This window comes from Arvicanthis niloticus, chromosome 2 (genome assembly GCF_011762505.2).
Source record: "Arvicanthis niloticus isolate mArvNil1 chromosome 2, mArvNil1.pat.X, whole genome shotgun sequence".
In the NCBI taxonomy this organism is placed as follows: Eukaryota; Metazoa; Chordata; class Mammalia; order Rodentia; family Muridae; genus Arvicanthis; species Arvicanthis niloticus.
The window spans coordinates 119828166-119951095 of record NC_047659.1 but is presented as its reverse complement, the minus strand read 5'-3'; the positions used below and the strand labels follow the sequence as shown (position 1 = coordinate 119951095).

At 40.1% G+C, this 122930-nt stretch overlaps 2 protein-coding genes and 2 long non-coding RNA genes across 6 annotated transcripts; 2 read left to right on the top strand and 2 right to left on the bottom strand.

Annotated features, from left to right (window-relative positions):
* Positions 1 to 18213: 18213 nt before the first annotated feature.
* LOC143441461 (uncharacterized) lies at positions 18214 to 37320 on the bottom strand. Of its 2 annotated transcripts, none has more exons than XR_013108897.1 (7): positions 37261 to 37320; positions 36820 to 36951; positions 35301 to 35457; positions 34737 to 34884; positions 23687 to 23795; positions 23128 to 23287; positions 18214 to 21940 (listed from the first exon to the last, which is right to left on the bottom strand). It is a non-coding gene; the product is annotated as an uncharacterized LOC143441461 (long non-coding RNA). The 2 variants fall into 2 exon arrangements; XR_013108896.1 differs by having other exon boundaries at positions 37195 to 37299.
* Positions 37321 to 43681: 6361 nt separating this feature from the next.
* On the top strand, positions 43682 to 61547 carry LOC117704612 (uncharacterized). Its single transcript, XM_034496826.2, has 4 exons — positions 43682 to 43772; positions 55850 to 55976; positions 56173 to 56233; positions 57392 to 61547. Exons 1-4 carry the CDS (start codon positions 43770 to 43772, stop codon positions 58086 to 58088), a joined length of 888 nt encoding a protein of 295 aa, XP_034352717.2. The 5' UTR covers positions 43682 to 43769; the 3' UTR covers positions 58089 to 61547.
* Positions 61548 to 70931: 9384 nt separating this feature from the next.
* On the bottom strand, positions 70932 to 85005 carry LOC117704301 (uncharacterized). The gene is made up of 5 exons (XM_076928294.1): positions 84915 to 85005; positions 74162 to 74288; positions 73905 to 73965; positions 72220 to 72752; positions 70932 to 72135 (listed from the first exon to the last, which is right to left on the bottom strand). The coding sequence occupies exons 1-5, from the start codon at positions 84915 to 84917 to the stop codon at positions 71507 to 71509; spliced, it is 1353 nt and encodes a 450-aa protein (XP_076784409.1). The 5' UTR covers positions 84918 to 85005; the 3' UTR covers positions 70932 to 71506.
* A 6329-nt stretch (positions 85006 to 91334) lies between these two features.
* LOC143441460 (uncharacterized) lies at positions 91335 to 110467 on the top strand. Of its 2 annotated transcripts, XR_013108895.1 has the most exons (7): positions 91335 to 91460; positions 91703 to 91834; positions 93198 to 93354; positions 93771 to 93918; positions 104866 to 104974; positions 105374 to 105533; positions 106748 to 107355. It is a non-coding gene; the product is annotated as an uncharacterized LOC143441460 (long non-coding RNA). The 2 variants fall into 2 exon arrangements; XR_013108894.1 differs by lacking the exon at positions 91703 to 91834 and having other exon boundaries at positions 106748 to 110467.
* The last annotated feature ends 12463 nt before the right edge of the window (positions 110468 to 122930 follow it).

Here is a 122930-nt window from a genome sequence, read left to right as displayed (position 1 = left end):
ACAGAACACAAATGGCTCAGGCTCTAAGATCAACAATTCATAAATGGGACCTCATGAAACTGAAAAGCTTCTGTAGGCAAAGAAGAGTGTCAATTGGACGCAATGGCAGGCAACAGTTTAGGAAAGGATCTTCTCTAACAGTACTTCTGACAGAGGGGTGACATCCAAAATTTACAAAAAGCTCTAGAAGTTAGAAAACTTGAACCCATATAATCCAACAGGACTCAAACATGAAATGCCCTATAGTGGGGAGAGGGAACTTGTGGAGCCCACCTCCAGTAGAAAGAGAGGGCATCAAGTGGAGGGATGGGGTTACCATTCCATAGTTAAAAACTCTGACTCAGAGTTGTTCTTGCCTGAAAGAACTGTAGCAAGAAAAAAGGAAAAGAGCCTGAGGAAAAGGAAGTCTAGTGGCAGGCTCAAATTGCGACCAAGCTCAGGGAGAGGCCACAAGGCTTGACACTATTACTGGTGCTATGGTGTTATTACAAACAGGAGCCTATGATGACTTACCCCTGAAAGGCCCAACAAGCAGCTGAGTCAGATGCAGATATTTACACCCAAACAATGGATAGAAGCTACTGATCCCTGTGGTTGAATTAGGGAAAGATGGAAGAAACTGAGGAGAGTGACCCTAGAGAAAGACCAGCAGTTTCACCTGACCTGGATGCCTGGAACCTGACACTGAGCCACCAACCAGGCAGCATACACAATATGAGATATGTGATATGAGATATATGATATGAGACCCACAATATATATATATATCAGAGGACTGCCAGGTCTGGACTCAGTCAGAGAAGATGCACCTAACCCTGGAGAGACTTGGGGCCCCGGAGTGTGGGGAGGTCAGGTGTGGTGGGGTATGGGGACATCCTCTTGGAGACAGGTGTGTGTGTGGGAGGAGACGTGTGATGTGGAACAGTTGGAAGGTGGACTGGGAGGGGGATAAAGACTGAACTGTAAAAAAAAAAGATTAAAGATTAAAAAATAAAAACAAAAACAAAAAACAAAAAAAAATCATCAGGCAAACTAAAAAAGAAAAGAACACATATTATTTAAATGACTAATTAATAGCATGACTAGTTGAGGTTTTTTTTTTTTTTTTTTTTTTTTTTTTTTTTTTTTTTTTTGTATTTTTGCCGTTACAGAGTCTGCTCTGGGTGTTGAAAATTTTAAGTTACCTTTTTGTGAAAACAGAGTGCCAATAACTTCCCCATGGTTTCTGCCAAATATATATGATGCAGATGTGCAGGTTATTCTTCGTGTGGGTCCCCAACAACTTAGTGGGGGCTGTCCCTAAAGCTGTTGCCTGTCTGTGGATCCTGTTTCCCTAACTAGAGGCCCTTGTTTGGCCTCTGTGGATGTGGATGCACCAAGACCAGCAGAGACTTGATGTGCCAGGGTGGAGAAGTGATATGGGCTCCACCTTCTCAGGATAGAAGGGGAGGGGAAGATGTGTTGAGGGACTGTATAAGTGGTGTTTCTATGGGGACAGTGATATGAATGAAATTGAATAAATAATGAATAAATAACAAACAAACAAAGAACAAGGCTTTTTACACACAATGAGACTGACACACACATGACCTCTCAGAGAGTTTAGTAGGATGAACAGGTCAGAGAAGTGGACACAAACCTCTGTCTATAACTCAGAACCTATCTCCAATTGATAATAATTTACATAAGGAAAAATTAGTTCTCTCCTAATGAGCCTCAGTGGGTTTACAAAACACACTTAAAGGCAGACCCCATGCCCAATTCTAGACAATCAATGCAAAATGAAATCAGTGGTACTTTTGGATTGCTGCTTGCTTGCTTGCTTGCTTGCTTGCTTGCTTGCTTGCTTGCTTAACAAGGCTTGGGTTCAGGGGTTTTTTGTTTTTAACTAATGTGACTTTTGCTTACATACTCTTTTTGATTTTGTGTTTAGGATATGTCTCTGTATCTATATGTTTTTCTTAGACTTTTTTATTGGATATTTTATTTATTTACATTTTAGATGTTATCCCCTTTATCCATTTACCACCCCCCCCAGGAACCTCCTATCCTATCTCCCCTCCTCCTGCTTCTGTGAGGGTGTGCCTCCACCCACCCACCCACCCACTCACACCTCCCTGCTCTCGAATTCCCCCACACTGAGGCATCCAGCCTTCATATGACCAAGGGCATCCTCTCCCACCTATGCCCAACAAGGCCAACCTCCCTTACATATAGAGCTGGAGCCATGTGTGCTCCTAGGCTGGTGATTTAGACCCTGGGAGCTCTGGTTGGTTGGTATTGTTGCTCTCCCCATGGGGCCTCAAACCCCTTCAGCTTCTTCTAACTCCCCTATTGAGAACCCCTTGATCAGTTCAATGATTAGCTGTGAGCATTGGCTTCTGTGTACAGCAGGCTCTTAGACTTTTTCATTAGCTCATTTTTTTGTCAGTTTGATTTGTCCTATTGTGATGTTTTAATTTTCTCTTAAGTTTTTTTATATTCTATTGCCAAATGGAAAGAAAACAAAATGAAGATTATTGGAATGACACAGGCCAATCTGTTCACTGGTCAGCAGTAGAGGCTTTTACCTGTCATCAGGTTGCATGGTGTCTGTTGGTGGATCTCTGCAAACTAGTTTCCTTGTGAAAATAGACCTTTTCTGCCTCTGCTCTCTGTATAAATTTGGACAAGGTATGTAGAAATGGCTCAGGGGTTAAGAACATTGGCTATTCTACAGAAGACCTGGAGTAAATACCTGGCACACACACACACAGATCACAACCATCTATAATGTCAGTTCCAATGGATACATGGATACATTGCCCTATTCTAGCCTTGCAAGCCCAAAGTAGTCAAGGCAGTACACTAGTAAACATGCAAACAATACATACACATGAAACAAAAATAACTTTTTCCAAAAGAACTATAGGGTCCATTCTGTGCAGTTACTGTCTTCTGCTGATCTTAATAGGGTGGTCCCTGTCTACATTGCTTTGACCAGAATCTCAACTTCATATAAATTCAGGAAATATTGCAGATTTCTTCAGTTCCATTTTCTCGTGTGATGGTCTTAGAAACTTACCTTCTATGTTTCCTAAAGTCCTGTGTTTAGGGTGTTTTATTCATGTTTTCCTTTTGTGATTAACCCAGGGTGCCCCTTTATAGAAAAGATTGACATGGAACTGGGTATAAAATTCAGACTGACCCCAAGCTCATTGATAGGCTTTTTCCTCTCTCTCAGTGACACAGATATAGGCCAGGTTAGAGCTGACTGAAAAGTAGATAAAGGCGGGTTGATTAGGAAGCAGCTCTCCAGTGGGTTCAGAGTTCTCACAGATGAAGGACAGTGAAGTCACATTTCAAGGCTAAAGCAAGGAGGGCGGGAGGTAATGGGTCTTGATGTAGTGGTTATTTGTAAGGTAGAAGCTGAGGTTATGTCCAAACGTGGTCACCCATGTGTGAGAACTCTGGGGGGGTTGCTGGAAACTCAAGAGAGGAGGAGTGATGATATGTTGGCCCAGAGTTTTCTCCAACTGGGCAGGGAGTTTTCTCTGTGGGGGCAGGGCTGGGGAAGGAGTGCAAATGAGGTTTTGCAGCTTGTGCAGGGAATGAACAGGTGTCCCACCTAACACTTATGATCCTCCTGCCTCCTTGTTCTAAGTCCTGGCATTACAGATGTGGGACACCAGGCTCAATCCTTTAAAATGTACTATATTTTGTGCTGTGCTTTTCTACAGGATGGAACTGGAATGAAGTTTCAGACTTTTGTGTGAGACTTATCTTTTGGAGACACAACACAAATGACTATTCATCTCAGATAGGGACCACAGACAGAACAAAGTACATTTAGCTACAAATTCCACCATGGTGAACAATGAGTTTTATTGTGGTTACTTACAGAATTATGGGGGAAAGGTAACTTATAGAAATAGAAATTATTAAAGACAGACGTACCATCAAAGCCCACCATCCCACAGGTGACATCTCATAGAAGCTGGTAAGTAGCAGCACACTCCACAGCCTACAGACACCACGAGTTGGAGAGTGCTTTTGAGGTACCTCAGTTGCTTGGAGCATGTACTTTGAAGTGAGTTAGTTGAACTGTACCTCTTTTAGTCATTTCAGCTGCTTTCTGCATCTGCAAAACAGCTGGTCTTGTCTGAGAGTCTTTACAGATTGCTTTGTCTGAAAGTCTTCTTTGAAGTATTGCCTCAGTGAAGAAACTCTCAGCAGCCATTATTGTTTATTCTTGAGAGGGGTGCTATAGTGAATCTGGTCAGTTTCAGGGACTTTTTGAAGTTACTTTGAGTTGTTTGCCTTTTGGCTAAGGAGCTTCACTAAATGTGTGATGGTTCAAACTCCCAGGAAACTGCTACACAGCATTCCAGCCCAACCCTTCAGCTCTTACATTCTTTCCGCCACCTCTTCCGCAATGGTCCCTGAGCCTTGGAAAGGGCAATATATATCAACTATAGCTAAGAATTAGGATAATGTATCGCAGCAACAGTCCCTTGATCCCAAGAGCTTCACTGGTGGTTGAGGTGATGCTGAGAACTTCGGCAATCTATGGCATTAAAAACACACTGGTTTAGAAGGCAATATGACAGGAATATCTAATTTAGCTAGTAAAAGAATAGAAGCTGTTCCCCATTGTGACCTAGGACCACCACGTCCACAGGTTTTTGTCCAGATTTACAGTATCAGACATGAACTGTATGAACTCCACTCTTATGGAGTGGGCCTTAATTTCAATCAGAAGGCATTTGGACTTATTCATGTTAACCTAGCCACTACAGAATGAGAATGGCTTGTCACTAATTTAACTAGTAGGGCTCATAGATAACCAGGAATTTTGGTGACAGATCTCTATCCAAAACCTTCCTGGCACCCTCTGGCACTATGATTGCCTGCCAGCAGGGTGAGAGTTCCCAGTTCAGTCCCAGATTCATTTCACTATGTCATATAGTCAAAGCATTGCCTTCAGTAAACAGAATCTTACTGTTTAGTTCTGGCATACAACCAGCATCAGTAGCAATAGAATCTATGGTTTGTGGGCCCTTAATTGTTTCCATGGCCAACAACTCTCAGGTGGGTTGACCATCCCTGGCACTGGATTTTCATTTAGTTACCACATGCCTTCTTGGAGAATCATTTGTCATTCAAGGAAGATTCTTTTTTCTATTTTTTCTTTTCAATTAACTCAGCCCCAGAAGACTGTAAGGTAGAAATAATTACCCTTGTACCTGTGTGTCACTTCAATGGCTTTCCAAATCTGCAAAACACTCAGAAGTTAAGTTTGTATCATCCATGTAACAAAATGTTTTCCAGAGGATGGGTAGGACAAAGCAACCTCCTGAGCCAGCATCCCCTATCAAATAGTGGAATTACAAGAGACCTTGTAGAAGCACTCAAACTATCTGTTTCATCTGTTCTAAGCAAGTGACAGGTGATCTCTGAAGTTCACAACTAAGAAGATACTAAAGTTTAACATAAGCGAGATCTAATACAGCATGGAAAGGTTCTATCCTCTTGTGTCAGTATCAATTCCTCCACAGGTCAAGGTGGGTATAAAACACAGATAGACGCTGCTAACTTAATTAGCATCCTGTAATGCTTAGTCATCCTCTCTTGAGATGTTATGCTTCTATATCCTGGAACTCTTCCATGGGGCCTCCTACATTTGTCCATCCATGACCAACTCAGTAGGTCTGACTTTATGTGATTAGGCCTACTCGGGGCCAGAGAGACACCTGGCCATGCTCTTGCCTATTGCACCTGCTGGCTTCATTATGTGTGGAGGGTGCTTGTTTAGGACTGTGGCTGTCTCTATAGCTTTAGCTTCCCCTATTCCACAAACTTCACTATTTGAGAGTTTATAGCTGGGTAAACCACCTCCATGCCTATCATGAACTTTTTCGAGAAGGAAATACAGCCTGCTTAGTCTTGGGGAATATTTGCCTCTGACTTGATCATCTTCTCCTGAATTATTCTATCACAGAAACATTCCAGAGCCATTTAGCACATTTGGCATTTTAACAGTGGTGCTTTATTTTGGGGGATGGGGGACTCCTGCTTGACACAAGTCAAGCTGCCATTATTTGAATAACAGAGACAAACTTCTTCCTCTGCTTTTCATAGTCTTAGCTCCTCTAGGGTGCCCTTTCACCTTCCACAGAGTTTCCTTACTCATCTCTATCATTCAGATCTGCAAAGGTCTTTTCTATTATATAAAGTCCTACCTCACCAAACTATGCAGCAAAATGTTTAAGTTCTGTACTAGCTTGGCTCTGTCCACTGGATCATGCTTTTCTTTTACAGAAAGAAAAATACAATCCTATGAAGACAGTTTTATCTGTTCTTGTGAACTGAGGGTCAAACACACTGTCTCTTCTGATTTCCCACCAAAGCTTCTGTCTCTGTCTTTTGGTCTTCCATCCCCTGATGTTTATGGGGACATGGAATGGAGTTAACCATGTGCTCCTAATGGATTTGACATGCCAATCTATTAAAGACTGGTTTCCTGCCTATTTTCTCAGATAATGAATTTTTTCCCTTAAGGAAGGATGGAAAGTTACATTACTCAGTTTCCCTCCTTCCCCAGCATTCAGACTGAAGGCATTTGATTTCTATCTTTTCCCATCCCATGAGGTAGGTTGCACCAGGCTCTTTTATTCCTTGTTTAAAAGCCTTCCTTAATTTTAGCATTTCAAGTGATAAGTATTTTCTGATGACCCTAAGTACTTGTAAGGGACCAATGTTAAGGCCCCTGGTGCATGTTGGATTACAGATTTTTCTCTTTTTTCCCACTAAAGCTTGGACATGAAAGGCATCTTTCATTGCTCTTACTCCCACTTTCTCATTTGCTCTTTGACCCAATTTGCTGTCCAAACCAGAAACTTGGATAGAGGATGCTAGTCACATCTCCCTTTTCTTGATTCAATAGGTTCTTTATAAGATGACCTCTGCTTTGCTGCCATCTGTTTCAGATGCACTACACAGAACAGAAACCAGGCAACTTCTGATGCTGCCTAAGAACAATTTCTGCACTTTTGCCCTTAATCTCATAGCTGAAAAATTTCCCCTGAAATGTTTTCTGAACATTTCCACTGACATCTTGAGCCTTGGAGTGGAACTACAATTTTAAAATTCAAAATTTTAATAGAAAAATTCATAAATCCCTCATCACCTCTATTAGAAGTTGAGCATTCTAACTAATCAGTGTGGGTTTTGATGCTACAAAAAGGCCAACACTTATGGAAGTCATGACACACCAAGCACTGTGCCATAATGCAGAAATATCAATGATCAGCTTAGAAAAAGCCTAAAGAGAATCAGAGACAAAGCTAACACTGGAAATACTGTTTCAGTAAAGTACAGAATGCTGAAGATGAAAGAATCTTGAGAACACATACAAACATGACCATGTAATAGATGAATATTTGATAATGAAGAAGGAATCATGATTTAATTTTAACCACAAAAGTGTGTCTTTTTATGTTTGTGTTGGAGAGTTGAATTTGGGACTTTATGCTTACCTAGGTGGTACTTTGCTCACTGATTCACATCACCAGCCATGTATTGAACACTGGGCTTTCCCATCTATATTTATCAAGAAAATTCTATTATAATTTTATGTCTTATGTTTATACCCATCTTTGAATTTAGCATCATTCTAGCTTCTTGGAGTGTATGTGGATGTCATCCTTCCCTTACTACTTCAAGGAACAGCCTGAGGGTCACAGGTCACAGTTGTTCTTTAAGCCTTGGGGGAAATTCATGGTGATTGCAACTGGTCACTGGTCGTGGGTTTCCTTTCTGAGGATGCAGGTTTTGGTTTTCTTATTAGAGGTATTCTGGCTTTTGTTTATCTGCTTTAGTGTTTTTTGGTAGCTTGGTTCAATTTCAAAAGGTCCTTATGTGCCTAGAAATTTATTAAGACTCTCAAGTATATAATCCCAAGGATCTCCTGGATTCAAGTGACATTTGATGCAACATCATCATTTCTTATAATGTGATTGAAATTAGTATCCTTCTGAGTTGATTGACACCTGAGTTAACACTGACATTTTTGTACTATGAATAAAGATACAAGTTGCACTGAATTTTTGATTTTTGCTTCCTTTTCATCATTTTCTTCTCAGATCCTTATATCTTCTTACCATCCCTTGTATTTGATTTTGTACTTGTTTCCCTATGCTTTTCAAGTGTATTGTGAGTGGTTCTGAGAGGCCAAATCTTTTAAGTTCATTTAAAACTCCATTTTACAGAACCTGATCTAAGTTTGAATTCAGGTAAACTAATAGGCCAGTTCCTAGCATTAGTTTCCAAGTTACAAGCTGCCTCCCCCACCCCAAACCCCGATAAAACCTGAGCATAGTTCCAGTTTCTAGATGAACCCCCAGTAAGATCAGCATGTCCAGCTTATTCTCCCTACAAATATGAACTCCCAGTTTCAAAGCCCGCCCCGTGCCTAATGACCACCAACGCAGAGGGAACTCAAGATTCAGTTTATGATATGACTCCCAGCAACAGCCAATTATGCTAAAGGCCAAGGTAGCTTGCATACTTACCCCCACCCCTAACAGCGTGTTGGGAGCCAAGTCCTAGCAGAAAGTGGCTATCATCTTCGAAGCCATCTCGGGCCATATACCCTGACAAGAGACTTGTTTTTCAACAGCCCACAACAGCTGAATATACTCTGATAAACATCTTGCTTTTCACACATATTTTGTTTTGTTGTTTAGTGCCCCCAGCTGCATGGTGCACATGGTAAAGTGTCCACAGCTGTGTTCCCCTGCTTGTGCTTATGTACACGCATGATTTTCTTTCAATAAACGGGAATTGATCAGACTCTCTGTCTTGTCTCCATTCTTTGTGTCTCTTGCCCCCTCTCCATCCCCACTCTCTCTCTTGCAGACCCTGTTGACTGACCCACCTGGGCCTGGTCACCTGGTGCCCAAAAGTGGGGCAGTGTGGGCCAGGTCAACCCCCGACTGCTGTGGTGAACTAAGGGGCCAGAGCTAGCTTGAATAGACTAAAGACTCTGATCTGAGTTGCATCAGATGGGCTCCTATCTGTTATTTTGGGGATCACTAACACGTCTCTGGCACTACATTTTGGTCATAATTATTATATGAATTTGAGGGGGTCCAATGGTAAACTTTGTGCTTTCCATAAAACAGGTCCACCTCTGGTGCCCCACCAACTTTATCCTGGAGATTAAGGTCTAGTCAACAGACACTGCCAGGGGTCACTAGAGCCTCAATGAAAGAGCTCTTGTGCTGTAAAGTAGCAGTGTGGATGCATTACACATTCCTTTGCAGTTGAAGAACAACCTTACCAGCAGAAGGTGAATTCACTCTTAGAACTCCCTCCTATATCTTACTGATGGGTCCCTTACCCATGCTCCAGGGACACCACAAAGACATTGCTCTATTCCTAACGTATATCATAAAGCTTCAGGAAGTCCCATGATTGGGTTTTTTAGTCATAAGAGAAGGGGAGGGGGTAGTGAGAGGCTAAATCTTTTAAATTCAGAATCCATTTCAGAGAACCTTACCTATGTTTGAACTCAGGCAAATTCCCAACAAAACCCGAGTCCACCTCTAGTCTCTAGGCTAACCCCCAACAAGACCTGCATCTCCAGGTTACACCCCCAACAAGATCAGTGTCTCCAGGTTATTTCCCCCAACAAATCAGCACCCGAAGGTTATAAGCCTGCCCCCTGCCTAATGACCATAAATGCAGAGGAAAGCAGAAATTAAGTTTATGATATGACTCCCAGCACCAGCCAATTTTGTTAAAGTCCGAAGTCACTCGCCAACGAGATGCTTGCAACTCACCCCTTGCTTATGGCTTAGTATAAAGCCTTACTCCAATAGATAGTCAGCGTTTCCGTTTCTATTCAAAACCTTCCTGAGTGTCAGTAGAGAGGCCAGAGTTAAGGCCAATAGAATAAAGTCCCTGCTGTGAGTTGTACCAGATCAGCTTCTGTCTATTTTATTTGGTGTGTGTGTGTGTGTCCACTAACACTTCCCTGGCACTACAGTTCTTTTAGGTATCTCTGATTATTAATGTTAGGATTTATAAATATAATTATTCCTAGAACTGGTTTATTCCAGAAAGATATTAATTATCTACATCTTTATTTCATAATGTAACTGATCACTTCTACCAACAGAAAGAAGCAAACTGTGAAAATGTCAAAGGAGCTCAAGGCCAGTTCCTTTGAAGAAAACATCTTGCAAAAAATTCTGTCATCGGCACCCTTGTTTCAGGGATCTTTGGCATTCCTACTTTGCACTGAGACATTGGTAGCCATCCAAATACTGAGAGGAGGCAAGTGTACAGGCCCATGATTAGCTCTGATATTGAGCTCTTGAAATCATTGCATCATTCTCACATCGAAGAATTGCTACAGGTCATCGAAACCAGTCTGAATCCTTTGGAAGGTGAAGCAAACAGTTAATCCCACAGAAACATCTCTAAGTGTGGGTATCTGGAGGAGGAAGGGGGAGCTGCCCATACTGTATTTAGGGAACTGACTATGGCTATCTAACCTTCACATATCTGCCATATTATCAAGTGGGTTATTAAGCATAAAAACCTCTCAGTAGCGTAAAAGGGGCTCATTAAACATACTGACTCAGGTATGCGGTAAAGACTAACCTCTGGGGAAAAGTTGAAGGGTTTCTATGGAACCTCTGAATACTGTGCTTCTGGGGTGTTCAAGAACACAGGGGGCTACTCTCTGCCAACGCAGGCTTTGTTTTGATCCTCCACCTTTTAGATAGTAGACACTTCTCCTTCATAAAGGCAGAAAATTCAAAGATCAAAAGCCAGATTTTAATGGAAGCAACTTATATGCCAGATCACCTCTTCAAAAAACTTAAATTCCTACTGAATGAGGAACTGAAGGTAGAATCATATAAAGTCATATAATGCTGTTACTTATGACACACCCATGGCTTAGATATGATGAGGACACAGCAAGGATTTCATCACAAGAAATCCAAAGGGAATCTTGATGCCAACCAAGCATTCGAATTTTTTTTACTGGGTTACTGAACCCAGGAAGTCAGAGATGGTTTAAAGCAACAAAAATATGACCCTGTAATGACAAGCAATTAATTAAAAGCAGAAGTTCACCTGGCAGTGCAAATGTGACTACAAGAAGGGGCAGAGTTGTGCAATGACTCACACACTACCTCCCATCTTCCCATTGCCTTTGAAGGGCAATAGTGTCTTTCCCTTCAAACTTTTTCTTAACTACTCTACCAGAGCTGCCTTGAGATGAGAGGATGGCTTCAGAAATCAGTGTACCTTCCATTTTTCCTTCCTTTAAAAAGAATATATAAGTCAAAAGCTCTCTATAGCATGGGCATTATCCTCACCTGAGGAGTGGGAGATCCTAAGAGACAGAGAACAGCAGAAACAGCTCCAAAAATTCACTGACTTTGAGTACGATTGCAGAGTGGTCATCTTCACAAACATCAAGAATGAAAAAGCCCAAGGTGTGACCACTCATAGCTCAGAACCTAGACACAAGCACATCCCCCTTTGTAGGAGGACAGCGAGGATAGCTTCCTTTTCCAGGGACGTAGCCAAGAGTAAGAGCACAAGCATAAAAGTCTCCAAAGTTCGCAGCCCCTCTTCAAAGAAAGACACATCTGGAGCACTTCCAGGGTGAGAATCAGGGTTTGTATTAGACTGAATATTGTGTCCCAGAAATGCTGTGTAGCACACATTTAGAAGCACTTCCAAGTGACATTTGGAACCTTGGTCTTCTATAATAATTGGGTACCTCCCATTCAGAGTGACAGAGAATTCAAAGAATAAATGGTAGATTTCATTATGAAATCTTGTACCCCCACATCACCTATCATGACATTATCAAATAGAGACTGATGATGTACTTAATTCATGACAGTGGATGTCAAAATAGCACCATAATAATGGAAGTCCTGGTACACCTGTAGATGCACCAAGCTGAAGATAATTTAAAAACATTTTTAAAAGTAATCCAGAGGGAACCAGATCCAAATCTGAATTATAAATAATTTGCATGGAGTGAGTATGAGATGCAGGGTATCAAATATGCTTTGAAATGACAAGAAGACATGGCAACATATTTAATCATAAGTAAGAATTTTACCTGCCATTGAAAATTTAAACAGAATAGTGGGAGGAAACAAAGACCCCTGTGAAACCTCCCCAAACTTCCTCTGCTTGTAAAGAGGGGAACCACTATTCCTGCACTTGCCATAGTATTTAGGGACACTCTAGTTGAGCAGTTAGGAGACAAGAAAAAGGTCTATATGATGTGTGTCTCTTACCCTGTCTACACTGAAGGGTGTCTTCTCAGAAAAATCTGGCCCTATCATGGACATATGCCTCATCTCAAAAATAGGATATGCAGAGATACTGAGTGGAGCATAAACTTAGAGGAATTTTTATCAACCAGCAGATAGTCACAAATTTCAAACGTTGCTATTATCACTGACAGCACAAAGAACCCAAGCACCAACATGGTCTCCTTTATGTATTGAGGCACTTTTCCACTGAGGAAGTCCAGAGTAAGAGCACAAGCATAGAATCCACAGAAGACAGCAGCCCATCCTGAAGGGAAAGAGATGCTCAGGAGCCCTGTGGTGCCGGTGCAAGGGTGTGACACAGGCATTATATACTGCCCCACAGGCACTCAGCATCATACACTCTGAAGGGGTTCTCACTGATATCTGCAGCCTTGGGGTGGTCCTCTGCTTTCAGTGATAAGGTTTCTTAACTAAGGGAGACAGAAAGTCCAAATAAGAATGTAGTTAGAATTTGTCCTTTGTATGATCACGTCATTATCTCTTCCAAGAATTTGAAGATCCATTAGTTCAAATAACTAACAGTGGGTACAAAATGAGGCCAACAATCATCATGGCATGGCACACCTGTGGATGCCCCCGATGCCGACTCATCAAAGGTTTCTTCACAAGAAATCCAGTGAGACCCTACCCAAAAGTAGCATCAGAAATGTTTCAATGGAGTAGGTAATATAGGATGTCAAACACATTGTAAAATGCCAAATCCACAACTATGTATTGGCAACTTAATTCTGAAAATCAAGTCCTCTTGATAGAACAAATTTGAGCACAATAAAGAGCAGAGTGGTACCATGTCACATTCACAACCTCACCACCTTCCTCTATTTCCAAGGAGAACCACTTCCTCTTCCCTTTCCACCTTCCTGTTGCCCACTCTACCTGAGCTGCCTGGACATGGGAGGAAAAGGCTGTAGGAGCTACAGAGTCCTTCCATCCTGTCTAAATATTAAAAATTTGAGCCTTGGTCAGAAACCTTTGTCTTGGCTTCATGCTTCTCTCACCTCTCCTACTCTGTTTTTTATTTCCAACCCCTTTCAGGTGAACCCAGTTTGTCACTGGAAGCAGGCAGCTACAGGAAATATTTTCAATGGGTTATCGAATATAGGATATCAAAACATGCTTTAAAGAAACAAATTTACATACATGCAAGTCAACATATTTAATCATGTGTAACAAGACCATCTGGCAGTGCATATTTGGCTGCTAGAGAGGGCAGGTACAATGAACCACTAAACAACCTCCCATTCCTTTGTCTCTAAAGACTTGGACCAGGATTACTGTCCTTCCCGTTCTCTTTTTTGAATAGGAGCTTCCAATATAAAGCATCCCCACCCCCAGCAGTAGCAGCGTGGACATATTCTAAAACCATAATTGATTACAAAAACAACACAATAAGCACATCTTGACAAAATTCAAACATGAATTAATCCAAGCTGTGAGGCCTAAAAGCTCTTAGAACCTAGACCCAAGCACATTATTCTGAAATATATGGACTGTATTTTTGGCAACAAAGATTCCCTGGGTGAGAGCCCAAGCATGGAAGTCTCAGATTGCAATGGCACATCTTCCAGAGAATCAGACCCTCCGCAGTTCCTATGTCCACGGGGTCATGGAGTGCCTCAGAATGAATATTGTCCCACAGAGGGGTTCAGTAGCAGAAAGCATCAAAGGCTTCCCAATGACATACTGAGCCTATATGTGGACCTGCATTTTAATTACTGAGTTGCGCCCATTCAATGTGATGGAGCACTCAACAATTAAATGACAACAACAATTAAATTTTTGTCCCCCATCATCTCTGTCAAAAGCTGAGAGTTCTAACTAATGACATATGGGAATTAGATGCCACAAAGGGCCAAACATCATGAAAATAATGGTACACCAATGGCTGTGCCATAATGAAGAGACATCAATCCGGGGCTCAGAAAATGTCTCAAGAGAATGAGAGACAACTCTAATGCCAGAAAAATTGTTTTAATCAGGGTACCTAAATCTGGAGATGAACCAATCTTGAGAACACACAAAGACATCATCAGGTAATAAATAAATATTTGATAATAAAAAAAAAAAAACACATTGTGGCTACATTTTAACCTCAAGGGTCTACCTGATAGGCAGTGTGGCACAACCATCACACCCAGCTTTTTATACTTGTGCTGGAGAGCTGAAGTTTGGGTTCATGCTTCATTGAAAGGGAGTTTTGTGACTGATTGATATTCTTAGCCATGTACTGAGAATTGGACATTCTCATCTATATTCTTTAAGACATTTCAATTATAATTTTGCTTCCTATTTTATCTTTATCTATCTTTGAAGTTGTCAATATCATGGCTTCTTGGAGGGTGTGTAGATGCCATATTTCCTTTGTGCTTAGAAGCAAATGTTAGCATTGCTCTTTAAACCTTGGGGAGAATTCATGGTACCTGCATCCAGTGTTGGGTTTCCTTTCTGAAGATACAGGTTTTGGATTTGCAATAAGAGGTATTTTGGCTTGTATTTATCTGCACAGGCATTTTCTATCATCTTGTTTCAATTTCAGTAGGTCCATATGTTCCTAGAAATGTGTTTACATTTTTCAAACTGAGAGGACTCTCAATTATAAAATCTTTGCCCGATGATTTCCTGGACTCAAGTGACATCTGCTGCAACATCATAATTTCTTATAATTGGATTGACATCAGTGTCTATCCTAATTCAGGGACAACTTTGCTAATAGTGTCATGTTTTTGTGCTACGAAATACAGATACTCTCTCTTTTGCCTGGCTTTTTGTTTTTATTTCCCTTTCTTGATTTTCTGCTATTATCCTTATTCATTCTTAACACACCCTGTTGGTCCTTGATTTGTTCTTATATTCCTAAGCCCTTCAATTGTTTTATGACTGGTTCTTTAAGTATGTCTGACTTTTAATGTTAGGATTCATATCTATAAACATTCCAAGAAGTGATTTATTCTGGGTAGATTAAAACTTCCCTAGCATCAATATTTGCTGTTGCTCTTGATTATGTCTTTGAACAAAAGCAAATTCTGATGCTGACAAGAGAACTCAAGGCCAGGTCCTCTAAAGAGAACATTAAGAAAATGTTATTATGTCTTGGCACTCTAGAATTAAGGTCCTTTGGGTTTCAATTCCATTACTAAGTACCTGGTGGCCCTCAAAATTCTGATGTGACAAGTGTATAAGAGCTTTGATTAGCTCTCAGCTTAAGCCTCTGAATGCATTGCATCATCCTCACATCACACACAACTACTGCAGGCCATGGAAACAAGGACAAAATCCTACCTGGGTATGGAACAGGCAGCATAGGGAACCCTGCGAAAACTGGAGGCTACAGGTTCATATGTAGAAGAGGAGCCTGACCCTCTCTTTTAAGAACTTACTTCGGCTATCATAGCTTTGCATAGTTACAGAATTGACCAGTGATATACTAAGCATGAAAATATCTCAGTAGATTAGAAAGGGCTCGTTACACTCAGTGATTTGGATTTAGGGTAAAAAGCCTCTCCCAGGAAATAAAAAGGTCAGAAGCTTCATGGTATAAATGGATACCTTTCTCCCAAAGTATTGTGACACACAGAGTATGAAGGGCTTCCCTTGCCATGCTGGGTCCTGTACTGAAACTATACTATTCAGTAACAGGACATATCCCATGTCCGAGAGAGAATTTAAAAATCAAAAGCCAGGTTTATGAAATGCAAACTTCCATGCCTGATCACCTCTCCTAAGAGCTTAAGGAACTACCAAATCAATAACTGAAGATAAAATCACATACAGTTCTGTGATTCTGGCAGTTATGATACACCCACGGCTGATCCATGATGAAGACACAACAAGAAATTCCTCAGAAGAAATTCAAAGGGAACCCAGACCCCTACCTAGAATTCGAATTCCCCTCCCCCCCACCCCCCCAGGAGACACAGGAGGAGGCAGGCAGGAGCAAGCAGGATTAGAACAGACAGAGAGAGAGAGTGCAGAGGGACCCGCGCCCTCTGCTGGCGGATGCCTTACGGGCTGCGCCACCACAGGTTCTCTGAATTTGAAATTTTTTAATGGGTTACTGACCACAGGAAGTCAGAGATTCTTTAAAGCAAACAAACTCCAACCATGTTATAGAAAATAATTCATTATGGAGAATTTCACCAGGTAGTGTAAATGTGACTGCAGTAGACAGTATAGTTGTACAATGAGCCCTGCACAACTTCACAATCTCTCACTGCATCTGAGGAGGGTACCAGTGCAGCTCTCCTTCATACTTTCACTCCATCCACTCTTGTGAAACTGCCATGAAATGAAAACCAAAGATATAAGGGCAGTGTGTGCCTTCCAATGTATCCTCCCTGAAGAAGAACTTCACAATCCAAAGCTCCCCCATAGCATGGACATTATCTTCACCTCACAGATAGATGAGAGACTGAGTACAGCATCAGCTTCAAGGATTTACTGCTGTTAAGCATGCTTTCAGAGTTTCCTCTTCACAAACTTCAACTACGAAAAACCCCAATATGTGACCACTCAGAGTGCTCAGAACCTAGATAAAAGCACATCCTCCTTCACAGGGGTATTGGGTTCTTTTCCAGGAAAGATGCCCACAAGAAGAACAGAAGCATAAACCTCTCAAAAGTTTGAGGCCTATCCTCCAATGAAACACACCCTGTAGAGCACTTATGGGGTTAGAACCAGGGTTTGTATTAAACTGAATATTGTGTCCCTGAGGTTCTGAGAAGCATACACACTGCAGCTCTATGAATATCCAATTCTTAGAGACAGAATTCAATGACTAAACGGTGGATAGCTTCATGAAACTTATACCCCACATCTCTTAGCCCCATAACTTGAAGATCTTCATAATCGATAAATTACAGAGCATGCCAGGACAGGTTCATAATACTGGAAGTTCTGTCACACCTGTAGCCCCACCAAGCTGAAGGCATATGATTAAGATCCACAGAAGAAATCTGGAAGGAACAGGACTCCACCTGGAATTGTGTTTTAAATGGAGTATGAAACACAGAGTATCAAATACACTTTAAAGCGACAAAAATACATGGTACCACACTTAATCATATAAAGGCCTTTCATTGGGCAATGAATATTTGAACCCAATAGTAGCAGGGAACAAAGACCCAAGTAAAACCTCCCAAGCTCCCTCTGCTTCTGAAGAGGGGAACCAGTCTTTTTCCACTTCCCACTGCTCCTATCTTGTCTATGCTAAAGAGGACGTTCCCAGACAAAGCCTGCCCCTGTCACTTAGGCCTTGTCTCAAAACAGGACTCACACAGAGACTAGGAGGATTATTAGAGGTGAGGAATTATTAACAAGAAGCACATATTTCCCAACTTCAAACTATGCTGTGTCCACTGACAGCACAAAGAACCAAGGCCCAAACACAGGCTCCTCTATGTACTGAGGCACTTTTCTAGAGAGGTCCAGAGTAAGAGCACTGGCATAGAATCCTCAGAGACAGCAGCCCATCGTCCATAGAAAGAGATGCTCAGGAGCGCCTGTGGAGGCTGTGCAAGGGTGTGGGTTAGGGGAAATACTGTGCTGCACGGGTGGTCAGGAGCATAAGTTGAAGGGCTTCCCACTGAAACCTTTGGCCCTGTAGTGGTCCTCTGCTTCTTAGTGATGATGAATTTACATTAAGCGAGACAGAAAATTCAAATAACAGCTTTTATCTGTAAAGAATATTTACTGGTTTGGGGGGTTCTTTTTTTATTTACCCAATAAACTCTCCTAAGATCTTGAAGATCCACTTAATCAAATACTAACAGTGAGGCCACAAAGAGAGCAACAGTCATCACATCATGACACACCTTTGGATGCCCCACAATGTAAAATCATCAAAGATTTTTTTTTTTTTCAGAAAAAATTTCATATGGAACTTGCCCAAAGGTGGGGTTAGAATTAGAATTATTATTCGTAATGGAGTACAGAAGAGAAAAGATCCAAGGCCTTTTAGAGCAACAATACCATGTGATGAAAACCTACTTAATCCTGAAAATGAAGTGCTTATTGGTCGCACAAATTTGACCACAATAACGGTCAAGGCAGTACAATGAAACATTCATGACTTCTCCAGCCTCTTCTGCTTCTAAGGAGAAGAACTAGATCACATTTACAGGTTGAGCCTTGGAGTGGTCTTCTAAGTTTTAGTGAGCAGTCACACCCCAGTCAGACAGACAGAATTTATGGTTCCAAGGTAAGAGTTTGTCCTGGATCATTTCCCCTAAAGCTTACACAAATTTAATCAAATACTAATAGGAGTGGACACCACAAAGTATTCCCACTTATGAGTGTTTTGGAAAACCTTGCCTGTGCTTTAGTGTACACTCATCAAATAATTCCAAACTCAAGAACCAGATCTCAATCTAGCATTCAAAATGATTTTGATGGGTTGCAGAATAAAGGAATTCATAGAAGCTTTAAACCAACAAAACACAACTATGCAATGACACCTACTTCATTATCAATAAGAAGTCTACATGGCAGTGCAAGGTAATTAAAATAGAGGGCAGGGTTGTACAATAACCCCTGCAAAACCACACAATCTTCGTCTTCATTAAAAGGACGAACCAGTGTCCCTCCCTTCACACCTTCACTTTGATCAGGTACCTGATCTGTCTGAGAGGAAAGACTGAAGAAAATGTAGTGTGCCTCCCACCCTTTCTTTTCTGAAGAGGACTTGTACTGAAGAGAAGATTTCCCAGGCAAATTTCACACTAGAACATTCATATGCCTGACTTTGGGAACAGAACTTGTAGAGGGACTGAGATCAGTATCTGTTCCAGGGTTTATAATCACTAAGGATGTTTTCACAAATCATCAGTATTACAGGACGGCATGGACAGCACTCAGAATCTAGACCCAAGCACATGAAAAGCCCTGGGTAAGATCCCAGCTTAGAGCCTTCAGAAAACAGCAGCCCATCCTCCTGGAAAACAGACTCTCCATAGCATCTGAGTTACCAGTGCCAGCTTCTACTTTGGACTCCCCCTAAGAAAGCAGGAAGAAAGGATGCCATCAATAAATATTTAAAATGACTACATAGCTTACCATGCATTAAAAACAAAACAAAACAAAAACTTTTGAGCAAAGTAAAATCCTGGTAGCATATAGGGGAGGTCACAGAGAAACCAGCACACATACAGGCAGGATGGTAAGGCTACCCTTATCTATTTAATCATGTATGTTTTGAATACTGTATTCTTAACATAAATATTTACTAGACACACATATAAGGGGTGGTGATAGTGTATCAGGAAGATTCACTAGTATGTCCCAGATAGAAAACACATCCCATCCTTACTCCTAACAGGAGTCCTGAAGTATTTGAACTAGATATAGAAAGCAGAGGGTGGTAGCCTGAGAGTTGTGAAGGATGGAGAAAAGTGTTTGTGAACGAAAGAGTGGAATGCTCAGGGGAAATCAGACAGAGGGCCAAACCCAGCTGAGAGGCAGCACAGCAAGAGCGCAAGTACTTCATAATTCTATTAAGAGACCCTTTCATGTGTCTGTGTCAAGTGTTGTTGGAGGCCCTGTGGTCCCTGGAGCTGATACCACAGCCTGGAGAGCACCTTGCTGAGGATGCACACAGTCACAAGAGAGGAGAGGGGACTGGCAATTATTGCAGGGAAAACCAACGTGGTCTCCTTTATAACTGTGAGGCTTTGCTCTGGGTAGATTATGGTGATTTGTCATATTTCTGTGAAATACAAAGACCCAGATACATTCAAGTAGATCTAACTTGAAACAGAGTTTTCTGCCTCCTAGAACACATATCTAGTATAATCATTTTATATCATTTCCACAGGTACTACAAAGGTTCACTTGGCAATTACAATGTCCTTGCTTCTGATGCAACTTCTGGTGTCGTGGCTGTTACCGCTATAGTGCTGTTTCTCGTGTATTGTGAAAGACCAGATATTTTCATTGCACCTATATGAACTTTCCAAAACCACATGCTAGAGATACTGAAAAATCATCAACAACAACACACAGCTTCAGTTAAAGCCTGAGATCATCTCAGAAACAAGACCAGGGACAGGGCTAGCTCTTTGAACAAGACACCCTGAGTGGAAGAGAGGAAGTCAGGTGTTGCTCCATGGCTCAGGCCAATGGAAATGGGTGGCCAGTTACAAGGAGTAGACAACAAAACACTTTGTTTCTTACTGAAAATCCATATTTTCAGGTAGTTTTGAATGAAAAGGCTCCTGTACACTCACTCACCTAGAAGTAAGGCCAGATTGAGATACTCACAAGTGCATGAACTAAGAAGAACAAGATTAATAAAATGGCTGCTGATTTCTGGAGTATCCAGTTCTTGGCTCTGACCCTTTGTTGTACAAGAATAGTGTCTCTGGAAGCTTGCAGACCTTCCTCACTGAGGCTGATGCCTCTCTGTCCTGGCAGCAGCCAAGTGAGTGTGGGGCGCTCCTCAAGTCCCCGTTATCCATCACCTCATCTGCTGTGTACATGGGCACAGAGAGTCCACTGGTTTTACTATAATCCTAGACCTAAGAAGGAACACCACTTTATCAATGAGATGATGCAAAAGGCTACCAGCTGAAAGGGCCAAACATACATAAACCTGATGGTGTCTATGAGTGCTATTTATATGGGTGTCTGCTATAGCAGTGACTTTAATCAATAAATGCAGAGCTGAACCATGAGGCAGAGAAACCTGGTGTTCTGTGAATTGAGACAAGCCTGGTCTATAGAGCAAGCTTGAGTCTAACCAAAGATGAAGATGGCTACATGACAAAACATTGTAATTATAGCTGCAAAACATTCTAGAACTGATTTTTATTAAAATTAACCCTGAAAGTAAGCACCACATAAAAGGTGCTCCAATTCTGCCACAGCCAGTATAATCCCAACAGGGAAGATTGTAGATTAAGGGCAGGGACAAATATAGCATTGTAATCTAAACATAAAAATGTTTACACTTGCAATCAGGCCATGGAAAACTATTTTGTTCTTCATTGCAGTAAGTAAATATTTTTATTAATACTACAGCCCCAGTACCATTAATAATGAAAATGAAGGACTTGTGTGTTTTCAAGGAGCTCAATTTCAAATACAAGTAACTTTAAGTTTTTCCTGCCTCTGTTCTCTATTTACCCAGTTTATTCACACCTATCCTTCACTGCTCTAGAGGAAGAGGGACCTAGCAGAATGGAGTCCAGCAAAAGATATATTAAAGTCTTATGCTAAAGCCGTCTTAATTCAAAGCCTTAGATAAATACATATATCGTATATGTATATGATCTCGAGTTCAATATATAATGCTTCTGAGTTCCAGCTGTGTACCATCACAAGAAAAATATGCAAATTATTTTTTTCATAAAGGCATATAAAGTGTCATTTAAACACTTATTTGAATTACAACAGCAATCAATAATGAGTAATGTGAAATAAACTCACTCCTATTTGAAATACCAGGGAAGATAATAAAAAGACATTCCATGGATAATTTGGTGTTTTGAAGAAAATATGGTCACAAGGCTCTTGTCTGGATTTTTGGGGAATATTCTCACGAGCACTCAGAAGTCTTCTACAGGACTCCATTACCAGATCATATCTGATACCTGCCAAAGTGAGAGAGGTGTTTACAGAGGTAGAAAAGGAATCAAAGGACACTTCATTTGAGCAGAATACAACATATGCCTACTAGCTCATATTTTGGTCCTGACACAGTAAAATAAAATGTATAAAATTTACTAAGTGTGTTTCATTTATTAACATTAAAATGACATTGAATGCAGTGAGTGTTTGATACAACTGTGCATCTCAATAAAGCTATCTGAGGTATGCACAGATAGTTTTGCTCAATACTGTCCCTATAGAATTAGTATCCAGAATGTCACACAAAGGGTAGGCAAAACAAAATCCCTCTTCAATAGTAAGGTAACTATTATTAAAATATATATTATTTTCTACATAAACTAAATGGAACTATTCTGAGGTACATATACATATGTATATATGTACATATTACATGTATGAATATATATATATGTAATATATATATATATATATATATATTAGATACATGTGAGATGTGTGTGGAATATGTGTGTTTGTATGTGTGTGTGTTCAATGTTTGCACTTCTGCACCACTATACATCATGAAAGGAAGTCAGCATAGAAATTCAAACAGGGCAGGAACCTCCAGGCTGAAGCTGATGCAGAGGTCATGGCAGGCAGTTGCTTACTGGCTTGCTCTACATGGCCTGCTCCTTTGGAGACATTTTCTCTATTGTGACTCCCTTTTCTCTGATGACTCTAGCTTGTGTCAAGTTCAGATAAAACTGGCCAGTACATCCACTTTTCTTTAACCACTTCAAGTCTCGGTATAGATTACACTTTAGCCCCAGGAGAATGTGTTACACACAGGCCTTTCCTTTCCTTTCCTTTCCACTACCTATGATCCATATGAGCACAGCCAAAAGTCCCTATGTGTGTCCTCTGCAGTGATCTGGATTCTCATCCCCTTTTTTCTACTTCTCAGACACAGTGATGCCTATTGCAACCAGATCACCTGGGAGCACCAGAGCCCTCAGGCAAGCTTCTGCATGGTCTCAGTAAGAAGTCTAACTATAAATGAGTCATAATCATTATAAGGTGAGCTTGGCGCAGCAGCAAGTTGTTGTGTAGTTCTTTGGAGTTGGTTTTCACTACAGAGCTGTGCTCCTGGTGAGAAGGGACATGGTGGACAGCATCATGCCATTATCTTTGTCACTGATACTGATCAGCAAGTGTGTCATCCACCTACCCACAAAACAGACTCCAGAGTGAGAAAACAGGGTCCTAATGACTGTTCGTCAGAAACCTTCCCAAACTCCACCGAATCCCATCTGATAATCTTCTGCTCTAGATCAGTGAATGCTTTCACATTCTTGGCAAAGCTCTTCCTTACAGAAGATCATGAGAGCCTGTAGAAGACAAGAACACACAAATCACTTCCCCAAACCTGAAGGAGTAACAGAATGCCAGAGCCATGGGATGGCAACAGGCTTTCCATGTCTACATGTCCCAGAATAATTTCTATCACCGTGTGAAGAACCGTCTCTCTTCTTAGGACTGATGACCTCTCTCTGCCATTTATGTTCAGTGTGTGGAGCAATGACCTAGTCACCAGGCTCCCAAAGTCTTTCCACAAACATCTGCATGAAGACGAGCAGTAGGAAAGCCCTCTGCTGAGAAACATTGCAGTGACAGATCACTGGAGGCGGGGGCAGGATTTCAGAACACAATAGGTCTCCAGCAGATGCTCTCTGCCTGCCCCTCTGTCCCACCAACATTCATTTGAGCAACTATTTTGAAGATCATACCTCAGGTATAAAACAAGCACTCAAAAATCTTGTCTGGCCAGTGTGCTGCTGAAATAGAAATGATGCCTTGAAAAAATTGTATCCTGTTTCTGGGCCTCAGTTTCACCAACTGTAAAATGAGAGAAGAAACCCAAGTGTAAGATTCATAGCACAAGGTTGACAGTCTTAGTGGATTTATTTTTCTGCATCAGACAATGCAAACTAAATGGCACTGTTTGTCACTTGCCTAACAAATCCCGAGTCTGGGAACTGAAGAGATGGCTCAGCACTCTACATGTCAATTCCCAGTAACCACATCAGTTGCTAAAAATTGTGCTTCTAGGGTTCAGAAACGTTCTCTTGATCACCTTACTCATCTGCATTTGTGTACACATATCCACCCTACCCCACACTGATACAAATATACTACACATAATCAAAATAAATCACCCAGCTTAAATTAAAGCCTCATAGAGGAAAAAGAAGAAACATCCAGTTTTCGAGCTAACAGGGCTAAGAACAATCACCACCACATGGTTCTCTGAGGACAACCTCACAGCACTGGCATCATTGCAGCAGGCATGCATCCATAACAGGTAACAGGATGGAAATGATGCCAGAGATACTACTTTCCTTCAAAGGTGTTGTTGCCCTGAATGCATGAATAATCTCCAGAGTGCCCAAATGTGTCAGTGATGCATTAAGGAAAATAAATTCAAGACCAGAACTTTACCAAGAGCAAGCTTAGACAAAAATTATTTACTTCTCTCCCTGTGTCTTAAGTTGTTCCTGTGTGTTGTATGAGTCTAAATTTGTGCATGCCTGAATGTTTGTCTGGTTAATTGATTCATATGTCTCTGTTTGCATTTCTGTCTCTGTCTTCCTGTGCCCCAAAGGAAGGACTTCACTATCTCTTTCATTGAGCAACACAGAAAATATCATATGGGGTAGACATGAAGAACACTTCACAGAAATGTATGGCAGATCTGTTACCATTCAGTAGCAGTGTTTTCAACCTGTGTATTCCATTCCCAGCATTTATTACCACAACATAGGCATTGCTAATATTCCAGGAGTATGATAGTGTACATAATTTTAAAACACAGGTTGCAACAACAATTTAGATGTGATATCCAAGGCTAGTAAAGTTGTGTGTAATATTGTTCTCTTAAAGACAGATTGAGCAGACAGCTTGCCTACACAGTAGAATATCAGTCTTAAGTGATCTCATGGTGTATCACTAACTGTGGCTTTGAGGTCATGGAAAAATTCCAGTATATTGGGAAAGAGTATATACATTCAGATTAATGTATCATTACATCAAGGGAGCTTTCACAAAGCTGGCACCCCACCCCAAAAAGGGAGAAACTGGGAACCCTGGGGACCTAGGAACACCCATCCGGTCAGTGGCATGGGTTCCCTCAGGTCTGAGCAGGTGTCCTGAGAAGACTGTGAGCACTATCTCTGCACCCAATCCCACAACACCCAAAGGAAGTTGGACTCCCAGGAGCACTAACATGCCCAGGATCATAGCTCTGCACCAAGTCCTACAATACCCTGAGGAAGGTAGAGTCCCAGGAAGGATCATAGGATTTCAGGAGCTTGGCCACACGAGGATTTCAGGATTCCATAGGCAGCATGACTTTCAGGAGCTCTTATACTGTGGATCTCAGGATCACAGGATCACAAGATCACAGGATCACAGAGAGAGCTGGGCTCTGAGGAATTCTGACACAACCAAGATGACAGGAGAGACAGGCTCCAGTCAGAAACCATGAGTGCAGGTAGCACTAGAGATAACCAGAGGGTGAAAGGCAAGCACAAAAACATAATCAACAGAAACCAAGGTTACTTGGCATCATCAGAGCACAGTTCTTCCACCATAGCAAGTCCTGAATATCCCCATCACACTAGAAAAGCAAAATATAAATTTAAAATCACTTCTCATGATGATGATATAGGACTTTAAGAAATATATAAGTAACTCCTTCAAAGAAATACAGGAAAACAGGTAGAAGCCCTTGAAGAGGAACGCAAAAATCCCTTAAAGAATTACAAGAAATCACAACCAAACCGGTGAAAGAATTGACCAAAACCATCCAGGATCTTAAAATCAAAGTAGAATCAATAAGGAAATCAGAAAGGGAGTCTACTCTGGAGATAGAAAACCTAGGAAAGAGAACAAGAGTCATAGATGCAAGCTTCACCAACAGAATACAAGAGATAGAAGAGAGAATCTCAGGTACAAAAGATATCATAGAAAATGTTGACACAACTGTCAAGAAAAATGCAAACTGCAAAAAGCTCCTAATTCAAAACATCCAGGAAATCCAGAATATAATGAGAGGACCAAATCTAAGGATAATAGGTATAGGGGAGAGTGAAGATTCCCAACTTAAATGGCTAGAAAATATCTTCAACAAGATTATAGAGGAAAAACTTTCCTATACTGAAGAAAGAGTTGCCCATGAACATACATGAAGCCTACAGAACTCCAAATAGACTAGACCAGAAAAGAATTTCTCCCATCACATAATAACCAAAACATCAAATGCACAAAACAAAGAAAGAATATTAAAAGCATTAAGGGGAAAAGGTCAAGTAACTTATAAAAGTAGACCTATCAGAATTACACCAGACTTTGCATCAGAGGCTATAAAAGCCAGAAAATCCTGGACAGATGTCTTATACACCCTAAGAGAACACAAATGCCAGCCCAGGTGACTATACCCAGCCAAACTCCCAATTACCATAGATGGAGAAACCAAGATATTCCATGCCAAAACCAAATTTACACATTTTTAACAAACCCAGCCCTAGAAAGAATAATAGATGGAAAACTCCAACAAAGAAGGAAAAGCAAGCAAGTAAGCTTCTCCAACAAACTCAGAAGAAGATAGTCACACAAATATAATTCCACCTAATAACAAAGAGAACAGGAAACAAAAATTACTTTTCCTTAATATCTTTTAAGGATATTAACTGGCTCAATTCCCCCAATAAAAAGAAATAGATTAACAGACTAGATGCATAAACAGGACTCAGAATTTTGCTATATATAGGAAATGCACCTCATTGAGAAAAACAGACACTACCTCGGAGGAAAGGACTGGAAAACAATTTTGCAAGCAAATGGTCCCAAGAAACAAGCTGGAGTAGCCATTCTAATATTGAACAAAATTGACTTTCAACCAAAAGACTGAAGAAGGGGCTCTCCAGAGACTTCCTCACATAGGGATCCAGTCCATATGCAGTCACCAAATACAGACATTGTTGTGGATGCCAGGAAGTGCATGTTGGTAGGAGCCTGATATAGCTCTCTCCTGAGAGGCACTGCCAGAGTCTGACATATACAGAGACAGATGCTAGCAGCCACCCATTGGACGGATCAAGGGGTCCCCAATGGAAGAGTTAGAGAGAGGACTGATGGAGCTGAATGATTTTGCATCCCTATGGGAAGAGCAACAATACCAACCAACCAGAGCTTTCGGGGTCTTAACAGACAGCCTGGGAACACACATGAAAAGACCCATGGCTCCTGCTGTATATATAGGGGTGGATGGCCTTGCCAGGCATCAGTGGGAGAAGAGGTCATTGGTACTATAAATTCTGGATGCACCAGTGTGGGTAAATGTGAGGGCAGGAAGGCAGGAGTGGGTGGGTGGGGGCACACTTTCATAGATGCAGGAGGAGGGGAAATTGGATAGGGTTTTTTTTTTTTTTTTTTTTTTTTTTTTTTTTTTTGCAGTGGCTATGGGGAAAGAGGATACAATCTGAAATGTAAATAAATAAAATATCAAATTAAAAAACAAACAAACAAGAAATGCTGACAAACATCAAGCTTTTAACTTGTATACTGATATCCAATATATATAGCTCATGGTTTACAATTACTTGAAACCTCCTTTTTTAGATACTGCGGATTCTCAAAGTTTGCAATTAGTTATGTGAATACAACTCAATTTAAGAGAATGTACTGTTCCTTAACTTTATAGGACATTTAAGAGATTTTTTGGACCCCTTAGGGCAATGCCACAGTAGATTTATATAGGAGGAGGCAGATTACAGGCCTTACACAGGAACAGTTAGCCAAACAATCTCATTCTTTACATCATAGAAGTAGTAATAGCTTGAGACAACAGTTTGGTATTTCTAGAGAATGTGCACGTCAAATTGTAAAGACTTGTCCTGAATGTCCTCAGTTTCTACCTGCACCACATGACGGTGTTAATCCTCGAGGACTCATACCTAATCAATAATAGCAAATGCATGTTACTCATATTTCTGATTTTGGACAATTAAAATATGTACATGTGACTATTGACACCCTCTCAGGCTTTCTAGTTGCAACTGCTTCAACCAGAGAAGCAACAAAAACTGTACTTAGTTATTGCCTACATTGTTTTTCTATGCTGGCTGTTCCAAATCAGATTAAAACAGATAAGGGAACTGGCTATTGCAGTCAAGCATTTGAGACTTTTTGTCAACAACATAATATTACACATATTACTGGGATTCCTTATATTTCTCAAGAACAAGGTATTGTGGAAGGGGCCCATGGAACTTTAAAGCAATATCTTCATAAAATAAAAAAGGTGGAGGTATATCCCCATACACAACAAATTTATTTAAATCATGTTCTTTTCATTTTAAATTTTTAAAAATTTGGATGTCAAGGAACTTTCTGCTGAGTGTCTATGGCACACTACAATTAGGCATACTTATGCCTAGGTGAAAAGGAAGGATCCACTTTCCTGGCATATGTCATGATCCCGATCATGTATTTAATATGGGAAAGAGGGTATGTTTGTGTTTTTTTTCTGCAGGATGCTGAAAGAGCATGGTGGCTGCCAGAATGACTGGTGAGACATGCTGATGCTGGGACAAAGAATAATGCTGACCTGTGAGCTTGCTCAGTGCCCTGACAATAGTGACTGGGAAGCTGTATTGGACTTACTTTCCTGACCCACCTTTGCTTACCTATATCCCAGATGGGACAAGCTGCCTTGCCTCAAGGTTTTAGATCTTGTGGGATAGAGAATCAAAAAGAGAAGTCATATTGACACTTGTATTTTTCTTAAAGGTGACCAGTTATTAGGACTCAATCATGGACTGGTCTAGAAATCAATCCAATATTGGAAATAACAGTCTTCATTTGGAAGGCTGGTTCTGGACATTTTCAGAGACATATTTGGAAGTTAGCTGCAGTTCTCTATGCTGTTATCGAGAGATAAAGTTGGCACAGGATCTGGATTTCAAACAAGTGTTACTGCATGTGATAAGGCTCTTATTTGTCAAGTTAAAACTACTTTTGTTTCTTCTACAGTATTTAATGTAAGTTGTATTCGATTGTATACATTCTAATTGTGTTAGTGTGTTGACACCTGGCATATCTGTTAAAGAGGTCTATTAACCAGCTTTTGTTTTATTGTCCTGAGTATTGCAGGACCTTGGTATTCTGATAAAAGCTTGCAAGTACTGAATGAAATGAGTCAGGTTTTAAGCAGAAGCAAGGTTGTAGTGGGCTTGATTATTGCTTGTATAACAGCTCTAATTACATTAATTGCTAGCACCAATGCTTCTGCAATTGCTTTCACATAAGAAGTTAAGGTAGCTACTTTTGTTAATCATAGAGCCAAAAAATGCTATTAATGTGTTGAGTATACAAGAGGATTTAGATAGGCATTTGGAACAATGGATTGATGCTCTTTAACCTATTGAAATTATTGGAAAGGATGTTCAGAGTCTAAGAGTAAGTAGCCTTTTCATGTGTCATGCCAATTGCCAATAGATTTGTATTACTTCTAAAATTCAGAATGATATTCATTAAAATTATGAAAGAGTTTTCAGAGACTTGCAGGGTATTTGGTATAATTTTAACACCTCTCTGGATGTTTTAACTTTGCATAGTGACAGTATGAATTTACAGCATGCTGAGCTTTGATGCTGCAGATACTGCTGATTAATTTATTCATGGCCTGAGATCAGTATTTCCATTTTGGTCAAGCCTCAAGACTAGCATGTATTGCTTGATCCTGCTAGAATTTTTTGTCCTAGGAATACTTATATTCCTGCCCATCGTGTTAAAGCTTGTTGTTTTTAACAACATCAACATGTTGGCAGCCAAGCCAAAGTACATGACTTGAAATAGAAAATGGAACTCCAGACAGAGTTATTCATTTAACAAGCTGGCAAGCCAAGGATGGGTAAGATTCTTCACAGAGCCTTACCAACCCAAGAGAGAAGTGCATTGCTTTTGATAATGCATATTCCATGACAGGTAAGGAGGGCATTCTTATCAGAAAGACTGAAGACAGGCTCAGCCTTGTTTATAAAATAAAAAAAGGAGAGATGTGGAGAGCTCTTAGGGCTGCTTGGCCGGAATCTGACATTTGCCAAAGACAAGGAAGTGAGCTTCAAGAAGGAATCTGATATTAGGCTAGAACAAAATATCATTTTCAGGCAAAAATCTAAATCTTAGGCTAGAACAAAGAAGTAGGCTTTAAGCATGAAAATGACTCTGGGCTATGACAGTGAAGTAGGTTCACCGATTTTAGTCATCCTGATAAGCCCTTAGAAACTGGGTACGGGAGTGATCAAAGTACTTTGTTTATTGCCTTGCTTGTTCTTTGGCTATTTCTGTTTATTGTTTTTCTTCTTCCTTGACTATTTGCATTTATTGTTCTGCTAGTTCCTCAACCTAGAACTGATCTTAATACTTGCATGTAATTAAAATGAAGTAGAAGCAGATTGGAAAAAAGTAAAAGAAAATGATAAGGACAGCTCAGCTTCTGAGAGAAAAGCATTCAAGATGTTTACACTGGGAAAACCAAAATTTAATGGTAGTAAGTGACTTAAACAGCCTCGAGATGGTTCTGTGTCCTCTCAGGATTATGGGAGGCTTGTGGTATAAGCCTTCCATAAAGCCTATGCTTCTGCACACCATTTTCCATTACTGGCCTTCAAGTACCAGCACTAGAGTAGGTGCTCTTCTGTAGGTATCCAGATCTCATAGAAGAACAGTTTTAAAAATTCTTCCTGTCAAATTTGCAACTAATAGTGGAGAGGTTCTAGGAGACAGAGACCTGGGATAGGAGACAGAGAACTGGGATAGAGGAGGCACCCAAGGATCAATGTGGATATCATTAGCTTTGACTCACAGCATTGGAGATATGAAGCCTGGGGAGGTTGGTCACGGAGCAATAGGGACACCCTCTAAACCACAAAAATTTCAACCCAAAATTTACCCTGTCTACAAGAAATGCAGACATGGGGAATGGAGCAGAGACTGAGGGAATGAACAACTCAAACCTGGCCCCACTTGAGACTCATCCCAGGGGCAAGCACCAATCTCTGACTCTATTAATAATACTTGGTTATGCTTGCAGACTAGAGTTTAGCATGGCTGTACTCTGAGAGGCTCAGCCAGCAGCTGTCTTAGGCAGATTCAGATACCCACAGTCAAAATATGTTTGGAGCTTTGAGGCTCTTACAGAAGAATAGGAAGAATTGTGGCCATAAGGGAATGGGAATGGCACAGCAAGACCAACGGAATCTACTAATCTGTACTCCTCGAGCTCTCGGTGACTTATATACCAACAAGAAAAATAAAAATAAACACATACACAGGCATAGACTTAGGCACCCCCATACATATGTAACAGATATGCAGCTTGGTCTTCATGTGGGTCTCAAACTGCTGAACTAGGAGCTATACTAAAAGCAACAGCTTTTAGGATAAATAAATAAATAAATGTAAATTTGTTCTTCCTGCCTGCACAGTGAGTCAGGTGTCCTGAAATTGCACACTTCCATCTCACCTCCAGGTACTAATGTTCTTAAAACGGCAGCTCTGAGAGAAGTGACTCTTTCAGTAATCATCAAATTAGATTATAAGTGTAGATATGAACAAGTATCATCTTGTTGATAGGCCATGCATCACAAAGTACTCTGAGTAGACTTGTGACCAAAGGGTTTGGGAAAGAGCCAGGTAGTGAGATCCCAGAGAAGACAGATGATTTCTGTGTTATTGCTGCACTAGAAGGAGCATGCACATTGTATGCTTTGGGATGTTGATGTGGTGGCTCAGGCACCTAAGCCAATCTTCACAGAGTGGTTCATCTGTGGTGGCCTGACAGTTAGCTTCATAGAACACAGTGGAATATCACAAGAGCCTAAGCCTCTACCCATGCCCTTCTCAGTGATCTCACAGACATGATACATAGAGAAAACAGTTTAGTGTTAGCTACCATTAGCAAGTCAGCAAAGTGAGCAAATATTGCAAACAAAAAAGCATAAAATATACAAACAACACAGTTAAAGAGAAATAGCTCCTCATAAAATCTGTAACTACAATTTCAGATGACAAAAGACAATTATTAATGTGTTGGCACATGATTTCAGACCCTGTTTTGGAGGGTAGATATCTGTGAATTCCAAGCCAGCCTTGTCTAGACAGTAAAATTTTCCAGCCTTAATGAGAACATGAATGCTAAGAAATGATAAGAAAACACCATGGAAAGAGAGAAGAAAGTGTATGAGAGCCAGGTGATGGGACAAATTGCTTTGAAACATTGACAACATTGACTTCTTATTCTTTTTTTTTAAAGCTTTTGATATTTTTTTTTTTTTTTGAGACAGGGTTTCTCTGTATAGCCCTGACTGTCCTGGAACTCACTCTGTAGACCAGGCTGGCCTCAAACTCAGAAATCTGCCTATCTCTGCCTCCCAAGTTTGGGATTAAATGCATGAGCAACCACTGCCTGGCTTCTTTTGATATTTTTATTAATTTAATTTTTTGAATATTACATTCTGACTATAGTTTCCCCTCCCTTTTCTCCTTCCAGTCCCTCCCATTCCCTCTCCCCTTCCCATTCACTTCTCCATTTCCCCTCAGAAAAGTACAAGTCTCCCAGGGATTTCTACCAAAACATGGCATATAAAGTTGAAATCAGACTAGGCATTACCCTTCATATGGAGCCTGGATGAGGTGTTCCCAGTAGGAGAATAAAAGTCCCCAAACCAAGCAAAGTGTCAGGAACAGTCCTGCTCCTTCTGTTAGGAGTCCCACATAAACAAAATCTACATGACTATAACATATATGCAGAGGGCCTAGGTTAGACCAATGCAAGCTCCCTGATTGTCATTTCAGACTCAATGAGCCCCTACTAATCCAGGTTTGTGGATTCTGTGGATTTTCTTGTGTTGTCCTCTGACTCCTACAATCCTTCTTGTCTTCCACAAGATTCACTGAGTTTTGCTTAATGTTTGACTCTAGGTCTCAGTATCTGTTTCCATCAGTTTCTGGATGGAGCCTGTCTGATGGTGATTATCTCAGGCTCCTGTCTATAAGTATAGCAGAATATCATTAGGAATCATCTCTTTACTTTTATATTTTGTCTGGCAAGATTTGGTTCTATCTTAGGTCTAGGGGCTATCTGGCTCTGGTTTCTGGTCCTCCAGGCAGTGTCATGAGTGGGCTCCTTCTCATGGCATGGGTCTCAAGCTGGACCAATTATTGTTTAGCCACTCCCACAAAGTGCTGGGCCATCTTTACCCCAGTACATCATGCTGACAGGACAAATTGTAAGTTGAAGATTGTGTAGCTGGGTTGATGTCCCTATCCCTCTATTAGAAGTCTTGCTTGGTTATAGGAGATGACTGTTTCAGCTTCTGTATCCCACATGACTAGGAGTCTTAACTAGGGTCACCCTAATAGTTTCCTGGGAGTTTTTATTGTGCTAGGTTTCTACTTTCCCTTCAAAATTGCCTTTCAGTTCCAGTTGTCTCCTAGTACTCACCCTCCTAACTACTCAACCTGATGTCTCCTGCTCTTCTCTATCAGTCTATTTGAAATATATATTCTATTTCTACTTCCCAGGGAGAGCTATGCATCCACCTTTGAGCCTTCCTTGTTATCTAGCTTCTCTAGGTCTGGCCATTGTGGTATGACTATTTTTTACTTTAGAGTTAATATCCACTTGTACATGAGTGTATACTATGTTTGTGTTTCTGGGTCTGTTTCTGGGTTACATTACCCAGGATATTTTCTAGTTCCATCTATTTCCCAAAAAATTTCATGATGTTATTTTTTTAATAGCCGAGTAGTATTCCATTGTGTAAATGAACCACATATTCTTTATCCATTCTTTGCTTGAGGGACATCAAGTTTGGTTCCAGTTTCTGCCTATTATGAATAAAGCTTCTACGAACAGAGTTTAGCAAGTGTCCTTGTGGTAGGATAAAGCATCATTAGGGTATATGTCCGGGAGTGGTCTTGAGGTAGATGTGGTCTTGAGGTAGATATATTCCCAGTTTTCTGAGAAACCACCATACTGACTTCCAAAATGGCTGTGCATGTTTGCACTCCCACAAGCAGCAAAGAGTATTCCCCTTGCTCCATATACTCTCCAGCATGTGCTGTCACTAATGTTTGTAATCTTAACCATCTGAGAGGTAAAAGATGAAATCTCAGAGTTGTTTTGAGTTGCATTTCCCTAATGGCTAAGAATGTTGAACATTTCTTCAAGTGCTTCTCAGACTTGATTTAAGCACTGATTTCTTGATATAACATGGCTATTGCACACATAAATCTATCTATGCTTGTGAAAATAAGGAGTCATTGGTCAACTTTCTATACTCAAAAGTCCTTGACATTCAACGATTGCCAAGAGGAGGAATGATGTGCTTTTCTGGAGTAATGTTTTCATCTTCTCATGAATAAACACCCACATTCACAACTCTCTTTAAACCCAGTTCATCAAACACACAAAAACAAAGAAAGATCTGAAAACTGGATGGCTACTCACTGAGCATTGGATGTTTAGCAGGTATTATAAGTAGGATTAGAAACAATGTGGGCGTACATGGCCTAATATAGCTTATACATATATAAAGGAATACTGATGCCATAATTATATAGAATTGATTGTTATTAAAGAAGACATCAGAATACAGAGATGTCTTCATGAAACAGGGTGGAACAACCAGCCTGCTACTTTGGTGGATCACAAGACAATGGGGATTCATTGTTGGAAATTCATTCTTCTAATATATGGACTCCTGGGCTTACCTTAACACTTTTCAGTTTAATTTCTCTACATCCCTATTATACATATTTACAGATATAGGTTAAGAATTCTCGATCCAAGTTTACTACTGTAGTTCCTCCATTTCCACTGCTACATTCTGAGTCCACTTTTTGCAGCAGAAGAAATAACCTACATAAAAGTACAAAGCAAATAAAATATGTAAATAGTTTAAAATTAAGTTTGTTTAAATTAATTGCTAAATATAAAACAATTCTTGCTGTGACATTTTAGCTGTGAGTATGGCTCCTGCTATAGCTAAAAACTAACTTTCATCCTTGGCCCATCACCAGAACCAAGACAAAAAGGTCATAAGCTTGCATTGACCTTCTCCATTAGCAATGGACATATACTCTGGGACACTACTCTTTCTGTTCATGGATGCTTGAAGCACAAAGAACAACAACTCTCAAAGTCTGACTTTTACATATGTGTCCTGAGCCTGAAAGACAGAAAGATGGCTGTCCAGAAAGTTCCTAACATTCACTTATAAGAACACCAAACATCTGAAAGGTGCAAAATCCGTGTCATTTATGCTGAATACCTACCTCTCTGGGAGTCTGGGAAGTTGGCTTCTCAACGTCAAAAATACTCATGTGACAAACCAACAGAAAACTCTGGCATCACGTTTCTTTCTATATGTTTTGCCCAGGCAAACATTTCACATGTTTATGACATTTCTTCACCAGAGAAGTGCAATGTATCCTGTGGGATTGCAAGAGAAGTCCTTTACTGGCTCATATTTCCTTGCCTCAGAAGCCAACCACACATTCCTCTTAATACATAGTAATCCAGATGTAAACTGTGCTCTGAGTCCTGTGTATGTTGCTACAAATCACCAGAGTTAGTGTCATTTGGGGAGCTGGGTCTAGTTCCAGAATATTTCATCTTTTGTTATTCATTCCCTTAGCCTTATTTCCTGTCAAAGCACTTGGCAGCATATCACACAGTGAGTTCTACTATGGAAACAAACCATAGGACCATCAGTTCAATTTGATCTAGAAAGAATTTTATACCATGTTTCTTAGTGCAGATGGAATTGCTAGATTAGTCTCTTTAGCCAGGCGGTGGTGGCGCATGCCTTTAATCCCAGAATTTGGGAGACAGAGGCAGGCGGATTTCTGAGTTCGAGGCCAGCCTGGTCTACAGAGTGAGTTCCAGGACAGCCAGGGCTACACAAAGAAACCCTGTCTTGAAAAAACAACAACAACAAAAAAATTAGTCTTTTTAAATCAGTTTATAATGTCAGGCTTGGCTGGCCTCATTTGTTTATTGACTTTGTTTCTAGATTATAAATGATATTTCTATTATTCTGTGTGAATAAGTCTTTGAGTGGTTCAGAAAGAGGCCAGTAGCATTTAAGTAAGGAAAAAATATTTATTCTAATTAGATCTTCATATTTTTTCACTTCTTATTTAAGTGTCTATACGTGTTTGTATGTGCATGTACAGCAGCCACAGTTCTCTCATGGAGGTCAGAAGACACCATATAGGAGTCCCTTTATTCTCCCCATATATGGGTTCCAGAGACTGAGCTCACATCATCAGGATAGGTGGCAGGAATCTACACCTGTTCAGCCTTTGAGCAGTCATCTAATTAAATTTGTATTTAAAATCTTTCCATTGTTCTGATACTTTAGCAACTATTTCAGAATATGTCAAGCAACTTCTGAATTCACTAATTTTATAAATAAAACAATAAAAATTCTACTAATGTATTTAAATTATAATCAATATCTGTAATAGTAAAAACATTCACTAAAGGGGAAAGCCACCCTTCCCCATCCCATCATCCACGTGATTAGATCACACCCATGTCAGTCATAAACAAATAGAAAATTGAAATTGAAGGTAGAATTTAACACAGATCAATGGGAATACAAATGGATTCTGTTGCATTTTACTAGGCTTCCAGGTATTTCCATGCTTATCAATAGGATACTTGCCATTTTTATATAAGTACATATTACAGAGAGAAAGTAAGTAAATTTCAGATTGAAATGATAGAGGAATGATCAACTCCTGTGAAGTTTATGAATGTGATGTGAACTCAGAAGGAATTCCTCACCGGGGAAGGAAGCACTCCTGATGCAACTGCATACTCTAAAGGGCACAGAGGAAGTCCTTGCTGGAGGGAGAGAAGGAACAGGAAACTGTGGCTACTTGAAGATGTCAGTACAGGAGACAGCACTCACTTCACCTGGTTAACAAGAAAATGCCCTGTTTCAGTTGAAGGCAGGAGAAACAAAGAAACTTTATCTAACTACAATGTGTACATGTGGGAAATTACTGACGATAGGTTATTTTAAACCAATGTAGCAAGGCCTGAAGTTCTGGTACAAACAAAACTGAAAGACCCAGGCTTGTATTAAGGATATAGTGACTTGTACTAAGGATATAGGTAAGTATTTTTTACTCCATATCACATTCAATCCCTTCTTACCTCGGGCAAAAAGCCCACAGAGCCCAACTGCTGAGATTTTCATGACCAAGGAACAGAAACACCTACCAACTGTTTCACTCAGAGGCCTTTGAACCCTCGTGCAATACCTGAGCAACCGCTTTACCCACAGGCCTTTGCTCCTTTGTGCCACTCCCAGTTAACTGCTCCACCCAGAGGCCTTTGCGCCCTCTGGCTATACCCTGCTAAATGCCTGTGCACCAGGTTGCAGCAGAGAGATGAGCTCCCAGTACACATGTCTACCTGTCGCTGTTGTACTAGCGTCTGTAGCAAAGACTTCTGCCATCTCTACTGACAGAAAACCACTCTAGATTGACGTGGCAGAAGGGCAAAGGGAGCCTTACCTAGGCCACTGCACACATGGTAGCAGAAGTGCAACTTGGTCTTTATGTGGGCACTCAAAAAATTGGAATGCATATATACCCCGAGTCTGTTTCCTGCCTGTCTATAGATCTCCTTCTCCTGACTGGACACCTCTTCTGGCCTCAGCAGGAGAGGATATATCTAATCCTGCAGTGGCTTCATGGATCGAAGGGTGAGGGTGTGGGGGTGGCTTGTGGAGGTGTGATACCTAGTGAGTGGCTCCCCTTTCTCAGAGGAGAAAGGGAGGGAGGAATGGGTGGAAGATATGTGTGAAGTGGTACTGGGAGGAGAGGGATGTTGATACCGTGATGTAAGGTGAATAAGTAAATAAATTCAAAACTAGTTTAAACTAGGGACATGTTTTACTTGTTTTGTACTTTGATATAGATTATTCCTTCTGCTAAAACAAAGAACAACTGTGGATGTAGCAGGAGAAATGGAGAAACATCAGTAGTAAACATGGGACAGAAAGGCTTACATCTATCTGTAAATATATTTACCAGGGATGTTCAGGTAGTAAACTGAAAAGCGTTATGCTAAGCCCAGGAGTCCCTATATTAGGAGAATGAGTTTCCAGCCATGAATACCACTGTGCACTCTTAAGAGCCACAGATGTAGCATGCTGGTGGTTAATCCCTATGAGAATTCCTATCTTAATATTTACTGAAGATATTTCTGTAATCTTGTGTCTACTTTAATAAAAATCAGTTCTATGCAATTATGACTTTATCATTCCTTCATGCATATAGGTTGTTTTTGGTCATTGAAGACATCCCTCCCCCATTCTCTGCCATCACCCTTCTGATACCTCCTAAACCTGCAATTCTTCTCACTGAGTAGCCTTCCTGTTTTAGGTCTTTGTTTTGTGTGCTTGATGAACTGAGTTTAAATAGGGTACATATGTGAGTTTGGATGGAGTTTAATTACTAGAATGTGAAAACATCACTCCAGCCGAACATGGCATTCCTTCTCTGGACAATCATTGAAGGTTAAGGCATGTTTGGTATAGACAGTTGTTAAGTGACACCTTATCCTCCTAACCATAGGTGCATTTACAAGTGAAATAGCCATATCGTATCAAGTAACCAGTGTGTCCCAGCATTGCAGCCCATCTCCTGGCTCTTGTTCACCTTGCAACCCTCTTCCATGGTGTTTTCTTTAAGCATTGCAGGGAAGATATCCATGTTCTGCTTAGGGCTGTGCATTCAGTGATTTTTTTTATTCCCAGCACTTTTATCAGGTATGAGGCTGTGCATAAGTTTACTGTTTGTTTTATGACCTCTTGGAATGTGCTCTAAGCAGGAGAAGGTCCAGTTACTATCTCTCTCGGGGCAATTAACTGATAACACTCAGGAGACTGGCGGAGTTCTCTTTGCAGTTTCGACTATGCCTGAGGGACTTAATAGCAGTCCTGTTATGAAAGAGCTTAATAATCACTGATATAATTTTACGAATTCTTATAGGATCATCATTAATACTTAAGAAGTCATCTATATGCCTATATAGTGTCACTACAAGACAGTACATCTTCATGGATCTGCAGAGATCTGCTACAAAGGGGTGTGCTATTGCTTAGTGATAGTAGCATATGTATAATAATAATAATAATAATAATAATAATAATAATAATAATAATAATAATAGTAATAATGGAAAAAGCATATTAATAGCAGGAATCTTTCCTAAAATCAGGTCCACCACAGCCTTGCTAATGGGGCACACTCGTCACAGATTATATAATAATCTGAGGCAAGCATTTCAGGATGATCATCTGCCAATTATTAGCTTGTTCCATTATGGCTCCTGACAAGAAGCAGTCTTGGGAATCCTCAGGCCCTACCAGAGCCAAAGGAATAGAAGACCAGGAGCTAGAGAATCCATTTCCAGCTAGCAGGTTTTAGAGCTGCAGCCTGGAGCCTGAGCATAGTCTGGCTCTTAATGATGGGGATGCTTAGTGCTGGAGCTAGCACCCTAGCTCTCCCACCTGGAATTTCAAAGCCATTGTCTCTAACGAATCCTTCACTTTATGTTTACTGTCCTCTTAGGCTTCATCATGCACTAAAGTAAAAGGCTTTTCTTTCATTTTCTAGTCTCTACATATGTATCAGTGAAGCAGAATTTCATGCCTTTCAGACAAGATAGGCTTTATAAATGCAAATTACTTTTATTTTCTTCTGGGGACATAAACTCTAGCAGGGTAACACTTGACCAGTGTCTGTGGGCTCTGTTGCTGCATGTCTACCACATCAGGGATAATCAGTCTTGCAGCTTTGGTCTTGTAGTCACAAACCCTTTAAGACTTGCATTGTCATTTCCTCTCATTCTTTGTACTCTTCTCTCATGGTGTGGAGATTTGGGCTCAGGTTTTTGTTGTTGTTGTTGTCATTGTTTTGTTTTTTGTTTGTTTGTTTGTTTTTTGTTTCATTGCTTTTGGGTTTTTTGTTTGTTTTGTTTTGTTTTTCAGACAGGGTTTTTCCTGTAGCCCTAACTATACTGAAATTAAAAATCCCTTTGTAGACCAGGCTGGCCTCCAACTCACAAAGATTCTCCTGGCACATCCCTATAAATGCTGGTGTTAAAGGCATGTACCACCACCCCCAGGCTTTCATAACCCTTGAAACACCATTACAAGTTACTTTCTGAAGCTGTCAATCTCAGTTCTTCTAAGTCATCAGGGTGAAGATGAACTGAGAGCCAGACTTGTTCTTTACTGCTATTAATGACGTGTATATGGGGCTGAACAAAGAGGCTTATGGCTCAGCCTCTAAGAGCATCCTCAGGGCCTGGCTTTGATTCCCACCCCCTACAAGACAGCTCACAACTGTCTGCAACACAGGTCATGGGGAATCTGATACCCTCTTCTGACTCCTGCTGGAAAGTTGCATGCAATTAGAATATTCACTGTCAAAACATATATACTGAAATTAAGTTAATTTTAATTAAAAAGAAGACTATTTATATCACATATATATATCTGTCTTTGCACCATTTGCTTACCTGATGTCCAAGGAGACCAAAAGTGTGCATCATGTCTTCATGACTTGAAATTCCATATATTTCTGAGTCATCTGATGTTGATGCCAGGAGCCAAACTTTGATAGCCAAGAGCAATACCACATACCCACCTGTCTTACTCCCAAATATGCCAGAATAATAATGCAGAAGATGCAGATGCCCCATTACTCCTTCTGTCTTTCATCACCTGAAGATGACATTGAAGGCGGCATTGAAAGATTCAATGGATTTCTAACTGTATTGAATGGACTCTCCACATTGCTTATTGTCATTGTTAGCACATATAAATATCTAAAGACAACATAGGTTTTAACGAACAGAGTTGTATATAGACTGATTATATTGGGAAAATTTCCAAACTTTATGGTTTGGTGGGGGTGGTTAAAGACAGTTTTTCTCTACATAATCATGACTGTCCTGGTGCTCAGTATGTAGACCATGTTGGCCTCAAACTCTGAGGGATCCACCTGACTCTGTCTCCCAAGTGCTGGAGTTACCAGTTTACACCACTATGCCCTGCTGAGGTATGTTTTTGAAATGACATCTTTTAATCAGAAAATGAAAATAATTTAAACAGAAACAGCCTTTGTTTTGATGAACAGTAACTCTTTTCAATATTCTACAGTATATTATTTTCAACTGGCAAATCATTTCATCTGTTCTCAATATTATGGTTATTCTCTTTGCTTGTTAAATTCAGTTTTTTAAATGTTCTGTGTGTTTATGCTCTTGTGTCATATTGTGCATTTCTCACTCAGATGGCAACTTACTGGTGTTGTTTATTACTTCCTCTATATGAGTTCTAGAGAGCAAAGCCAGAGAGTCAAGTCAGGGAATCAAGTTTGTCAGAAAGTGACCTCATTGGCCCATACTTTGTTTAAAAATTATGTATGTATGTATGTATGTATGTATGTATGTATGTATGTGTGTATGTGTTGTTGTTGTTGTTGCTATTGTTGTTTTGGTGGTGGTGGTGTATGTGTGTGTGTGAGTGTGTGTGAGTGTGTGTGTGTGCATATGTCACAGCCCAGGTTTCAAAATAATAGAAAACTGTAGTAGTAAATATGAATCTCCTAGATATTGAGCTATGGTCACTGGACTTAGGAACAATCAACTTCAATCAGTGAGACAGTTCTCTGGCATCGTTTGTGTGTCTGAGAAAGTATTCTGAACATGTGTTTTGTCTTCAGAATAAACTAAGATAATCAAAAAATAACAACAATAACAAAAATAAATAGGAGTGTGGTATGGTAGTACAATTCTTTAATCCTAGCACTCAGGAGGCAGAGTTAGGCGGATCATTGTGTGTTTGAGGTCAGTCAGGTCTCAAAAAAAGATGCAGAGCAGACAGGGAAACATAGAGAAACAGTGTCTCTAAACCCCCCACAAAGTGACTGGGTTGAGGGGGGAAATATAAATATCATGTTTATTTACAAAGAGAATTTTCTATTAAATATTTCGGTGTTTCTTCTATCCTTGAATGACAATATGGCTGACAAGATGACTCTGTGAGTAGGAGGTCATCTGTTACTGAATTAACGTTCCTACTAATCTTATGTGATTGCCCATGAGATGCCTCATGAGGAAAATAAATGACTGTGGTATGCAATGCTGGCAATGTGATCTTGACCACCATATAAGGAGGGACAAAGGAATCCCCACAAAGTTTTCTTCTACTCTAAGCATACCTGTCATGGACTACAAACCCATAATCCAACCACTCACACACACACACACACACACACACACACACACAAACACACACATACACACACACCATTATGATTATTTTAAAATAAATCACTTTGCACTTTCACTATCTCTCATGTCTCTGTAATTCCCTTAGGATGCAATTCTTCAAGATAGAGTGCTAAGTGAATACATAATTGGAACATGGAGAAGCAGCATCAAACGATATGTACATACACATAGTAAATTCAACTGTGTTATGAGATGTACAGTGGATTGCTGGACATCCTACCTTATACATATTTACTAGATAGATGAAAATGATTTTTTCTATACACACACAAGGCATTTATTTACAGAACATGATGCATGTGGCATCTTGTTCTGTAAAGCATTTCAACATTAATATTTTTAAATATGGTTGTTCTCTTGCATGTGAACATCCAGTTTTCCCAGGACCATTTGAAGACACTTCCCTACCAGTTTATATTTTTGGCATCTTTTTCAGGTGTTATATAGCTGAGGTTACATGTACTCATATTTGGGTGTTCCACATACTTCCACTTGTTTTTATATCTGTTTTTCTGTCAGTACAATTTTGTTTTTCTAACTATTGGTCTGTAATATATGTTGAAATGTAGAACATTAATCTCTCCAGAACTGGGCACCACCATCTTAACCATGCCCGAGGCAGCGCATTATTTTTTTTTTCCTGGCATTAGAGTCCATTTCTTTGAAATTGAAGTAGGTAGATGTGCTGGTTTAGAAGAGAGTTCCACAGTATTTGTCCTGTTTTCCTGCTTTGCTCTGAGAAGTGTCTCATTACTATCAGGTGAAAACATACATGCAGGTTACCTGAACCCAGCATGAAACTACAAAGCAAAATCTTGTTTCCAAAAATCTCTCTAAAGTTGTGAATATTCTGGGCACCCAACCACTTGTAGGACAGATTGGTAACTCCAGTGTTAATTGATTAAAGGGCTATCCATGCAAGCTATCCAGCTTGATTGCAGGAGGAAGAAGGGGCAGTGCCTACTGAGTGCTGTGAGCTCAGGAACAGACCAAATTTGCAAAGTTGTGACTGCCCACAGTGCAGAGACCCAGGCAGCTGAGCAGCAGGGATCTGGAGTTGTAAGTCCTCTGAGGTGCTTGATGGGAGGACACACAGGTAAGCTATTAGAGGACAGGCACTAGTGTTATTGAAATGCAAACCTGCAGATTTGGAAAAGAACTGGTCCCAAACAGGAACCTTTAGGTAGTTTCTTTTCAATACACTAGAACCTTAAGGGTGGTGCTCATGTCACTCAAGAATCACTAGCCAATCAGAACCTCCAGCAGGACTGCCACTCAGAAGAAAAGGAGGCTCTTCCTGTAACAAGCCTGGAAGTTCCTGTGTGAATCTGAGCAGGTCTGAACGTGCCTGTTTGATATGTACTGAATGCCTCTGCTAGGTCTTGTGAGGGAGCTCAGGAAACCTCAAAACTCCAGACATGGTAAGTTCAGGGTCCTCTCCCACAAAGGGGAGGAGCAAGCGGCTTTGCAAAGGGTGCACATGTGGTGGATGGTAAGCAGCAGCCAGACAGATGTGGCCACATGTGAGGTCCTTTGTGGTTCTAGTCTCTCTTTCGACCTGCTGCTGTCCTCTGAATAAGTTTATTATGGGGGCTTCATCTTCACTAAGCATTTGAGGCAGGGGCTTGTGTGAAATACTCGGCAGGATGCCAAACCTGAGAACCCGAGTGTCTTCAGTAAGTTCTGCAGGTAGCATTTAACATGTAGGTGGTGATCCATTTGGAGTTATTTTTGTGGAGGCTGTAAACCCGGGATCAGATGTTGCCTAGCACTCCAGTATTAAGGTGTGGCGTAGAAGAGTAGAATTGATGATGTAAAGGATTCACTTAGGAGATAATAAGTGACACCAAGTAGAATGTGGCAGAGAGAGGACTGCCTCTAAAACACCCCACAGGTACATAATATGTTTACTGGGCCTGTTAGAGAATAGTCTGCATGTGTTTGTTTACCAGATGTCCAGACTTTTGTCTCCAAACTGTAAAGATATAGTCAACTCTGGTTTACAATCAGCAACTCTGCCCATCATGATAGCAAAGAACAGGCACCTGATACTGTGCTCAAGGTGGCATTTTAGTGTCACAGCCAACGTTAAGGCTTGGTGTTGACTGGACTCTGACTGGTCAGTGAGAAGAGACAGAGCAGTGAATGAGTATTGCCCGACCTCCCTGGATTGGGGTGAAGGGATAGAAATAAAGAGGGTCCATTGTAAGAAGTGAGTTCTCTGAAGAAGCTGGTGTAATCTCAGCACAGAAAAGCAGGGGGAAGAAGGACAGTGAGGGCCTTGCTGCTTTGACAGTCGTTGGTAATAGCAATGAGTAGTCAGGTAATCAGTAAAAGTCCAAACTGGCCATCTCTGTGTGTGTGTGTGTGTGTTTGGGTGTGTGTGTGTGTGTTTGGGTGGGGAGTCACAGGGCAGGGCAATCAGAAATCTGGATGAGGAAATGAACTTATTTCTAGAATCCAAATTTCTATATTTACACCAGTTCAAGCAACACAAGATGTAGACAAACTGATGTATTGTGCCTAACAGGAATCTTAATTTCCTGTTTTAAAAACACACAACTTGACAGAAAAGACATGAGTAACATTTGCTGTGCTCTAGTACATACGTTTAGACTGTAAAGAATATTGGACTATAAATTCTGTTTCAACTTTTAAAAATAATTTGTTTTTCTTCGACCCTCCACTCCCCTGCAGTGATGGTGCACACCTTTAATCCCTTTAATCCCAGCACTTGGCTGGAAGAGGCAGGCAGATATCTGAGTTCGAGGCCAGCTTGGTCTACAGAGTGAGTTCCAGGACAGCCAAGGCTACACAGAGAAACCCTGTCTTGAAAAACCAAAAAAAAAAAAAAAAAAAAAAAATGAGTGTAGAATTATATCATTTCTTTCTTCTTTCTCTTTAATATAAAGTCTGAAACCTTGGAACAAATGGTTGATGAGTGTATGTAAATAATCAGAGCAAACCTGGCTGTCAGGTTCTCTCAGCTGACCTCAGTCCCTACCTGATACATGGTATGGCTGGCGTACCTCACCCTCTAGCCCAGGGCTGCCCTTCTCCCAGCTGCCACTTCTTATGTAAACCAACCATTTTGGTTACCTGGTCTTTTTCCTCTCTCACTAGTCATCTTGATTTCATTGTCTGGATCTTGCTTCTCCCCTCCTTCCTCTCTCCACATGGCTCAGTGTCCTGCCTATTTGTACTCTCCCAGATGTTCTGCCTCTGATTATATTCTCTCTTTCATGTGTAAGAAACTTTCTACTCCCAAATACCTAGGAGTAGTCATGTCCTTTCGTTTTTTTATTTCTTTTTTTTCCCATTTACTACTTTTTTGTTGTTGTTGTTTTTGGTTTTTTTGAGACAGGGTTTCTCTGTGTAGCCCTGGCTGACCTGGAACTCCCAATGCAGACCAGGCTGGCCTTGAACTCAGAAATCTGCCTGCTTCTGCCTCTCAAGTGCTGGGATTAAAGGTGTGTGCAACCACTTCCTGCCTCCCATTCACTTCATATTAACCACTCCTTGCTATAAAATTCCTAGTCATGTTCTCTTTTTAACTATGTTACTGTTTGGATTTGACTGAAGTTTGGCTGCAGGACTTCCCAACTTTGAAGCAGCCATGGCTACACTGGACAGTGCATGTGTAAAGGAATATGCAAACACAGGACCTTGTGCCTTGAAAAAGGAGAATAAGTGCTCTGAGAGACTGGACCATGCTATGAAATACAAATTCTCTAGACCAGGGCTTTGTCTTCACCTAGAGTGGAAAGGCAGATCTGGGAAGGCCTCAGCTGTGCGAGGCACTTGCTCTCTGTTCTCCCAGAAGAGGAGCTGCAACTGTCTTGAGTACCAGCTGAGTTTTCTAAGCTAATGAGCGAGTCTGTGCAGTTCTAACTATCAGGAGCACCAGTGGAAGGTAGCTTGCAAATTCTTTCCAGGATTCTCCTCAGATGCAGCTGCAGGAAGTTGTGAGGAAGACCACAGGCTATGACGTGGTGAGACTGAGATAAACTGTGGGTCAGACTCTGGTTCTATTGGTTCATGTGGTGATCTGAGCAGAGGCCCTTGGCCTCTGACCCTTCCTGATCCTGAATTCTAATGGAAGGGGGACGCTATAGAGCACTGGCTGTGGAAATCTGTGGTGTTTATAATGTCATTATCCAGTGTGTACACACAAGCATTGCTTTGGGTGTGTAGTAGGAAGACATATTGAAGAATGCAGGTCTGGTCTCTAGAATTTCTGAACCTTCCACATTCAGTTTTGTGGCACAAATAGTTTAGGAATAGGTAGAAGGAGGTGGTAGGGATCATCCTTCAGTAATGTTTGATTAGAATCCTTTTACCTTTCCACTGCCTCCATTCTCAATGGCATGATTCATGGAATTTCAGTTCCAGAGTACAAATGGAGTTTCTAAGATGCAGAATTTCTCAGGTGTACATAGTGTTGGGTAAGTGAATAAGGCAGATTGTGCATCTTGTGACATAATCCGTGTGGCAGGGAGCACTCATTTATTATTTTTCAATTTTGTATTCTGGGGTACTAGCTTTACCTGAAATCACAAGGGGTCATGAGGGGTTGTAGAGTCATAGCCCACTTTTCTGATCACCTCTCTTTACAGAGAGAGGTCTAGAACATGGAGAATTTGGAAGACAGATCAGCAGTTGCTGGAGACAGAAATATAACAGGTTAGGGGTCACTTTGCGTTATTGTTATAGGATTCATGATTTCTGTTTTCATTTAATTTTTTTATACATATAGTCACAGGTAACATTGGTCAAATTCAATTTTTCCTGGTTTAGTTTCCTTAGGTACTTTGAAGACTTGCATACAATTTTAGGTTTATATTTTTGGCTATTTCTCTGCCTCCCCACATTCTTTCACAAATATTGTACATATTCTTGATTATTGTATATTTTTTTTATAATTATAGATGTTGCACTGTGCCAATGTGTATACTATTTCTTTAGAATACTGTTGATCGTTCTGAGTTTTCTCACATGACATATAGTCTTGGGATCAACTTTCCTGTTAGAAATTTTTGCAATTTTTAGATTTAAAATTTTCTTTGTAGGGGCTGGAAAGGTGGCTCAGCAGGTAAGAGCACTGACTGCTCTTCTAGAGGTCCTGAGTTCAATTCCCAGCAACCACATGGTAGCTCACAGTCATCTGTAATGAGGTCTGATGCCCTCTCCTGGTGTGTCTGGAGACAGCTAGTGGAAATCAATAAACAAACAATTTAAAAAAAATTTTTCTTTGTCCTATGTTTCCATTCCTTGTATTGCACTTTCTGTGTCTGAAATTCTCTCATCATCTCTATTCTGTGGATGAACCTTGACACTGTAGTTCCTCTTTGCAGTCCTAAAAATTCGCTTTACAGGATTCTTTTAGTTTGTGCTTTCTTTTTAATTTTTAAAGTTCTTTTTCTTAATGAATTATTTTATTTCTTTATATTTCAAATGTCTCCCCCTTTCCTGGTCCCCCTCCTAGAGTTCTTCATCCCATCCCATTGGTTTGCCTCTGAGAAAGTGCTCCCCCGTGGAAACATCTACCCTATCATCACATACAGCCATAAATTTTACACCTGGATGAGTAATTTCATATTAATTGAAGACTACTTACTGTATTTGGAAGTGCGAACAAAATAAGGAGGGCCATCATATCATAATGCTTCAATAGATTGTTGAGATATGTCATATTTTTTCTCTAGAAAAAATATTTTCTTATTTATTATTTTATTTATTTATTTTCTAAATGCTGCCCTCCTTAGTGGTCCCCCTCCCAGAGTTCTTCATCTCATCCTTTCTACCCTTTTTTTCTGAGAGAATGCTCTCCCACTCACATGTACCCTTTGTACCCACCCACCACTACCTCACCCTCCTAGCACATCCTCCTTCCCTGGGGCATCATGTTTCTACAGGTTAGGCATATCTACCCACTGACCCCAGACCAGACAGTCCTCTGGTACATATGTGTTTGAGTCTTCCATCCATCCCATGTATGCTCTTTGGTTGGTGTCTTAGACTCTGGGAGCTCCGAGGTTTCCAGGTTAGTCGATACTATTGTTCTTCCTATGGGGTTGTCATCCCCTTCAGCTTCTCCAGTCCTCCTAACTCTTGCATCTTTGTCCTGACTTTAGTACAATGGTTGTCTGTAAGTATCTGCATCTGTCTCAGTCAGCTGCTGCTAGAGCCTCTCAGAGGACAGCCATAATAGATAGGCTCCTGTCTGTAAGCAAAACATGGCAGCAGTAATAGTGTCAGGGTTTGGTACCTGTCCATGGGAGGGATTCCAATTTGGGCAGGTCACTACATGACCTTTCTTTCAGTCTCTGCTCCATTTTGTCCCTGCATTTCTGGGTCAAAAGTTTTGAAGATAAGTGGGTGTCCCCATCCCAACACTGGGGACCCTGTCTATGTACTGGAGGTGATCTTTTCAGGTTCCCTATCCCCACTGTTCTACAGTTTTGTCCTAGAATCTTCTCATGTCCCACATCTCTGGAACTTTCAGCTATTAAAACCAAGGACATCATGAATTTTGCAGGCCAATGGATGGAATTAGAAAATATCCTGAGCCCCAGACTCAATTAGATGCATGTTATGTACTCACTGATAAGTGGACATTAGCCAAAAATTACAGAATACCCATAATACAACTCACAGACAGTATGAAGTTTAACAAGAAGGAAGGCCCAAATGAGGATGCTTCAATCCCACTTAGAAAGGGGAACAAATTAATCATGTGAGGCAGAGGTGGGGAGGGAGGGAAGTATCAGGGTTAGAGAGGAGAGGAAGAGGGGAAAACGGTTTCAGGATCAAGTTATTGGGGGAAGGTAGGAAATAAGCCCAGAGGGCCAGAAGACTGAATGGAAATCGCAAAGGTGTGGTGTGGGGGTTGGGGAGACCTCTGTTTTGTGCTGTCTTTATATTTTCTATTTCCATTTTTATGTCATGAACAGTTATGTTTTCATTAAACGTTTGCATGTTTTTTTCTCACTACATTTGTGCAATTTCTTAGTCATGTCTGTTGTTTGATTGTGTTTGCCTGCATGTATCCATTTCCCCTAAAGGACCTCTATCACCTTCAAACAGTTGCTTTTCAGGTCTTTTTCTTGTGCTTTCTGTTATGTTGGAATATTCAGGACTTGCAGTGGGAAAATAGCTTTGTCTTGTTGGTGACAATTTTCCTGGCTGTCATTGATTATGTTTCTAAGCTGGTGTCTAGACATCTAGGTTTGGTGTCATTAAAGGCCTAGGTTCTGATTCCAAGATTTGTCTTCTTTTGGGAGGAGTTTTGCTCCTGGGTTTCTGTTGATTCTCTGGATTTTCAGAGAGTGTATTAACTGAGCATTGCCTCATTTCTGGATCTGTTTTTTTGGGTGAGTTTCAAAGGGAAATGCTTGATGATTTTGGAGGTTGTGGGAAAAAGACTCAAGTAAAATATGATCTTAGTAATCTTCACAGACAGTTGACAGAAGATAGGGGATGCTGCCTTTTGTGTTTTAGTCCAGTGCTGTGGAAAACTGTGAATATTACGTCTAGGGTAACAGATAGTGTGGCAGATCTTTGGACTGCCTAAATGGTCTTCTGGAAAGCTTACCACATGGTTGAGAAGGTGTGTCTTCCTGAGCAGGGCCTGGGACACAGAGATGGGGCAGGAAAAGAAGGGCATTTGGGGATTATCTGTGGTATTTATGGGACCATGGAAACTGGAACAGGAAGTTTACCCCATACTGTGTTGCAGTGCTTTAGCAACTATGAGAATTGGGTCTGGAGTAACAGATAGTGGGATGGGTCTTTGGACAGAGTGCCTAGTCTTCTGGCAGTCATGGCCTGTTTTTCACAGGGAGTTTCTGCCCATAGTTGAGGTCTCAGACACAGGAAGAGAAGGGAAGATGGACATGTTCTTTTGTGTATCTACAGGAGGCATGGACATGTGAGAGGAAGCTGCAGTCCTCAGGGCAACCTTGATTATTGGGTCTCAGGTAGCAGAACGTGGGGATGGTCTGGAGACATCCTACCTTGTTCCTTACCAAGGCTTAATACTGAGGCATCAGATTCTCAGGGCTCATTAATTCGCTTCTATATTTACTTAGGTTTTTGTTGTTTATCTGTGAAAGGCCGCTTGCTTACTTTTGATAACATGTTCTATGTGGATGGGCAGGTCAGTCAGCAACTATTTGTTTCGAGGTTGACCTGAGTTCAGATATTAACAGTCAGCCCAAGTTAGGGGGCTCTTTCCTACCTACTACTAAAGATCTAGTGGAGTAGATATGCCTTCAGAAGTCTTTATGGCTTATACAGCAGTTAGCTTCAAACAAGTTGTTTAGCCTTTTAGTAGAAAGCATATTCTGTTTTGTTGTTGTTTGTTTTGTTTTGTTTTTGTTTTTTTCGAGACAGTGTTTCTCTGTGTAGTACTGGCTGTCCTGGAACTCACTCTGTAGACCAGGCTGGCCTTGAACTCAGAAATCTGCCTGCCTCTTCCTCCCAAGTTCTGGGATTAAAGGCATGAGCCACCACTGCCTGGCAGTGATTAATCATAGGAAACAAATTATCCTAAAACACATGCATTTCTTTATCATAAGTGGAGAAGATGCTTTTAGTAGTCAATAGTATTTTTTCCAATGTTGATACATTCATATTATTTAAGCAATAGCTGACCAATCTGTTTTCTATTATTAGGACAGGAGAGTACTTGAGCCGAGTGGTACAAGAGTACAATTGATTTCTTTGATTTTGATTTTGAGTATCGTACTGTAGTTCTTTTTAAAAGGCTGTGTTGTATTTGTAAGTCAGTCTTTGTGTCTACTGTAATTAGTGGTGCCATTTTTGTCTTGTGATATTATTAAGTATAATCTAAAAATAATAGACTCTCATTGATTTTTGTCTTCTGAAAATTTAATATATTTTATTATGATATCATTTATATCCCTGAGTTTTTGAAGGTTCAGGGACTTTCTCTGGAATAAACGTTTTCTTTGCTTGATCTTAACAACTTATCTGTTCTTACTTATTGCCAAATCTATGTTTTTCCAGTAGTTGTAACAATCAGTATTTGTGGTTTTGCTACTTAATTGACTGGTTTTGTTAACACATTGGTTTAGACATTAAAACATTCTCATACATTGTTGTCCTAATTAGCTTCATTTTTCAATGTTTTAGAGCATATAGTCACCCAATTAATGGTGTACGCCCCGTCCCATTGTAATGGCTGGTTGCACTGTCTTTGAGAAACTGTGTTGATTAATATGGGAAGGCACTTCCATTGAGGGTCACAATATCCCTAAGCAAGGGGGCCTGGGCTGGATAAGTAAGCTAGCTGAACACGGGACAGTGACCAAGCAGGAGGATAAACAAAGAAACAATGTTGATCTATGCTTTTTGCCTTTTTTTTCTAGCATCAATTTCTGTCTTAAGCTCACAAAATGATGAACTGTGATCTGAAAGAAGCATCTAGAAAACTGTTCAACCTGAGGAGCAGGTTAGAACAAAGAATGGTACACACAAAGAGATTTTAGTCCTTTTAAAACCTGGGAATATTTTCTTTCAGCATTATATGAAAAACATAAGGTTTGAGATGGTCAAATTCTTAGAGAGCTGTATACATATCTTAGTTGGCTGTTCTTGTAGGACTTAGGAAGATTGGAGTATTGGGACTGATGCAGACAGAGGAAGATGATGTCATAGAAATTCAGTGGGAAACAGACACTATGAAAATCTTTGCTGGAGATCATGTTTGCTATTTAGGCCCCAAATGTTTCTTATTTTCCCCATGCCCTGTGGAACTGAGTAGGGCAGAATGAAAAGATAATGGCCTGATTTCTTAGTTGGCATATTGAAGCTTTTATATGGTTCTTACCTTGACTCATTCAGAACTACAGTAGGAAAAAAAGCAGCAAGTGTAGTAGAAAGAAATGCAAAGTGTGTGTTTGGAGAGAAAAAACACACTAGGTAGTTTCAGATGCTGTCAGTGTTTAAACATAGGCAAGAATTGTCAATGTTATCACCAGTAACATGAATGACATTGCTTTGGATTGGAAGCCTAAGAAGGTGCCCTTCTGCTAAGCCTTCAATTAATAGAAGGAGTAGGCAAAGTGATACCTAGTCCAGGAAGGAACTTTATCTAAAACCTGCTGTAACTATGGTACATGTGTGGCAGGTTCCATCCCAATGTAGGAGTCAGATTTCACAGGCTCACCTATATTGTTCTGGTTCTGGAAACAAGGAATTTGTGAAATTATGGTCATGGATTCTTCCTTTCTTGTTTCAGTTCACCACTATTCCAGTCTTCTGTGTTTGGCAGAGTCACAGCCCAAGTTAGGATACTGTGAGCATTCACTAAATGAAGCTGTGAGGATGATGCCTGTCCTGTCCTGTCCTGTCCTGTCCAACAGGACATTAAACAGAAGTCCAGGGAGGTCACCTGAAAGAGAGCAGGGGGAAAACAGGCAAAGACACAAAGAAACACGGCTTGTCTATAGGCTGATCAAACCATAATTTTTACTTTTTCACACACGGGTTATATACACAAAAAGGCAGGATGTGTGGAAGGGGATGACACAGGAGCGTAGGTGTTCTGGGGGAGTACAGATCTCTTCCAGAACAGTGTGTCAGCTGGGGGAAGGTTCAGGGGACAGGACACTATGACTCTGCCTATGATTCACTTGTCCTTATGTAAGTTGGTACTATCCACCAAGGCTACCCAAGGTCTATGACTACTCAGGCTTCCACCAAAGATGCTCCTTTACAATAGCTTCTAGCCATCTGTTTCAGTGTTTTTCCACAGAGACCCGAGACTTTGTGCTAGCAGACTGACTTTAGTCCCATGGCTGATTTCAGGCCTTCAGTGTATGAGCAAAGCTGCCCCTGACAGATGCCTAGCTGTATTTTGAGACCACAAGATGTTGAGATACCTAAGCTATGAGAATCTGCCATGGAGAGATGCATATAGGGAATGGAAGTACAGAAACTGAGATATATGAGAAGTTGCAGGGATAGAGCACTTTGAATCTGAAGCTCCTTGTGGCTGAGTCAGAGCTACAGGATTTAGTGTTTGTCCTATTGGGTTTCTTGCCTTGGTCTAGTGTACACATTCCTCCATATTGGAATGGAAAGGGTTGTTTATGCCCTTGTATATTTGAAAGATATCATTTGTTTTCTGATTCACAAATTGTGGCAGTCACAAGACTGCTTTGAGTGTCAATGGTGTCTTTGGAATTTGAACAGTGCAGGGGCTGTTGTAACCATTGAATTTAGACAAATATATTTTCATAAGAGGATGACCATGAATCTATAGTGACCAGAGTCACAATGTACTCAATACACTCAACCCACTTTCTGTTCTTTATGTCTTCTGTGTTGTGGTTGAAACTCATCAGTCAGCTTCTTTCTTCTGCTGTCATATCCTCATTATTAGAGACTCTGTCTCTGAGTTATATAAGACTGACCCGAGCCGCGGGTCCTTAGTTATTCGTGGGCACGAGGAGGACCGCAACCTGAAAGAAGAATGGGCGAGAAAGGGGAAAGGACTCAAGGAAGCAATTGCTTGCCAGAGCCGTGTATTGAAGCGCAAAGCACATTTTTATAATACATTTTACAAGGGGAGGGGGTAAGAGGGGCCAGGTGGTAGAAAAGTACAGAATCTTCTTGGCCTGTGCCCTAAAACATTTTGTGGTCTACTTGCTTCTCTCAGAAGATACAGTACACTGCTTTTCCCATAAGACACGGTACACTGCTTTGAGTCTATGAGTCTATCTGCAGCTGCCAACCCGGATCTTGTGGTTGCCAGGCAGGATGAAACTGCAGGGGACTTTGTGCAGGTGGGGAGAAGTAGGGGGTGAGGGTCTTGGCTTCTGACATAAGACAAAAAAGAAGGATTGTTATTCAGTGCTAAGGTATTTCACTGTGATTTTTATATGTTTTGTTTTGTTGCTTTTGTTATTGATGTTGAAGACAATGTATTCCTGTGTGGCCTTGGCTGTCCTAAAACTAGGTTTGCAGACCAGGTAGCACTTGAATGTACTGATCCACCCGCCTTCCTCTCCAGAGTGCTGGGATTAGATGTGGTCTAAATGCCTGGTTTGCTTTGTCGTTACATTATTAGCTGATGGGCTTGGAGTATAAGTTTTATATATGCATGCCTGTGCGGAGGAGGTGAACTTTAACAGACAGTATATTATATTTCTCAGGATGTCAGGTATTCATGTTATTAATACTACATGGATGTTCTATTGTATTGTAGGTATGTGGCATTATTATTACCTGTGGAATTTGTTTTGAATTTTTGAACGAATATGACTATTTTCCCTGTATGCATGAATATGTTTATCTTGTGTGCCTGATGGTCACAGTAGGCAGAAGATGGCCTCAGAACACCTGAAGTTGATTCAGTGGACAGTTGTGCGCCTCCATGTAAATATTGGCAATTTATTCCAATTATTTGCAAGACAGGGAATACCTCTGGTGAGCCACCTGTTCCTCCCTATGTTTGTAATCAAGCCTTATATAGCTAATGTTTTAATTTGTTCATTTGTAAATGCTTAAACATGCATAACTTAATTCTTTGTAGGATCTTCAGTGAATACCTCTGAGTTCTTTCTATTTTTTGTTGTTTCTTTGATTGATTTTTACAGGGGAGTTAGCATCTTACTATGTACCTGTTGATGTCTTGGAACTCATGGCATAGACCAGAGCTGATCCTGTCCGCCTCCTATCAAGCCCCATGGGCCTCCCAAGCCAGGCTTTGACTTCTGTTTCTTATTTAAAAGTCTCTCCCACTTGAGGCAGTTTAAGGGAAAAACATCCCCTGACTAGCATAGCTTCCTGTGCTGAGAAATTACTAAGGCTTTTATCTCCATACCGAATCACTTTTTTTTTTCTTCTTATGTATTAAACATTGGGCCTGAGGTCTATCTTCTATCATTTCCACCTTGTCTCCTCACTCCTTCCTGTCTGATTCTTCTCAGGGGCCAAAATTTTTGCGTTCCAGGAAGGGGTCCCTAGCAGAGGACTAATGAACTCTTTTTCACCAACTAAAAAAAGGAGAGGAGGAGAGGAGGGAGGAGGGAGGAGGGAGGAGGGAGGAGAAGCCAGGCTTACCAAACCATTCATTGAGATACACCTGGGTCCACATGCTGACTGCTGGGATTAAGTGCAGGAGTAATACACCCAGCATGCTCATCATGTGCTTAGTTAGTAATTATTAATACAATTTATGTAACGTGTGCTCAGTACTGTTGAACTGTGCACTTGTCTGTCTTCATGTCTATTAAGTACCATTTCTCTTACAAGGCTTTATCCTACTCAAGAGGTGCAGAAATGACAGCGGTGAAGCTGATTAATTATTCAGTTTCCTTCTAAAATGCCTTGATTACATTAGAGCATTGGTGTCAGAAATTAAGTGCAGATATTACCAGAATTATATGGCTGTGTTCTCACTGAAGTATACATTTACAGTGTTCTCAGTAATATGTTTCCTTCTGTACACATGTACTGGATATTTTAGGGTAGAGTGACCTATGATGATGTGCATGTGAACTTCACTCAGGAAGAGTGGGCTTTGCTGGATCCTTCTCAGAAGAGGCTCTACAAAGATGTGATGCTGGAGACCTTTGGGAATCTTGCTGCTATAGGTAATACGGTGAATTTTCTTTCACTTTTCAAAATATAGTGACAAACGTTTCTTTGTTATTGTTATTTGTTCTTTGAATTTCAGTTGAGAATGAGGTAGATAAGTCAGGCATGGTTGTAAAGTTCACTGAAGTTAGTAACTTAAATTTTGCCCAATTTTCAATAGTGTAACATATGGTGTCTGGTACTATATTTTAGGCTACGTTTGGGAAGACCATAATATTGAAGAACATTTTCAAAGTTCTAGAAGAAGCGGAAGGTAATTTGCATGCGCAAACTGATAAGAATATGCCTTGTAAGGAATTTTAGTATGTCCTGCAAGTTTTAAAGAAAACAACAGTGTAAAAAAGCACTGTTTTAAGTTATAAATGATTTTGAATTATGATAAACCATGTATGTCAATGGCAGATATCCATTTTGTGTTTTTAAGCCATTCCTCTAAGTACAAAAACAAAGAAACAATGCATTAATAGACCTTACCATTTAAATCATAGCCCAATAGAGTTATGCTGGAGAACTGCCAGTGTGTTTAATCTCCTACCACTTAGATATTGCAAGGTATACATATTGAATGCATTGAAGGTCAGAAGTATATGTCCAAAACCTTCTAATAAGCAAATAGTCCATACTAAAGTTGGTGTCAGTCATTTCCTTGTAATATCATCACTAAGTTTAATAAGATGAGTAATTTATGACATTCAAGAATGCTGTTGTGGAGAAACCTTAATACCTATCATACAACTGTATGAGGGGAAAAATCGAAGTGTGTAAATGCAATTGGAACCCTTTTACTTGCTATTCTTTTAATAGGGATGTCATATGTTATAATGGATATAAGCCTTGTGAAAATAGGAATATAGTGAAAGAAGCAACAAACCTCTCTGTCATCCAGAATAAGTAGAACATATACAGTACTCCCCACTTTGAATAGACTTTCTATGCAGTACAAGTTTTAAAAAAATGACTTTCCAACTGTATTGAGGACATCTCCAAACTCATACTGTGGACTATCTCTCTGAGTATGAGGGATGTGGAAATTCTTCTATTTGCCTTGGTTCACATAGCATATATAGTATTACTGTCACACGAGCAAATTTTATGTGTGTAATCAGGGTGGTGAAGCTCTTATTTCGTCCTGTTGTATTCAGATCTGTGAAAAACCTGGTATAGTAAAGAGGATGCTGTAAATGTGAGTCATGTAATCAATGCTCTTCTTAGTCCAGGTATCGTCAAAGATACAAAACACCCCATAATGAAGGGGAACTCCGTGAATGTAAACAAAGTGATAATTCATTAAGATCAGGTTTTCCTTTACAATTAGACAATTTTTAAATCATAAAACTTATTCATACAAACAGAAAGTTTCATCAGTGTAATGATGTGAGAAAGCTTTCACATGTGCCAATTGTCTTTGCAGGCATGAAAGCAGCCATCCTGAAGAGCAGCCCTCTCAGTTTATTCAATGTGGGAAAGCCTTTGTACGTCACAGTTATCTTCATACTCATAAAAGAACACTTACTGGAGAGAAAGCCTTTGAATGTAACCAATGTGGTAAAGCCTTTGCAAAAAAATATCATCTCTTAAGACATAAAAGAGTACATACTGGTGAGAAACCCTACAAGTGTAACCAATGTGGTAAAGACTTTGCAAGTCACAGTTCTCTTCCAATGCATAAAGGAATTCATACAGGAGAGAAACCTTATGAATGTAACCAATGTGGTAAAGGATTTATAAGTCAAAGTAGTCTCCGAATACATACAAGAACACATACAGGAGAGAAACCCTATGAATGTAATCAATGTGATAAAGCTTTTTCACGTAAAAATAGTTTCCTGTATCATCAAAAAACACATACTGGAGAGAGACCCTATGGATGTAATGAATGTGAAAAAGCCTTTATATCTTACGGTCATCTTCATGTGCATAAAAGAACACATACTGGAGAGAAACCCTTTGAATGTAACCAGTGTGGTAAAGCTTATTCAAGAAACAGTCATCTCCTAGAACATAAAAGAGTGCACACTGGAGAGAAACCTTATGAATGTAAGCACTGTGGCAAAGCCTTTGCAACTTCCAGTAGTCTCCGAGTGCATAGTAGAAGACATACTGGATAGAAACCCTATGAATGTAATCAGTGTGATAAAGCCTTTTCATGTGTAACTGGTCTCCTGTGGTATAAAGGAAGACATAACACATATAGAAGAGAAACCCTTTGTATATAGTCAGTGTGTTAAAGCCTTTACAAATCCATGTAGTGCCCAAATATATAAAACAACACATTCTGGAGAGAAACCATTTGAATGTAACCAATGTGGTAAACTCCTTGCATATCATGGTCATCTTTGAATACATGAAAGAACATGTACTGGAGAGAAATGAATGCAAGCAATGAAGCTTTTGCACATATCTGTAGTCTTCATCATCATGGAAGAATCCATACTGGAGAGAAACTTTGAATGTATTTAGTATGGGAAAGACTTTTCAGATTTCAGAACTCTTCATAATCATGAGAGAGAGATAGAGAGATCTCTCTCTCATGATTATCTCTCTAAGTTGCAGCTACATTTTCCCACCAATCAGGATTTAGAGATAAGGCCTTTCCTCTTGTAATTTACTATGTCAACTGTTTCAGAATATGGGTGTTATAATCTTATCAATCATATTCATTTGTTTTTATGGTTAGGAACAGGCATGTTTTGGTGAATAAAAGATGAATTTAAAGAGAAATTGTTAGGGACAATCATTATGTTTTTTTATAAACAAAAGATACATAATTGAAGGCGGTGCACTATTGGAAGTCTCCATGTACTCTAGGGCCTGGGAATTTGAACTTAGTTTCATTTTATGATGAAATTGAAGCTGATAAGAAAAAGGCAATTCTTAGGACATTTTTCGTTTGGGTGTTCCCAAGACTTGCATTATCACAATCATTTTTGAATACATAAGAAAATAAGACACATTGGAGAGAAACCCTACAAATGTAATCAAAGTCTTTTCACAACACAGCTATACACACATACATCAAAGAACATATAGTGGATAGCAATCCTATGAATACACAATTACTAAATCATTTGCATGTAGCACTAGTGTGAACAATCATGATAAAAAGTGACACTGCAATGGAAACCATAATTGTAATCAGGGGAGGGGGGTAATATTTTGCACTTAATGGTATCTCCATACAAGAGTAAAAGGTTTAGTGTATAATCCATCTTTTAAAGCCTTTGCATATCACAGTAGTGTTTGAGAACCTAAGGAACTCATGCTGAAGCAATCTATGACTATGAAAGATTTGGTAATATCTTTAGCTGACACATCTATATTCAGTTATACAAGGTTATATTTCTGGAGGTTTTTTTTTTTAATATATTTTGCATATTAGCTGTCTGTTGGATATAGGGTTAGTCAATATCTTTTCCCAATCTGTAGGTTGCTGTTTTATCTTATTGACAGTGTCCTTGCCTTACAGAAGTTTTTCAGTTTCATGAGGTCCCATTTGTCAATTGTTGATCTTAGAGCCTTAGTCATTGGTTTTCTGTTTAGGAAATTTTCCCCTGTGCAAATGTGTTCGAGGCTATATCCCACTTTCTCTTCTATTAGATTCAGTGTATCTGGTTTTATGTTGAGGTCTCCACAAACCATATAACCTAATTTAAAAATGGGGACAGGGCTAAACAGAGAGTTCTCAACAGAGAGATCTTGAGTAGCGAGAAGCACTTAAGAATTGATCAAAATCCTTAGTCATTAAGGAAGTTCAAATGAAAATGACCCTGAGATTTCACATTACACCATTGGAGTGGTGAAGCTGAAGTGCTCAAGTGATAGCACGTGCTGATGAGGGTGTGGAGGAAGAGGACCACTCCTCCATTGTTAGTGCAATTGCAAACTAGTAAAACCACTCTGCAAATCATCCTGGCAATTTCTCAGAATATTGAAATTCAATGTACCTGAAGACCCAGCTGTACCACTCCTGGACATATACCCAAAAGATGCTTCCCCATAGCACAAGGACCCATGCTCCATTATCTTTATAGGAGCCTTATTCGTAATAGGCAGAATCTGGAAACAACCCAGATGTCCCTCAACCAAGGAATGGATACAGAAAATGTGTTTCATTTACACAATGGAATACTATCCAGCTATTACAAACAAGGACCCCATGAATTTTGCAGGCAAATGGATGGAACTAGAAAATATCCTGAGCTCTGTAAGCTAGACCCCAAAGACATGCATTGTATGTACTTAATACTAAGAGGATATTAGCCAAAAATTTCAGAACACCCATAATACAACTCACAGACCTTATGAAGTTAAACTAGGAAGGCCCAAGTGAAGATGATGCTTCAATCCCACTTAGAAGGTGGGACAAAATAATCACTGGAGTCAGAGGGAGGGATTCTGGTGGGAGGGGAAGGGGAGAACGGTTTCAGGAGAGAAGCTGAGAGTTCCTTGACAATGCATAGAAGTATGCAGCTGTGGGGTGTGGGTTAACCTCTAGGAAGTTCCAGAGTCCTGTGAGACTCTCAGGATTCAATGGTGACAACCTTAATTGAAATTCCTAGCAGTGGGAAGTTGGAACCTGAACAGACAATCTGCAGTAGATAGAAAGGGCCCCCAGTGGAGAGACTGGGGCATCCACACATCTTCAGAATTTTTAAATCAGAATTCTTCCTGTCTAAGGGAAGAGCACAGATAAAAATGAAGCAGAGACTGAAGGTAAGGCCATCCAGTGACCTGCCCAAATTGGGATCCATCCTATGGGCTTGTACCAATCTCTGACACTATTACTGATGCCATGTTGTGTTTGAAGACAGGAGTCTAGCATGGCTGTCATCTGAGAACCTCTACCAGCAACTGACTGAGCCAGATGCACCATTGGACTGAAGTCCAGGACCATGATGGAAGAGTTAGGGGAAGGATTGAATAAGCTGAAGGGGATGGCAACCCTATAGGAAGAACAGCAGTATCATTCGACCTGGACCTCTCAGAGCTTCCAGAAACTAAGACACCAACCAAAGACCATACATGGGCTTGACTGTGGCCCCAGACACATGTACCAGAGGACTGCCTGGTCTGGCCCCTGGGAAAGGATGCACCTGATCCTGTAGAGACTTGATTCTTTTTGGAAGGGGAATGAGAGTTGTTAGAATTATGCCAAATACAGTGCAAGTGTCATTAAACTTCTTCCTGATTATAATGACTACTACTGTAAATTTTAGAATTAACATGAATCCAATGGTATTTGGCATCTGACTTAAGATAGCTCCTAACCCTTAAATTCTGAACTGCCTTCTAGTAATTTGAAAAGGATAAAGAGCATCAATCCCCTTTTCCAAATGCCTATCTGAATCCCCTTGTATATTCAACACATTAGTAGCGTTTTTTTGCTAAATGGTTTACAAATGTAGCTGTCTTAACTTATGTCACAATAATTGCAAAAGTAGTGGTGCTAGCAATTAGTGTAATTAAAGCTGTTATACCAGTAATAATCAAGGCCACCTCCCTCTTGTTCTGTTTAAAGCCTAACTCATTTCTTTTAGTACTTGGAAGCTACTTTTAGAATACCAAGGTTCTGTGATACTCAGGGCACTAAAACAAAAGCCGGTTGCTGGGTCTCCATAACCAACATGCCGGATTTAAAAACGCAAACACAATTAGAATGTGTACAATAAATGCAACTTACTTTAAATACTGTAGAAGAAACAAAAGTACTTTCTTTTTTTTTTTTTTTTTTTTTTGTTTTTTTTTTTGTTTTTCGAGACAGGGTTTCTCTGTGTAGTTCTGGCTGTTCTGATACTCTAGACCAGACTGGCCTCGAACTCAGAAATCCGCCTGCCTCTGCCTCCCAAGTGCTGGGATTAAAGGTGTGCGCCACCACCGCCTGGCTACAAAAGTACTTTTAACGTGACAATCAAAAGGCCTTCACACATGTGCTAACACCTGTTTGAAATCCAGATCCTGCCCCAACTTTATCTCTTGCTAACATAACATCACAGAGAACTGCAGCCAATTTCCATATACATCTCTGAAAATGTTCAGTACCAGACTTCCAAATGAAAACTGTTATTTCCAATATTGGATTGATTTCTAGACCAGTCCATGATTGAGTTTGAATACCTGGTCACATTTACTAACCATACAAGTGTCATTATAACTTCTCTTTTTGATTCTCTTTTCTACAAGGTCTAAGAACTTGAGGCAAGGCAGCTTGTTCCATCAGGGTTATAGGTAAGCAATGGTGGGTTGGGCACCCATGTCCAATACAGCTTCCCAGTCACCATTGTGAGGGCACTCAGCAAGCTCAGAGGTCAGCATCATTCTTTGTCCTGGCATCAGCATGTCTCACCCATCGCTCTGGTGACCACCATGCTCCCTCAGCATCCTGCAGAAAAAACACAAACATGCCCTCTTCCCCATATTTAATACCAGATCGGGATAATGCCTTATGCCAGTAAGTGGATCCTTCCCTTTCATCTATGCATAAGTCTGCCCAGTTGTAGAGCGCCATAGGCACTCAGCAGGAAGTTCCTTGCCATCAAATTTTTTTAAAAAAAAATTTAAAATAAAAACACGATTTAAATAAATTTGTGGTGTTCAAGGGTATATCTTCCTCTTTTTTATTTCATGAAGATATTGTTTTACAGTTCCATGGGCCCGTTCCACACTCTATTGTCCTTGACAATTATAAGGAATCCCCATAAATATGGGTACTATTAAATTGCTGCCAAAATGTCTCAAATGTTCGACTTCAATAGCCAGTTCCATTATTTGTTTTATTTTTGTTTCTTTGTTTTTCTTTTCCTCTCTTTTTTATTATTGGGTAGTTTATTTATCTACAGTTCACATATTATCCCCTTTCCCCATTTCCTACCTCCAGAAAACCTTTAACCCATCCTCCTTTCTCCTGTTTCTATGAGGGTATGCCCTCACCTGTTCACCCACTCCCACCTCCCATCCCTTGTATTGCCCCTACCTGGGGCATCCTGCCCTTAAGGGCCAAGGCCCTCCTCTCCCACTTATGCCTGACAAGTCCATCCTCCTTCACAAATACAGCTAGAGACATGGGTCCTTCTAAACAGGCTAGCTGTTTAGACCCAGAAAGCTCTGGTTGTTTAGTATTGTTGCTCTTCCCATGGGACCACAAGCCACATCAACTCCTTTACTCTTCTCTCTAACTCATACATTAGGAACCCTGTGATCATTTGATGGTTAGCTGCTAGTGTCCGCCTCTGTATATGTCTGGCTCTGGCAGTGACTCTCAGGAGCCAGGTATATCAGGCTCCTGTCAGCATGCACTTCCTGACATCCACAACACTGTTTTCATATGGTGATTTCATCTGGGAGGGCTCTCCAGGTGGTATGGTCTCTGGATGGTCTCTCCTCTAGTTTCTGCCCCTCACATTGTGTCATAGTTGCTCCTTTGAGTATTTTGTTACTCCTGGGTTACCTCACTCAGAATGATAATTTCTAGTTCCATCCATTTACCTAAGAATTTCTTGAATTCATTATTTTTAATAGCTGAGTAATACTCCATTGTGTAAATGTTCCACATTTTCTGTATCCATTCCTCTGTGGAAGAACATCTGAGTTTTTTCCAGCTTCTGGCTATTATAAATAAGGCTGCTATGAACATAGTGGAGCATGTGTCCTTGTTACCTGTTGGAGCATCTTTTGAGTATATGCCCAGGAGTGGTATCGCTGGATCTACAAGTAATATTATGTCCTATTTTCTGAGGAACCACCAGACTGATTTCCAGAGTGGTTGTACAAGCTTACAATCCCACCAACAATGGTTTACAAATGTAGCTGTCTTAACTTATGTCACAATAATTGCAAAAGTAGTGGTGCTAGCAATTAGTGTAATTAAAGCTGTTATACCAGTAATAATCAAGGCCACCTCCCTCTTGTTCTGTGGAGTGTTCTTTCTCCACATCTTCACTAGCATCTGCTGTCACCCAAGATTTTGACCTTAGCCATTCTCACTGGTGTGAGTTGGAATCTCAGGGTTATTTTGATATGCATTTCCCTGATGACTTAAAGAAGTTGAATATTTCTTTAGGTGCTTCAAGGCCATTTGATATTCCTCAGTTGAAAATACCTTGTTGAGCTCTGTACCCCATTTTTAATAGGGTTATTTGGTTGTCTGGAGTCTAGTTTCTTGAGTTCTTTGTAAATTTTGGATATTAGTCCTCTACCAGATGTAGGATTGGTAAAGATCTTTTTCCAATCTGTTGGTGGCCGTTATGTCCTATTGTGTTCCTGCCCAAGCTGCCCCATGCTTGGGAGCCAAAATGTCCTGGACTGCTCTGTTGCTCAGGTCAGTGGGTCAGGATCTAGCAAGAGAGAAAGAGAGTGTGTGGGGAAGGAGAAGAGATGCGAAGAATGGAGACAAACCAGAGTGTGTGGTCAAGTCTCGTTTACTGTCTCCCATTGACTACTTCTTATTGTCTCCTCTGCAAGAAAATCCTGGGTATTTATAATCACAAGCAGGAGAACACAGCTGAAGACATTTTACCACAAGCACCATGCAGTTGAGGTCACTAAACACCAAAACAAGATATGTGGGATAAACAAGATGTTTATCAGAGTGTGCTTCAGCTGTTGTAGGCTGCTGAAAAACAAATCTCTTTTCAGGGTATATGGCTTGAGATGGCTACTAAGTTGATAGCCGCTTTCTGCTAGAAGTTGGCTCCCAACACTATTGACAGTGTCCCTTGCCTTACAGAAGCTTTGCAATTTTATGAGGTCCCATTTGTCAATTCTTGATCTTAGAACATAAGCCATTGGTGTCCTGTTCAGAAACTTTTCCCCAGTGCCCATGTGTTTGAGGCTCTTTTCCACTTTCTCTTCTATTAGTTTCAGTGTGTCTAGTTTTATATGGAGATCTTTGATCCACTTGGACTTGAGTTTTGTACAAGGAGGTAAGAATTAATCAATTTGCATTTTCCTACATGCTGACCTCCAGTTCAACCAGCACCACCAGTTGTAAATGCTGTCTTGTTTCCACGGTATGGTTTTAGTTCCTTGTCAAATATCAAGTGACTATGGGCACGTGGGTTCATTTCTGGGCCTTTGATTCTATTTCATTGATCTTCTGGCCTGTCTCTGTACCAATTCCATGCAGGTTTTTTGTTTGTTTGTTTGTTTGTTTGTTTTTTTACTACTGCTCTGTAGTACAGCTTGAGGTCAGGGATGGTGATTTCCCCAGATGTTCTTTTATTGTTGAGAATAGTTTCGCCATCCTGGGTTTTTTGTTATCCAAATGAATTTGAGAATTGTTCTTTCTCTGTGAAGAATTGAGTTAGAATTTTGATGGGGATTACATTAAATCTGTAGATTGCTCTTGGCAAAATGGCCATTTTTACTATATTAATCCTGCCAATCCATGAGTATGGGAGATCTTTTCATCTTCTGAGATTTTCTTTGATTTCTTTCTTCAGGTACTTGAAGTTCTTGTCATACAGATCTGTAGCTTGCCTGGTTAGATTCACACCGAGGTATTTTATATTATTTGTGACTATTGTGAAGGGTGTCATTTCCCTAATTTTATTTTCAGTCTGCTTATCCTGTAAGGAGAGGAAGGCTACTGATTTGTTTGAGTTGATTTTATATCCAGCCACTTTGCTGAAGTTGTTTTATCAGGGTTAAGAGTTCTCTGGTTGAAGTTTTGGGGTCACTTAAGTAAACTATCATATCATATTCAAATAGTGATATTTTGACTTTTTTCTTTCCAATTTTTATGTCTTTGAACTCCTTTTATTGTCTGATTTCTCTGGCTAGGGCTTCAGTAATATTTGGAATAGATAGGGAGAGAGTGGGCAACCTTGTCTACTCCCTGATTTTAGTGGTGTTGCTGCAAGTTTCTCTCCATTTAGTTTGATGTTGGCTACTGGTTTACTATGTTTAGGTATGGGCTTTGAATCCCTGTACTTTCCAAGACTTTTACTATGAAGGGGTGTTGAATTTTTTCAAGTGCTTTGTCAGCATCTAGTAAGATGATCATGTGGTGTTTTTCTTTGAGATTGTTTATATAGTGAATTATGTTGATGGATTTCCATATATTGAACCATCCCTGCATTCCTGGGATAAAGCCTACTTGATCATGGTGGATGATCATTTTGATGTGTTCTTGGATTCAGTTTTCAAGAATTTTATTGAGTATTTTTGCATCAATATTCATAAGGGAGTTTAGTATGAAGTTCTCTTTCATTGTTGGGTTTGTGTGTGGTTTAGCTATGAGCATAATTGTGGCTTCATGAAACAAATTGGATTCCTTTTGTTTCTATTTCGTGGACTAGTTTAAGGAGAATTGGTATTAGTTCTTCTTGGAAGGTTTGATAGAATTCTGTACTAAAACTATCTGGTCCTGGACTTTTTTTGGTAGGGAGAGTTCTAATTACTGCTGTTATTTCTTTAGTGGTTATAGGACTATACTGATGGTTTATCTGATCCTGATTTAACTTTTGGTACCTGGCATCTGTTTAGGAACAGAGCCCAGGTGTAATTTTCTTGCAATCATATTTTAAACATATCAATTTGGTCTTACAAAGCCCATATCCTCAGCAAATACAGTAGAGCACACACCTATTCCCAGTTCTCCTACAGTGATATGCAGGTTGGGCAGACAGAAGTACCTGGGCACTCAGGGATATCAATCCTGTTATATATAATAGGGAACAACAACACTTAAGCCTTAAATATTTTAGGGGGTGAAGAATGAAATTGCGGTGCACTTACAGAGAAGAGGACCATGTTTTGTTTGGTTTTCTATTAAAGAACATAACCAAAGAACATAACAAATAACATAGAACATAACCAAAAGCAAGATGAGGAAGACAGGGTGTACCAGGCTTTTACATTTAGCTCACAGTGAATCATTGGGGGAAGAAAAATCTGAAAATGAAGCAGAATAGAAATCTTGGAGCCAATATAGAAAGCAGAATCCATGGAAGAATTTTGCCTTCTGGCTTTTTCTCTGAACTTATAATCCTCCCTCTTTCTCAGGACTGCCTGACTGAAGGTGGAACTGAACAGAGCCCACATCAATCATTATCAAGAAATTTCCCTATGTACTTGCCTAAGGTCCAATCTGATTTATGCATTTTCTGATGTATGGTTTCCCTTCGCAGACAACTATCCGGTTTGCCATTTTATTAAAATAAATGTAGCCACACAACTCAACAAAACTGGCAAATATGTCCTTATTAATGCTTAAGCTTTCCTTTTGACACTGTCCCCAAGATTTAATGTTATTATCAAAATGCAACACAGATAAACTTTTAAAAGTTCTTATTCTTTCAAAACATCCAACACTAAAGATCCAGTGTTTCTTTTTTCTTAAAACTTTTTTGCTTTTATTTGGAATTTTTTAAATTTCCATTTCAAACGTTATCTACTTTTCACTTTCCCCTCCGGAAACACTCTATACCATCACCCTCCCCATGCTTCTGTGAGGGTGCTACCACAGCCACCCAACAACTCCAGCTCCCTGCCCTGGCATTCCCCTACACTGAGCCATCGAGCCTTCATGGGACCAAGGGCCTCTTCTCCCATTGATTTTTGACAAGGCAGCTAGAGCCATGGGTTGCTCCATGTGTATTCTTTGGTTGGTGGTTTAGTCCTTGGGAGCTCCGGGGAATCTGGTTGGTTGAAATTGTTGTTCGTCCTATGGGGTTGCAAAACCCCGTCAGCTCCTTCAATCCTTTACTAACTCCTCCACTGGGGATCCTGTGCCCAGTCCATTGATTGGCTGCAAGCATCTGCCTTTGTATTTGTGAGGCTCTGGCAGAGCCTCTCAAAAGAAAGCTATATCAGGCTCCTGTCAGCATGCACTTCTTGGCATCCACAATAGTGTCTGGTTTTGGTGACTGTACATGAGATGGATCCCTAGGTGGGCAGTCTCTGGACGGCCTTTCCTTCAGTCTCTGCTTCACACTTTGTCTCTGTATTTCCTTCTGTGAGTATTTAGTTTCCCTTTCTTAAAAGGACTGAAGCATCCACATTTTGGTCTTCCTTTATTTTATGGAGACTTTCCCTAATATATCGATTTTCTGAACTGTGGGCTCCAGAAGAATCAAAACCAAGTTATACCTCCTTTTCTTGCACAGTTCCAAAGGGAAGTCAAAAAGAAAAATTCCAGTATTATAAGGAGCTTAGTGTCCAGCATTGGAACTCAAATCTCCTTTCCCAAAGGTGATTGTGCAGTTCTACTTCTCTGGTTTTACCTCCACATCACACACACAGAGATTATGGCATAGGCTGAGGTCCATTTATTCCATACATTCTACTGGTCTAAATGGCCGTCCCAAAGTCTGAGAATCACTGACTTGTCTGGATTCCTCTGCAACTGAAGTTACACTTCCAGCAATAACTTTCTCTATTTCCTTTACATAATGCAACCCTGCCACATGGTTCCAAGCCTCACCATATTTCTGTTGGACCTTTATTCTGAAGTTTCTTCTGTAATTGAGGAGGTACCATCACCAATGGCCTTTCTTCAGTGACTCCAGCACCTCTACACAGTGCCATGTCCAAGGTGTTCTCTATGACATTTCCAGCCCCACAATTTCTATGATGCCAAAATAATAACCCCTAGAAGACCATTGCATGTTATATGATTCTACTGTGGGTATAAAGTATATCCTTTGAATTTTATGGAACACAACTTCTTTTTAATTACCCTCAGGAAATATTTTAAGAAGTTTGTTAGCAGGAATGATTTTTATCACATTTGATTTCTTATAGCGTATGATTAGTTGATCTGATAAAACAAATATTTCACTTCAATGGTACTTTTCTATTGTTAATCATTAATGATTTGCCTTCTCCAGATGACCAGAAACCACAGATTATTAATACAAAGACATCACACACATTGTCCTGACAGGGGTAGTTTTAGATTCATTAGCCATTTTCTCCATCCTGGGCACTTTTCTCAGCATTTGATTTAAAGTTGCTACAATAACTTATTAAGATCTTAACCCTATATGGCTATTATAATCAGAAGTTGAAAAGATGTTCACCATCATCACGTAAGCAACACGTGACATATGTCCTGGACATACCTCCATGATCTAGGAACAGGTAAAGGAAGGCTGAGATGATAGTCAGAGACTGGGCAATGGGCATTTCTCAGAAACTGATCCAGATAAAAGACAGTGACCCATCATATCAGATGGATAGCTTTCAGCAATGCCAGAGTTCAACAACTCCACAGGTGATCCCTATTCCGCGCCCCTTCCGAGTCCCCTTCGCCCTCGAAAGAGACACGTGAGGCAGTGTTCGGGTAGTTACTACAGTGAGGCTTTATTCTTGTATCAGCAGAAGCGGAAGACCCCAAGCCCGGGAAAGGCACTGCTATATGTACCCTAGAGTGGTGTGTTAACTTCTGATTGGCTGTTCACTCATCACCCCATATTACGCCCCGGGATGGGCAGTGGCTTGTTGCGCTTTTGCCTTTTGCACCTGCGCAGTTAGTTGTTTACTTGTGGGAGCACAGGATGCCCACGCCATCTTGTAATGGTGAATGTTGTCACACTCACCGCAGCTCCTAACAGATCCCTGGATGAAGTCTGTCAGCCAGGTGAAAATGTGCTAAGATGAATGTAGACTAGATACAGAAATTAAAATTATCTAGTAATTGAGGAAAGTAAGAAATCCTAAGACCAAGGGGGGAAAATCCCATTTTCAAGAACAAGCAGGTATACTTATCTAGAGTCCATTTGATCTGTGATAGGGAGATGGAAGTCTTATGTCTCTTGATTTACTGAAGCTTATGTGAACTTTACTTTGCAAAAGGATGATATACGTTTTTACCATTGTATTGGAATCCATATTTTAGAAAAAGTAGTTAACAGGTGTTTGCTATAAACAGGGGTAGGCTCTTGCCTTTAAGATCTAGTAAAAGTGCTGGGCAGTGGTGGCGCATGCCTTTAATCCCAGCACTTGAGAGGCAGAAGCAGGCGGATTTCTGAGTTCGAGGCCAGCCTGGTCTACAGAGTGAGTTCCAGGACAGCCAAGGCTACACAGAGAAAACCTTGTCTTGAAAACCAAAAAAAAAAAAAAAAAAAAAAAAACCCAAACAAACAAACAAAAAAAAGAATTGCCTTTTTCTTATCAGCTTCAATTTCATCATAAAATGAAACTAAGTTCAAATTCCCAGGCCCTAGAGTACATGGAGACTTCCAATAGTGCACCGCCTTCAATTATGTATCTTTTGTTTATAAAAAACATAACGATTGTCCCTAACAATTTCTCTTTAAATTCATCTTTTATTCACCAAAACATGCCTGTTCCTAACCATAAAAACAAATGAATATAATTGATAAGATTATAACACCCATATTCTGAAACAGTTGACATAGTAAATTACAAGAGGAAAGGCCTTATCTCTAAATCCTGATTGGTGGGAAAATGTAGCTGTAACTTGGTACAGACATTTCTGGTTTTCAAACATAAAAGCTCTACAGCAGTCTGGGTCAGTGTGGGCAGGTGAGTGTGGGGATTGTCGAAGTTACCACAGTTCAGCTTTCAAGTATGTTCTCTGGCTCTAATCCATCAGCAGCAGCTTCATTACAGTCAACTGTAGACAATTACATTCCATGAGTTTGCATTGTGTTGGATCTCAGAGGACCTCATAATACAGGGGACAATGGCCTTGTCGGGCATATGTGGGAGAGGAGATCCTTGGTCCCATGAAGGCTGAACACCAAGTGGGGGAGAATTTGAGGGTGGGAAGGTGGAAGGAGGGTTGGTTGGGGCACCTCCTCATAGAAGCAGGAGGAGGGGGGATGGGATCAGGGGTTCCTGGGTGGTGGGGGAATGGGGTAAGGGGGTAAAATCTGAAATGTAAATATAATTTCCAATAAAAAATGTTAAAAAAAAAACCTGTACCAATGTAAGGAACTATAACTTTAATTTTGTATAAAATATAAACATTTCTATCAATCCAAAAATAACCAATAAATTCTAGTCAATTACATTAAATGAGTTTGAGTTGTCTTGGATCTCAGAGGACCCCATAATACAAAGGCTTACATTCATAGACTTTCTCTACAGTATGACTACTTTCATGATGAAGTCTGTAGAAATGTGCAAAATCTTCTCCATATTGAATACATTCATAGGATCTCTCTATCTCTCATGAAGAGTTATGAAGAGTTCTTCATAACTCTTATGAAGTTCTCTTATGAAGAGTTCTGAAATCTGAAAAGTCTTTCCCATACTAAATACATTCAAAGTTTCTCTCCAGTATGGATTCTTCCATGATGATGAAGACTACAGATATGTGCAAAAGCTTCATTGCTTGCATTCATTTCTCTCCAGTAGATGTTCTTTCATGTATTCAAAGATGACCATGATATGCAAGGACTTTACCACATTGGTTACATTCAAATGGTTTCTCTCCAGAATGTGTTGTTTTATATATTTGGGCACTACATGGATTTGTAAAGGCTTTAACACACTGATTATATACAAAGGGTTTCTCTTCTATATGTGAGATGTCTTCCTTTATACCACAGGAGACCAGTTACACATGAAAAGGCTTTATCACACTGATTACATTCGTAGGGTTTCTATCAGTATGTCTTCTACTATGCACTTGGAGATTACTGGAAGTTGCAAAGGCTTTGCCACAGTGCTTACATTCATAAGGTTTCTCTCCAGTGTGCACTCTTTTATGTTGTAGGAGATGACTGTTTCTTGAATAAGCTTTACCACATTGGTTACATTCAAAGGGTTTCTCTCCAGTATGTGTTCTTTTATGCATATGAAGATGACTGTAAGATATAAAGGCTTTTTCACATTCATTACATCCATAGGGTCTCTCTCCAGTATGTGTTCTTTGATGATACAGGAGACTACACTGACGTGGAAAAGCTTTATCACATTGATTACATTCATAGGGTTTCTCTCCTGTATGTGCTCTTGTATGTACTCGGAGATTGCTTGGACATGCAAAGCCTTTACCACATTGATTACATTCATAAGGTTTCTCTCCTATATGAATTCTTTCATGCCTTTGAAGAGAACTGTTTTGTGCAAAAGTTTTACCACATTGGTTACACTTAAAGTGTTTCTCACCAGTATGTATTCTTTTATGTCTTAGGAGATGACTATTTTTTGCAAAGTCTTTACCACATTGGTTACACTTATAGGATTTCTCAACAGTATGTACTCTTTTATGTCTTAGGAGATAATATTTTTTTGCAAAGGCTTTACCACACTGGTTATATTCAAAGAGTTTCTCTCCAGTATGTGTTCTTTTATGCCTATGAAGATGACCATAAGCTATAAATGCTTTACCACATTCATTACATTCATAGGGTCTCTCTCTAGTATGTGTTCTTTGATGATACAGGAGACTACACTGACGTGGAAAAGCTTTATCACATTGATTACATTCATAGGGTTTCTCTCCTGTATGTGTTCTTGTATGTATTCGGAGACTACTTTGATATACAAATCTTTTACTACATTGATTACATTCATAAGGTTTCTCTCCTGTATGAATTCCTTTATGCATCTGAAGAGAACTGTGACTTGCAAAGTCTTTACCACATTGGTTACACTTGTAGGGTTTCACTCCAGTGTGTACTCTTTTGTGTCTTAGGAGATGACTGTTTTTTGCAAAGGCTTTACCACATTGGTTACATTCAAAGGGTTTCTCTCCAGTAAGTGTTCTTTTATGAGTATGAAGATAACTGTGACGTACAAAGGCTTTCCCACATTGAATAAACTGAGAGGGCTGCTCTTCAGGATGGCTGCTTTCATGCCTGCAAAGACAATTGGCACATGTGAAAGCTTTCTCACATCATTACACTGATGAAACTTTCCATTTGTATGAATAAGTTTTATAATTTGGTCTAATTATAAAAAACAACCTGATTTTAATGAATTATCACTTTGTTTACATTCACGGAGTTCCCCTTCATTATGGGGTGTTTTATATCTTTGAAGATACCTGGACTAAGAAGAGCATTGATTACATGACTCACATTTACAGCATCCTCTTTACTATACGAGGTTTTTCACAGATCTAAATACAACAGGACGAAATAAGAGCTTCGCCACTCAGATTGCACACAAAAAATTTGCTCTTGTGACAATAATACTATATATGCTATGTGAACCAAGGCAAATAGAAGAATATCCACATCCCTCATACTCAGAGAGATAGTCCGCAGTATGAGTTTGTAGATGTCCCCAATACAGTTGGAAAGCTAATCATTTGTAAACTTGCAGCACATTTAGAGAGTCTACTCAAAGTGGGGAGTACTATGTATCTTCTAATTGTACTGGAAGATAGAGCGGTTTGTTGCTTCTTTCAATATACTTATATATTCTCATAGTTTACATCCATTGTAACATATGACATCCCTATTTAAAGAAGAATAACAAGTAAAAGGGTTCCAATTGCATTCACACAGTTCAACTTTTTTTCCTCATACAGTTGTATTAAGGTTCTCCACAACAGCATTTTTGAATCTCATAAACTACCCATCTTACTAAGCTTAGCAATGATATTACAAGGGTATCACTGACACCAACTTTAGTATGGACAATTTGCTTATTAGAAGGTTTAGAACATGTACTTCTCACCTTCATTACATTCAATATGTATACCTTGCAACATCTAAGTGGCAGGAGATTAAACACACTGGCAGTTCTCCAGCATAACTCTATTGGGCTATGATTTAAGTGGTAAGGTCTATTAATGCATTGTTTCTTTGTTTTTGTACTTAGAGGAATGGCTTGAAAACACAAAATAGATACCTGCCATTGACATACATGGTTTATCATAAATTAATTATCATCTAGAATTTAAAGCAGTGCTTTTTTTACCCTGTTGTTTTTCTTTAAAACATGCAGGACATACTAACATTTCTTAAAAGGCATATTCTTATCAGTTTGCACATGCAAATTACCTTCCACATCTTCTAGAACTTTGAAAATGTTCTTCAGTATTATGGTCTTCCCAAAAGTAGCCTATAATATAGTACCAGAGACCACGTGTTATACTATTGGAAATTAGGCAAAATTTAAGTTACTAACTTCAGTGAACTTTACAACCATGCCTGATTTATTCACCTCATTCTCAACTGAAATTAGAAAAACAAATAACAATAACAAAGAAACATTTGTCACTACATTTTAAAAAGTGAAAGAAAATTCACTGTATTACCTATAGCAGCGAGATTCCTATAGGTCTCCAGCATCACATCTTTGTAGAGGCTCTTCTGAGAAGGATCCAGCAAAGCCCACTCTTCCTGAGTGAAGTTCACATGCACATCATCATAGGTCACTCTACCCTAAAATATCCAGTACATGTGTACAGAAGGAAACATTACTGAGAACACTGAAAATGTATACTTCAGTAAGATTACAACCATGTAATTCTGGTAATTCCTGCACTTAATTCCTGACACAAATGCTCTAATGTAATCAAGGCATTTTAGAAGGAACGGAATAATTAATCAGCTTCACCTCTGTCATTTCTGCACCTCTTGAGTAGGATAAAGCCTAGTAAGAGAAATGGTAATTAATAGACATGAAGACAGACAAGTGCACAGTTCAACAGTACTGAGCACACGTTACATAAATTGTATTAATAATTACTAACTAAGCACATGATGAGCATGCTGGGTGTATTACTCCTGCCCTTAATCCCAGCAGTCAGCATGTGTACCCAGGTGTATCTCATTGAATGGTATGGTAAGTCTATGTCATGAGTTACAGGACATCAACAGGAACATATTAAGATGCTAACTCCCATGTAAAAATCAATCAATCCAAGAAACAAGAGATAGAAAGAACTCAGAGGTATTCACTAAAGTTCCTACAAAGAATTATTTATTTACTGCAGGTCTTTATTCACTTCCCAAAATCCTCAAGTGACCCAGTTTCAGCAGGAAAATTAATAAAATCTTAATAAAAGGTATGCATGTTTAAACCTTTACAAATGAACAGATGAAAACATTAGCTATGTAACTCTTGATCATGAGTTACCAGCATAGGGAGGGACAGGTGGCTCACCAAAGGTGTTCCCTATTTAGCAAATAACTGGAGTAAATTGCCAATATTTACATGAAGGCCCACAAGTGTCCACTGAACTAAGTTCAGGAGTTCTGAGACCATCTTCTACCTACTGTGACCATCAGGTACACAAGATAAACATATTCATGCATACAGGAAAATACTCATATTCATTCAAAAATTCGAAATAAATTACACATGTAGTAAGTAATAATGCCACATACCTGCAGTACAATAGAACATCCATGTAGCCGGGCGGTGGTGGCTCACGCCTTTAATCCCAGCACTTGGGAGGCAGAGGCAGGCGGATTTCTGAGTTTGAGGCCAGCCTGGTCTACAGAGTGAGTTCCAGGACAGCCAGGGCTACACAGAGAAACCCTATCTCGAAAAATCCAAAAAAAAAAAAAAAAGAACATCCATGTAGTCTTAATAAAATGAATTCCTGACATCCTGAGAAATATACTGTCTGTCGTTTTAAAATTCAAGTGTGCCTTAAGTTCAACACATCAGCATAGGCATGCATATACAAAACTTACATTCCAAGCCCAAGCCCATCAGATAATAATAATAATAATAATAATAATAATAATAATAATAATAATAATACTACAGGCATTTTGGCCCGCAGCTAATCTGAACACTCTGGAGATTAAGGCAGGTGGATCAGTAAACTCAAGTGCTGCCTGGTCTGCAAACCTACTTTCAGGACAGCCACAGCCACACAGGAATATATTGTCTTCAACATCAAAAACAAAAACAACAAAACAAAAAAAATATAAAAATCTCAGTGAAATACCATAGCACTGAATAACAATCCCTTCTACTGTATCTTACATGACTTAGGGATAGAGTCTGTAATGATGAGGATATGACAGCAGAAGAAAGAAGCTGACTGATGAGTTTCAACCACAACACAGTAGACATAAAGAACAGGACGTGGGTTGAGTATATTGAGTATATCATGACTCTGGTCACTATAGATTCATGGTGATCCTCTCATGATAATATATTTCTCTAAATTCAATATTAAATGGTTACAACAGCCCCTGCACTGTTCAAACTCCAAACATACCTTTGACACTCAAAACAATCTTGTGACTGCCACATCTTGTAAAATCAGAAAACAAATTCTATCTTTCAAATATACAAGGGCACAAACAACCCTTTCCATTCCAATATGGAGGAATGTGTACATTGGACCAAGGCAAGAAACCCAACAATGGAAACACTAAATCCTGTAGCTCTGACTCAGCCACAAGAGGCTTCAGGTTCAATGTGCTCTATCCCTGCAACTTCTCATACAGCTCAGTTTCGGTACTTCCATTCCCTATATGCATCTCTCCATGGCAGATTCTTAGAGCTTAGGTGTCAACATCTTGTGGTCTCAAATGTAGCTAGGCATCATAGTCACAGTTTCATGAAATGAATGCTCACAGTATCCTCACTGGGGCTGGGACTCTGCCAAACACAGAAGGCTAGAATAGTGCTGAACTGAAACCAGAAAGGAAGAATCCATGACCATAATTTCACAAATTCCTTGTTTCCAAAGACAAAACAATATGGTTGAGCCTGTAAAATTTGACTTATACATTGAGATGGAACCTGCCACACATGTACCATAGTTGTAGCAGGTTTTATATGGAGTTCCTTCCTGGACTAGGTATCACTTTGCCTACTCCTTCTATTAATTGAAGGCTTAGCAGAAGGGATTATTACTCCTAGGGCACCTTCCTAGGCTTCCAATCCAAAGCAATGTCATTCATGTCACTGGTGATGATTTGCCTGAAAATTCTTGCCTCTGTTAAAACACTGACAGCATCTGAAACTACCTAGCGTGTTTTTTCTCTACACACACTTTGCATTTCTTTCTACCCCACTTGTGGCTTTTTTTTCCTACTGTAGTTCTGAATGAGTCAAGGTAAGAACCATACAAAAGCCTCAATATTCCAACTAAGAAATCAGTCCATTATCTTTTCATTCTGCCCTACTCAGTTCCTCAGGGCATGGGGAAAATAAGAAACATTTGTGGCCTAAATAGCAAACATGATCTCCAGCAAAGATTTTCATAGTGTCTGTTTCCCACTGAATTTCTATGACATCATCTTCCTCTGTCTGCATCAGTCCCAATACTCCAATCTTCCTAAGTCCTACAAGAACAGCCAACTAAGATATGTATACAGCTCTCTAAGGCTTTGACCATCTCAAACCTTATGTTTTCCATATAATGCTGAAAGAAAATATTCCCAGATTTTGTCAAGCATCAAAATCCCTTTGTGTGTACCATTTTTTGTTTTCACTTGCTACTCTTGTTGTACAGTTTTCTGGATGCTTCTATCAGATCACAATTCCTTATTTTGTGAGTTTAAGACAGAAATTAATGCTAGAAAAAAAAAGACAAAAAGCATGGATCAACATTGTTTCTTTGTTTATTCTTCTGCCTGGTCACTGTCTCACGTTCAGCTAGCTTATTTATCCAGCCCAGGCCCCCTTGCCAAGGGATGGTGTCACTCTCAATGGAAGTGTCTTCCTATATCAATCACCAATCAACACAATTTCTCAAAGATATTGCAACCAGCCATTACAATGGGGCGGGGGGCACACCATTAATTGGGTCTCCCTGGGATGACTGTATGCTCTAAAATGTTGAAAAATGAAGTGAATTAGGACAATAATGAATGAGAATGTTTTAATGTCCTAAAACAATGTGCTAATCATAGCAATTAAGTAGCAAACCCACAAATACTGATTATTACAACAATTGGAATAAAATAGATTTGGCAATGAGGAGAGGCAATTCATTAGTTCCAAGAAAAGAAAACGATTTCTCCACAGAAGATCCCCGAACCTTCAAAAACTCAAGGAACTCATAATATATTAAATTTTCAGAATTAAAAAATCAGTGAAAGGCTATTATTTTTAGATTATACTTAATAATATCACACAACATAGATGGCACCACTGTTTAAAGTACACAAAGAGAGACTTACAAATACAACACAGCCTTTTAAACAAGAAGTACACTACTACACTCAAACAGAAAATCAAAGAAATCACTGGACAACACTAACCTGTGGACTCTGGTACTCTCCTGTCCTAATAATAGAAAATAGATTGGTCAGCTATTGCTTAAATAATATGGATGTATCAACATCGGAAAAAATAATATTGGCTACTAAAAGCATCTTCTCCACTTATGATAAAGAAATGCATGTGTTTTCGGATCACTTAGAAATCACTTGTTTCCTGTGATTAATGACTGCATACAAATCAGCACCAATATGAGAAAATGCAAACTTTTAAAACCAAATGCAGGTAAGCAGACTTTTGAAAAACAGAGCATGCTTTGTACTATAAACCCAAACAGCTTGTCTTAAGCTAAGTGCTGCATCAGTCAGAAGCACTTCTGAAAGCATAACTATGGGACTGGATCTCTAGTACTAGGTAGGTAAGAGCCTCCCAACATGGGCTGGCTGTTAATATCTGAACTCAGGTTAAACCTGAAATAAATAGTTGTTGACTGACCTGCCCACCCACATAGAACTTTTCTTATAAAAAATAAGCAAACTGCCTTTCACAGATAAACAACAACAAAAACCTAAGTAAATATAGAAGCGAATTAATGAGCCCTGAGCATCTGACACCTCAGGTAAGGAACTAGGTAGGATGTCTCCAGACCATCCCCACATTCTGCTACCTGAGACCCAATAATCAAGGTTGCTCTGAGGACTGTAGCTTCCTCTCACATGTCCATGCCTCCTGTAAATACACAAAAGAGCATGTCCATCTTCCCTTCTCTTCCTGTGCCACTTCTGTGTCTGAGCCCTCAACTATGGGCAGAAACTCCCTGCTGAAAAACAGGCCATGACTGCCAGAAGACTAGGCATTCTGTCCAAAGACCTATCCTACTATCTGTTACTTCAGACCCAATTCTCATAGTTGCTAAAGCACTGCAACACAGTATCAGGGTAAACTTCCTGTTCCAGTTTCCATGGTCCCATAAATACCACAGATAATCCCCAAATACCCTTCTTTTCCTGCCCCATCTCTGTGTCCCAGGCCCTGCTGAGGAAGACACACCTTCTCAACCATGTGGTAAGCTTTACAGAAGACCACTTAGGCAGTCCAAAGATCTGCCACACTATCTGTTACCCTAGACGTAATATTCACAGTTTTCCATAGCACTGGACTAAAACACAAAAGGCAGCATCCCCTATCTTCTGTCAAGTGCCTGTGAAGATTACTAAGATCATCTTTTCCCTGAGTCTTTTTCCCACAACCTCCAAAATCAGCAAGCATTTCCCACTGAAACACACCCAAAAAACAGATCCAGAAATGAGGCAACACTCAGTTAACACACTTTCTGAAAATCCAGAAAACCAACAGAAACCCAGGATCAAACCTCCTCCCAAAAGAAGACAAACCTGGGAATCAGAACCTAAGCCTATAATGACACCAACCTAGATGTCTAGACACCAGCCTAGAAACATAATCATTGACAGCCAGGAAAATTGTCACCAAAAGAACAAAGCTATTTTCCCACTGCAAGTCTTGAATATTCCAACATAACTGAAGGCACAAGAAAAAGACCTTACCAGCAACTGTTTGAAGGTGTTAGAAGTCCTTAAAGGGAAAATGGATACATGCAGGCAAACACAATCAAACAACAGACAAGACTAAGAAATTCCAGGAATATAGCAAGAAAAACAGGCAAACATTTGACGAAAACCTAACTGTTCATGACATAGAAATGAAAATAGAAAATATAAAGAAAGCACAAAGCAGGGGTGCCCCGCCCCCACACCACGCCTTTGCATATTTCCATTCAGTCATCTGGCTCTCTGGGCTTCTTTCCTATCTTCACCCAATAACTGATCCTGAAACCATTTTCCCCTCTTCTCTGCCACCCTGATCCTTACCCCCATCCCTCTCTCTGCCTCCCATGATAAATTTGTTCCCCTTTCTATGTGGGATTGAAGCATCCTCATTTTGGCCTTCCTTCTTGTTAAACTTCATACTTTCTGTGAGTTGTATCATGAATATTCAGTATTATCCACTTATCAGTGAGTACATAACATGCATCTCCTTTGGGTCTGGGGCTCAGGATATTTTCTAATTCCATCCATTAGCCTGCAAAATTCATGATGTCCTTGGTTTTAATAGCTGAAAGTTCCAGAGATGTGGGGTGTGAGAGGCTTCCAGGACAAAACTGCAGAACAGTGGGGATAGGGAACCTGAAAAAATTACCTCCAGTACATAGACAGGGTCCCCAGTGTTGGGATGGGGGCATCCACTTATCTTCAAATTTTTTGACCCAGAAATGCAGGGACAAAATGGACCAGAGACTGAAGGAAAGGTTATTTAGTGGCCTGCCCAAATTGGGATCCCTCCCATGGGCAGGCACCAAACCCTGACACTATTACTGCTGCCATGTTGTCCTTACAGACAGGAGCCTATCTATTATGGCTGTCCTCTGAGAGGCTCTAGCAGCAGCTGACTGAGACAGACGCAGATACAGCCAACCATTGGACTGAGGTCAGGACCAAGATGGAAGAGTTTGAGGAAGGACTAGAGAAGCTGAAAGGGATGACAACCCCATAGGAAGAGCAATAGTATCAACTAACCTGGAAACCTAAGAGCTCCCAGAGACTAAGCCACCAACCAAAGAGCATACATGGGCTGGATGGTAGACTCAAACACATATGTACCAGAGGACTGTCTGGTCTGGTATCAGTGGGAGTAGATGTGTCCAACCTATAGAGACATGATGCCCCAGAGAAGAAGGATTACTAGGAGGGTGAGGTAGTTAGTGGTGGGTGGGTACGGAGGCTATATGCAAGTGAGGGAGCATTCTCTCAGAGGAAAAGGGTAGAGGGGGTGAGATGAAAAACTCTGGGAGGGGGAAACACTAAACAGGGCAACATTTAGAAGGTAAATAAATAAATAAAATAAATAAATAAATAAATATTTTTTTCTAAAAAAAATATGACACATCTCAACAATCTATTCAAGCATTATATGATGTCCCTCTTTATTTTGTTCTCACTTCTAAATACAGTACTGTTCAATTACATGAAATTACTCATCCAGGTGTAAAATTTATGGTTGTAGGTGAACGGGGGTGGGGGGTGTTGATGTTTACGTAGGGGAGCACTTTCTCAGAGGCAAAGGACTGGGATGGAATGAAGAACTCTAGGAGGGGGGACCAGGAAAGGGGCAACATTTGAAATGTAAATAAATAAAATAATTCAATAAGAAGAAGAACAATAAAAATAAAAAAGAAAGCACAAAGAGAATCCTGTAAAGCAAAATTTTAGGACAGCAAAAAGGAACTATGGTATCAAGGTTCATCCACAGTATAGAGATCGATGAGATAATCTCAGACACTGAAGGTACAATACAAGGAATGAATACACAGGACAAAGAAAATTTTAAATCTAAAAATTGCAAAAATTTCTAACAGGAAAGTTGACCCCAAGACTATATGTCATATGAGAAAACTCAGAAAGCTCAACAGTATTTTGAAGAAATAGTATACACATTGGAACAGTGCAACTTCTATACTTATAACAAAAATACAATAATCAATAATACATACAATATTTGTGAAAGAATGTGGGAAAGCAGAGAAAAAGCCAAAAATAGAAACCTAAATATTGTATGCAAGTTTTCATCAAAGTACCTAAGGAAACTAAACCAGGAAAAATTGAACTTGACCAATGTTACCTGTGACTATATGTATAAAGAAATTAAATGAAAACGGAATTCATGAATCCTATAACAATAACTCAAAGTGACCCCTAACCTTTTATATTTCTGTCTCCAGCGACTGCTCATCTGTCTTCCAAACTCTCCATGTTCTAGACCTCTCTCTGTAAATAGAGGTGGTCAGAACTGTAGGCTATGACTCTGCAGCCCCTCATGACCCCTTGTGATTTCAGGTAAAGCTAGTACCCCAGAATACAATATTGAAAAATAATAAATGAGTGCTCCCTGCCACACGGATTATGTCACAAGATGCACAATCTGCCTTACTCACTTACCCAACACTATGTACACCTTAGAAATTCTGCATCTTAGAAACTCCTTTTGTCCTCTGGAACTGAAATTCCATGAATCATGCCATTGAGAATGGAGGCAGTGGAAAGGTAAAAGGATTCTAATCAAACATTACTGAAGGATGATCCCTACCACCTCCTTCTACCTATTCCTAAACTATTTGTGCCACAAAACTGAATGTGGAAGGTTCAGAAATTCTAGAGACCAGACCTGCATTCTTCAATATGTCTTCCTACTACACACCCAAAGCAATGCTTGTGTGTACACACTGGATAATGACATTATAAACACCACAGATTTCCACAGCCAGTGCTCTATAGCGTCCCCCTTCCATTAGAATTCAGGCTCAGGAAGGGTCAGAGGCCAAGGGCCTCTGCTCAGATCACCACATGGACCAACAGAACAAGAGCCTGACCCACAGTCTATCTCAGTCTCACCACGTCATAGCCTGTGGTCTTCCTCACAACTTCCTGCAGCTGCATCTGAGGAGAATCCTGGAAAGAATTTGCAAGCTACCTTCCACTGGTGCTCCTGATAGTTAGAACTGCACAGACTCGCTCATTAGCTTAGAAAACTCAGCTGGTTCTCAGGATAGTTGCAGCTCCTCTCCTGGGAGAACAGAGAGCAAGTGCCTCGCACAGCTGAGGCCTTCCCAGATCTGCCTTTCCACTCTAGGTGCAGACAAAGCCCTGGTCTAGAGAATTTGTATTTCATAGAATGGTCCAGTCTCCCAGAGCACCTATTCTCCTTTTTCAAGGCACAAGGTCCTGTGTTTGCATATTCCTTTACACATGCACTGTCCAGTGTAGCCATGTCTGCTTCAGAGTTGGGAAGTCCTGCAGCCAAACTTCAGTCAAATCCAAACAGTAACATAGTTAAAAAGAAAACGTGACTAGGAATTTTATAGCAAGGAGTGGTTAATACAAAGTAAATGGGAAAAAAAAAGAAATAAAAAAGGAAAGGACATGACTGCTCCTAGGTATGCTGGAGTAGAAAGCTTCTTATACATGAAAGAGAGAATATAAGCAGAGGCAGAACATCTGGGAGAGTACAAATAGACAGGACCCTGAGCCATGTGGAGAGAGGAAGGAGGGAAGAAGCAAGATCCAGACAAAGAGACCAAAATGATTAGTGACAGATGAAAAAGACCAGGTAATCGAAATGGTTGGATTACATAAGAAGTGGCAGCTGGGAGAAGGGCAGCCCTGGGCTAGAGGGTGAGGTACGCCAGCCATACCATGTATCAGGTAGGGACTGAGGTCAGCTGAGAGAACCTGACAGCCAGGTTTGCTCTGATTTTCTACATACACTCCTTAACCATATGTCCCAAGGTTTCAGACCTAATAGTAGGAAGAAACATGAAAGAAATGATTTAATTCTACTCTATATATCTATATATTTGCTTTTATGAGACAGGGTTTTTTATGAGACAGGGTTTTTCTGTGTAGCCCTGGCTGTCCTGGAACTCACTTTGTAGAACAGGTTGGTCTCAAACTCAGAAATCAGCCTGCCTCTGCCTCTGCCTCCCAAGTGCTGGGATTATAGATGAGAGCCATCACTGCCCGTGGAGAAAAAATAAAGAAAAAAACTATTTTTAAAAGTTGAAACAGACTTTATTGTCCAATATTCTTTACAGTCTAAGCGTATGTACTAGAGCACAGCAAATGTTACTCATGTCTCTTCTGTCAAGTTGTGTGTTTTTAAAACAGGAAATTAAGATTCCTGTTAGGCACAACACATCAGTTTGTCTACATCTTGTGTTGCTTGAACTGGTGTAAATATAGAAATTTGGATTCTAGAAATAAGTTCATTTCCTCATCCAGATTCCTGATTGCCCTGCGCTGTAACTCCCCACCCAAACACACACACACACACACACACACACACACAAACACACACAGAGAGATGGCCAGTTTGGAATTTTACTGATTTTCTGAAATTGATTACCTGACTGCTCATTGCTATTTCCAACGACTGTCAAAGCAGCAAGGCCCTCACCGTCCTTCCTCCTGCTTTTCTGTGCTGAGATTACACCAGCTTCTTCAGAGAACTCACTTCTTACAATGGACCCTCTTTATTTCTATCCCTTCACCCCAATCCAGGGAGGTCGGGCAATACTCATTCACTGCTCTGTCTCTTCTCACTGACCAGTCAGAGTCCAGTCAACACCAAGCCTTAACGTTGGCTGTGACACTAAAATGCCACCTTGAGCACAGTATCAGGTGCCTGTTCTTTGCTATCATGATGGGCGGAGTTGCTGATTGTAAACCAGAGTTGACTACATCTTTACAGTTTGGAGACAAAAGTCTGGACATCTGGTAAACAAACACATGCAGACTATTTTCTAACAGGCCCAGTAAACATATTATGTACCTGTGGGGTGTTTTAGAGGCAGTCCTCTCTCTGCCACATTCTACTTGGTGTCACTTATTATCTCCTAAGTGAATCCTTTACATCATCAATTCTACTCTTCTACGCCACAGCTTAAGACTGGAGTGCTAGGCAACATCTGATCCCGGGTTTACAGCCTCCACAAAAATATCTCCAAATGGATCACCACCTACATGTTAAATGCTACCTGCAGAACTTACTGAAGACACTCGGGTTCTCAGGTTTGGCATCCTGCCGAGTATTTCACACAAGCCCCTGCCTCAAATGCTTAGTGAAGATGAAGCCCCCATAATAAACTTATTCAGAGGACAGCACCAGGTCGAAAGAGAGACTAGAACCACAAAGGACCTCACATGTGGCCACATCTGTCTGGCTGCTGCTTACCATCCACCACATGTGCACCCTTTGCAAAGCCGCTTGCTCCTCCCCTTTGTGGGAGAGGACCCTGAACTTACCATGTCTGGAGTTTTGAGGTTTCCTGAGCTCCCTCACAAGACCTAGCAGAGGCATTCAGTACATATCAAACAGGCACGTTCAGACCTGCTCAGATTCACACAGGAACTTCCAGGCTTGTTACAGGAAGAGCCTCCTTTTCTTCTGAGTGGCAGTCCTGCTGGAGGTTCTGATTGGCTAGTGATTCTTGAGTGACATGAGCACCACCCTTAAGGTTCTAGTGTATTGAAAAGAAACTACCTAAAGGTTCCTGTTTGGGACCAGTTCTTTTCCAAATCTGCAGGTTTGCATTTCAATAGCACTTGTGCCTGTCCTCTAATAGCTTACCTGTGTGTCCTCCCATCAAGCACCTCAGAGGACTTACAACTCCAGATCCCTGCTGCTCAGCTGCCTGGGTCTCTGCACTGTGGGCAGTCACAACTTTGCAAATTTGGTCTGTTCCTGAGCTCACAGCACTCAGTAGGCACTTCCCCTTCTTTCTCCTGCAATCAAGCTGGATAGCTTGCATGGATAGCCCTTTAATCAATTAACACTGGAGTTACCAATCTGTCCTACAAGTGGTTGGGTGCCCAGAATATTCACAACTTTAGAGATTTTTGGAAACAAGATTTTGCTTTGTAGTTTCATGCTGGGTTCAGGTAACCTGCATGTATGTTTTCACCTGATAGTAATGAGACACTTCTCAGAGCAAAGCAGGAAAACAGGACAAATACTGTGGAGCTCTCTTCTAAACCAGCACATCTACCTACTTCAATTTTAAAGAAATGGACTCTAATGCCAGGGGAAAAAAAAATAATGTGCTGCCTCGGGGCATGGTTAAGATGGTGGTGCCCAGTTCTGGAGAGATTAATGTTCTACATTTCAACATATATTACAGACCAATAGTTAGAAAAACAAAATTGTACTGACAGAAAAACAGATATAAAAACAAGTGGAAGTATGTGGAACACCCAAATATGAGTACATGTAACCTCAGCTATATAACACCTGAAAAAGATGCCAAAAATATAAACTGGTAGGGAAGTGTCTTCAAATGGTCCTGGGAAAACTGGATGTTCACATGCAAGAGAACAACCATATTTAAAAATATTAATGTTGAAATGCTTTACAGAACATGATGCCACATGCATCATGTTCTGTAAATAAATGTCTTGTGTGTGTATAGAAAAAATCATTTTCATCTATCTAGTAAATATGTATAAGGTAGGATGTCCAGCAATCCACTGTACATCTCATAACACAGTTGAATTTACTATGTGTATGTACATATCGTTTGATGCTGCTTCTCCATGTTCCAATTATGTATTCACTTAGCACTCTATCTTGAAGAATTGCATCCTAAGGGAATTACAGAGACATGAGAGATAGTGAAAGTGCAAAGTGATTTATTTTAAAATAATCATAATGGTGTGTGTGTATGTGTGTGTGTTTGTGTGTGTGTGTGTATGTGTGTGTGTGTGTGTGTGTGTGTGTGTGTGTGTGTGTGAGTGATTGGATTATGGGTTTGTAGTCCATGACAGGTATGCTTAGAGTAGAAGAAAACTTTGTGGGGATTCCTTTGTCCCTCCTTATATGGTGGTCAAGATCACATTGCCAGCATTGCATACCACAGTCATTTATTTTCCTCGTGAGGCATCTCATGGGCAATCACATAAGATTAGTAGGAACGTTAATTCAGTAACAGATGACCTCCTACTCACAGAGTCATCTTGTCAGCCATATTGTCATTCAAGGATAGAAGAAACACCGAAATATTTAATAGAAAATTCTCTTTGTAAATAAACATGATATTTATACTTCCCCCCTCAACCCAGTCACTTTGTGGGGGGTTTAGAGACACTGTTTCTCTATGTTTCCCTGTCTGCTCTGCATCTTTTTTTGAGACCTGACTGACCTCAAACACACAATGATCTGCCTAACTCTGCCTCCTGAGTGCTAGGATTAAAGAATTGTACTACCATACCACACTCCTATTTATTTTTGTTATTGTTGTTATTTTTTTGATTATCTTAGTTTATTCTGAAGACAAAACACATGTTCAGAACACTTTCTCAGACACACAAACGATGCCTGAGAACTGTCTCACTGATTGAAGTTGATTGTTCCTAAGTCCAGTGACCATAGCTCAATATCTAGGAAATTCATATTTACTACTACATTTTTCTATTATTTTGAAACCTGGGCTGTGGCATATGCACACACACACACACACTCACACACACATACACCACCACCACCAAAACAACAATAGCAACAACAACAACAACACATACATACATACATACATACATACATAATTTTTAAACAAAGTATGGGCCAATGAGGTCACTTTCTGACAAACTTGATTCCCTGACTTGACTCTCTGGCTTTGCTCTCTAGAACTCATATAGAGGAAGTAATAAACAACACCAGTAAGTTGCCATCTGAGTGAGAAATGCACAATATGACACAAGAGCATAAACACACAGAACATTTAAAAAACTGAATTTAACAAGCAAAGAGAATAACCATAATATTGAGAACAGATGAAATGATTTGCCAGTTGAAAATAATATACTGTAGAATATTGAAAAGAGTTACTGTTCATCAAAACAAAGGCTGTTTCTGTTTAAATTATTTTCATTTTCTGATTAAAAGATGTCATTTCAAAAACATACCTCAGCAGGGCATAGTGGTGTAAACTGGTAACTCCAGCACTTGGGAGACAGAGTCAGGTGGATCCCTCAGAGTTTGAGGCCAACATGGTCTACATACTGAGCACCAGGACAGTCATGATTATGTAGAGAAAAACTGTCTTTAACCACCCCCACCAAATCATAAATTTTGGAAATTTTCCCAATATAATCAGTCTATATACAACTCTGTTCGTTAAAACCTATGTTGTCTTTAGATATTTATATGTGCTAACAATGACAATAAGCAACGTGGAGAGTCCATTCAATACAGTTAGAAATCCATTGAATCTTTCAATGCCGCCTTCAATGTCATCTTCAGGTGATGAAAGACAGGAGTAATGGGGCATCTGCATCTTCTGCATTATTATTCTGGCATATTTGGGAGTAAGACAGGTGGGTATGTGGTATTGCTCTTGGCTATCAAAGTTTGGCTCCTGGCATCCACATCAGATGACTCAGAAATATATGGAATTTCAAGTCATGAAGACATGATGCACACTTTTGGTCTCCTTGGACATCAGGTAAGCAAATGGTACAAAGACAGATATATATATATGTGATATAAATAGTCTTCTTTTTAATTAAAATTAACTTAATTTCAGTATATATGTTTTGACAGTGAATATTCTAATTGCATGCAACTTTCCAGCAGGAGTCAGAAGAGGGTATCAGATTCCCCATGACCTGTGTTACAGACAGTTGTGAGCTGTCTTGTAGGGGGTGGGAATCAAAGCCAGGCCCTGAGGATGCTCTTAGAGGCTGAGCCATAAGCCTCTTTGTTCAGCCCCATATACACGTCATTAATAGCAGTAAAGAACAAGTCTGGCTCTCAGTTCATCTTCACCCTGATGACTTAGAAGAACTGAGATTGACAGCTTCAGAAAGTAACTTGTAATGGTGTTTCAAGGGTTATGAAAGCCTGGGGGTGGTGGTACATGCCTTTAACACCAGCATTTATAGGGCAGTGCCAGGAGAATCTTTGTGAGTTGGAGGCCAGCCTGGTCTACAAAGGGATTTTTAATTCCAGTATAGTTAGGGCTACAGGAAAAACCCTGTCTGAAAAACAAAACAAAACAAACAAAAAACCCAAAAGCAATGAAACAAAAAACAAACAAACAAACAAAAAACAAAACAATGACAACAACAACAAAAACCTGAGCCCAAATCTCCACACCATGAGAGAAGAGTACAAAGAATGAGAGGAAATGACAATGCAAGTCTTAAAGGGTTTGTGACTACAAGACCAAAGCTGCAAGACTGATTATCCCTGATGTGGTAGACATGCAGCAACAGAGCCCACAGACACTGGTCAAGTGTTACCCTGCTAGAGTTTATGTCCCCAGAAGAAAATAAAAGTAATTTGCATTTATAAAGCCTATCTTGTCTGAAAGGCATGAAATTCTGCTTCACTGATACATATGTAGAGACTAGAAAATGAAAGAAAAGCCTTTTACTTTAGTGCATGATGAAGCCTAAGAGGACAGTAAACATAAAGTGAAGGATTCGTTAGAGACAATGGCTTTGAAATTCCAGGTGGGAGAGCTAGGGTGCTAGCTCCAGCACTAAGCATCCCCATCATTAAGAGCCAGACTATGCTCAGGCTCCAGGCTGCAGCTCTAAAACCTGCTAGCTGGAAATGGATTCTCTAGCTCCTGGTCTTCTATTCCTTTGGCTCTGGTAGGGCCTGAGGATTCCCAAGACTGCTTCTTGTCAGGAGCCATAATGGAACAAGCTAATAATTGGCAGATGATCATCCTGAAATGCTTGCCTCAGATTATTATATAATCTGTGACGAGTGTGCCCCATTAGCAAGGCTGTGGTGGACCTGATTTTAGGAAAGATTCCTGCTATTAATATGCTTTTCCCATTATTATTATTATTATTATTATTATTATTATTATTCATATGCTACTATCACTAAGCAATAGCACACCCCTTTGTAGCAGATCTCTGCAGATCCATGAAGATGTACTGTCTTGTAGTGACACTATATAGGCATATAGATGACTTCTTAAGTATTAATGATGATCCTATAAGAATTCGTAAAATTATATCAGTGATTATTAAGCTCTTTCATAACAGGACTGCTATTAAGTCCCTCAGGCATAGTCGAAACTGCAAAGAGAACTCCTCCAGTCTCCTGAGTGTTATCAGTTAATTGCCCCGAGAGAGATAGTAACTGGACCTTCTCCTGCTTAGAGCACATTCCAAGAGGTCATAAAACAAACAGTAAACTTATGCACAGCCTCATACCTGATAAAAGTGCTGGGAATAAAAAAAATCACTGAATGCACAGCCCTAAGCAGAACATGGATATCTTCCCTGCAATGCTTAAAGAAAACACCATGGAAGAGGGTTGCAAAGTGTACAAGAGCCAAGAGTTGGGCTGCAATGCTGGGACACACTGATTACTTGATACGATATGGCTATTTCACTTGTAAATGCACTTATGGTTAGGAGTTAAGGTGTCACTTAACAACTGTCTATACCAAACATGCCTTAACCTTCAATGATTGTCCAGAGAAGGAATGCCATGTTCGGCTGGAGTGATGTTTTCACATTCTAGTAATTAAACTCCATCCAAACTCACATATGTACCCTATTTAAACTCAGTTCATCAAGCACACAAAACAAAGATCTAAAACAGGAAGGCTACTCAGTGAGAAGAATTGCAGGTTTAGGAGGTATCAGAAGGGTGATGGCAGAGAATGGGGGAGGGATGTCTTCAATGACCAAAAACAACCTATATGCATGAAGGAATGCTAACATCTTAATTGCATAGAACTGATTTTTATTAAAGTAGACACAAGATTACAGAAATATCTTCAGTAAATATTAAGATAGGAATTCTCATAGGGATTAACCACCAGCATGCTACATCTGTGGCTCTTAAGAGTGCACAGTGGTATTCATGGCTGGAAACTCATTCTCCTAATATAGGGACTCCTGGGCTTAGCATAACGCTTTTCAGTTTACTACCTGAACATCCCTGGTAAATATATTTACAGATAGATGTAAGCCTTTCTGTCCCATGTTTACTACTGATGTTTCTCCATTTCTCCTGCTACATCCACAGTTGTTCTTTGTTTTAGCAGAAGGAATAATCTATATCAAAGTACAAAACAAGTAAAACATGTCCCTAGTTTAAACTAGCTTTGAATTTATTTACTTATTCACCTTACATCACGGTATCAACATCCCTCTCCTCCCAGTACCACTTCACACATATCTTCCACCCATTCCTCCCCCCCTTTCTCCTCTGAGAAAGGGGAGCCACTCACTAGGTATCACACCTCCACAAGCCACCCCCACACCCTCACCCTTGGATCCATGAAGCCACTGCAGGATTAGATACATCCTCTCCTGCTGAGGCCAAAAGAGGTGTCCAGTCAGGAGAAGGAGATCTATAGACAGGCAGGAAACAGACTCAGGGTATATATGCATTCCAATTTTTTGAGTGCCCACATAAAGACCAAGTTGCACTTCTGCTACCATGTGTGCAGTGGCCTAGGTAAGGCTCCCTTTGCCCTTCTGCCACGTCAATCTAGAGTGGTTTTCTGTCAATAGAGATGGCAGAAGTCTTTGCTACAGACGCTAGTACAACGGCGACAGGTAGACATGTGTACTGGGAGCTCGTCTCTCTGCTGCAACCTGGTGCACAGGCATTTAGCAGGGTATAGCAAGAGGGCGCAAAGGCCTCTGGGTGGAGCAGTTAACTCGGAGTGGCACAAAGGAGCAAAGGCCTGTGGGTAAAGCGGTTGCTCAGGTATTGCACGAGGGTTCAAAGGCCTCTGAGTGAAACAGTTGATAGGTGTTTCTGTTCCTTGGTCATGAAAATCTCAGCAGTTGGGCTCTGTGGGCTTTTTGCCCGAGGTAAGAAGGGATTGAATGTGATATGGAGTAAAAATACTTACCTATATCCTTAGTACAAGTCACTATATCCTTAATACAAGCCTGGGTCTTTCAGTTTTGTTTGTACCAGAACTTCAGGCCTTGCTACATTGGTTTAAAATAACCTATCGTCAGTAATTTCCCACATGTACACATTGTAGTTAGATAAAGTTTCTTTGTTTCTCCTGCCTTCAACTGAAACAGGGCATTTTCTTGTTAACCAGGTGAAGTGAGTGCTGTCTCCTGTACTGACATCTTCAAGTAGCCACAGTTTCCTGTTCCTTCTCTCCCTCCAGCAAGGACTTCCTCTGTGCCCTTTAGAGTATGCAATTGCATCAGGAGTGCTTCCTTCCCCGGTGAGGAATTCCTTCTGAGTTCACATCACATTCATAAACTTCACAGGAGTTGATCATTCCTCTATCATTTCAATCTGAAATTTACTTACTTTCTCTCTGTAATATGTACTTATATAAAAATGGCAAGTATCCTATTGATAAGCATGGAAATACCTGGAAGCCTAGTAAAATGCAACAGAATCCATTTGTATTCCCATTGATCTGTGTTAAATTCTACCTTCAATTTCAATTTTCTATTTGTTTATGACTGACATGGGTGTGATCTAATCACGTGGATGATGGGATGGGGAAGGGTGGCTTTCCCCTTTAGTGAATGTTTTTACTATTACAGATATTGATTATAATTTAAATACATTAGTAGAATTTTTATTGTTTTATTTATAAAATTAGTGAATTCAGAAGTTGCTTGACATATTCTGAAATAGTTGCTAAAGTATCAGAACAATGGAAAGATTTTAAATACAAATTTAATTAGATGACTGCTCAAAGGCTGAACAGGTGTAGATTCCTGCCACCTATCCTGATGATGTGAGCTCAGTCTCTGGAACCCATATATGGGGAGAATAAAGGGACTCCTATATGGTGTCTTCTGACCTCCATGAGAGAACTGTGGCTGCTGTACATGCACATACAAACACGTATAGACACTTAAATAAGAAGTGAAAAAATATGAAGATCTAATTAGAATAAATATTTTTTCCTTACTTAAATGCTACTGGCCTCTTTCTGAACCACTCAAAGACTTATTCACACAGAATAATAGAAATATCATTTATAATCTAGAAACAAAGTCAATAAACAAATGAGGCCAGCTAAGCCTGACATTATAAACTGATTTAAAAAGACTAATTTTTTTTGTTGTTGTTGTTTTTTCAAGACAGGGTTTCTTTGTGTAGCCCTGGCTGTCCTGGAACTCACTCTGTAGACCAGGCTGGCCTCGAACTCTGAAATCCGCCTGCCTCTGTCTCCCAAATTCTGGGATTAAAGGCGTGCACCACCACTGCCTGGCTAAAGAGACTAATCTAGCAATTCCATCTGCACTAAGAAACATGGTATAAAATTCTTTCTAGTTCAAATTGAACTGATGGTCCTATGGTTTGTTTCCATAGTAGAACTCACTGTGTGATATGCTGCCAAGTGCTTTGACAGGAAATAAGGCTAAGGGAATGAATAACAAAAGATGAAATCTTCTGGAACTAGACCCAGCTCCCCAAATGACACTAACTCTGGTGATTTGTAGCAACATACACAGGACTCAGAGCACAGTTTACATCTGGATTACTATGTATTAAGAGGAATGTGTGGTTGGCTTCTGAGGCAAGGAAATATGAGCCAGTAAAGGACTTCTCTTGCAATCCCACAGGATACATTGCACTTCTCTGGTGAAGAAATGTCATAAACATGTGAAATGTTTGCCTGGGCAAAACATATAGAAAGAAACGTGATGCCAGAGTTTTCTGTTGGTTTGTCACATGAGTATTTTTGACGTTGAGAAGCCAACTTCCCAGACTCCCAGAGAGGTAGGTATTCAGCATAAATGACACGGATTTTGCACCTTTCAGATGTTTGGTGTTCTTATAAGTGAATGTTAGGAACTTTCTGGACAGCCATCTTTCTGTCTTTCAGGCTCAGGACACATATGTAAAAGTCAGACTTTGAGAGTTGTTGTTCTTTGTGCTTCAAGCATCCATGAACAGAAAGAGCAGTGTCCCAGAGTATATGTCCATTGCTAATGGAGAAGGTCAATGCAAGCTTATGACCTTTTTGTCTTGGTTCTGGTGATGGGCCAAGGATGAAAGTTAGTTTTTAGCTATAGCAGGAGCCATACTCACAGCTAAAATGTCACAGCAAGAATTGTTTTATATTTAGCAATTAATTTAAACAAACTTAATTTTAAACTATTTACATATTTTATTTGCTTTGTACTTTTATGTAGGTTATTTCTTCTGCTGCAAAAAGTGGACTCAGAATGTAGCAGTGGAAATGGAGGAACTACAGTAGTAAACTTGGATCGAGAATTCTTAACCTATATCTGTAAATATGTATAATAGGGATGTAGAGAAATTAAACTGAAAAGTGTTAAGGTAAGCCCAGGAGTCCATATATTAGAAGAATGAATTTCCAACAATGAATCCCCATTGTCTTGTGATCCACCAAAGTAGCAGGCTGGTTGTTCCACCCTGTTTCATGAAGACATCTCTGTATTCTGATGTCTTCTTTAATAACAATCAATTCTATATAATTATGGCATCAGTATTCCTTTATATATGTATAAGCTATATTAGGCCATGTACGCCCACATTGTTTCTAATCCTACTTATAATACCTGCTAAACATCCAATGCTCAGTGAGTAGCCATCCAGTTTTCAGATCTTTCTTTGTTTTTGTGTGTTTGATGAACTGGGTTTAAAGAGAGTTGTGAATGTGGGTGTTTATTCATGAGAAGATGAAAACATTACTCCAGAAAAGCACATCATTCCTCCTCTTGGCAATCGTTGAATGTCAAGGACTTTTGAGTATAGAAAGTTGACCAATGACTCCTTATTTTCACAAGCATAGATAGATTTATGTGTGCAATAGCCATGTTATATCAAGAAATCAGTGCTTAAATCAAGTCTGAGAAGCACTTGAAGAAATGTTCAACATTCTTAGCCATTAGGGAAATGCAACTCAAAACAACTCTGAGATTTCATCTTTTACCTCTCAGATGGTTAAGATTACAAACATTAGTGACAGCACATGCTGGAGAGTATATGGAGCAAGGGGAATACTCTTTGCTGCTTGTGGGAGTGCAAACATGCACAGCCATTTTGGAAGTCAGTATGGTGGTTTCTCAGAAAACTGGGAATATATCTACCTCAAGACCACATCTACCTCAAGACCACTCCCGGACATATACCCTAATGATGCTTTATCCTACCACAAGGACACTTGCTAAACTCTGTTCGTAGAAGCTTTATTCATAATAGGCAGAAACTGGAACCAAACTTGATGTCCCTCAAGCAAAGAATGGATAAAGAATATGTGGTTCATTTACACAATGGAATACTACTCGGCTATTAAAAAAATAACATCATGAAATTTTTTGGGAAATAGATGGAACTAGAAAATATCCTGGGTAATGTAACCCAGAAACAGACCCAGAAACACAAACATAGTATACACTCATGTACAAGTGGATATTAACTCTAAAGTAAAAAATAGTCATACCACAATGGCCAGACCTAGAGAAGCTAGATAACAAGGAAGGCTCAAAGGTGGATGCATAGCTCTCCCTGGGAAGTAGAAATAGAATATATATTTCAAATAGACTGATAGAGAAGAGCAGGAGACATCAGGTTGAGTAGTTAGGAGGGTGAGTACTAGGAGACAACTGGAACTGAAAGGCAATTTTGAAGGGAAAGTAGAAACCTAGCACAATAAAAACTCCCAGGAAACTATTAGGGTGACCCTAGTTAAGACTCCTAGTCATGTGGGATACAGAAGCTGAAACAGTCATCTCCTATAACCAAGCAAGACTTCTAATAGAGGGATAGGGACATCAACCCAGCTACAAAATCTTCAACTTACAATTTGTCCTGTCAGCATGATGTACTGGGGTAAAGATGGCCCAGCACTTTGTGGGAGTGGCTAAACAATAATTGGTCCAGCTTGAGACCCATGCCATGAGAAGGAGCCCACTCATGACACTGCCTGGAGGACCAGAAACCAGAGCCAGATGGCCCCTAGACCTAAGATAGAACCAAATCTTGCCAGACAAAATATAAAAGTAAAGAGATGATTCCTAATGATATTCTGCTATACTTATAGACAGGAGCCTGAGATAATCACCATCAGACAGGCTCCATCCAGAAACTGATGGAAACAGATACTGAGACCTAGAGTCAAACATTAAGCAAAAGTCAGTGAATCTTGTGGAAGACAAGAAGGATTGTAGGAGTCAGAGGACAACACAAGAAAACCCACAGAATCCACAAACCTGGATTAGTAGGGGCTCACTGAGCCTGAAATGACAATCAGGGAGCTTGCATTGGTCTAACCTAGGCCCTCTGCATATATGTTATAGTCATGTAGATTTTGTTTATGTGGGACTCCTAACAGAAGGAGCAGGACTGTTCCTGACACTTTTGCTTGGTTTGGGGACTTTTATTCTCCTACTGGGAACACCTCATCCAGGCTCCATATGAAGGGTAATGCCTAGTCTGATTTCAACTTCATATGCCATGTTTTGGTAGAAATCCCTGGGAGACTTGTACTTTTCTGAGGGGAAATGGAGAAGTGAATGGGAAGGGGAGAGGGAGTGGGAGGGACTGGAAGGAGAAAAGGGAGGGGAAACTATAGTCAGAATGTAATATTCAAAAAATTAAATTAATAAAAATATCAAAAGAAGCCAGGCAGTGGTTGCTCATGCATTTAATCCCAAACTTGGGAGGCAGAGATAGGCAGATTTCTGAGTTTGAGGCCAGCCTGGTCTACAGAGTGAGTTCCAGGACAGTCAGGGCTATACAGAGAAACCCTGTCTCAAAAAAAAAAAAAAAATATCAAAAGCTTTAAAAAAAAAGAATAAGAAGTCAATGTTGTCAATGTTTCAAAGCAATTTGTCCCATCACCTGGCTCTCATACACTTTCTTCTCTCTTTCCATGGTGTTTTCTTATCATTTCTTAGCATTTCTTAGCATTCATGTTCTCATTAAGGCTGGAAAATTTTACTGTCTAGACAAGGCTGGCTTGGAATTCACAGATATCTACCCTCCAAAACAGGGTCTGAAATCATGTGCCAACACATTAATAATTGTCTTTTGTCATCTGAAATTGTAGTTACAGATTTTATGAGGAGCTATTTCTCTTTAACTGTGTTGTTTGTATATTTTATGCTTTTTTGTTTGCAATATTTGCTCACTTTGCTGACTTGCTAATGGTAGCTAACACTAAACTGTTTTCTCTATGTATCATGTCTGTGAGATCACTGAGAAGGGCATGGGTAGAGGCTTAGGCTCTTGTGATATTCCACTGTGTTCTATGAAGCTAACTGTCAGGCCACCACAGATGAACCACTCTGTGAAGATTGGCTTAGGTGCCTGAGCCACCACATCAACATCCCAAAGCATACAATGTGCATGCTCCTTCTAGTGCAGCAATAACACAGAAATCATCTGTCTTCTCTGGGATCTCACTACCTGGCTCTTTCCCAAACCCTTTGGTCACAAGTCTACTCAGAGTACTTTGTGATGCATGGCCTATCAACAAGATGATACTTGTTCATATCTACACTTATAATCTAATTTGATGATTACTGAAAGAGTCACTTCTCTCAGAGCTGCCGTTTTGAGAACATTAGTACCTGGAGGTGAGATGGAAGTGTGCAATTTCAGGACACCTGACTCACTGTGCAGGCAGGAAGAACAAATTTACATTTATTTATTTATTTATTTATCCTAAAAGCCGTTGCTTTTAGTATAGCTTCTAGTTCAGCAGTTTGAGACCCACATGAAGACCAAGCTGCATATCTGTTACAAATGTATGGGGGTGACTAAGTCTATGCCTGTGTATGTGTTTATTTTTATTTTTCTTGTTGGTATATAAGTCACCGAGAGCTCGAGGAGTACAGATTAGTAGATTCCGTTGGTCTTGCTGTGCCAATCCCATTCCCTTATAGCCACAATTCTTCCTATTCTTCTATAAGAGCCTCAAAGCTCCAAACATCTTTTGACTGTGGGTATCTGAATCTGCCTAAGACAGCTGCTGGCTGGAGCTTCTCAGAGTACAGCCATGCTAAACTCTAGTCTGCAAGCATAACCAAGTATTATTAATAGAGTCAGAGATTGGTGCTTGCCCCTGGGATGAGTCTCAAGTGGGGCCAGGTTTGAGTTGTTCATTCCCTCAGTCTCTGCTCCATTCCCCATGTCTGCAGTTCTTGTAGACAGGGTAAATTTTGGGTTGAAATTTTTGTGGTTTAGAGGGTGTCCCTATTGCTCCGTGACCAACCTCCCCAGGCTTCATATCTCCAATGCTGTGAGTCAAAGCTAATGATATCCACATTGATCCTTGGGTGCCTCCTCTATCCCAGTTCTCTGTCTCCTATCCCAGGTCTCTGTCTCCTAGAACCTCTCCACTATTAGTTGCAAATTTGACAGGAAGAATTTTTAAAACTGTTCTTCTATGAGATCTGGATACCTACAGAAGAGCACCTACTCTAGTGCTGGTACTTGAAGGCCAGTAATGGAAAATGGTGTGCAGAAGCATAGGCTTTATGGAAGGCTTATACCACAAGCCTCCCATAATCCTGAGAGGACACAGAACCATCTCGAGGCTGTTTAAGTCACTTGCTACCATTAAATTTTGGTTTTCCCAGTGTAAACATCTTGAATGCTTTTCTCTCAGAAGCTGAGCTGTCCTTATCATTTTCTTTTACTTTTTTCCAATCTGCTTCTACTTCATTTTAATTACATGCAAGTATTAAGATCAGTTCTAGGTTGAGGAACTAGCAGAACAATAAATGCAAATAGTCAAGGAAGAAGAAAAACAATAAACAGAAATAGCCAAAGAACAAGCAAGGCAATAAACAAAGTACTTTGATCACTCCCGTACCCAGTTTCTAAGGGCTTATCAGGATGACTAAAATAGGTGAACCTACTTCACTGTCATAGCCCAGAGTCATTTTCATGCTTAAAGCCTACTTCTTTGTTCTAGCCTAAGATTTAGATTTTTGCCTGAAAATGATATTTTGTTCTAGCCTAATATCAGATTCCTTCTTGAAGCTCACTTCTCTGTCTTTGGCAAATGTCAGATTCCTGCCAAGCAGCCCTAAGAGCTCTCCACATCTCTCCTTTTTTTATTTTATAAACAAGACTGAGCCTGTCTTCAGTCTTTCTGATAAGAATGCCCTCCTTACCTGTCATGGAATATGCATTATCAAAAGCAATGCACTTCTCTCTTGGGTTGGTAAGGCTCTGTGAAGAATCTTACCCATCCTTGGCTTGCCAGCTTGTTAAATGAATAACTCTGTCTGGAGTTCCATTTTCTATTTCAAGTCATGTACTTTGGATTGGCTGCCAACATGTTGATGTTGTTAAAAACAACAAGCTTTAACACGATGGGCAGGAATATAAGTATTCCTAGGACAAAAAATTCTAGCAGGATCAAGCAATACATGCTAGTCTTGAGGCTTGACCCAAATGGAAATACTGATCTCAGGCCATGAATAAATTAATCAGCAGTATCTGCAGCATCAAAGCTCAGCATGCTGTAAATTCATACTGTCACTATGCAAAGTTAAAACATCCAGAGAGGTGTTAAAATTATACCAAATACCCTGCAAGTCTCTGTAAACTCTTTCATAATTTTAATGAATATCATTGTGAATTTTAGAAGTAATACAAATCTATTGGCATTTGGCATGACACATGAAAAGGCTACTTACTCTTAGACTCTGAACATCCTTTCCAATAATTTCAATAGGTTAAAGAGCATCAATCCATTGTTCCAAATGCCTATCTAAATCCTCTTGTATACTCAACACTTTAGTAGCATTTTTTGGCTCTATGATTAACAAAAGTAGCTACCTTAACTTCTTATGTGAAAGCAATTGCAGAAGCATTGGTGCTAGCAATTAATGTAATTAGAGCTGTTATACAAGCAATAATCAAGCCCACTACAACCTTGCTTCTGCTTAAAACCTGACTCATTTCATTCAGTACTTGCAAGCTTTTATCAGAATACCAAGGTCCTGCAATACTCAGGACAATAAAACAAAAGCTGGTTAATAGACCTCTTTAACAGATATGCCAGGTGTCAACACACTAACACAATTAGAATGTATACAATCGGATACAACTTACATTAAATACTGTAGAATAAACAAAAGTAGTTTTAACTTGACAAATAAGAGCCTTATCACATGCAGTAACACTTGTTTGAAATCCAGATCCTGTGCCAACTTTATCTCTTGATAACAGCATAGAGAACTGCAGCTAACTTCCAAATATGTCTCTGAAAATGTCCAGAACCAGCCTTCCAAATGAAGACTGTTATTTCCAATATTGGATTGATTTCTAGACCAGTCCATGATTGAGTCCTAATAACTGGTCACCTTTAAGAAAAATACAAGTGTCAATATGACTTCTCTTTTTGATTCTCTATCCCACAAGATCTAAAACCTTGAGGCAAGGCAGCTTGTCCCATCTGGGATATAGGTAAGCAAAGGTGGGTCAGGAAAGTAAGTCCAATACAGCTTCCCAGTCACTATTGTCAGGGCACTGAGCAAGCTCACAGGTCAGCATTATTCTTTGTCCCAGCATCAGCATGTCTCACCAGTCATTCTGGCAGCCACCATGCTCTTTCAGCATCCTGCAGAAAAAAAACACAAACATACCCTCTTTCCCATATTAAATACATGATCGGGATCATGACATATGCCAGGAAAGTGGATCCTTCCTTTTCACCTAGGCATAAGTATGCCTAATTGTAGTGTGCCATAGACACTCAGCAGAAAGTTCCTTGACATCCAAATTTTTAAAAATTTAAAATGAAAAGAACATGATTTAAATAAATTTGTTGTGTATGGGGATATACCTCCACCTTTTTTATTTTATGAAGATATTGCTTTAAAGTTCCATGGGCCCCTTCCACAATACCTTGTTCTTGAGAAATATAAGGAATCCCAGTAATATGTGTAATATTATGTTGTTGACAAAAAGTCTCAAATGCTTGACTGCAATAGCCAGTTCCCTTATCTGTTTTAATCTGATTTGGAACAGCCAGCATAGAAAAACAATGTAGGCAATAACTAAGTACAGTTTTTGTTGCTTCTCTGGTTGAAGCAGTTGCAACTAGAAAGCCTGAGAGGGTGTCAATAGTCACATGTACATATTTTAATTGTCCAAAATCAGAAATATGAGTAACATGCATTTGCTATTATTGATTAGGTATGAGTCCTCGAGGATTAACACCGTCATGTGGTGCAGGTAGAAACTGAGGACATTCAGGACAAGTCTTTACAATTTGACGTGCACATTCTCTAGAAATACCAAACTGTTGTCTCAAGCTATTACTACTTCTATGATGTAAAGAATGAGATTGTTTGGCTAACTGTTCCTGTGTAAGGCCTGTAATCTGCCTCCTCCTATATAAATCTACTGTGGCATTGCCCTAAGGGGTCCAAGGAATCTCTTAAATGTCCTATAAAGTTAAGGAACAGTACATTCTCTTAAATTGAGTTGTATTCACATAACTAATTGCAGACTTTGAGAATCCGCAGTATCTAAAAAAGGAGATTTCAAGTAATTGTAAACCATGAGCTATATATTGGATATCAGTATACAAGTTAAAAGCTTGATGTTTGTCAGCATTTCTTGTTTGTTTGTTTTTTAATTTGATATTTTATTTATTTACATTTCAGATTGTATCCTCTTTCCCCATAGCCACCGCAAAAAAAAAAAAAAAAAAAAAAAAAAAAACCCTATCCAATTTCCCCTCCTCCTGCATCTATGAAAGTGTGCCCCCACCCACCCACTCCTGCCTTCCTGCCCTCACATTTACCCACACTGGCGCATCCAGAATTTATAGTACCAATGACCTCTTCTCCCACTGATGCCTGGCAAGGCCATCCACCCCTATATATACAGCAGGAGCCATGGGTCTTTTCATGTGTGTTCCCAGGCTGTCTGTTAAGACCCCGAAAGCTCTGGTTGGTTGGTATTGTTGCTCTTCCCATAGGGATGCAAAATCGTTCAGCTCCATCAGTCCTCTCTCTAACTCTTCCATTGGGGACCCCTTGATCCGTCCAATGGGTGGCTGCTAGCATCTGTCTCTGTATATGTCAGACTCTGGCAGTGCCTCTCAGGAGAGAGCTATATCAGGCTCCTGCCAACATGCACTTCCTGGCATCCACAACAATGTCTGTATTTGGTGACTGCATATGGACTGGATCCCTATGTGAGGAAGTCTCTGGAGAGCCCCTTCTTCAGTCTTTTGGTTGAAAGTCAATTTTGTTCAATATTAGAATGGCTACTCCAGCTTGTTTCTTGGGACTATTTGCTTGCAAAATTGTTTTCCAGTCCTTTCCTCCGAGGTAGTGTCTGTTTTTCTCAATGAGGTGCATTTCCTATATATAGCAAAATTCTGAGTCCTGTTTATGCATCTAGTCTGTTAGTCTATTTCTTTTTATTGGGGGAATTGAGCCAGTTAATATCCTTAAAAGATATTAAGGAAAAGTAATTTTTGTTTCCTGTTCTCTTTGTTATTAGGTGGAATTATATTTGTGTGACTATCTTCTTCTGAGTTTGTTGGAGAAGCTTACTTGCTTGCTTTTCCTTCTTTGTTGGAGTTTTCCATCTATTCTTTCTAGGGCTGGGTTTGTTAAAAATGTGTAAATTTGGTTTTGGCATGGAATATCTTGGTTTCTCCATCTATGGTAATTGGGAGTTTGGCTGGGTATAGTCACCTGGGCTGGCATTTGTGTTCTCTTAGGGTGTATATGACTTCTGTCCAGGATTTTCTGGCTTTTATAGTCTCTGATGCAAAGTCTGGTGTAATTCTGATAGGTCTACTTTTATAAGTTACTTGACCTTTTTCCCTTAATGCTTTTAATATTCTTTCTTTGTTTTGTGCATTTGATGTTTTGGTTATTATGTGATGGGAGAAATTCTTTTCTGGTCTAGTCTATTTGGAGTTCTGTAGGCTTCATGTATGTTCATGGGCAACTCTTTCTTCAGTATAGGAAAGTTTTTCCTCTTTAATCTTGTTGAAGATATTTTCTAGCCATTTAAGTTGGGAATCTTCACTCTCCCCTATACCTATTATACTTAGATTTGGTCCTCTCATTATATTCTGGATTTCCTGGATGTTTTGAATTAGGAGCTTTTTGCAGTTTGCATTTTTCTTGACAGTTGTGTCAACATTTTCTATGATATCTTTTGTACCTGAGATTCTCTCTTCTATATCTTGTATTCTGTTGGTGAAGCTTGCATCTATGACTCTTGTTCTCTTTCCTAGGTTTTCTATCTCCAGGGTAGACTCCCTTTCTGATTTCCTTATTGATTCTACTTTGATTTTAAGATCCTGGATGGTTTTGGTCAATTCTTTCACCGGTTTGGTTGTGATTTCTTGTAATTCTTTAAGGGATTTTTGCGTTCCTCTTCAAGGGCTTTTACCTGTTTTCCTGTATTTCTTTGAAGGAGTTACTTATATATTTCTTAAAGTCCTATATCATCATCATGAGAAGTGATTTTAAATTTATATTTTGCTTTTCTAGTGTGATGGGGATATTCAGGACTTGCTATGGTGGAAGAACTGTGTTCTGATGATGCCAAGTAACCTTGGTTTCTGTTGATTATGTTTTTGTGCTTGCCTTTCACCCTCTGGTTATCTCTAGTGCTACCTGCACTCATGGTTTCTGACTGGAGCCTGTCTCTCCTGTCATCTTGGTTGTATCAGAATTCCTCAGAGCCCAGCTCTCTCTGTGATCCTGTGATCCTGTGATCCTATGATCCTGAGATCCACAGTATAAGAGCTCCTGAAAGTCATGCTGCCTATGGAATCCTGAAATCCTCGTGTGGCCGAGCTCCTGAAATCCTATGATCCTTCCTGGGACTCTACCTTCCTCAGGGTATTGTAGGACTTGGTGCAGAGCTATGATCCTGGGCATGTTAGTGCTCCTGGGAGTCCAACTTCCTTTGGGTGTTGTGGGATTGGGTGCAGAGATAGTGCTCACAGTCTTCTCAGGACACCTGCTCAGACCTGAGGGAACCCATGCCACTGACCGGATGGGGGTTCCTAGGTCCCCAGGGGTCCCAGTTTCTCCCTTTTTGGGGTGGGGTGCCAGCTTTGTGAAAGCTCCCTTGATGTAATGATACATTAATCTGAATGTATATACTCTTTCCCAATATACTGGAATTTTTCCATGACCTCAAAGCCACAGTTAGTGATACACCATGAGATCACTTAAGACTGATATTCTACTGTGTAGGCAAGCTGTCTGCTCAATCTGTCTTTAAGAGAACAATATTACACACAACTTTACTAGCCCTGGATATCACATCTAAATTGTCGTTGCAACCTGTGTTTTAAAATTATCTACACTATCATACTCCTGGAATATTAGCAATGCCTATGTTGTGGTAATAAATGCTGGGAATGGAATACACAGGTTGAAAACACTGCTACTGAATGGTAACAGATCTGCCATACATTTCTGTGAAGTGTTCTTCATTTCTACCCCATATGATATTTTCTGTGTTGCTCAATGAAAGAGATAGTGAAGTCCTTCCTTTGGGGCACAGGAAGACAGAGACAGAAATGCAAACAGAGACATATGAATCAATTAACCAGACAAACATTCAGGCATGCACAAATTTAGACTCATACAACACACAGGAACAACTTAAGACACAGGGAGAGAAGTAAATAATTTTTGTCTAAGCTTGCTCTTGGTAAAGTTCTGGTCTTGAATTTATTTTCCTTAATGCATCACTGACACATTTGGGCACTCTGGAGATTATTTATGCATTCAGGGCAACAACACCTTTGAAGGAAAGTAGTATCTCTGGCATCATTTCCATCCTGTTACCTGTTATGGATGCATGCCTGCTGCAATGATGCCAGTGCTGTGAGGGTGTCCTCAGAGAACCATGTGGTGGTGATTGTTCTTAGCCCTGTTAGCTCGAAAACTGGATGTTTCTTCTTTTTCCTCTATGAGGCTTTAATTTAAGCTGGGTGATTCATTTTGATTATGTGTAGTATATTTGTATCAGTGTGGGGTAGGGTGGATATGTGTACACAAATGCAGATGAGTAAGGTGATCAAGAGAACGTTTCTGAACCCTAGAAGCACAATTTTTAGCAACTGATGTGGTTACTGGGAATTGACATGTAGAGTGCTGAGCCATCTCTTCAGTTCCCAGACTCGGGATTTGTTAGGCAAGTGACAAACAGTGCCATTTAGTTTGCATTGTCTGATGCAGAAAAATAAATCCACTAAGACTGTCAACCTTGTGCTATGAATCTTACACTTGGGTTTCTTCTCTCATTTTACAGTTGGTGAAACTGAGGCCCAGAAACAGGATACGATTTTTTCAAGGCATCATTTCTATTTCAGCAGCACACTGGCCAGACAAGATTTTTGAGTGCTTGTTTTATACCTGAGGTATGATCTTCAAAATAGTTGCTCAAATGAATGTTGGTGGGACAGAGGGGCAGGCAGAGCATCTGCTGGAGACCTATTGTGTTCTGAAATCCTGCCCCCGCCTCCAGTGATCTGTCACTGCAATGTTTCTCAGCAGAGGGCTCTTTCCTACTGCTCGTCTTCATGCAGATGTTTGTGGAAAGACTTTGGGAGCCTGGTGACTAGGTCATTGCTCCACACACTGAACATAAATGGCAGAGAGAGGTCATCAGTCCTAAGAAGAGAGACGGTTCTTCACACGGTGATAGAAATTATTCTGGGACATGTAGACATGGAAAGCCTGTTGCCATCCCATGGCTCTGGCATTCTGTTACTCCTTCAGGTTTGGGGAAGTGATTTGTGTGTTCTTGTCTTCTACAGGCTCTCATGATCTTCTGTAAGGAAGAGCTTTGCCAAGAATGTGAAAGCATTCACTGATCTAGAGCAGAAGATTATCAGATGGGATTCGGTGGAGTTTGGGAAGGTTTCTGACGAACAGTCATTAGGACCCTGTTTTCTCACTCTGGAGTCTGTTTTGTGGGTAGGTGGATGACACACTTGCTGATCAGTATCAGTGACAAAGATAATGGCATGATGCTGTCCACCATGTCCCTTCTCACCAGGAGCACAGCTCTGTAGTGAAAACCAACTCCAAAGAACTACACAACAACTTGCTGCTGCGCCAAGCTCACCTTATAATGATTATGACTCATTTATAGTTAGACTTCTTACTGAGACCATGCAGAAGCTTGCCTGAGGGCTCTGGTGCTCCCAGGTGATCTGGTTGCAATAGGCATCACTGTGTCTGAGAAGTAGAAAAAAAGGGGATGAGAATCCAGATCACTGCAGAGGACACACATAGGGACTTTTGGCTGTGCTCATATGGATCATAGGTAGTGGAAAGGAAAGGAAAGGCCTGTGTGTAACACATTCTCCTGGGGCTAAAGTGTAATCTATACCGAGACTTGAAGTGGTTAAAGAAAAGTGGATGTACTGGCCAGTTTTATCTGAACTTGACACAAGCTAGAGTCATCAGAGAAAAGGGAGTCACAATAGAGAAAATGTCTCCAAAGGAGCAGGCCATGTAGAGCAAGCCAGTAAGCAACTGCCTGCCATGACCTCTGCATCAGCTTCAGCCTGGAGGTTCCTGCCCTGTTTGAATTTCTATGCTGACTTCCTTTCATGATGTATAGTGGTGCAGAAGTGCAAACATTGAACACACACACATACAAACACACATATTCCACACACATCTCACATGTATCTAATATATATATATATATATATATATATATATATATATAATATATATATATATATATTACATATATATATATTCATACATGTAATATGTACATATATACATATGTATATGTACCTCAGAATAGTTCCATTTAGTTTATGTAGAAAATAATATATATTTTAATAATAGTTACCTTACTATTGAAGAGGGATTTTGTTTTGCCTACCCTTTGTGTGACATTCTGGATACTAATTCTATAGGGACAGTATTGAGCAAAACTATCTGTGCATACCTCAGATAGCTTTATTGAGATGCACAGTTGTATCAAACAGTCACTGCATTCAATGTCATTTTAATGTTAATAAATGAAACACACTTAGTAAATTTTATACATTTTATTTTACTCTGTCAGGACCAAAATATGAGCTAGTAGGCATATGTTGTATTCTGCTCAAATGAAGTGTCCTTTGATTCCTTTTCTACCTCTGTAAACACCTCTCTCACTTTGACAGGTATCAGATATGATCTGGTAATGGAGTCCTGTAGAAGACTTCTGAGTGCTCGTGAGAATATTCCCCAAAAATCCAGACAAGAGCCTTGTGACCATATTTTCTTCAAAACACCAAATTATCCATGGAATGTCTTTTTATTATCTTCCCTGGTATTTCAAATAGGAGTGAGTTTATTTCACATTACTCATTATTGATTGCTGTTGTAATTCAAATAAGTGTTTAAATGACACTTTATATGCCTTTATGAAAAAAATAATTTGCATATTTTTCTTGTGATGGTACACAGCTGGAACTCAGAAGCATTATATATTGAACTCGAGATCATATACATATACGATATATGTATTTATCTAAGGCTTTGAATTAAGACGGCTTTAGCATAAGACTTTAATATATCTTTTGCTGGACTCCATTCTGCTAGGTCCCTCTTCCTCTAGAGCAGTGAAGGATAGGTGTGAATAAACTGGGTAAATAGAGAACAGAGGCAGGAAAAACTTAAAGTTACTTGTATTTGAAATTGAGCTCCTTGAAAACACACAAGTCCTTCATTTTCATTATTAATGGTACTGGGGCTGTAGTATTAATAAAAATATTTAGTTACTACAATGAAGAACAAAATAATTTTCCATGGCCTGATTGCAAGTGTAAACATTTTTATGTTTAGATTACAATGCTATATTTGTCCCTGCCCTTAATCTACAATCTTCCCTGTTGGGATTATACTGGCTGTGGCAGAATTGGAGCACCTTTTATGTGGTGCTTACTTTCAGGGTTAATTTTAATAAAAATCAGTTCTAGAATGTTTTGCAGCTATAATTACAATGTTTTGTCATGTAGCCATCTTCATCTTTGGTTAGACTCAAGCTTGCTCTATAGACCAGGCTTGTCTCAATTCACAGAACACCAGGTTTCTCTGCCTCATGGTTCAGCTCTGCATTTATTGATTAAAGTCACTGCTATAGCAGACACCCATATAAATAGCACTCATAGACACCATCAGGTTTATGTATGTTTGGCCCTTTCAGCTGGTAGCCTTTTGCATCATCTCATTGATAAAGTGGTGTTCCTTCTTAGGTCTAGGATTATAGTAAAACCAGTGGACTCTCTGTGCCCATGTACACAGCAGATGAGGTGATGGATAACGGGGACTTGAGGAGCGCCCCACACTCACTTGGCTGCTGCCAGGACAGAGAGGCATCAGCCTCAGTGAGGAAGGTCTGCAAGCTTCCAGAGACACTATTCTTGTACAACAAAGGGTCAGAGCCAAGAACTGGATACTCCAGAAATCAGCAGCCATTTTATTAATCTTGTTCTTCTTAGTTCATGCACTTGTATCTCAATCTGGCCTTACTTCTAGGTGAGTGAGTGTACAGGAGCCTTTTCATTCAAAACTACCTGAAAATATGGATTTTCAGTAAGAAACAAAGTGTTTTGTTGTCTACTTGTAACTGGCCACCCATTTCCATTGGCCTGAGCCATGGAGCAACACCTGACTTCCTCTCTTCCACTCAGGGTGTCTTGTTCAAAGAGCTAGCCCTGTCCCTGGTCTTGTTTCTGAGATGATCTCAGGCTTTAACTGAAGCTGTGTGTTGTTGTTGATGATTTTTCAGTATCTCTAGCATGTGGTTTTGGAAAGTTCATATATGTGCAATGAAAATATCTGGTCTTTCACAATACACGAGAAACAGCACTATAGCGGTAACAGCCACGACACCAGAAGTTGCATCAGAAGCAAGGACATTGTAATTGCCAAGTGAACCTTTGTAGTACCTGTGGAAATGATACAAAATGATTATACTAGATATGTGTTCTAGGAGGCAGAAAACTCTGTTTCAAGTTAGATCTACTTGAATGTATCTGGGTCTTTGTATTTCACAGAAATATGACAAATCACCATAACCTACCCAGAGCAAAGCCTCACAGTTATAAAGGAGACCACGTTGGTTTTCCCTGCAATAATTGCCAGTCCCCTCTCCTCTCTTGTGACTGTGTGCATCCTCAGCAAGGTGCTCTCCAGGCTGTGGTATCAGCTCCAGGGACCACAGGGCCTCCAACAACACTTGACACAGACACATGAAAGGGTCTCTTAATAGAATTATGAAGTACTTGCGCTCTTGCTGTGCTGCCTCTCAGCTGGGTTTGGCCCTCTGTCTGATTTCCCCTGAGCATTCCACTCTTTCGTTCACAAACACTTTTCTCCATCCTTCACAACTCTCAGGCTACCACCCTCTGCTTTCTATATCTAGTTCAAATACTTCAGGACTCCTGTTAGGAGTAAGGATGGGATGTGTTTTCTATCTGGGACATACTAGTGAATCTTCCTGATACACTATCACCACCCCTTATATGTGTGTCTAGTAAATATTTATGTTAAGAATACAGTATTCAAAACATACATGATTAAATAGATAAGGGTAGCCTTACCATCCTGCCTGTATGTGTGCTGGTTTCTCTGTGACCTCCCCTATATGCTACCAGGATTTTACTTTGCTCAAAAGTTTTTGTTTTGTTTTGTTTTTAATGCATGGTAAGCTATGTAGTCATTTTAAATATTTATTGATGGCATCCTTTCTTCCTGCTTTCTTAGGGGGAGTCCAAAGTAGAAGCTGGCACTGGTAACTCAGATGCTATGGAGAGTCTGTTTTCCAGGAGGATGGGCTGCTGTTTTCTGAAGGCTCTAAGCTGGGATCTTACCCAGGGCTTTTCATGTGCTTGGGTCTAGATTCTGAGTGCTGTCCATGCCGTCCTGTAATACTGATGATTTTTGAAAACATCCTCAGTGATTATAAACCCTGGAACAGATACTGATCTCAGTCCCTCTACAAGTTCTGTTCCCAAAGTCAGGCATATGAATGTTCTAGTGTGAAATTTGCCTGGGAAATCTTCTCTTCAGTACAAGTCCTCTTCAGAAAAGAAAGGGTGGGAGGCACACTACATTTTCTTCAGTCTTTCCTCTCAGACAGATCAGGTACCTGATCAAAGTGAAGGTGTGAAGGGAGGGACACTGGTTCGTCCTTTTAATGAAGACGAAGATTGTGTGGTTTTGCAGGGGTTATTGTACAACCCTGCCCTCTATTTTAATTACCTTGCACTGCCATGTAGACTTCTTATTGATAATGAAGTAGGTGTCATTGCATAGTTGTGTTTTGTTGGTTTAAAGCTTCTATGAATTCCTTTATTCTGCAACCCATCAAAATCATTTTGAATGCTAGATTGAGATCTGGTTCTTGAGTTTGGAATTATTTGATGAGTGTACACTAAAGCACAGGCAAGGTTTTCCAAAACACTCATAAGTGGGAATACTTTGTGGTGTCCACTCCTATTAGTATTTGATTAAATTTGTGTAAGCTTTAGGGGAAATGATCCAGGACAAACTCTTACCTTGGAACCATAAATTCTGTCTTTCTGACTGGGGTGTGACTGCTCACTAAAACTTAGAAGACCACTCCAAGGCTCAACCTGTAAATGTGATCTAGTTCTTCTCCTTAGAAGCAGAAGAGGCTGGAGAAGTCATGAATGTTTCATTGTACTGCCTTGACCGTTATTGTGGTCAAATTTGTGCGACCAATAAGCACTTCATTTTCAGGATTAAGTAGGTTTTCATCACATGGTATTGTTGCTCTAAAAGGCCTTGGATCTTTTCTCTTCTGTACTCCATTACGAATAATAATTCTAATTCTAACCCCACCTTTGGGCAAGTTCCATATGAAATTTTTTCTGAAAAAAAAAAAATCTTTGATGATTTTACATTGTGGGGCATCCAAAGGTGTGTCATGATGTGATGACTGTTGCTCTCTTTGTGGCCTCACTGTTAGTATTTGATTAAGTGGATCTTCAAGATCTTAGGAGAGTTTATTGGGTAAATAAAAAAAGAACCCCCCAAACCAGTAAATATTCTTTACAGATAAAAGCTGTTATTTGAATTTTCTGTCTCGCTTAATGTAAATTCATCATCACTAAGAAGCAGAGGACCACTACAGGGCCAAAGGTTTCAGTGGGAAGCCCTTCAACTTATGCTCCTGACCACCCGTGCAGCACAGTATTTCCCCTAACCCACACCCTTGCACAGCCTCCACAGGCGCTCCTGAGCATCTCTTTCTATGGACGATGGGCTGCTGTCTCTGAGGATTCTATGCCAGTGCTCTTACTCTGGACATCTCTAGAAAAGTGCCTCAGTACATAGAGGAGCCTGTGTTTGGGCCTTGGTTCTTTGTGCTGTCAGTGGACACAGCATAGTTTGAAGTTGGGAAATATGTGCTTCTTGTTAATAATTCCTCACCTCTAATAATCCTCCTAGTCTCTGTGTGAGTCCTGTTTTGAGACAAGGCCTAAGTGACAGGGGCAGGCTTTGTCTGGGAACGTCCTCTTTAGCATAGACAAGATAGGAGCAGTGGGAAGTGGAAAAAGACTGGTTCCCCTCTTCAGAAGCAGAGGGAGCTTGGGAGGTTTTACTTGGGTCTTTGTTCCCTGCTACTATTGGGTTCAAATATTCATTGCCCAATGAAAGGCCTTTATATGATTAAGTGTGGCACCATGTATTTTTGTCGCTTTAAAGTGTATTTGATACTCTGTGTTTCATACTCCATTTAAAACACAATTCCAGGTGGAGTCCTGTTCCTTCCAGATTTCTTCTGTGGATCTTAATCATATGCCTTCAGCTTGGTGGGGCTACAGGTGTGACAGAACTTCCAGTATTATGAACCTGTCCTGGCATGCTCTGTAATTTATCGATTATGAAGATCTTCAAGTTATGGGGCTAAGAGATGTGGGGTATAAGTTTCATGAAGCTATCCACCGTTTAGTCATTGAATTCTGTCTCTAAGAATTGGATATTCATAGAGCTGCAGTGTGTATGCTTCTCAGAACCTCAGGGACACAATATTCAGTTTAATACAAACCCTGGTTCTAACCCCATAAGTGCTCTACAGGGTGTGTTTCATTGGAGGATAGGCCTCAAACTTTTGAGAGGTTTATGCTTCTGTTCTTCTTGTGGGCATCTTTCCTGGAAAAGAACCCAATACCCCTGTGAAGGAGGATGTGCTTTTATCTAGGTTCTGAGCACTCTGAGTGGTCACATATTGGGGTTTTTCGTAGTTGAAGTTTGTGAAGAGGAAACTCTGAAAGCATGCTTAACAGCAGTAAATCCTTGAAGCTGATGCTGTACTCAGTCTCTCATCTATCTGTGAGGTGAAGATAATGTGCATGCTATGGGGGAGCTTTGGATTGTGAAGTTCTTCTTCAGGGAGGATACATTGGAAGGCACACACTGCCCTTATATCTTTGGTTTTCATTTCATGGCAGTTTCACAAGAGTGGATGGAGTGAAAGTATGAAGGAGAGCTGCACTGGTACCCTCCTCAGATGCAGTGAGAGATTGTGAAGTTGTGCAGGGCTCATTGTACAACTATACTGTCTACTGCAGTCACATTTACACTACCTGGTGAAATTCTCCATAATGAATTATTTTCTATAACATGGTTGGAGTTTGTTTGCTTTAAAGAATCTCTGACTTCCTGTGGTCAGTAACCCATTAAAAAATTTCAAATTCAGAGAACCTGTGGTGGCGCAGCCCGTAAGGCATCCGCCAGCAGAGGGCGCGGGTCCCTCTGCACTCTCTCTCTCTGTCTGTTCTAATCCTGCTTGCTCCTGCCTGCCTCCTCCTGTGTCTCCTGGGGGGGGGGGGGGGAGAAGGGGAATTCGAATTCTAGGTAGGGGTCTGGGTTCCCTTTGAATTTCTTCTGAGGAATTTCTTGTTGTGTCTTCATCATGGATCAGCCGTGGGTGTAGCATAACTGCCAGAATCACAGAACTGTATGTGATTTTATCTTCAGTTATTGATTTGGTAGTTCCTTAAGCTCTTAGGAGAGGTGATCAGGCATGGAAGTTTGCATTTCATAAACCTGGCTTTTGATTTTTAAATTCTCTCTCGGACATGGGATATGTCCTGTTACTGAATAGTATAGTTTCAGTACAGGACCCAGCATGGCAAGGGAAGCCCTTCATACTCTGTGTGTCACAATACTTTGGGAGAAAGGTATCCATTTATACCATGAAGCTTCTGACCTTTTTATTTCCTGGGAGAGGCTTTTTACCCTAAATCCAAATCACTGAGTGTAACGAGCCCTTTCTAATCTACTGAGATATTTTCATGCTTAGTATATCACTGGTCAATTCTGTAACTATGCAAAGCTATGATAGCCGAAGTAAGTTCTTAAAAGAGAGGGTCAGGCTCCTCTTCTACATATGAACCTGTAGCCTCCAGTTTTCGCAGGGTTCCCTATGCTGCCTGTTCCATACCCAGGTAGGATTTTGTCCTTGTTTCCATGGCCTGCAGTAGTTGTGTGTGATGTGAGGATGATGCAATGCATTCAGAGGCTTAAGCTGAGAGCTAATCAAAGCTCTTATACACTTGTCACATCAGAATTTTGAGGGCCACCAGGTACTTAGTAATGGAATTGAAACCCAAAGGACCTTAATTCTAGAGTGCCAAGACATAATAACATTTTCTTAATGTTCTCTTTAGAGGACCTGGCCTTGAGTTCTCTTGTCAGCATCAGAATTTGCTTTTGTTCAAAGACATAATCAAGAGCAACAGCAAATATTGATGCTAGGGAAGTTTTAATCTACCCAGAATAAATCACTTCTTGGAATGTTTATAGATATGAATCCTAACATTAAAAGTCAGACATACTTAAAGAACCAGTCATAAAACAATTGAAGGGCTTAGGAATATAAGAACAAATCAAGGACCAACAGGGTGTGTTAAGAATGAATAAGGATAATAGCAGAAAATCAAGAAAGGGAAATAAAAACAAAAAGCCAGGCAAAAGAGAGAGTATCTGTATTTCGTAGCACAAAAACTTGACACTGTTAGCAAAGTTGTCCCTGAATTAGGATAGACACTGATGTCAATCCAATTATAAGAAATTATGATGTTGCAGCAGATGTCACTTGAGTCCAGGAAATCGTCGGGCAAAGATTTTATAATTGAGAGTCCTCTCAGTTTGAAAAATGTAAACACATTTCTACGCACATATGGACCTACTGAAATTGAAACAAGATGATAGAAAATGCCTGTGCAGATAAATACAAGCCAAAATACCTCTTATTGCAAATCCAAAACCTGTATCTTCAGAAAGGAAACCCAACACTGGATGCAGGTACCATGAATTCTCCCCAAGGTTTAAAGAGCAATGCTAACATTTGCTTCTAAGCACAAAGGAAATATGGCATCTACACACCCTCCAAGAAGCCATGATATTGACAACTTCAAAGATAGATAAAGATAAAATAGGAAGCAAAATTATAATTGAAATGTCTTAAAGAATATAGATGAGAATGTCCAATTCTCAGTACATGGCTAAGAATATCAATCAGTCACAAAACTCCCTTTCAATGAAGCATGAACCCAAACTTCAGCTCTCCAGCACAAGTATAAAAAGCTGGGTGTGATGGTTGTGCCACACTGCCTATCAGGTAGACCCTTGAGGTTAAAATGTAGCCACAATGTGTTTTTTTTTTTTATTATTATCAAATATTTATTTATTACCTGATGATGTCTTTGTGTGTTCTCAAGATTGGTTCATCTCCAGATTTAGGTACCCTGATTAAAACAATTTTTCTGGCATTAGAGTTGTCTCTCATTCTCTTGAGACATTTTCTGAGCCCCGGATTGATGTCTCTTCATTATGGCACAGCCATTGGTGTACCATTATTTTCATGATGTTTGGCCCTTTGTGGCATCTAATTCCCATATGTCATTAGTTAGAACTCTCAGCTTTTGACAGAGATGATGGGGGACAAAAATTTAATTGTTGTTGTCATTTAATTGTTGAGTGCTCCATCACATTGAATGGGCGCAACTCAGTAATTAAAATGCAGGTCCACATATAGGCTCAGTATGTCATTGGGAAGCCTTTGATGCTTTCTGCTACTGAACCCCTCTGTGGGACAATATTCATTCTGAGGCACTCCATGACCCCGTGGACATAGGAACTGCGGAGAGTCTGATTCTCTGGAAGATGTGCCATTGCAATCTGAGACTTCCATGCTTGGGCTCTCACCCAGGGAATCTTTGTTGCCAAAAATACAGTCCATATATTTCAGAATAATGTGCTTGGGTCTAGGTTCTAAGAGCTTTTAGGCCTCACAGCTTGGATTAATTCATGTTTGAATTTTGTCAAGATGTGCTTATTGTGTTGTTTTTGTAATCAATTATGGTTTTAGAATATGTCCACGCTGCTACTGCTGGGGGTGGGGATGCTTTATATTGGAAGCTCCTATTCAAAAAAGAGAACGGGAAGGACAGTAATCCTGGTCCAAGTCTTTAGAGACAAAGGAATGGGAGGTTGTTTAGTGGTTCATTGTACCTGCCCTCTCTAGCAGCCAAATATGCACTGCCAGATGGTCTTGTTACACATGATTAAATATGTTGACTTGCATGTATGTAAATTTGTTTCTTTAAAGCATGTTTTGATATCCTATATTCGATAACCCATTGAAAATATTTCCTGTAGCTGCATGCTTCCAGTGACAAACTGGGTTCACCTGAAAGGGGTTGGAAATAAAAAACAGAGTAGGAGAGGTGAGAGAAGCATGAAGCCAAGACAAAGGTTTCTGACCAAGGCTCAAATTTTTAATATTTAGACAGGATGGAAGGACTCTGTAGCTCCTACAGCCTTTTCCTCCCATGTCCAGGCAGCTCAGGTAGAGTGGGCAACAGGAAGGTGGAAAGGGAAGAGGAAGTGGTTCTCCTTGGAAATAGAGGAAGGTGGTGAGGTTGTGAATGTGACATGGTACCACTCTGCTCTTTATTGTGCTCAAATTTGTTCTATCAAGAGGACTTGATTTTCAGAATTAAGTTGCCAATACATAGTTATGGATTTGGCATTTTACAATGTGTTTGACATCCTATATTACCTACTCCATTGAAACATTTCTGATGCTACTTTTGGGTAGGGTCTCACTGGATTTCTTGTGAAGAAACCTTTGATGAGTCGGCATCGGGGGCATCCACAGGTGTGCCATGCCGTGATGATTGTTGGCCTCATTTTGTACCCACTGTTAGTTATTTGAACTAATGGATCTTCAAATTCTTGGAAGAGATAATGACATGATCATACAAAGAACAAATTCTAACTACATTCTTATTTGGACTTTCTGTCTCCCTTAGTTAAGAAACCTTATCACTGAAAGCAGAGGACCACCCCAAGGCTGCAGATATCAGTGAGAACCCCTTCAGAGTGTATGATGCTGAGTGCCTGTGGGGCAGTATATAATGCCTGTGTCACACCCTTGCACTGGCACCACAGGGCTCCTGAGCATCTCTTTCCCTTCAGGATGGGCTGCTGTCTTCTGTGGATTCTATGCTTGTGCTCTTACTCTGGACTTCCTCAGTGGAAAAGTGCCTCAATACATAAAGGAGACCATGTTGGTGCTTGGGTTCTTTGTGCTGTCAGTGATAATAGCAACGTTTGAAATTTGTGACTATCTTCTGGTTGATAAAAATTCCTCTAAGTTTATGTTCCACTCAGTATCTCTGCATATCCTATTTTTGAGATGAGGCATATGTCCATGATAGGGCCATATTTTTCTGAGAAGACACCCTTCAGTGTAGACAGGGTAAGAGACACACATCATATAGACCTTTTTCTTGTCTCCTAACTGCTCAACTAGAGTGTCCCTAAATACTATGGCAAGTGCAGGAATAGTGGTTCCCCTCTTTACAAGCAGAGGAAGTTTGGGGAGGTTTCACAGGGGTCTTTGTTTCCTCCCACTATTCTGTTTAAATTTTCAATGGCAGGTAAAATTCTTACTTATGATTAAATATGTTGCCATGTCTTCTTGTCATTTCAAAGCATATTTGATACCCTGCATCTCATACTCACTCCATGCAAATTATTTATAATTCAGATTTGGATCTGGTTCCCTCTGGATTACTTTTAAAAATGTTTTAAAATTATCTTCAGCTTGGTGCATCTACAGGTGTACCAGGACTTCCATTATTATGGTGCTATTTTGACATCCACTGTCATGAATTAAGTACATCATCAGTCTCTATTTGATAATGTCATGATAGGTGATGTGGGGGTACAAGATTTCATAATGAAATCTACCATTTATTCTTTGAATTCTCTGTCACTCTGAATGGGAGGTACCCAATTATTATAGAAGACCAAGGTTCCAAATGTCACTTGGAAGTGCTTCTAAATGTGTGCTACACAGCATTTCTGGGACACAATATTCAGTCTAATACAAACCCTGATTCTCACCCTGGAAGTGCTCCAGATGTGTCTTTCTTTGAAGAGGGGCTGCGAACTTTGGAGACTTTTATGCTTGTGCTCTTACTCTTGGCTACGTCCCTGGAAAAGGAAGCTATCCTCGCTATCCTCCTACAAAGGGGGATGTGCTTGTGTCTAGGTTCTGAGCTATGAGTGGTCACACCTTGGGCTTTTTCATTCTTGATGTTTGTGAAGATGACCACTCTGCAATCGTACTCAAAGTCAGTGAATTTTTGGAGCTGTTTCTGCTGTTCTCTGTCTCTTAGGATCTCCCACTCCTCAGGTGAGGATAATGCCCATGCTATAGAGAGCTTTTGACTTATATATTCTTTTTAAAGGAAGGAAAAATGGAAGGTACACTGATTTCTGAAGCCATCCTCTCATCTCAAGGCAGCTCTGGTAGAGTAGTTAAGAAAAAGTTTGAAGGGAAAGACACTATTGCCCTTCAAAGGCAATGGGAAGATGGGAGGTAGTGTGTGAGTCATTGCACAACTCTGCCCCTTCTTGTAGTCACATTTGCACTGCCAGGTGAACTTCTGCTTTTAATTAATTGCTTGTCATTACAGGGTCATATTTTTGTTGCTTTAAACCATCTCTGACTTCCTGGGTTCAGTAACCCAGTAAAAAAAATTCGAATGCTTGGTTGGCATCAAGATTCCCTTTGGATTTCTTGTGATGAAATCCTTGCTGTGTCCTCATCATATCTAAGCCATGGGTGTGTCATAAGTACCAGCATTATATGACTTTATATGATTCTACCTTCAGTTCCTCATTCAGTAGGAATTTAAGTTTTTTGAAGAGGTGATCTGGCATATAAGTTGCTTCCATTAAAATCTGGCTTTTGATCTTTCAATTTTCTGCCTTTATGAAGGAGAAGTGTCTACTATCTAAAAGGTGGAGGATCAAAACAAAGCCTGCATTGGCAGAGAGTAGCCCCCTGTGTTCTTGAACACCCCAGAAGCACAGTATTCAGAGGTTCCATAGAAACCCTTCAACTTTTCCCCAGAGGTTAGTCTTTACCGCATACCTGAGTCAGTATGTTTAATGAGCCCCTTTTACGCTACTGAGAGGTTTTTATGCTTAATAACCCACTTGATAATATGGCAGATATGTGAAGCCATAGTCACATATAGCCATAGTCAGTTCCCTAAATACAGTATGGGCAGCTCCCCCTTCCTCCTCCAGATACCCACACTTACAGATGTTTCTGTGGGATTAACTGTTTGCTTCACCTTCCAAAGGATTCAGACTGGTTTCGATGACCTGTAGCAATTCTTCGATGTGAGAATGATGCAATGATTTCAAGAGCTCAATATCAGAGCTAATCATGGGCCTGTACACTTGCCTCCTCTCAGTATTTGGATGGCTACCAATGTCTCAGTGCAAAGTAGGAATGCCAAAGATCCCTGAAACAAGGGTGCCGATGACAGAATTTTTTGCAAGATGTTTTCTTCAAAGGAACTGGCCTTGAGCTCCTTTGACATTTTCACAGTTTGCTTCTTTCTGTTGGTAGAAGTGATCAGTTACATTATGAAATAAAGATGTAGATAATTAATATCTTTCTGGAATAAACCAGTTCTAGGAATAATTATATTTATAAATCCTAACATTAATAATCAGAGATACCTAAAAGAACTGTAGTGCCAGGGAAGTGTTAGTGGACACACACACACCAAATAAAATAGACAGAAGCTGATCTGGTACAACTCACAGCAGGGATGTTATTCTATTGGCCTTAACTCTGGCCTCTCAGCTCTCTACTGACACTCAGGAAGGTTTTGAATAGAAACAGAAACGCTGACTATCTATTGGAGTAAGGCTTTATACTAAGCCATAAGCAAGGGGTGAGTTGCAAGCATCTCGTTGGCGAGTGACTTCGGACTTTAACAGAATTGGCTGGTGCTGGGAGTCATATCATAAACTTAATTTCTGCTTTCCTCTGCATTTATGGTCATTAGGCAGGGGGCAGGCTTATAACCTTCGGGTGCTGATTTGTTGGGGGAAATAACCTGGAGACACTGATCTTGTTGGGGGTGTAACCTGGAGATGCAGGTCTTGTAGGGGGTTAGCCTAGAGACTAGAGGTGGACTTGGGTTTTGTTGAAAGTTTGCCTGAGTTCAAACATAGGTAAGGTTCTCTGAAATGGATTCTGAATTTAAAAGATTTAGCCTCTCACTACCCCCTCCCCTTCTCTTATGACTAAAAAACCCAATCATGGGACTTCCTGAAGCTTTATGATATACGTTAGGAATAGAGCAATGTCTTTGTGGTGTCCCTGGAGCATGGGTAAGGGACCCATCAGTAAGATATAGGAGGGAGTTCTAAGAGTGAATTCACCTTCTGCTGGTAAGGTTGTTCTTCAACTGCAAAGGAATGTGCAGTGCATCCACACTGCTACTCTACAGCACAAGAGCTCTTTCATTGAGGCTCTAGTGACCCCTGGCAGTGTCTGTTGACTAGACCTTAATCTCCAGGATAAAGTTGGTGGGGCACCAGAGGTGGACCTGTTTTATGGAAAGCACAAAGTTTACCATTGGACCCCCTCAAATTCATATAATAATTATGACCAAAATGTAGTGCCAGAGACGTGTTAGTGATCCCCAAAATAACAGATAGGAGCCCATCTGATGCAACTCAGATCAGAGTCTTTAGTCTATTCAAGCTAGCTCTGGCCCCTTAGTTCACCACAGCAGTCGGGGGTTGACCTGGCCCACACTGCCCCACTTTTGGGCACCAGGTGACCAGGCCCAGGTGGGTCAGTCAACAGGGTCTGCAAGAGAGAGAGTGGGGATGGAGAGGGGGCAAGAGACACAAAGAATGGAGACAAGACAGAGAGTCTGATCAATTCCCGTTTATTGAAAGAAAATCATGCGTGTACATAAGCACAAGCAGGGGAACACAGCTGTGGACACTTTACCATGTGCACCATGCAGCTGGGGGCACTAAACAACAAAACAAAATATGTGTGAAAAGCAAGATGTTTATCAGAGTATATTCAGCTGTTGTGGGCTGTTGAAAAACAAGTCTCTTGTCAGGGTATATGGCCCGAGATGGCTTCGAAGATGATAGCCACTTTCTGCTAGGACTTGGCTCCCAACACGCTGTTAGGGGTGGGGGTAAGTATGCAAGCTACCTTGGCCTTTAGCATAATTGGCTGTTGCTGGGAGTCATATCATAAACTGAATCTTGAGTTCCCTCTGCATTGGTGGTCATTAGGCACGGGGCGGGCTTTGAAACTGGGAGTTCATATTTGTAGGGAGAATAAGCTGGACATGCTGATCTTACTGGGGGTTCATCTAGAAACTGGAACTATGCTCAGGTTTTATCGGGGTTTGGGGTAGGGGAGGCAGCTTGTAACTTGGAAACTAATGCTAGGAACTGGCCTATTAGTTTACCTGAATTCAAACTTAGATCAGGTTCTGTAAAATGGAGTTTTAAATGAACTTAAAAGATTTGGCCTCTCAGAACCACTCACAATACACTTGAAAAGCATAGGGAAACAAGTACAAAATCAAATACAAGGGATGGTAAGAAGATATAAGGATCTGAGAAGAAAATGATGAAAAGGAAGCAAAAATCAAAAATTCAGTGCAACTTGTATCTTTATTCATAGTACAAAAATGTCAGTGTTAACTCAGGTGTCAATCAACTCAGAAGGATACTAATTTCAATCACATTATAAGAAATGATGATGTTGCATCAAATGTCACTTGAATCCAGGAGATCCTTGGGATTATATACTTGAGAGTCTTAATAAATTTCTAGGCACATAAGGACCTTTTGAAATTGAACCAAGCTACCAAAAAACACTTAAACAGATAAACAAAAGCCAGAATACCTCTAATAAGAAAACCAAAACCTGCATCCTCAGAAAGGAAACCCACGACCAGTGACCAGTTGCAATCACCATGAATTTCCCCCAAGGCTTAAAGAACAACTGTGACCTGTGACCCTCAGGCTGTTCCTTGAAGTGGTAAGGGAAGGATGACATCCACATACACTCCAAGAAGCTAGAATGATGCTAAATTCAAAGATGGGTATAAACATAAGACATAAAATTATAATAGAATTTTCTTGATAAATATAGATGGGAAAGCCCAGTGTTCAATACATGGCTGGTGATGTGAATCAGTGAGCAAAGTACCACCTAGGTAAGCATAAAGTCCCAAATTCAACTCTCCAACACAAACATAAAAAGACACACTTTTGTGGTTAAAATTAAATCATGATTCCTTCTTCATTATCAAATATTCATCTATTACATGGTCATGTTTGTATGTGTTCTCAAGATTCTTTCATCTTCAACATTCTGTACTTTACTGAAACAGTATTTCCAGTGTTAGCTTTGTCTCTGATTCTCTTTAGGCTTTTTCTAAGCTGATCATTGATATTTCTGCATTATGGCACAGTGCTTGGTGTGTCATGACTTCCATAAGTGTTGGCCTTTTTGTAGCATCAAAACCCACATTGATTAGTTAGAATGCTCAACTTCTAATAGAGGTGATGGGGGATTTATGAATTTTTCTATTAAAATTTTAAATTTTAAAATTGTAGTTCCACTCCAAGGCTCAAGATGTCAGTGGAAATGTTCAGAAAACATTTCAGGGGAAATTTTTCAGCTATGAGATTGAGGGCAAAAGTGCAGAAATTGTTCTTAGGCAGCATCAGAAGTTGCCTGGTTTCTGTTCTGTGTAGTGCATCTGAAACAGATGGCAGCAAAGCAGAGGTCATCTTATAAAGAACCTATTGAATCAAGAAAAGGGAGATGTGACTAGCATCCTCTATCCAAGTTTCTGGTTTGGACAGCAAATTGGGTCAAAGAGCAAATGAGAAAATGGGAGTAAGAGCAATGAAAGATGCCTTTCATGTCCAAGCTTTAGTGGGAAAAAAGAGAAAAATCTGTAATCCAACATGCACCAGGGGCCTTAACATTGGTCCCTTACAAGTACTTAGGGTCATCAGAAAATACTTATCACTTGAAATGCTAAAATTAAGGAAGGCTTTTAAACAAGGAATAAAAGAGCCTGGTGCAACCTACCTCATGGGATGGGAAAAGATAGAAATCAAATGCCTTCAGTCTGAATGCTGGGGAAGGAGGGAAACTGAGTAATGTAACTTTCCATCCTTCCTTAAGGGAAAAAATTCATTATCTGAGAAAATAGGCAGGAAACCAGTCTTTAATAGATTGGCATGTCAAATCCATTAGGAGCACATGGTTAACTCCATTCCATGTCCCCATAAACATCAGGGGATGGAAGACCAAAAGACAGAGACAGAAGCTTTGGTGGGAAATCAGAAGAGACAGTGTGTTTGACCCTCAGTTCACAAGAACAGATAAAACTGTCTTCATAGGATTGTATTTTTCTTTCTGTAAAAGAAAAGCATGATCCAGTGGACAGAGCCAAGCTAGTACAGAACTTAAACATTTTGCTGCATAGTTTGGTGAGGTAGGACTTTATATAATAGAAAAGACCTTTGCAGATCTGAATGATAGAGATGAGTAAGGAAACTCTGTGGAAGGTGAAAGGGCACCCTAGAGGAGCTAAGACTATGAAAAGCAGAGGAAGAAGTTTGTCTCTGTTATTCAAATAATGGCAACTTGACTTGTGTCAAGCAGGAGTCCCCCATCCCCCAAAATAAAGCACCACTGTTAAAATGCCAAATGTGCTAAATGGCTCTGGAATGTTTCTGTGATAGAATAATTCAGGAGAAGATGATCAAGTCAGAGGCAAATATTCCCCAAGACTAAGCAGGCTGTATTTCCTTCTCGAAAAAGTTCATGATAGGCATGGAGGTGGTTTACCCAGCTATAAACTCTCAAATAGTGAAGTTTGTGGAATAGGGGAAGCTAAAGCTATAGAGACAGCCACAGTCCTAAACAAGCACCCTCCACACATAATGAAG

Bases quoted from the DNA above. Each gene is read 5' to 3' on its own strand.
- LOC117704612 (XM_034496826.2), top strand. The intron at 55,977-56,172 runs GTAATACGGTGA...ACTATATTTTAG, and splicing joins TGGGAATCTTGCTGCTATAG to GCTACGTTTGGGAAGACCAT. The intron at 56,234-57,391 runs GTAATTTGCATG...TTGTCTTTGCAG, and splicing joins AGTTCTAGAAGAAGCGGAAG to GCATGAAAGCAGCCATCCTG.
- LOC117704301 (XM_076928294.1), bottom strand. The intron at 72,753-73,904 runs GTAATTTGCATG...TTGTCTTTGCAG, and splicing joins AGTTCTAGAAGATGTGGAAG to GCATGAAAGCAGCCATCCTG. The intron at 72,136-72,219 runs TCTTTGAATATA...CTGTTGAGAAAT, and splicing joins AACACATACTGGAGAGAAAC to CCTATAAGTGTAACCAATGT.